Source organism: Panthera leo, chromosome C1 (assembly GCF_018350215.1).
Source record: "Panthera leo isolate Ple1 chromosome C1, P.leo_Ple1_pat1.1, whole genome shotgun sequence".
NCBI lineage: Eukaryota > Metazoa > Chordata > Mammalia > Carnivora > Felidae > Panthera > Panthera leo.
In genome coordinates, this window is record NC_056686.1 from 105,351,577 (window position 1) to 105,459,347 (window position 107,771).

At 47.9% G+C, this 107,771-nt stretch overlaps 4 protein-coding genes and 2 long non-coding RNA genes across 22 annotated transcripts; 3 read left to right on the forward strand and 3 right to left on the reverse strand.

Annotated features, from left to right (window-relative positions):
• Positions 1–5,185: 5,185 nt before the first annotated feature.
• On the forward strand, positions 5,186–14,900 carry ZNF687 (zinc finger protein 687). 6 transcript variants are annotated; one of them, XM_042953957.1, is made up of 9 exons: positions 5,186–5,254; positions 9,115–11,231; positions 11,369–11,547; positions 11,923–12,099; positions 12,188–12,350; positions 12,522–12,857; positions 12,955–13,067; positions 13,321–13,462; positions 13,608–14,900. In XM_042953957.1, exons 2-9 carry the CDS (start codon positions 9,132–9,134, stop codon positions 14,100–14,102), a joined length of 3,705 nt encoding a protein of 1,234 aa, XP_042809891.1. In that variant the 5' UTR covers positions 5,186–5,254; positions 9,115–9,131; the 3' UTR covers positions 14,103–14,900. The 6 variants fall into 6 exon arrangements, with proteins under 6 accessions (XP_042809891.1, XP_042809892.1, XP_042809888.1 ...); XM_042953958.1 differs by lacking the exon at positions 5,186–5,254 and adding an exon at positions 5,324–5,378; XM_042953954.1 differs by lacking the exon at positions 5,186–5,254 and adding an exon at positions 5,425–6,050.
• A 53-nt stretch (positions 14,901–14,953) lies between these two features.
• On the reverse strand, positions 14,954–41,655 carry PI4KB (phosphatidylinositol 4-kinase beta). 5 transcript variants are annotated; one of them, XM_042953960.1, is made up of 14 exons: positions 41,595–41,655; positions 40,735–41,139; positions 31,939–32,875; positions 27,375–27,419; positions 24,748–24,975; positions 23,503–23,730; positions 21,758–21,867; positions 21,104–21,208; positions 20,765–20,888; positions 19,832–20,097; positions 17,144–17,276; positions 16,770–16,890; positions 16,036–16,098; positions 14,954–15,727 (listed from the first exon to the last, which is right to left on the reverse strand). In XM_042953960.1, exons 3-14 carry the CDS (start codon positions 32,845–32,847, stop codon positions 15,546–15,548), a joined length of 2,514 nt encoding a protein of 837 aa, XP_042809894.1. In that variant the 5' UTR covers positions 32,848–32,875; positions 40,735–41,139; positions 41,595–41,655; the 3' UTR covers positions 14,954–15,545. The 5 variants fall into 5 exon arrangements, with proteins under 5 accessions (XP_042809894.1, XP_042809895.1, XP_042809896.1 ...); XM_042953961.1 differs by lacking the exon at positions 41,595–41,655 and adding an exon at positions 41,410–41,577; XM_042953962.1 differs by lacking the exons at positions 27,375–27,419; positions 41,595–41,655 and having other exon boundaries at positions 40,735–41,281.
• Positions 41,656–49,415: 7,760 nt separating this feature from the next.
• On the reverse strand, positions 49,416–55,374 carry RFX5 (regulatory factor X5). 5 transcript variants are annotated; one of them, XM_042953970.1, is made up of 11 exons: positions 55,202–55,374; positions 54,194–54,322; positions 53,930–53,963; positions 53,414–53,496; positions 53,037–53,156; positions 52,711–52,830; positions 52,486–52,567; positions 52,026–52,227; positions 51,685–51,785; positions 51,435–51,539; positions 50,629–50,766 (listed from the first exon to the last, which is right to left on the reverse strand). In XM_042953970.1, the coding sequence occupies exons 1-11, from the start codon at positions 55,333–55,335 to the stop codon at positions 50,719–50,721; spliced, it is 1,158 nt and encodes a 385-aa protein (XP_042809904.1). In that variant the 5' UTR covers positions 55,336–55,374; the 3' UTR covers positions 50,629–50,718. The 5 variants fall into 5 exon arrangements, with proteins under 5 accessions (XP_042809900.1, XP_042809901.1, XP_042809903.1 ...); XM_042953966.1 differs by having other exon boundaries at positions 49,416–51,539; positions 55,202–55,372; XM_042953967.1 differs by having other exon boundaries at positions 49,416–51,539; positions 55,142–55,218.
• LOC122228712 lies at positions 51,503–52,753 on the forward strand. 2 transcript variants are annotated; one of them, XR_006206716.1, is made up of 4 exons: positions 51,503–51,804; positions 51,954–52,159; positions 52,279–52,373; positions 52,673–52,753. It is a non-coding gene; the product is annotated as an uncharacterized LOC122228712 (long non-coding RNA). The 2 variants fall into 2 exon arrangements; XR_006206715.1 differs by having other exon boundaries at positions 51,503–52,159.
• LOC122228711 lies at positions 55,122–74,591 on the forward strand. Of its 2 annotated transcripts, none has more exons than XR_006206713.1 (3): positions 55,122–55,179; positions 56,092–56,171; positions 73,941–74,591. It is a non-coding gene; the product is annotated as an uncharacterized LOC122228711 (long non-coding RNA). The 2 variants fall into 2 exon arrangements; XR_006206714.1 differs by lacking the exon at positions 55,122–55,179 and adding an exon at positions 55,385–55,708.
• Positions 64,846–83,380, reverse strand: SELENBP1 (selenium binding protein 1). Of its 2 annotated transcripts, XM_042953971.1 has the most exons (13): positions 83,131–83,380; positions 81,971–82,009; positions 70,126–70,182; positions 69,830–69,942; positions 69,387–69,572; positions 68,610–68,730; positions 67,280–67,462; positions 66,824–67,002; positions 66,321–66,399; positions 66,105–66,226; positions 65,745–65,837; positions 65,455–65,573; positions 64,846–65,248 (listed from the first exon to the last, which is right to left on the reverse strand). In XM_042953971.1, the coding sequence occupies exons 2-13, from the start codon at positions 81,999–82,001 to the stop codon at positions 65,086–65,088; spliced, it is 1,446 nt and encodes a 481-aa protein (XP_042809905.1). In that variant the 5' UTR covers positions 82,002–82,009; positions 83,131–83,380; the 3' UTR covers positions 64,846–65,085. The 2 variants fall into 2 exon arrangements, with proteins under 2 accessions (XP_042809905.1, XP_042809906.1); XM_042953972.1 differs by lacking the exons at positions 81,971–82,009; positions 83,131–83,380 and adding an exon at positions 72,570–72,662.
• Positions 83,381–107,771: the final 24,391 nt, after the last annotated feature.

Here is a 107,771-nt window from a genome sequence, read left to right on the forward strand (position 1 = left end):
TAACCAGGACACAAAAACACTCACTGTAAATAAAAGGTTGATCAATTAGACTTTATTAAAATTAAGAACTTCTTGGATGAATTTTGAAAACATTCTAAGTGAAAGAAGCCAGGTATAAAAGGTCACATCTTGTATGATTCCCTTTATATTAAATAACCAGATAGGTAAATTCACAGAAACAACACAGATTGCTTGGGGGATGGGGAATGGAACAATTAATGCATACAGGGTTCTCTTCTGGGGAGATGAAAATGGCTGGAGTTAGATGTGGTGGTTATATAACATCATGGTTATACTAATGCCAGTCAATTGTTCAGTTTATTTATTTTTTTAAACAATTTTTAATGTTTATTTAAACATACAGAGACAGAGACAGAGAGATTGTGAGCAAGGGAGGGGCAGAAAGAGACAGAGACACAGAATCTGAAGCAGGCTTCAGGCTCTGAGCTGTCAGCCCAGAGTCTGATGCAGGGGCTTCAACTCACAAACTATGAGAGCATGACCTGAACCGAAGTCAGTCGCTTAACTGACTGAGCCACCCAGGCACCCCTCTATGATTTCATTTTATATGAAGTTCAAGAACACATGGAATGAATCAATGGTGATAGAAGCAGATAGTAATAATTATTCCCTGGGAAAGGCTAAGAGGGAGCTAGTAATGTACACACACACACACACACACACACACACACACGTAGTATTACCTTGTGATTAAACTACCACCACCTCTCTCGGTTGCAGCCATCTGTGCTCCCGCTCCCTTCCCTCTTTCCCACACTACAGTTTTCTTAATTCTTAATTTCAGTATTCTTGTCAATGAGCTTTCCAACCCTCTGGCCTCTCAGCCCCTTGATTGGCTCCTGAATGCCTATAGCTTACCCACCTTCTCCTCAAACCTCCAGCTCCTCCACCATTCTCACTGTCAGGGACGATTTTGCTTCTTACACTGCAGCAGCAACAAAAACAACTGGAGAGATTTTTACAGCTTCCTTGCCAAGCCCACTCACTCTGCCTTCCCTCCTGTCCTTATGGGTGAACTCTACATGTCCCTCCACTCGGGAACTAGACTGCGCCCCTCATCTTTTTAACCATCTGGCTCCAGAACTTTTTTCTATCTCTGCTGCAACCTCAGATTTTCCTCTCTCCAGGATCTTTCCCCTCAGTGTACTAACATAGTGAAATTCCTTCATCTTGAAGTAGTCCTTTCCTCACCTCTGTTTCCCCTCCAGTTATCACCCCTTTCCTCTCCTTCCCTCCTTGGAAAGGACTGTCCACAGTCACTGTCTCCCCTACCCCCTTATCATTCTTTTGAAACCACTACGTGCAAGCTCTTGTTGCCACTAATCCATCTAATCTGTCCTTATCGTGCTCACCCATAACCTCAATTTTGCTTAACCCATTCCATTGGTCAGTTCTCAGGCTTCATTTTATTTGATCTCTCAGTGGCATCTGACAGTTGATCATTCTTTTCTCCTCCTCCTTGAAACGCTTTTTTTTTTTTTTTTTTTGGTGACTTTAAGGATACGATATTCTTCTGGTTCTCCCCCTGCCTTCCTCCCCACCAGATTTTATTTTTAAGTAATCTGTACACCCATTGTGAGGCTTGAATTTACAGCCCCAAGATTAAGAGTTGTGGCCTCCACTGACTGAGCCAGCCATGTGGGGCTCAATCTTATGAACAGTGTGATCATGACCTGAGCCGAGACCAGGAGTTGGACGCTTAACTGACTGAGACCCCCAGGCACCCCTGGTAACCATCAGTTTGTTCTCTATAGTTAAGAGTCTGTTTTTTGGCTTCTCTTTTTTTTTTTCTTGTTTTGTTTCCTAAATTCTACATGAATAAAATCATATGGTATTTGTCTTTCTCTGACTGACTTATCCCAGTTAGCATTATACTTTCTAGTTCCATCCATGTTGTTGCAAATGGCAAGATTTCATTCTTTTTTATGGCTGAGTAATATTCCATTGTGTGTACACACACACACACACACACACACACACACACACACACACCTTCTTTACCCATTCATGTATCAATGGATATTTAGGTTGCTTCCTGTTTGGTTATTGTAAATAAAGTTGCAATAAACATTGGGGCATGTGTATTCCTTTGAATTAGTGTTTTTGTATTCTTTGAGTAAATACCCAGTAGTGCAATTACTGGACCATAGGGTAGTTCTAATTTTTTGAGGAACCTGCATACTGTCTTCCACAGCGGCTGCACCAGTTTGCATTCCCACCAACAGTGCATGAGGGTTCCCATTTCTCCACATCTGTGCGAACACTTGCCATTTCTTTTTTATTTTAGTCATTCTGACAAGCATAAGGTGATATCTTATTGTGGTTTTGATTTGCACTTCCCTGCACATTCAACCCTTTTAAAAGTTAAGTCAGGCCACTACGTCATGTTTCCTTCGCATCCCACTCTGAGAAAACACCAAAGTCCTTCTGAAAGCATCTGGTGGCCTGACCCCACTCATCTCACCCCTTATCCCTCTGAAACATGCTCCCATCTCAAGACCTTGTATTTGTTCCTTCTTTCTGGAATGTTCTCACAGATAGCTATGCAGATAGCTGCATGGCTCAGCCACCAATTTTCTGCCTTTACTTGAATGCCACCTTCTCAGAAGGGCCATCACAATCCTCCCACACTTCCTGTACTCCTTCCATGCTTTATTTATTTATTTATTTATTTATTTATTTATTTATTTATTATTTTTTAAGTAGGCTTCACACACAGTGCAGAGTCCAACGTGGGGCTTGAACTCACGACCCTGAAATCAAGATGAGCTGAGATCAAGAGCCAGATGCTTAGCTGACTGAGCCACCCAGGTACCCCCCCTCCTGCTTTATTTTTTACATTAAAAAAAGATTAATAGAGTATTTCTTAGAGCAGTTTTAGGTTTATAGAAAAATTGAGCAGAAATTACAGAGTTACCATATACTTCCTTCCCCCTAGTTTTTCCTCTAATTAACATCTTGTGTTAGTGCAGTACATTTGTTAAAATTAATGAACTAATATTGATACATTATTATTAACTAAAGTCCATAGTTTACAATAGGGTTTCTGACAAATGTATGATGTCATGTATCTACTATGACAGTATCACAGAGAATAGTTTCACTGCCTAAAAATCCACTGTGTTCCACCAGTTCATTCCTCCCTTTATCTGAACACTTGGCAACCACTGATCTTTTTACTGCTTCCACAGTTTTGCCTTTTCCAGAATGTCATATAGTTGGAATCATACAGTATATAGACTTTCCAGTTGGCTTCTTTCACTTAGTAATATGCAGTTAAGCTCCTCTCATTTCTTTTTCATGGCTTAATAGCCTTGCTTAATTTTTCTCCTGGCAGATTCTAACATGCTTCTATTTATCTTATTTACCATATTTATTGTCTTCTCAGTATGTTTCATAAGGTCAGCAATTCTTGTCTGCTTTGTTCACTGCTGTATCCTCAGTGTCTACATTATTTTACTCCTAGATGGTGCTCAGGTATTGGTTGAATTAAAATATTTCTGGGGCGCCTGGATAGCTCAGTTGGTTAGGTGCAACATCAGCTCAGGTCATGATCTCACGGTTCATGGGTTTGAGCCCCACATCTGGCTCTGTGCTGACAGCTCGGAGCCTGGAGCCTGGAGCCTGTTTTGGATTTTGTGTCTCCTTCTCTCTCTCTCTCTCTCTGCCCCTCCCCAGCTGGGCACTGTCTCTCTCTCAAAAATAAACATTAATTTAAAAAAATAATAACAGTAACATTTTTTTATAAAAAAAATTTTTTTTTAATCTATTCATTTTTGAGAGACAGAGACAGAGAGCAAGCAGGGGTGGGGCAGAGAGACAGGGAGACACAGATTCCAAACCAGGCTCTGGGCTCACAGGCTCTGAGCTGTCAGCACAGAGCCCAACAGGAGGGGCTCAAACCCACCCACCAGGAGATCATGACCTGAGCCAAAGTCTGACACTCAACTGACTGAGCCACCCAGGTGCCCCTGAATTAGAGTATTTCTTAATTGAGTGAATAGTGCATCTAATTGAAGAACAAACTTCTATTCACAGCCCTCTTGACAAAGGAATATGCGAAAGTGTTCAGCTTTCCAGACCTTTAGGACTTTCAACTCCACTGCCTTTGACCTTGGTTAAGGTACCTAATCTAACCTGTCTGTGCCGCAATTTCCTCCTCTGTAAAATGGAGATAATATATAGTACTTCCCTCACGCTGTTGTGGTAAGGATTATATAAGTTAATACATATAAAGTGCTTATAATAGGTCCCACACATAGTACGTGTGCATCAGTGGTAATTATTATTCCATGCAGGAAGACGCAGGGAAGGAGGTGGGAATGGAATGCAGTCTGGCCACATCCAGGAAGCTACTCTAGCTAGTGGTTCAGACATGGAAGAACACTGTGAGCCGGGGTAACTAAAAGCAGGCAAACCTCCACAAAGAAGGCGGCCGACTGGGGAGCACTGATTCCATTTGCCCATCACTTTACAAAGCACTTTTAGGTTCTGAACGGGTGTAATCCTCACAAAAACAATCATATGGGTGGATATTATAGTCCCTATTTTATCCATGAGAAAAATCGGTGCAGGGAGGTCGAGCGCCTTGCCCTATGGAACCATAGATTTCCATGGTGGTGGCCCGAAGATTTCCACTCAGAGACTCTGATTGACATCTCAATACAGTCGCTATTACCCGTGTAAAGTCTCGGGGCGCGTCGGAGAGTCCTAGGTCCAGAGGTCCAGTGACTCCTGTGCAGGATAACAGAACCGCTTTTAGTAATCGCGTCCCGGTGCTGAGCTGCTGCGTACGCGACCGGCTGTGGAGGTTCGCGGGCAGGCCAGCCAGCGCGCGAGGTGGCAGCCAGTGCTAGCATCTGTATTATGAATATCAAGGCAACTCATTTACGGAGGATCCCCACCCCTTCTCCCGCCTCCAGGGGGCGTGGCAACAAAGCGCGGGAAAACCGGCTTCGACTCCACCCCCACCCCGTGCTGGGGGCGGGGAAAAGGAGAGCCCTAAAATGGGAAATGGAAGCGAGGGTCGGTCCCATCCAGTCCCCGTGCTCAGGAAGCCTACCAGCATGCCGCTTTAAGATCCGTTTCGACATGGCTCAGGCCACGCCAGCACTCTAACGTCACCTCTCCTCCACTTCCGGTCTGCAAAGCCGTCCCGGGCTCCTGGTGCCGGTTCCTTCCACACTCATAACTAATCCCGCCCCCACTGCAAGCGCTCCTGCAGAGGGAGAAGGTAGGGGTAACGCCATCGCCCAGGAGCTGGCCCGCGCGAGAACCCCATCCGTGCAGGTTATATGACGATTTAGACAGTAGGAAGACTGCAAGGAACTGGTCAACCAGATGACGTAATGTTTTGGGTAACGTCCCATTTTGTGACTTCTGCACGGCATGACTGACATTGGGGTTTAGCTTGAGAAGACAATGCAAGCGGATCTACGCATCCGGGCTTCGTTCAGAGTCAACGAGGCGCTCCTCAAAGTGCCCACCAAATAGAAGCTGAGAGTTCTTTTAATTTGCATAAGTGAACTGCAGGCTTCAAGGATTGTGGCCAATAGGGAGTGAGGGGGCGGAGACTCACCTGGGATAGTCACCGCCTCTAGAGGGAAAGCAGGGGATCAGATTGGCTTCTTTCTAAGCGACTGTAGCGGAAGCCAGTCATTTTTGAGATGCCCAGATGGGGCAGGTGGGCCCGGCGCAGCCAATGGGGAGAGGCATCTTCAGAAGGACTAGGTTCCTTGCCCAATGAGGCTGGGAGGACTGTGAGGGGCTAGTTCCGAGCGGCAGTACTTAAGGCCAACCCAGTGCGGGGCCGGGAGGGGCGCAGTGCTGAACGACGGGAGCGTGGGCCAATGGCGAGTGCGGAAGCGGGCAGCCCAGACCTGGAACGCGGAGGGAGCTGAAGGAGGGGGAGGCTGAACGGGAGAGAAGCAGGAAGTAGCGGCGGCCGCGGGGAGGGCGGCGGCGGTGGCGGTGGCGGTGGGAACAGGCGGGAGACCGCCGGGTCTCGGCCTGCACTTGGAGCGGAACAAGTAAGCATACCTGGGGTAATACCCGCCCTTGGCCCCGCCCCCGGGGGGGCGGGTAAATACCCCCGCCCCTCCCCCACTTGGTCAACTACCCCCTTCTCCGCGCGGCCCCCCTGGGGCGGCTTCTAGGAAGGCCCCGCCGGCGCCTCCATCCCTTGAGGCGGATGGGCGAAACTCCCAGCCTGTTGAAAGCACAGCCCCCTGCCGGGTAAACGTGGAGGGAGGGTCAGGGTCCCCAAGTCTAGGCGCCCCGAGCCCAAGAGGCGTCCGAAGCGCGGCCCGGTGACTGGAGGCTGCGGGATGTCGCGACCTAAAATGGTGTCCGTGCCCGGGGGCGGGGGCGGGGGAGCTGGGCCTGGCCGGAGCGGAGCCTGCACCCCGACTGGGTGCGGGTCAGCGTCCGGGCCCGGGCGGGACTCAGGCTCGCGCCCCGGTCCGCTGCGCGCCTTCGGCTCACTCGCGTCTCGAGGGATCCTCGGGAGTCTGCGGGAGGAGGAGGCTGTGCTGCGCCGGGACGAGGGGAGGAGGTCGGAGTTGGGACGGACCCCAGTCGGAGAGCTGCGAGTCACGCAAAGACCGTCCCCTCCCCACTCCTCTCTTTCCACGCGCCTTCCCTACTCCCGTGAAGTCCTGGGCCGGGAGGTGCTGCGCGGCAGATCCCGTGGGGCCTGGCCTGGCCGGCGCCCGTCCTTCCCTCCGCACGCTGGTGGGAGCGAGAGAAGCGCGGTGCGCCTCAGTTTCCCCCGCGGCTTTTCCTCTGTACACCCCGCCCCCTCCTCGAAACCCCGGACATCTCCCCGCGCCGGCCCTCGGCAGATGGCAGGGACTTAATTCCACCCGCTGCCCAGCTTGGCGGCAGCCTAATCGCCCCCGGCCGCCGGCCCCTCGCCCTCCTCTGCGCTGCAGGCCCCGGGCCAGGGGAAAGGGCAGTGGAGCCCCCTCCCGACCCAGGCCAGTTCACCCTCTTCCTGTTCAGCCCCTTCCTTTGGCGTTTGGGGAAGAACAGAAGGAAAGGGGTGGGGGGAGGGCCAGAGCCCAAGAGTTCAGGCACAACGGCCGCAGAAAAGGCCTCAGCCGTGGGGTGGTGGGGGTGGGGGGGAGCCTCTTTGGCCTTGAGCTCCCGCTGCTTGGTGGACTGTCCGCTCCTGGCTATCGCATGACCTCTAAGTCACTTGGACGCCAAAGGGGGAGTTGCTTGGGGAGGGTGAGTGGGCATATGTTTCCTTGTAGTCCCCAGTGATCTGTGCTTCACCAGCCCGCTTTTCTGGTGGCCAGGGTGGAAGGTAGCTCGGGTTTCTCCTGTTGGGGAGACAGCCAGGCAGAGGAGGGCCCTGGCTCTCCATCAGGGCAGAGGCAAGGGATGGAGGGCTGTGTTTAAACCCAGAAACTGCAGAATTAAGTAGGGGGTGATGAGGGGAAACTTCCCTTTCTTTCTCTAGTTGGTACCCTCTTCCTCTACCCTACCTTCCTCCCAGCATTGCCAGCTGCCACCTGCTGGGACTATCTCCAGTTTCGGTCTAAAGGCTGGCAGGAGGTGAGAGAATTGGCCCTGGGAAGTGGCTTGCATCCTGGGCAGAGAATGTGTAAGGACAGAGACTTCTTCAGTTTCTTCCTCTTAGATATGGAAACACTTTTGAGGAGAAACTGGTGAGGAACAGACCCGGGTTCCCCACAAGCCCTAGGCTAGCCTTCTTGTTGGTTTAGTGCCACATGAGTCTTGTGGGATGTGTGTGTGTGTGTGTGTGTGTGTGTGTGTGTGTGTGTGCGTGTGCGTGTGCGCGCGCGCGCGCGTGTGTGTGCACGCGTGCGTGTGCGGGCGCGTACACTGGGCCAGGTTGGGGTTGGGCGAGACTTCCTGGACTGGTGTTGCCAAGGGAAAATGAAAAGGGGAGGAGTATGAGTTCGGAGCTCAGAGCAGAAGTGACAGGAGTGAGGGGGATTGGCTTTTCCCCTTTGTGGCAGCTGTGCTGGGTAAGTTACCCTGGAGTTTTGGCCCTGAGAGAGCAGGATCCAGGGAGAGTGGAAGGGAGGAGGGGCTGGCCCAGGGAGGGCCACGGGAGGGCAGAGGCACTCTGGGGAAGGTAGGTGAGCTAGCAGCAGGTGTTTGTGACAGGAGAGGCCTAGGCTGGGGCCCTTGTGACCAGGGTGCCGTCACGGTTTTCCCCTCTGTCTCTTTGTCTCTTTCTGTTCCTGTGTCTTATTCTTTCCATCTTGGTCTCTTGGGTGATTTCCCTCAGTCCACTTCTCCTTGGTAACCAAGCTAGATCTCCAGGTGCCAGTGATGACCCCAAGTCCCCACACTTAACCCCTGATTCTTCTCTCTGACCCCAGTCCTGGATTCTCAGTGCTTATTCCTTCCTAGCTCCTCCTTGACGTGACTAGTCCTTGTTTGTCCCAGCTGTAATAACAAATCTTCTGGGTTCTGACTCTCAGGGTTACGATTCCTATCATGCTCAGACTCACCCTGTAATGTATGGATTACTTGGCCCTTCTTTTCAAAAGTAAGGCAGTGGACAGCAGGCCATTGATAAAGCTGGAACTAGAATCATTTCTTACATCTTGGTCTAAGTCACTGTTTCTTTGTACACTGACCTTTCAGATCTCTGTGGACCCCCAGAAGATCCCTGAAGAAATTGTGAATGGGTCCTGTGCTGCCTTGAATGAGCCCTTAGGCCCAGAGCATTGTGTACATTTTGCTCCTTTATTGATTAATTGATTGGTTCTGTGCGGGGCCCAGGAGGGGCTGAGGCAGTTTTAACCAAGATGTTCACTGAACTCGTCTTTCTCTGTTGCCCTTGTCTCTCAGCTGTGTTTCTGAGAAGTGCCTTTTCCTCGGCTTTTTCTGGATCTTGATGTCTTCCCTGGAATGTGCACACTGTCTCTCTTTCAGTTTTAGGGTTTGGCAGACCTCCACCAGCTCCCTAGGATTTGCGCAGCGGTAAAGGTGTGCCCAGGTCACATTGTGCGCGGGTCCTGAGCAGGTGAAGCTGGAACTCTCCAGGGAGGAAGGCCGGGGTCCCTGCCTCCAGAGGGCTCAGTTTCTCCTCCTTTCTTCTGTTTTCATCAGGTTGGGGACCCGCTGCCATGGGGGACATGAAGACCCCTGATTTCGACGACCTCCTTGCTGCCTTTGACATCCCTGACATTGATGCAAACGAAGCCATCCATTCTGGGCCAGAAGAAAATGAGGGGCCCGGAGACTCAGGGAAGCCAGAACCCAGTGTAGGGGGTGAATCTGGAGAGGCAACAGCAGCAGCTGCCCGGGATGGCCCCGAGGTTCCAGCCCAGACCTCTGATCATGGCCTGCCACCCCCAGACATCTCAGCAGTCAGCGTCATTGTCAAGAACACTGTGTGTCCCGAGCAGCCTGAGTCCCCGGCTGGAAGTTCAGGAGGGGACGGGGCCCGGGCTGTGGGGGTGACTAAGGAAGGGCCTGTGGGACATCGTCTGATGCAGAATGGTTTTGGGGGCCCTGAGTCATCCCTTCCAGGTACACCCCACTCTCCAGCTCCTCCCAGTGGGGGTACCTGGAAAGAAAAAGCCATGGAAGGCAAAGCTCCTTTGGACCTTTTTGCTCATTTTGGGCCTGAGCCAGGGGAGCATCCTGATCCCCTCCCTCCTGCTGCACCCTCCCCGCCTCAGGAAGGGGCCATGACCCCACCTCCTTTCTCTTCTCCCTTTGAGCTGTCCCGGGAGAATGGCCCAGCCTTGCTGTCGTCTGGTTCTCCCCCACCGCTGGGGACCTTGAAGCAAGACAGCCCCATTCATCCTCCGGGCCTAGCCGGGCTAGGCTCTGGCTCTAGCCCTGAGGCCATGGACATTCCTGCTGGCACCTCCCCTCCCCAGGTTGCGGGGGTGCCCTTCTTCAAGCAGTCTCCAGGGCATCAGAGCCCTCCTGCCTCCCCCAGAGTGCCCCGCTGTCAGCCCCTGAAGGAAGAGGAGGAGGAGGGGCCGGTGGCCAAGTCTTCCCCCAGAAGTCCCCAGAGTCCCTCTAGTGGAGCCGAGGCCGCAGATGAGGACAGCAACGACTCCCCTGCCTCTTCCAGCTCCTCAAGGCCTCTCAAGGTGCGGATCAAGACCATTAAAACGTCCTGCGGGAATATCACAAGGACGGTAACCCGGGTCCCGTCAGATCCCGAACCCCCTGCCCCCTTGGCCGAAGGGACCCTCCTAGCTGAGGCTGGCCTCCTGAAGCTATCCCCTGCGCCCCCGACCCCTGAGGGTCCAAAGGTGGTGAGCGTCCAGCTGGGTGACGGTACACGGCTAAAAGGCACCGTGCTTCCTGTGGCCACCATCCAGAATGCAAGTACGGCCATGCTGATGGCGGCCAGCGTGGCCCGCAAGGCCGTGGTTCTGCCTGGAGGTGCTGCCACCAGCCCTAAGACGATGGCTAAGAATGTGCTAGGTCTGGTGCCCCAAACCCTGCCCAAGGCCGAGGGGCGAGCGGGGCTGGGGGCCGGGGGGCAGAAGGTGAACGGTGCCTCGGTGGTGATGGTGCAGCCCTCCAAGCCGACCCCCGGGCCCGGGGTGGGCGGTGGCACGGTGATCTCGCGGACTCAGTCTAGCCTGGTGGAGGCCTTCAACAAGGTCCTCAATAGCAAGAACCTGCTGCCTGCCTACCGGCCCAACCTGAGTCCTCCGGCCGAGGCCGGGCTGGCCCTGCCTCCAACGGGCTACCGCTGCCTTGAGTGTGGGGATGCCTTCTCACTGGAGAAGAGCCTGGCGCGGCACTATGACCGCCGGAGCATGCGCATCGAGGTCACCTGCAACCACTGTGCCCGCCGCCTGGTCTTCTTCAACAAGTGCAGCCTGCTGCTGCATGCCCGAGAGCACAAGGACAAAGGACTCGTCATGCAGTGCTCACACCTGGTCATGAGGCCCGTTGCTCTGGACCAGATGGTGGGGCAGCCGGATATCACGCCCCTGCTGGCTGTCCCTCCTGCCCTCGGACCTCCAGCCTTGCCTGCCCTGGGCAAGGGGGACGGGGCCATCACCGCTGCCATTACTGCAGTTCCTGCTGAGGCCCCTGTGCTGCCGCTCTCCTCCGAGCCCCCTGCTGCCCCTGCCACCTCGGCTTACACCTGTTTTCGCTGCCTGGAGTGTAAGGAGCAGTGCCGGGACAAGGCGGGCATGGCTGCCCACTTCCAGCAGCTTGGGCCCCCTGCCCCTGGGGCCAACAGCACTGTGAGTTGCCTTTCACTGCCCTTCCCCGGTGTAGAGCCCGATGCCCGGGGAGTAGGACCTGGGAGGGGGTTGGGAGCTTAGGGGAAGTCATGGGGGACAGGCCACTGCTCACTGTCTTGTTTCTACCCCCTCGACAGGTGTGCCCCACCTGTCCCATGATGCTCCCCAATCGCTGCAGCTTCAGCGCCCACCAGCGTATGCATAAGAACCGGCCTCCCCACGTCTGCCCTGAGTGTGGGGGCAACTTCCTGCAAGCCAATTTCCAGACCCATCTCCGGGAGGCCTGTCTGCATTTGTCTCGCCGCGTGGGATACAGGTGCCTTCTACCTTCTTGCCCTGTTGTCTTGAGACCATCTATCCCCGCCCCCCAAGCCCACCGCTGTGCAGCTCGACACTTTGTGGTCTGGTACCAGCCTTTTAGCCGGTCTTTCAGGGAGCGCCCCATCTCCCCTGCTGAACCCCTCCGCCTGGGATCTGCCTGCCTTTGCCCTGCCCCCATGGAGAGCAGAGAAAGCCCCAGACCACTCTCCACACGCCTCCCTCAAGGAGCAGGGTCTATTCACCCCTCCTGTCCCCACCTTGCTCATGTTCCATCGCCAATGAGCTTCTAAGTCCAGCGGCTCCGGGGATGAGAGGGCTGGGGGATAGGCTGGAGCTGCTGCACCTTACCTCCACGCTCCGTGCCCCCCAGGTGCCCTAGCTGCGCAGTGGTGTTTGGGGGTGTGAACTCCATCAAGTCCCACATCCAGACGTCGCACTGCGAGGTTTTCCACAAGTGCCCCATCTGCCCCATGGCCTTCAAGTCTGCACCCAGCGCCCACGCCCACCTGTACACCCAGCACCCCAGCTTCCATGCGCAGCAGGCCAAGTGAGACCTGGGAAGGGGTGGGGCGGGCCGGAGTGGGCTTGGGGCCCTGCTGGCCAGGGTGTCTGCACTGTCCTCTCCGCCCACACAGGATGATCTACAAGTGCGCCATGTGTGACACGGTCTTCACTCACAAACCCCTCCTCTCCTCACACTTCGACCAGCACCTGCTGCCCCAGCGTGTCAGCGTCTTCAAGTGCCCGTCTTGTCCTCTGCTTTTTGCCCAAAAAAGGACCATGCTGGATCATCTCAAGGTATAGGAGTTAAGGGACAGAGGCGGGGGTGGGGGTGGGGTGGTGTGCTCAGCTGTGGTGACCTGGGGCTGGGGTCACATGGCCTTCAGAAAGTGGGGGTGTGGGAGCAAATGCCACTGGCCGAGCCAGGCCGTCCCCTGCAACGGCTGCACCCTTGTCTCCCTCTCTCAGAACACCCATCAGTCTGGGCGCCAGGGGGAGGACACTGCTGGGAAAGGGGCCGCGGGTGCCCTAACAACCCCCAAGGCTGAGCCCGAGGAGCTGGCTGTGTCTCGGGGAGGAACAACCGTCCCCACTGAGGAGTCGTCTTCATCCTCGGAAGAGGAAGAACTACCCAGCTCCCCCTCGCCCCCTCGCCCAACCAAACGGCCCCGGCGGGAGCTAGGGAGCAAAGGCATCAAGGGTGGTGGGGGCGGGGGCCCTGGAGGCTGGACCTGTGGCCTTTGTCACTCCTGGTTCCCCGAGCGAGATGAGTATGTGGCTCACATGAAGAAGGAGCATGGCAAGGTGAGTGGGGTTCCCCCTCGGGCATTGGTCTGTGTGGCCTTGGAGGGGCAGTGGCCTGGAGCCTGGCTCTGAGCTGCCCCGCCCTCTGCTCTCCCAGTCTGTGAAAAAGTTTCCCTGTCGCCTGTGTGAGCGCTCCTTCTGTTCCGCCCCCAGCCTGAGGCGCCACGTCAGGGTCAATCATGAGGGGATCAAGCGAGTTTACCCATGCAGGTAACCCTTGGCTGCTTGTCGCCTCGTCCCCCTCCTCGTTCTGCCCAGGAAGTGACCCACCCACCCCATGTCCCCAGCCCCACTAAGTACCTGCCAACCCGAGTCTTGTCTTGAGTGGACTGAAGGTTGAGGTCTCCTCTCTGGGAGGCCCCCATCCCGCCCCACCCCACCCCACCCCACCCAACCTTGAGTCCTAGGCCTTGGTTTCTGGGCTGTTCCCCTGGTGCCCACGCTCCCCACTCTCCCCCTCTAGGTATTGCACAGAGGGAAAACGCACCTTCAGCAGCCGCCTGATCCTGGAGAAACATGTCCAGGTTCGGCATGGCTTGCCACTCGGGTCCCAGTCCCCTGGCCGGGGGAGCACCCTGGCTCGGGGCCCCAGTGCCAGAGCCCAGGTAGGCAAAGGCCCGGCCCGCTGTGTCGGGGCCCTGGGGCTGGAACGCTGCAGGATTCTAGGCCTTGGCCTCGGGAAGCTAGGTGGGGGTGCCCGGGACCATGCGGGGTGATGGGGAGGCCTAGTTTCTGTACTCTCTCCTCCAGGGGCCAGGACGGAAACGCCGCCAGTCCTCTGACTCTTGTAGTGAGGAGCCTGACAGCACAACACCCCCGGCCAAGTCCCCCAGGGGTGGGCCCAGCTCAGGAGGCCACGGGCCCCTGCGTTACCGGAGTGGTGGCTCAGTGGAACAGAGCCTTATGGTGGGGTTGAGGGTGGACGGCGGTGCCCAGCAGTGCCTCGACTGTGGCTTGTGCTTCGCCTCCCCGGGCTCGCTGAGCCGGCACCGTTTCATCAGCCACAAAAAGAAACGGGGTGTGGGTGGTGCCAGTGCCCTGGGCCTGGGTGATGGGGAAGAGGGCCCTCCTCCACTGAGGTCTGATCCAGAGGGTGGAGAGTCCCCCTTGCCTGCCTCTGGGGGCCCGCTGACCTGTAAAGTCTGTGGCAAGAGCTGCGACAGCCCCCTCAACCTCAAGACCCATTTCCGCACACACGGCATGGCGTTCATCAGGGCTCGGCAAGGGGGCAGCGGGGACAACTAGGCCTGGGCTTGGGTTGACCAGCCCTCTCCCCTCCCTTTTTGCCGGGAGCCTGGGTCACTGCTGCTGTGTGGTCCCTGGACTAGGGATTTCATCCTAATTCACATTTTGTTCAGCTCCTCACCCCCATCCCCCAAACACAACAGGCTTTTGAGGATTATAGTGGTTTGCAGTCCCCTTTGGGTTTGGCCCTTGGGTCCTAGTAGAATGGGCCCTCCATTTCTCCTGAGCCCAACACTAATTACCCTCCTGCTGCAGACCCCCGAGGTGGGTCTGGGGGTGGGAGGAGGGACTTTCCTAGGCCACTGGGGCCCTCAGGATGCTTCTCCACCCTCAAGGGCCTGGCCCTGCCCCTGTACCACCCCTCAGACTCCCTGGCACTTGAGCCCCCCCACCCCTGCAGTGCCTTTCACTTTTTTTTTTTAATCCAGAAATCCAGAGGGGGTTGGTGGGGACGAGTCTTGTCAAGGGAGGGCCCAAGGGAGAGGAGTGGACAGGCTCTCAGGAATCCTTTATTCTTGTAGTAATAATACTAACAGTGGGGAAATGGGAGGGAGAAAACCAGACCATTAAAACTGCTCATGGTTTAATCCCCATTCAGGCTCCTCTTTTTATGTGACCTAGACATTGGGGACTTGACAGGGAGCTGGTGAGAGTCAAAACCGGGGAAGCCCTTCCCAGGGACAAGGAGGCACTGATTGAGCCAAGGCAGGGAAGGAGCAGTCCTCTTTCACCTGGCTCTGTGTGGTGCCTTCTGCATCAGGGACACTGAGGGAGGCATCTGCTCAACACTTCCTCACCTATCCCCCCCACCCCCAACCCCTGAAAAAAACACAACCCAGTAATGACACAGATGGCTAACTAAGGACTTTATTTCAAACAAAAATTAAAAAGTTGAGAGTTCTTTCCCTGGATGTGGGGGAGGGATCAGGCCAAGGAATCCCCTGTGGCTAGACTGATCCCCTCACCCACAGGAGGGGTCCCAGTCCTTCCCGCCCTTGACCCCGGGACTGGGAACCACCACGCGTGCAGGACCCTACGTCAGAGCCAGCCGCTAGGATGGGACAGAGGCAGGCAGCAGCACAGCCAAAGGCCAACCACAGGAGTCCTAAGTACCAAGAACCTACTGTCCCCACCCTCCCCCCTTCCTGGGGCCCAGAACACAGCAAGGATGGCCTAAGGGAAGAACCTTGTGGACCCTGGTGAGGAGCAGAAAGGCCCCAGTGTCCCTCCCATCTGTCGCCTCTCCTCCAGAGGGGGAGGGCATCAAGTCCTGCAGTTTGTCGGGAGGGGAGGTCCTGGCAGGTCTGGGCCCTGCCGCCGCTGGCACTCCCACTCCCAGCAAGCTCTACAGTTACCACATGATCCTCTGTATTTCTTGCCTTCCTGTTCCCATGGGCGGGCAGGGCTTCCTCCCGGGAGGGTCCCCCACCCCTGCCGGCTGGTTCACATGATGCCATTGGTGAGGTACTGGAAGCCGTCGTAGAGCTTGGTGGTGATGGACCGCATACTGCCGTCCACCATCTGCTCCACCAGCAGCTGAAGCTGCTCCTCGGTCATGCTCATGTGGAAGCGCTCTTTCAGGTTGCGGATGGTGCTGGAGCCGTGGAAGCAAGGCAGCTGAGAGCCTGGGGGAGTGGCGAGGGCGCGGGTCATGGGCTGTCTGCCGAGGCCCTCCCCTCCCACTTCAGCGCCTTCCCTGGCTGCGGGCGGACACAGTTCTGCCTGGGAAGGGGAGTTCCGTCTTGAGCCCATCTGCACCCCACACTCCTCAGGCCCTCCAGGTGCTGCATGAGGGCAGAAGGGGAGAGGACCGGCACCGTCTCGCCAAGGGCGGGACCCAGAGGGAAGGCTGGGGAGAGGGTCTGGGGAACGGGCCCTGAGCTGGGCACTTATCTGGTCGCAGGCCAATGCCTATGCTACGTCTGACACTCACAGATGATCTGGGCCACCGTCATCACGGGGCCAGACGGGGACGCTCCTGAGCAACGGCGACAACCTGTGGGGTGGGGGCAGGGGCGGGGAGGAGGAGGACACTGGCAGCTTAGCCCAGTGTGCACTGCAGCCTTGAGAAGGGAGATGGAGACAGGGCCCAGAAGAGCTGGGAGAGGAGGGATCTGGGACAGGAGGGCGAGGTAGCCAGGAGATGGCTCTGTGGGAGCAGATCAAGAGGAGAGCCGAGAGAATACTTCCAGCTCAGCAGGAGAGGGCAGTGTTGGGACAGGGAAGGGGCCTAGGGACAGGGCAGTGTGTGGTCAAGGGCCAGCAGGGGAGAAAGTGGTGACCAGAAACACCTGGGGTGGCAAAGAGAAGAGCCAGAGACATGGAAGGAAACAAGCTAAGGCAGACAAAGGACAGGAGACAGGGAGGGATGCTGTTCTTTCCCTGAGTGTGCCTAGAGGGTGGTTTCTGTGGCCTGTGCACCAACCCCCACCTCCCCTCCAGCTCTATCAGGAATCAGGAGGAATGTCCCAAAGGAAGAATGGCACTAGATCATGGGAGCTGGAAATCCTCTGGGAATCCCCACCCCCCCCCACCCCCCCCCCCCCCGTCTTGAGGTGGAATCCACTTTTTGGAAGTTCCATGCTCCAGGGCCCCAATATGAGTGGGAACCCTGAAGCACTATGGGCACTGCCCTGTCCCCAAACATATGGCCTCTTCCCAGCCCACCTTGCTGCATGATCTCGACGATCTGTACCACTTTGTCCATGTGCTTTCGAGCAGCAATCAGCCCCTGCAGCATCAGCATCTTGTAGTAGTTGAACATGTCGCCATCCAGGCCCCCCATCACCTGTGAAGGGACACTTGTGTGTGCACAGGGCTCAGTGTCCTGTAAGCCAGCCAGGACCCCCTCCGTCGGGGCAGACACGGCAAACTCCATGACTTCCCCGCTCTCTTATCAGGCAGGAAGCCTCCCAGGACATCCAGCCTCACCCTGACTTGCTGCCATTTCTGTTGTTTGTCCCTAATTTGGGGGGAGCCCATAGCTCCCTCTCCCAAGACAGAGAAAGGACATAGTGAGGCACCTCTCCTTCCTGACTCACGTCCACAAACTCTGTGGTCAGCTTAAAGGCTGACGTCTCAAAGCCCAGGTTTCGGGGTGAGCTGGACAGGATGAAGCCAAAGTCGATGTGGATGATGTGGCCTTCTGCATCCAAAAGGATGTTTCCATTGTGTCTGAGGAGGGGGCAGAGGAGAGAAAGAGGCAGTAGTAAGTCTGACTGAGGCGGGAGCCTCAAGCTGCAACACACTGGCCACGTGATACCAGGCAGGGGCACCTCCTGCCACGTTTGTTGCTGCTTAGAACTCTGGGCCCAACCTCCTAGGACCTAAAGCTAACAGTGGGAAGGGAAATCAGAAAAGTAAACTGCTATCAAAGGCCGTGGAATCTGAAATTGTATTATGATTATTTTTGAAATTGCATTAACAACTGAAAACAGTTTAAGAATATCCCCATTTTCCAAAAATCATGCTTCTGGCACCCAAACTGATCCCAAATAGAGCACCTGGAGGCAAGGAAAGGTCTCTAGCTCCAGCCAGCTGTCTCAGAGGCCAAGTCCTCTGCTCAGTGGGAGGCCTCCAGTCAGAACATACTTTACCTGTATTTTCATGGTAATTCCTGTCAGCCCCTCGCAGAGCAGAGCCCCACTATAAGAGCACAGGCCGAGCGGAGTGTACGTGTAAAACAGCGTGGGGCTCTGAGCAGGAGATTCTAACTACGTGGTAAGATCACTAACGTTAAAAGAAAAAAAATCTCCGGAGACAATTCTTACAGGCTAGCTGCAGGAAGAAGAGTTAGAGGGAGAGAAATCCCAGGTCTCCGTGATCCCCCCAAAATGGCCAGCAGAAGGAAGAACAGTTAGCATGCCAAGCATGTGAGCCCGGTCCATTCAGCCTAACCCTCTTTCTCAGTGTCAACAGAGGCTTTGGCAGGCTAAGAGCTCCTGGTCTGAAGACCCCTTCTCTAGGTCTGGTGTGACTGGCTAAAAGAGGGGAGAGAGGGGGAGCCAGTCCCACGTCAGTCCTTCCTCCTTGGGGAAAGCATTACAAATTTAGCAATATAGGCAGTCTTGGGAGCGAGAAGGGTTTTAGATGTCCTAGTCCAACCTTTCGTTGTACAGGTGAGGAAACAGAGGCCCCAAGAGAAGGGACTTTCATGCCCACGGCCCCATGGCTATGGAGGGGCGGCTTCTCTCAAATGCTGGAATCTGCTCCGCTGCAAGGTGGTCCAGGGCTCTCCGCAGCAGTTAAGGAGATCTTACACCTGATTCTACCTGATTCACTGTCACCAGTTCTCTCCAGTGGCTGATCCATTCACAGATTGATGACATCTGCTCTTTATTTTACAAGGCTTATCAGCTGCCTGACCCCTCACCCTCTTTAAAGGATGATCTCTACTCTTCCAAACACACTAGTTTCCTACAGGAAAGCTCAAAGGCCTGACTAGCACCTGCCCGCCTGCCACCTACTTACTCAATCCGGGGCTCAGCTCCAGGCTCTCTGGGCCTTGGGTTCAAAATCCTACTTCTTCAGGGATAGTCTAAAGCTTGCAACCAAAATCCTTACAAATAATCACATTTCCTGTCGGCCTGTGCATGCAGAGCCTCTGCTGGGTTCCTTTGTAGGGCTGGCTGGGTAGAATAGGCAGAGGTCCTAAAAGCTCCTGGACCCTCATTTCCCTTGGGGGAAGGGCCTGCCTCACAAGGTTTTCGTTGGCTTTTAATACGAGAATGCCAGGCCATGACAGGTACTTAACGGATGTGAGATTTCTGTTAAACATCCCATTAGTCAGATCTTCACACACTGCCATGTTACCGGGAGCCCTAGGAGCTCAGGCCACTGCATCCTGTCTTTCCAGGAGGCTGCCCTCTATCCAGTGAGAGGTGCAACTCACAGGAACATTCAGGATGCTGACCTTGAGTCACTCACTGTCCGGAGACAGACTCTCTAAGACAGACTTTCTCAGGGGTAACTATCTCTGTACAACACGTTGTTCACCTATATGTGAAGTCGGACCTCACAAAGTTCAATGTGATATTGAAAGAAATGACCACTCTGGGGGAAACAACAGACACTTAAAAGCTTTGGAAGTCATGTGTTGGAACAAGAAAGGGAGTATGGGGCTGGGAGGTACAACTTTGTGTCCACCATGTCCCTCACATGCATCTTGTCTCCTGCTCTCGGTCACCGCCACCACCACCCTCAGGCCGGGCCTCAGTACCTCTTGGCTTTGTTGCTGAAGACCCGGATGAGTCCAGCCTCACCCTCAGCGCTACGGGGCGGTCACCGAACGGTCACCGAACACAGACTGGACCCTGTCACTCCTGTACCTGTAGACTGAGGCTCCTGGGCCTCACAAGGGAGGCCCTCCGACCTGGCCTCGGCTTACCTGCGGTGCCTTCTGCTCCCTCTGCCAGGCAGTGTGGCCCCGGCTTTCAGCACACTGGGCTGGTCCCTCTCCTGGAGGGTCCCTGCCCCACAGCGCCCTCTAGCCTCGTCCTCCTCATCCTTCAAGACACTGCCTGCTCAATCCCTTGCTCCTCCCCTAGGTCCTTCAGGTCTCCGCCTCTGTATCCTAGTACTTGTCAGCCTGCCTCCCTGCTGAACCCGCGCGCAAACACGTCGCTGCTTCAACTGTGCTGTTCGTTCCACTTTGACATCTAGGCAACGGGAGGCGGGGAAGAGTGAGAACACACATGAAGGGCCAAGGTTAGGATGAGGAGTTCACCCACCTGTCCTTCACTTGTAGCAGGTAGCAGACCAAGCAGTAGCCAGCACAACTTTGCACAAAATTGCGCTGGGCACTGAGGAATGCCTCAGTGGTATAACTGCCGTGCTCCTGCAGGAAGTAATCGAGCAAGGAGAGCTGTGACTGCTTCTTCACCTGGTGAATGGACACAGCGTTGACCACTGGTTCAATCATGCCGCTGTCAGCCGAAATCACAAGGATCTTGTATGGCTTGATCCACAGGGGCACTCGCTCCTGTTCCCAAATGGACTGTGAGGAGACACAGAAGCATGCGACTATCATCTTTCCAAACTGGGGGAGGAGGTTAAAATCCCCCTCTGACCTCAACCTTGGACAGTCCCCATGGTTTTGGATTCTGGATCATCAAGTGAGTAAAAAACCCACTGATCCCACTGAGGACCAGGGAGGTTTGAAAGAAGTCCAGGGCCCGACAATACACAGGGAGGTATGTGAGAAAAGCATCGGATAGATAGAAAGCCCCAAAAAGGCAAAGAAAGGATTTAGGTGCAGAAAAGCCCTCCCTAGAAAATGACAATATTTTCAGAAAGAACTGTATGAAACAGGCGAAGCTGCTTGCAGGCAACCAATTCAAAGGTTCAGGGGATCGACAGCACACTGCAAGCCACCTGCCACAGGCCAGTTCGGAGACTCAAGGACAAACCCACCCACCAAAGTTCAGGGATCACAGCAGACACGGGCCACGAAAAGGCCGCGAGGGGTCATTGTGGAGCTGTTCCCATGGTTGTACTTCCTGGGGAAGTGCACTGGGGAAGGAGCACCAGCTCAAGTTGTGTCTGCATCCAAGTTAGCCCCGGGCAGAAAGATGGGCCCCAGCAAGCGCCCTGCGGGACAACCTGCACGCTCACCTCAGCTGGCTGTTCACCTTTGTCCCCCCCCCCCCCCCGCCCCCTCTTACCTGCAATTGCTTCAACACCTGGAAGGCCAGGAGCTCCTGCCGAAGGTCATCCCCACACTTGACAATGACTGACAGGAGCCGCCAATTGGGGAGGTGGCCATAGGGGGAGCCTTCTCTGATCCGCCTGTGAAGAAAGAGGCAAAAGCAAAGGGTGATGCTAGGAAAGGACAGACATTTCTTCTGCCCGAAGTCCAGATCAAACTCCCCACAAGGCAAGGACTCAGAAGCCTGGGAGCCTGACAATTTGGGAGAGGCTGATGGACAAGACAGGGGGTGCGGTGAGTCCCGGGTCGCCTGCAAGCTCTGGGAGGGCCTAGAGACCACTCCCACCTGACTCACCTTACTTTCTCCTGCCAGGGCTCTTTGAGAGCAACTGCAGAAGGGTCTTCTGGGTCTCGTCTGAAGGCTGTGGGGGTGTGAGCCAGCTGCTCCGAGAGCCGCCGTCTAGCAGGAAGAAACTATATCATTTGCTTGGAGGAGACACCCCAGAGCCTCATGTCCCTGTCAATGCCAGAATTTCCTGTACTCTTTCCTTGACTCTGGGCACACAGAGCTAGAAACCTGGCTGAGAGTGTTGCTAACCTGGTGGTTTGTAATCATGTTGCAATGCAGGTTACCAGGCCCCATTCCTCCACCAAGACTCTGAGTCAGATCAGGTGTGGCTCTGGCATCTGTGCTTCCAGCAAGCTCTCCTACCCTCTCCCTTGATTCTGACACGTGTAGTCCTCAGACTGGGTCCGAGAAACGCTGTTCTAATTCCGTCCTCTGGTGCTTTCATCCCTTTGGAGTCCTCTTAAAATGTAATGTCCTTCTGCGGTAGCCCAGTAATTTCTCAACCTGCACCTTCACTGCCTCAAGTTTTGTGGTCTCAGGACAAGGATAGAGTAAGGAAAGAGAAGAGGGAAAGACAGGCTGACACACAGGAAGGGGACAGAGACAGGCAGTGCCTGAGAGGGAGGAGGAACAAGGGGCAGGGTGGTAGCCTGGCCATACCGGATGTCCCCTGCTGCTATAAACACAGGCTCCTTGCTCTCCTGGCTGGTGATGCTGTCCACAGAGAACTGGGAGATGTTGTCACAGCTGTTGGTGTGCACTTCAGGGAGCTGAGAGAGGAGGGGACCATAAGTCAGAAGTGCCAAGCACAGGCCTCGCTTCTGTCATCTACTCCTCCAGCCACTCTGCCTGCTTGCTGCCTCTGTGTCACAATCACCCCACCACCTTATGGATGCTGTTCCAGAAAGACTGCCCTGGTTCCATGCCATCCTCACCACCTGGACCCCAAACGCCTAGGCACTCACACAGGCCTTACAGCAGTGTTTCTCTAGGCGTGGACTCTACCTGCATCAGAATTGCCTGGAACGCTGCTAAAACACAGATTCCTATTTCCTGCCATCAGTCTGAAGTAGAATTACTGGGAATGGGATCTGGAAGTCTGAACTTTTAACAAGTTCTCAGAAGACCCCAAGTGTGCTCAAGTTTGCACAGCCCCGCCACAACGGCCACAGAAAGCTGGACTTCAGGCCTTCTACTAGGTGTTGTCCACAGCTTTGGCCTCATTCTCCCTTAGGAGAGAACAGAGCCTCTCCCGACTAGTCGCCTCTGACTATTTCTTCAGTCTCAGCCATTCAGTCTTATTTCCCCATCTCTCTCAAATACAAATTATTCTACCAGACCCCAGGGTCCACAGCAAGGCCTTTCCCTTCTCCTTCCTTCGCACTGGATCCCTTCTCCTCAACTCCACTCGGCACTTACTGCACACTGTCCTGTTGTATATCCTAAACAAAAATTTTCCCCTTAGATGTCTGTGTCCAGTCTCCCTAATTGGACTGTAAGCTCAAGGACAGAGAGTCTGTCTTCACAAAATGAAATGTGGTTGTGTCACAGTCCTCCATAAAATGTGGCTCTGGCTCTGCATGAGAGTCCAAGTTTCTTTCCATGGTTGATAGGATCCTTCCTACAACCGGGCCCATGCCAACCTCTCCAGCCTCCTTCTGCACCACTTCTCACCCACACCGCACATCACAGTCACACACAATGTCCTTCAGTTCCTCAACCGGGCCGAGCTCTCTTGTCCTCCGCCTTTGCACATTTGCTACTCCCTCTGCCAGGAGTGCTCTGTCCAGTAAATTCCTACCCATCTTCAGGCCTCCATTGACCTATTACTTCCTTAGGAAATCATCTGAGGTGTGCCCAGGCCCAAGTCTGTAGTAAGTCCTACCTCTACCCTCAGGTGCTCCCGTTAACGCCCTGCCCTCTGCAGCACAACTGGGGTCTCGCCGGACTATAGCTACCTGCTGACTGGTCTTGTCGTCTGTCTTTTCAGGTCATAACTCCTTGCAGGCAGGGGCCATTTGCACAGCACTCAAGGTTGGCACAAAGAAGGCCCATAAATATTTCTTGAATGAATGAATGTATGACTTATCATTCTCTGTTTCCATAAGACAGCTTTATATAGCAAATGTTCAATAAATACTCTAAGTTTCCCTCACTCCCTGGGGCTTAGGAATTCATCCTTATATTTAACCTAAATTCCTTCAGCAGGAAAACGAGCTCCACCTGAATATTCCAGACTAGCTCTGTCCAGAGCCTTTCCCCTCATCCCCGTTACTACCTAGCTCATTCGTATGGGCACTTGCCTCAGCCTGCCTCTCAGGGTGTGTGGTCCTGTCTCAAATATAACGAAAGCTCCTGGAGAACGGGCGCTGGGCCCCAGTACCACCTCCTGGGAGCTCCCTCACCTCCACCTGCAGCTCGCCGATGTCATCCACCGACCAGGCCTCGTCATCGTTGTCATAGTTGGGCACGGTGCTGAAGCTGCCTGCCCGCTGCTCATGGGTGATACCGCATTCGGGCAGGTTCTCCACGGACCGTGTGCTCCGAATTCGGTTCTCGGGTATCCGGGCGGGGACGTTGGTGGTGTCAAAGTTTTCACATTCGAGGACTTCCACATAGATCAGGTAGGGAGCCTGGCAGGGTTGGGTGCAGTGGGTGTGAGACCAGTATTTGCCACTTAGCTCCACCATCGTCTCCCAAATCTCCCCTCTGCTAACACTGTCCTTCTAGCTGCCCACTCCTAGCTCCAACCCTTGCCTGTCAGTCCCTTGACACTGTGAACACAACATTCAGGGCAGGAACTTGTCCTGCAAACACGCATTTCAAGAATTTGTGTGAGAGCATGCACAGGTTTTAGTTTTTTTTTTTTTTTAATGTTTTAGCTGAGGGGCGCCTGCTGGCTCAGTTGGAAGAGCATGTGACTCTTGGATCTTAGGGTTACGGGTTTGAGCTCCATGTTGGGTGTAGAGATTACTTCAAAATAAAATCTTTAAAAATAAATGAATGAATGAATGAATGAATGAATGTTTCAGCTGAGCTCCCACATGTACAGATGATGCACTTAGGCAAAACTATTGATTATCACCATCAAAGAGGCCTGGAAGCCTCTGGGGGCTTGTCCTAGAGATAGACAAAGAGACTAGGGAACAGCTGGGTGCTGTTCCAAGCAGGGTTCTAATCCTCAATACTTCTTCTGAAGAAGCCGAACCTTAGTACTCATTCCAATCAGCACACAAGTTCAGCTAATTCTCTCCAACGTGTGTCTGGCATCCTTCTCTCTCCTCCCTGCCCACTCTGATGAGAGAAGGTCTTAGAAACAAGAGATTTCTCTACTCCCACTGTCACTGTGCCTGGAAAGCCTAAGAGTTAAAGATGGGCTGGAAGGAGGTTGGAGAGCAACTCTCCTGACCATGGGAAGAGGAGGACTAGAAAAATTAGGCCTCTCTGGGACCAGAAAAAAGGCCCAAGAAGGGGGACAAGATGGCCCCAGGATCACAACAGCACTGAGGTAAAGTCAAGATTGACAGGCGCACATGAACCGTGAAGGAGTCCAGGATGTTGGTGCAGCATACCTGGGCATATACACAAACCTGGACAACCATGGGAGAAGAGTCAAATGTAGGGCTGGGTTTGGGCCAGAGTCCACCTACCTTGTCCTTGGAGTTGAGGACAACAGCCTGGGTGTGGGGCACTCGGACCACGTGGTGGTCAAAGCCAGCAGTGGGCAGCCAGACTCGGGCAGGGAGCTTATGGTTGAGCAGGGAGAGCTCTGAGATCAGCCGCTGTGTTTTCTGCTCTTTGGTGGGGAGCGTGGCCAGCCGCTTGCCAATTGCCATCAGGGACTTGATAAATTCTCGCTCAGGAGCCAGTCTGACGGGCTACAGGGGGGTGGGGTGAAGTAAAAGACAGTGAAGAGACCATAGAAAAAAGTGGGCCACCCACTCAGTCACTCCTGGCCGTGCAGGCCAGGGATCCGAATGTCTGAACCCTAGGGAAGGAGCTACCTTTCAGCACTGGTAGCAGATCCCACCACTCCACCCCAGACAACCTGAGCTGGGAGTATGTAGAAAAGCCAGCCCACTCCTCCACAGGCTGATTCTTGGGTGGGAGGGGGGCATGAATGTGGGTCACTGGGAGGCACCCCTCTTCTCTTGGCCCTGAGCTCCTTAGGAACTGTCCCAAGGCTTCAAGATGGGTGGAGCGGACGGAGAGAAGAGCTGATTACACCTGACATGCTTCACTCGGCTCAAGGTTCTTGGGCTGAGTCTCTGCTGCAGGGCTCTGCCAGAGCCCACATGGCTGGGGAGGGGAGCTCTGAGTCACTATGTCCCCTTGCAAAGAAGGAGGACTTACGCCATTCAAATGACTTCTGTTACCTTCCATGGCATCCCCCTGGTCCACCCCACGGTCTCTTACAAGGGGTCATTGCACATGCAGGGGATGAGGAGGGGATGGGAGTAGACTTTGCATTAATGAAGGAACAATCTATGGGGACAGAAAAAGGAGATGGAGGGAGGGAGGTGCGGGGAGGTGGGTGGAGAAAGCAATAGCTCCTTTCAGCCCTTGCCAAGGGCCCTGAAGGCCTGTCTCTTTCAGTGGTTCTTCCTTAGGTCCTCTTCCCCCTTCTCAGGGACTAGCGTCCCCTTATTAGCTCCCTGCTGTGGCCTGGCTCCGCAGGCTGGGTACTTCATCATTCTCAGAAAGGGCAAAGTCTGTCTGGGGAGGGAGGTGGGAGTAGGAGGAAAGATGGACACAAAGAAGGGCTCTTTTCCCAGTCCAAGTCCTTCTATCATAAGGGCACTTTATCAAGGTAGCCAACCAGCAGCTCCATCCCAGCTCCCCTCAGCTATGTAAGAACAGTATCTCCTCTTCTGGTAGAAACAGTATTTCACTCACCAGGCCTTTTTCTCCCTCTCTGTGGGTCCTGTTTAGTTTCCTGAGAATTGAGAATTTCTACCCTCACTCCCTTACACTGCAAAGAAGAGCTTCTTTTGAAAGCTGGGCAGTACCAGGCCCATCTCCGCATGTGCAAAAGGCCAGGGTTCAAAGGAACAGCTCATCTCTCAGCCTCTGCCCCACAGGGGGGCTGGCTTAGGGCTCCACACAATAATGAAACAGGGTATCAGAATCAACCAGGGTTGCTCTGGGAAACAGGGTTGAAAAGAGATAAAGACAGGAAGATTGCAGAACTGGGCTTCTGTGGCCCCTGGAAATATCACAGGGGCCTCATGGAGAAAGCAAAAGAAAGGATAAGGAAATTTGGAGACTCACTCCTTCATTCATCCTGATCCCCTAATCCATCCACTCAGGTGGCAAATGGTCACTGTTCCAAGGACCCTCCACCCCAACCAATTCAGAGTCATCTTAGATTAGAAAAGGCAGAATTCCTTCCCATCCTCCAATCAGCATTTGGGTTGGGGGCCCCTACATTCCTTGAGTATGTTGGAGATGTGACCCCAGGCCTCGAAAGAGGCTCTGCCACATGGGAGGAGATAGGAATCATGATTGAAAGGAAATCAGCACAGAACGGAGAAAATTGACTGGGTAGATAAATCAAAAAGAAAATGTAAAAAAATCATCCAAACTCCCAGAGGGTCCAGCATTTCCTCTCACGTCTCTGCCCAGCAACAAGGTCCAAGACCCTGTGGGATCAGAGGGTCACGGGGTTAGTCCAGAGGGAACAAGAAAGGAGAATGCAGATTAAGGAACCTCCTGGCAGTGAGCTGGGAAAGGGAAGAACTCAGACCTGGAAGAAAGGTGGTTGAAGCTAAAAAAGAAAACCAGCTGTGGGGAGGTAAAACTTTCCTTCAGGCCAAATCCTGTTTGCTTTTGGAGTCTGCTCCCCCAGCACAGGGGCTAGCATTTAGAAGGGCTGAATAAATATTTGATGGTCTGATGGCAGAAGCCATAGGGAAAGGGTTCTGGGTGGGGGAAACAGGATCCTGGGGGTTTCTGCCAAACAGTTCTTGGCGTGAATCCAGGGGTAAATTCTACCTCTCTCCCAGCTGTTTTCTCTAGAGACCCAGGAACAGGGGCTGAGTCACGCTGCATCCCAGGTGCATCTGGGAGAAGGCCCCACCTGGACTCAGGGTACTAGAGGCAAAGGACGGGGGATTCCTCCAGGCTGGGGAGGCCGGGTGGGAGGGGCGGTTCTCCCAGGAAAAAAAGGCACCTTTTAACTCCAGCCTTGGCCTGGGGACTCAGAAGACCTGGGGACGGAGAGGAAATGCGGCCACAGGGGGAGCCTGCCACCCAGTCCCAGCCTGGCCCCACTTACGGAACTGAATGAATTATCAATACTCTCGGTGCTGGAGGAGAGCTCCTGGGAAAGGGCCAGAGGGCAAAGGGAGGAGGAGGGGCAGGGAGGGAGGGGAGAGAGACAAAGGCAAAGAATTTAGCTCCAACCTGGATCATAACAGCTTCTCTTGTGATCTCTACCTTGCTGCTTTAACGGGAGAAAGTCAACCCAGAAACACCACTTGCCCCAATTCTTGACACTTGTGGGAGACACTGGAAGGCTGCTGGCTCAGACCTTCGTAAAAGAAGGGTTGAAGAGACAGAGGGTGTGCTTTTCACTTTCTGCCCTTCTCTCCTTGCCTGAACCCAGCTCTCCCTCTAACATCTGGGTGCCTCAGGGCGGTAACTGCCCTGGCAAGCTGCCTGCTTTCTCTTCGTCCACTCATGCGCTCCCACCCAGAGTCTTCTCTGTGGAAACCACCACAAAGGGACTGAATGTAACAAGCTGTGTAGCCCCCATACTGGAAAGCCCGCATTCCTCCAGCTTCTTGGAAACAGCAGGGAGGAAGGAGAAAAGCTAAATTTTCAGTGTCAAGGGTGTCTCCTCTCCAATCAGCCTCATTATCACCCTGGGAAGACCAGTCCCAACACTGAAGCAGGTGACAAGGGACACTCCAAAGCCAGGAGCATGACACCTCGGGGCTAGATGCTGCTGGGCATAAAGGAGGGGATGACTATCTACCAAACCTCCGCAGGCTTCCTATCAGGTTATTTCATGCCCCACTCAATAAATTACAATTCTTGGACCCAAGGTGGGGAGCTGGCCCTAGCTGCATCCACCTGAGAAAGCTGAGCAGCTGGGTAGCAGCCATCCAGGTCCCAGGTGAGGGGATTTGTCTAAATCTCACCCTGTGTCTTACTGGTGTCTAGAGCAAATCAGGGGAAAGGGCTAGTGGTCAAACTCTCCTCCAGCGGCTCTGTTGCAGCTCATGCACAGACCCATCCTGAGTTCTGTCTGCCAAGGTCTCCCAGGGCAGGGACAAAGGGGCAATACCTGTGCACCAACCTGCAGGAGGGCAGGGGCCTGGCCTTAGGAGACAAAGCCCTGGGAGGTCCCGGGGCAGGAGGGCAGTGGTCACTGAGCTTCTACTTTGCAATCAGGATGTCAAGCATCTACTTAATTCCATTCCATGGTTTACATTCTCTTCTAGCTGGAGGTCCTACAGGCAGATCATTCCTTGAAGGATCTGGGGAGAAGGGCACTTTGAGGGAGAAGGCAAGCCAAACACTCTGCCAAGGCAACAACTCCTCTGCTTTGGGTAGGTAGGCAGAGGTGGGAGGGAGAGCTGAGGCAGTGAGGAGGATGCCAGAGTCTGTTCTGACTTAGTGGCTCAATTTCTACCTATGAGCTGGCTGGGGAAGAAACAGCAGGCAGGATATTGGCTCCGTGAGCAACGCTCCAGCTGAGTCTTCCACAGACGGGCCCTGTCTGACTCATTAACAGCCCTGGGGGAAGGGAGGTATATCTGTCCTACTCTGTAGGCTTGAGTCACTCATACTGAGTCAGCTCCAGGACAAAAGCTGAGGCCAAGAAGCTGACATCACACCGCATCAGGATGGAAGGCCCACCGGGGTTTCCAGTGTGACACGTGGCAGATTTCTCTGTACAAAGGTTGCAGTCCTGAAAAGACAAAGCTCATCTACTAGGATTGTCATTGTGTGGGGACGGGGTGTGGAGTGGGGGTGGTACCTAAATCATCTCTGCTCCCTGGGCCCCTACTCTAGGTCAGAATGTCCAGCATTTTGGTTACAAACGGGAAGGAAAACCACCTGAGCAGAGTCCTCTGGTTAGGCTGACAAAAACTGCTTTGAAGCGGTGGGTCCTAGGGGCTGAAATGGTGAGGGGTGGGAGAAATCCGCGCTAGAGCCCTTGGCTGCTGTGGTCCAGAGTGGAAAAGATCCATCATTAGAGGAAAACAGAACCCTGTGTGACATCTGGGGAGGGGACGACTGTGCAGGGAGACTCCGGGCAGGGGGACAGCTAGACCGGCAGCCCCAGGGCCGCCTCTTCTGCAGCCTCACTTTACTCTCCAGAGCTTCTCTTTAGCTAATTTCGTGCTTTGTTTAGTAAGCTGGTGACTTCCTTATACGCAGGAGACAGTTTTTCAAGAGAGTCACGACCTCCACCAAAAAACTGTTAGAACCAATGAATTCAGTGAAGTTTCAGGAAACAAAATCAGGAGTCCCACACTAAATGGTCTCTCGGATAATGGGGTCTCAACATTCCAAGTTCCTGGAGGGACAGGCCGTACTTTATCCTCCAGCCCCCACTGCCTCTGGCACTGGACACTCTGCACACTGTACGACCTCATTTGTTGAGTGAATGAATGTTGCATAACAGGGGAAGAGGAGGAGGAGGCAAACCCATTCCCTTGGTATTGGACCTTGACAGATGTATCCTCAAATTGACAAAGGGGTTTGGAGAGACCTCTGTGCCAGACGCCAGTGCTTGGACCTGTAGAGACATTCATGTTTATTCTCTCACTCCTGCTCTCACGTTTCCTAAGAACGCACAGTGGGTTCAGGTATCTCATTCTGCCAGCATCAGATAACCCAGGAATGCCTAGGGATGGGGTATCTCCTTCCTTTCCTGGATCTAGTGACCCAAGATAAGGTGCCAGGTTGGAAAGAATGGCAGCCAGAGAAGCCATCCCAGAGGATTTAACAGAATACCTAGGTCTCAGAGTCATTCATGATTGCATCTTGGGAAGGAGTTAGAACCAAGGAAGAGGGATCAAGGACCAGCACAGAGTAGCCCTGAGGCCTCAGCTTTTCTGATCCTAAGATGAGGACCATCAAATGCACACAGAAAAAAGCCACGCCTGACAGGAGGCACCAAGGGGCTCACTTCCAGCTGCTCACACACACACTGCTATGGGCCTGAGCCCAAGAGGAGGAGCTCCCAAACCCTTCATGACCGTAGTCCCACCAGATCTAAATGATTCTTCTTGTTCTGTAACAACCTCCCTTCATGATTCTGAACTTCCCTGCCAAGCTCAACCAGAAAAGGAAATGGTCCATTTTGGTTCTGAGAACAGTTGACCTCTTCTGCCTGTGCACGGAACTCTGGAAACCTAGATGGCTAAGGCCTATGCCATTCTTCCCCAGGTGGACTCTGACAGCTGAGGGCCTAGGAAAACAGATGCTGAGAAGTAAGCAAGATGGCCTGGCTGAATGATGGAGGAGTATCAGCTGTGAATTGAGGCCCGGCTGAGCAGCCCTGGGCAAATCACCTCGCCTCTCTAAACCTGTCTCCCCAATGGTAAAATAATCCCCATCTCTTAGGACTTTGTGAGGATGAAACGTAAAGTACCTGGCATGATGCTTGGCACATAATAGATGCTCAATAAATGTTAGCTCTGTTAGCTTCACGATTATTAAACTATCATAACAAAATCCCAAAATTCCAGAAAGCAGGCTCTGTAGTCTCTGTCCCTCCTGCTTTCTCCCTTCCTTAGTCACTCTGATTCAAAGAAGATGAAAGAAGTCTCATTGTATCAAAACCGTGGGTGGGTTAATGTGCCCCACAGGGGCACATGCCAGCACCATGGCTATATGCATTTTCCAACAAGTGCAAATTCCTTGTTCTTTTCTCCCTTCTTTCGTAGGCTGGGCTGGCAGCCGGGATGAGAGCCGGGATGGTGGTGAGTCAGAAGGGGGTACTGGGGCACCATTGTCTGGCTGGGACACCAAGTCACTGACACTTGGTTGTCCCCTGGCAACTTCCCAAGCTATCTGTCCAGACATGGGATGGCAGTTGGGCATAACCTACTGATGTGCTTATCTCCTCCCTGCTCTGGGTCCTAAACTGGACACCCCCAGCTGCTCATGCAGCCTTCTCCTCTTTCCAGCCTTCAAGTCTCTGACAAGCCTCTGGGCATGCCCAAGATTTACTCCACACCAAGACTGCTTCCCTTTCCCCTTTGTGCTTCTCCCAAATGCAAAGTGAAAGATCCCAGCAAGACATCCCTTCTCTGGAGGAAAGGCAGGCACAAGGGCATTCTGCAGATGCCTCAGTGACAGGGAATAAACCTTACTCTTAAGTCGACAAAAAGCAGGATCACTGGGAGTGGGGCAGAGGGATTATGAGGAGGAGGGACCAGGAGAATGAAGCTAAGGCTGTATTTAACAGGCCTTCCCTCCAGCACACACACCATCCCTTTTCCTCCCCCATGGCTGCTGCTCTGAGAGGCTCTGGTAGATACCCCAGGTCTCAAGTCAGGGTGGGAGGGGTCTCTGCCACAGTTCTCAGTAAACAGTTAATGGAAAGGCAGGGAAGTTGAGTAAAAACACCCGGGCAGAGTCAGGAGTGTCAGTCTTGCTGTTAGCTATATGACCCGAGGGAGGTCACTTTATCTCTCTGGGTCTCTAAGTTCTTCCTTTGTAAAATGAGGCAGTTGGAATACATGAATCCTAAGGTCTTTTTCCACTCTGACATCCCATGCTTTTATCAGTGAAATGAAACAGAGGGAAGGAGAGAAAAGGACAGAGGAACTATATGTCTCCATGCCACCTTGCCCCACTGCCCCTTCCAGGCATTTTACCTCATCCTCATTCTCCACTTTGGGGTTGCTGGCTGTTCGTTTCAGGTTGCTGCTGAGGCTTATGCTGGCGGTGGCATCGGATTTAGAGCGCTGGTGAGTCCTTTTAGAGGGAGACAGCCCCATGTCAGGTGCTGGGCTCAGAGAGGGCAGCTCCCTCTTCCGGTGAGCTGGCTTCAGCTCATCTGAGAGGATCAGCTTCCGGAGCTTGGTCCCACGGGAGTGTCGCTGAGTGGAAATGTGCATGTCTGAAGAGTAGGCCCCGAGCAGCAGGGCGCACTGGAGGGAAAAGTTAATGCTTTGGCGGCAACGGTGGACGATGTAGGGCTTGATGGCATCACCCACATCCTCATCCATGTGGATGTACATGTTAAGCAACTGGGGCAGATAGAAATCCACATCCTCATTGCGAAAGCAGAAGAGCCGGTTGCCAATGTAGGCTTGTACTCCAGGCTCCTTGGAGTTGTACAGGTAGGAAATGGCCATGGAGATGTCGAACAGTTTGGACTCAAACAGCCTCAGGAGCCAGGACTGTCTGGCTGAGTTGTTCTGCCGCCGCTTCCTTGCTCCCTTGGCTGTGCCTGAGGCCACAGTGGCCCCCATTTCATCTTCTTCCTCCCTTATCTGGGAAGGTGGATCATCCAGGCAACGGATTGCACTGTCCAAAATATCTCCATTGACCAGCTCCAGCGGGGTGCCTGTGCTAGAGACGGCCACGCCTCCACGCAAAAGCTTGACTTGCTCCAGCACCTCCTGGCAGGCCTTCTGAGCCACCTCGCGGTCAATCACCGATAGTTCCCCAACCCCCTCCGTGATGACGCCTAGCAAGGAGCCCCCGTTATTCCCTGGTGGGCCAGGAGTGGGCTCAGAAATTGGCTTCAGAGGGGCAGGTTCCACCACCATGTCTCCCATGGCCACAGCCAGACTTCGAGCTTCCAAGCTGGAGGAGGAAGGAGAGAGAAAGGAACAGAAAGGGAGACACATACACACCAGTTAGTGGTGGCATCCTCGGGTCTTCCTTTGCCCACCATGAAACCTTCCCAGGCCCCTCCTCTTTTTGTCTTCCTGGACTTCTTCAAAATCAGACGACAAGCCATCTCCCATGGAGCCTCCCCTGCCTACCTCTATGGCTGGTCACATTACTCTTCCTTCCTTCTGCACTTAGCTACTCGGCTTAGCCTCTGTTCCTACCTTGTATTTGCAAAATGTTGCTTTACATGTTATGTTTGTATAGGTGTATACATTCTGCAGATAGACTGGGAAGCAATTCTCGTCTTACTCCCTTGTCTCTAACTCTTCAAATGTTTTCCTATCTTTGTGCTCTTCCTGGGTCTTCCCTGACATGCCTGCCCATAACCTTTTTCTTTTTTCTTTAATCTGTTATTTCCTTACTCATATAACACTCTATACACAGGTCCTAAGCATCTCACCTTTATTTAGTATCAAAGTCTTCATATATTTTTCTAATCACAGATACTTTACCTTCTCTTTAGACTCAAAGTTCCCAAGGAATAGGGCCAGCAAATAACATCCAGGCTTCACTTAGAAGAAAACAGCTCTAAAACAACCATCAGCAACTCTGCAGAAGTGTGTCATTTCTCTGCTTGTCTGACTTCATGACACCATTCTCTCTTTCTCTAGTGCTGTGGTAGCTGAAGTAAAGTGGAAAGACTCCTGAACTTGGAGTCAAATAGGCTGGGATGGGATTCAAGATCCTGGCTCTGCCATTATGAAATGTGTAATCTTATGCAAACCATCTATTTTCTGAGTTTCAGTTTCCTCAACTGGAAAATGGGAAAAACATCTATTTCTCATTGTTACTGTGTGGAATAACTTCATGTGTGTAGAAGGATCTAGCACAGTCCCTGGCACACATTAGCAGTCAATAAATATTAGGTGACTCCCAATCACCTAACAGGCTAGTAAACAGTGTACACGCATGCAAGTGTGTGTGTGCGCACGCATATACTGTTTGTAAGGAAAGTGAACTTGAGTTACACTCGTCTGAGAATCCTCCAAAACATTTATTTATTTTTTATTTTATTTTTTTTTTTTCAACGTTTTTTATTTATTTTTGGGACAGAGAGAGACAGAGCATGAACGGGGGAGGGGCAGAGAGAGAGGGAGACACAGAATCGGAAACAGGCTCCAGGCTCCGAGCCATCAGCCCAGAGCCTGACGCGGGGCTCGAACTCACAGACCGTGAGATCGTGACCTGGCTGAAGTCGGACGCTTAACCGACTGCGCCACCCAGGCGCCCCTCCTCCAAAACATTTATGACAGCTCTCTCCTACCCCGACACTACTTTCCCCATTATCACACACACACTTCAAGAACTGGAAGGGCTGAGAGAAAAAAAAGAACTTGGGCCAGAGCTCATGGGTCTATAACATGCCAACTACAGGGAGGAACAGGAATCACATCACCAAGAAGCTCTCTCTGGAGTGACAAAAGCCACTGCTCTCCTAGAACGGTTGGTTCTTCAGAGCCTCACCGAATCCACATCAGAAGAGTTAGTGCAGAACTGAAGGAAATTTCAAAACGGGGACTGGGAGAGGCACATTGTTAACGTCAGCTCAACCCAGCTCCAGAATCTGACTGTAGTAAGCAATGGGCTCAGAGGCCTCTTCATGAAAACACAGAATGAATCTAAGATAAACTCAAGAGCATGAGCAAGAGGAAGGCAGAATCTACTGTAGAGCTGGAATGCAGGTAATTTCCAACTATTAGTGACATCACCTTGAATGCTTGTGAATCTGGGACATAGGACTTTGGGTAGGTGAAAAAAGGCTCAAGATACAAATTCTCTGATCACACTGAGAAGCCCCATTTTCCACTGCCACCCTCCCAGGGCCTCTTCTTGAACCTCTAAAACGTTAAAAGTCAAAGCTATTCTGCTCTGCCAATACTATTATAGTCCAGCTCCCTGCCTCCCAGCAGTCCCCACTGAAGTCTTGCTGGAAGACAGATGAGGAACTCTTCTGTTCTCAGAGATCACCAAAAAAGGCTTCTTCAGTTTATCTTTCTCCCAACTCTGTCAAACAAGAAGTTCCCATCCCTGAATTTAATTTCTCCGATGCAGCTTGAGCTCGGAATCAGTAAAAATTTGGCAACTTGTTCATTATCTCTCCTAAAATTGGGCAGCATCCTCTGAGCAGCGGAACCAGCATGGCTGTCTAGGTGGATCTGTCCCTACTCGCAGCTTTAGGTGACACAGGGGTAATAAGGAAGTTTCATCTCCCCTTGCCACACCTTTGCAGGGCTCTCTGCAGCAGAGGGCCATTCTAACTCAACTGAGACCACTACCTTTTAGGTCTGCTGAAAAACTCACATGACAGCTTCAACTGTTTTATGCAACTAACTTTGTTTCCTCAATCTGTCTATGAGTGGTACATCTTTCCCCTTCCCTCTATTCCAGAGACTTCCAAGTCACCAAAAGCTCCTAAAATCCACTTTTCAAAACTTCTGAGAGATGTGAAGTTCAGACAATCTCCCACATTTAGCACCACAGACCTCACCAGGATCTGCAGCAGATGCCTGCCTACATTGATCACAATTGGGATTGTTACTAGCACCAGCAAGGGAGGTAAGCCTGCCATTATTTTTTTGTAATCCCAGGGCTCAGCCAGGAATCCCACATCACAGTACTCAGGGGACTCCTCACTGAACAGATCCCCCATCTAGCAGTCTTTATTCCCTAGGGAACCAGACAGTGTCATGAGGTGCAGGAAAACTGGATTCTTCTCCTATGTAGGAGGCTCTGCCACTAGAAACTACCAAACTGGAGGTGGACCTCCCTGGCCTCTTTGAGCCTCAGGGATTGCTTGCATCTGAAGCAAGTCATGGGGGGAAGGAGGTGTTGAGTTGCCAATTTAGACAATAAGAAACAGGAAAAGGATTTTCTAAAACCTAAATCTTGATATGGTCTTCAACATCAATTCATTCCTTTTCAAAAGCAAAGACAATATAGCTTTGGTAAGTAACCATTCTAAAGAAAGGGAAAGGACTAGAAAGCTAAAGAAGAAACGAAGAAACAGTTCCTGTATTCATCACCCTTCCCCTTGTAAGAGAATTAGAAAAAAGAGGGGTGCCTGGGTGATTCAGTCTGTTGAGCATCTGACTTGATTTCAGCTCAGGTCATGATCTCAGGGTCATGGGATTGAGCGCTGACTCAGACTCCATGCTGAGAATGGAGCCTCTTAAGATTCTCTCTCCCTCTTCCCCTCTCACTTGCATGCTCTCTCTCTCAGAAGAGAGAGAGAGAGAATAAGCAAATAGAGAAGAAAATCCAAATCTTTAGTATCAAATGGCTCTTATGCTCTCAAAGATGTTCAAACAACTGAGCCCCACATTTCACACTGGGAGTCTAAACTGTCCTTTCAATTAGATAAAGGGGACTGAAAATGCCTCCCCTGCCGCAGTCTAGCAGCTGGCTTCTAGGCACTGCGATGGGAGTGGGGGGTATTAAAAACTGACTGGGCTCCAGAGCTTACTGTCTGGGCAATGTAGGAATCCTCGTCTGAGCATCAGGCGGCTGTTCAGGGCAAAGCGCAGCAGGGGCAGACAGAGAGGCTATACATGCATGTGTTCTATGTGACCTAGGATTTAAGTAAATGTCTGCAAAACCTCTAGGGGGAGGGGATGTTTAACCTGGTTTCCCACTTCTCCTCAAAAGATTCCAAGCAACAACCTTCCACCCCTCTACTCTCCATTAAAGGCCTTCCTGGATTGGCCTCTGCTAGGATAGGAGGTAAAAAGCCCCAAATCAATCCTCTCACCCAGTTAACCACCATTCCCTTCTTGGGGGAATAGATAAATATGGATTGGTTCAAACCAAACCTCATGTTTTTACACGTTCCTGTATTTTCATAGAATAGTCTTAAGAGAACATCTGAATTTCCAAGCAGGTTGGCAAGCTCAATTTCCCTCCCTTTGAGATGGATCATGTGAGTTAGAAAAAAAGGTAGTGAAGCCACTATCTTAATCCTACAAGGTGAGTAGCTGAAAGGGACTGTTACAGGGGCGCCTGGGGGGCTCAGTCGGTTAAGCGTCCAACTTCAGCTCAGGTCATGATCTTGTGGTTCATGGGCTTGAACCCCGCGTCGGGCTCTGTGGTAACAGCTCAGAGCCTGAAGCCTGCTTCGTATTGTGTCCCCCCCACCTCTGTCCCTCCCCTGCCCGTACTGTCTCTCTCTCAAAAATAAATAAAACATTAAAAAAATAGAGACCCTTACAAGTTCATGGAAAAGAAAGGGAGGGTCACATATGTTATTTATAGTTACACAGGCTTCTAATAAATAAAAGTGACAATTATATAAACGAGAAGTGTAAATCCTCTAAAGTTCAATCCTCTTTTGTTACGATTAATAAATCAAGAAATAGAGGCACAAGCATTTTATCCAATGCTACAGTGCTAACCTTCAGAAACAAATTGTGATAATGAAGACATTAAAGGAATAGGAGTAGGGATGAATGGAAAGGAAATGTTGATCTCATCATAAAAGTGCCACTGGATTTGTCACCCAGTATATGTTTGCCTTTGATAATAATTTTTCAAACATTTATTTATTTACATATTTATTTAAATGTTTATTTATTTAGAGAGGGAGCTCGTGAGTGTGGGGGGAGGGGTAGAGAGAAAGAATCCCAAGCAGGCTCCACACTGTTAGTGCAGGGCTTGATCCCACAAACCATGAGATCATGAGCTGAGCCAAAATTAAGAGTCAGACGCTTAACCAACTGAGCCACTCAGGCGCCCCTAAGATTTTATATTTTTAAGTAATCTCTCTATACCCAACGCGGGGCTTGAACTTACAAGCACGAGATCAAGAGTTGTGTGTTCCACCAGCTGAGCCAGCCAGGTGCCCCGCCTTTTTTTTTTTTTTAATTTTTTTTTTCAACGTTTTTTATTTATTTTTGGGTCAGAGAGAGACAGAGCATGAACGGGGGAGGGGCAGAGAGAGAGGGAGACACAGAATCGGAAACAGGCTCCAGGCTCCGAGCCATCAGCCCAGAGCCTGACGCGGGGCTCGAACTCACGGACCGCGAGATCGTGACCTGGCTGAAGTCGGGACGCTTAAACGACTGTGCCACCCAGGCGCCCCACCTTTGATAGTAATTTTTAAAAAGAGGTTGCTCTTCCAAAGAGACTCCACATCACCCTAGGCTGCCTGTTGTGCTGTTGAGAAGTTTCTTCTTATATCTTAAAGTCTAACTCAAACCTTCCTTTAAGAAGGTCTCTGCTCATCCTTCCCCCTTGACCTCAATGGATAAGGTAGAGACTGAGTACTATTTTTCCCCTGTAGAAACTCAGGGCTGAACAGTCAAGCAGGCTCAGGCCCTAGCAGGAACCAGGTAAGTGCTTCCCCAAGGCCCCAGTGGGGAGTTGTTATCAGGGAAGAGGGCATTCTCAAGCTACCAGCAGGAGGGTAGGGAGGGCAGTGGTCGCAGGGTAGTTAAGTCAATATTGAATCAGGCTGAGAAGTCTCTGTGCAGGGCCATGGGAGCTGGTGTAGGCAGATTCCAGCCAGACAGCCCAAGCCAGCTCTGGGAGCCCCTGCTGAAAGAGACAGATGGCAAAGAAAGTAACCTGTGCACTCACCTCTCTCTGAACTGTTACTCCCTGTTGCAAGCCCCAAATGTGCTTGGACTAGGCCCTGTCTTGTCTCCTGCTAATTGCTGAAAGGTTCCACCCAAACTTCTTCCCCAAATCAAAGAATTTCAATCTGCTGCTTTGGATGGCGTTTGGCAAACATGTTCTCATGCGGCATGGACCCAGCTCTGAGAATGAAGCAGGGAAGCTAGAGGAAACAGGATTTCTCTTTGGGGGTATTTGAAAAGAGTGAAAGTCCTCCTAAAAGGGAAGATGAGGAGGCTGTGCTCTGGCTCAGGAGCAAGGAGGGAGACCAGGAAGAAGGAGGAAGAGGAAGCATGATTACTTTCAGACAGCCTAGAGTCGGAAGATGAATGGAACTTCACCAGCCCTCTTCACTGTCATAGGCCGGGAGACATGGACACGGAGCACGTTTCCAAGTTCTTCTCCAGCCATCTCCCTCCAAGGGCTTTCCCACAAACATACTTTCCACCCATAAAATCCGGATTACGGACCAAGTCCAGGAAGAACAGCAGAGGTGGTCAGTAATTTCATGCAGTGGGGCAAAAAAGCAAGGCAAACAGAGGAGGCAGGCCTGGAGCTTGTCTTTCAAACGGACTTATCATCACAGCTGGCAACTAGAAAGACCCAACAGAGAGACCACAATGAAGGAAAAGTCTCAGGTCAGCTAAGCCACTACTAATAAGTGCCTTTTGTCTGAGAAACCCATAATGTTCTGTAAACAAATAAACCAAGTCTAATTTTCCCCTAACCCACATCCTACAAATAGCCTATTACACACCAATGCCCACAGAGTGGGCCATTCTCCCCAAAAGGTCACTCTAGAGGTCAAGTGAGGAAGTCATATGCTGAACCCAGGAATCCTGATTCCGAATGTACAACCTTTTTCTAATGTCTCATGTTCCTTTTCCCAGTTACCCCCCAACCCCACCCCAGGCCTAAGCTCTTATGGAATCAACCAAAACTATTCCAGTAAGCCACAGACAGTAAACTGACTCCTGGATCTGGACAGGGGTGGGAAGACACTCTACTCTGTGATGCCTTAAAGACAAGCCTAAAATTAAGTAATCCAAAACAAAATTTCTCACAACCTCATTCAGTCTCCATGCGGGCCTGTTCATCCCTCCTAGTGGCTGATCCTGAGTAGTCAACAAAGTGTAATCTGATAGGGACTTCTTCAAAACTTGCTCCATCCTTCAGAAACACCCTTCTGTCCAGAAAAGCCTGAGTGAGACAGCTGAGGCTCCCCCTCCTCCCAACACATTTTATCTCAGTTCAAGGTTTAGCTGATCCTGAAATAAGTGGTATGTAAAGATGAAGAATGTGACAGAGAGCACATGAAGACCACATGGAAAACAAAATCAAGTGTCACAAGGATCAGCAAAATCCTTGAAATTCGAGGGAGAAGGTGTCAAAGTTGGAAATCCCGAATGGGAAGGGGCACTGTCAGATCTTTTCTCTTCTATAGGAACAAACCTCCAGAGGTTGGGGGGTTTGAGAAGGGATGAAAGGGAAGCTAAAGAAAGTTACAGGGCTCATAAAGCACTCTAGAGAAGAAGGGTAAGAATTAAGGTCAAAGTACAATGCAAATGGTACTTTGGGAATGCCGATGAGGGCCTGAGATTCCTTAAGGAGAGAGGAAGAGACAATTCTTGGAAGCCAGGAGCTGGGTGGGTGGCAGTGAGGTAATGGAATCAGAAACAGAGGAAGAGGGCCACGGGGAAGTGGAACCCAGTGCTGGGGCTGCACGAAGACATCGGAGAAGAGGAGCAAAATAGGAAAGGGGATGAAGGCGGAGGCTGTGGGAAAGGTTTGGGGCGGGAACACAGATGACGAGGAAGGGCAAACAAGGGTGGGCATTACAAGAGGTGTCCTGATGTGGAAAGGGTTCATGACTTAATAGAAAATAACTCGGGACAGAGGCAACAGGAACGGGGGTGGGGGGTGGGTCCCCGGGGCAGAGGGAGGAGCTAAACAGAAGAGGAAGCCAAAAAAGCATAGGAGGACCCTAGGCTTGAGGGAAAAGAGTGGAGAAGACACTCGGGGTGCAGCTGCCACCAGGACGTCAGTTTTGTAGTTGAACCCAGGTGTGGGGGCGGGGAGAGGCTGTGCGGGACAGGGTGGGAGAGGGCCCCCCACCCCCACTCACAAGGGCCAGGGGGACTCACGGGGTAGGAGTCGCTTACCTCCGGGAGAACCCCGCGGAGGGGGTGCGGGCGGTCGGGGTCGGGCTGCCGACACCGCCGCCTCAGCAGCAGCGGCCGCTCCCGGGTTCCATTGGCCGCCTGCGCTTCCCTGACAGCGGCGGCGGCGGCTGAGCCAGGCCCCGGCTTCGGGGCTGCCCTCGGCGCCGCCTGAGGGGGCCTTCGCGCTGCCTCAAGTTCGACCGAGCCGCACAGCCTCCCTCCCTCCCTCCACAAAAGCAAGACCAAAAATAACAAACAGATAATAAATAAAATCCCAGCAGGGCTCGAGTCTTCTCGTGAGTCCCAGCAGCTCTTCTTGGGATGTGCCTTCCTGCTTCTTCGACGCTCAGGACCCTATCAATCCCATAGCAATCTAAGGAGTCGGCTGAGCTGCCTGCAACATGCCTGTTCAGAAATAGAAAAGGGGGCGGGGAAGAGGCCTTTGAAAGCAGGAGAGGGAGAAGACGAAGGGAGGAGCCTACGGGTGGGAGGAGGGGTCAATCTTCCGAAGGCTAGGAGGTAGCGTATGCCAGGCTGGGTAACCGAAAAGGTCGTAAAAGTTATTGGATAAGGGACGGGACTCCCGGCCTAGAGGAGAGAAGAGCAGGCCAGCAGGCGGGTGCGGACGCCCTGTTAGAAAGGAAGTACAGACATACCGGGTATTTCCATAAGTACCTGAGCATGCAAATTATATGTAAATAAGTCCTTGTGCGTTAGCCACCGAGTTACCGTAATTGCTCTCAGTGGCTTTTCCCCCTCCCCTGTTCCACATGACTCTTAGTAAATCAGACCGTGGGATACACGCAGGGGACCCAGCCGGGAGAGGAGAAAGAGAAAGGGCGGGAGGGGAAGATAGTCACCCTCAACACCCTTTTCCAATTCATCTTTAAGGAAGCTTCCAAGACTACGCCCCTTGTCGCTTCGGAAATGGCGCGGTCCAACCGCGTCAATCTTTTCGCCGTTACCGGCGCGACTCGAGGCCGCGATTCTGCCTCCGAGGTCACCACCTGCCTGGGTCACCACCTGCCTGGGTCCCTTTGCCTTCCAGCCTCCGGACGTTGATCTCTCCAGGGAGGGGCTGGACGGGGCTAAATTGGGAGAGGTGAGTGATCATAACCCCTCTTTCCAAACCAAACCATATGCAGCTAAACAAATAAAAACGCGCCCTGCAATGGACTTATGGTGTTGGTTTTGTATATTGTCAATATTGATTGATTTGATTGGGAGCCCTTTCCCTCAGAACCTCAGTCCCAGTCGCGCTGGGACATTCGACGTTGAGGCTAGATTTCTGAGCTAGCCCTGATCTTGGATGCCACCTTCCCTGCCACTTAAAGGCTGTTTGATTTGGGAGGACTGAAGTAACCGCTTTGAACCTCAGTTTCTAGGTCTGTAAAGTGGATACAGGAATTTTAACACTTAACAGGCTTTGTGAGGATTAAAAGAGGTATAGATTACTACCATAGTACTATATATTACTATTATTTGGACAATTATATAGGATAATGAAAGAAAAGAGGGTCATTGCTTCTGTGTTTAATAGGGAAGCAGAATAAACAGTAGTCGCTTTAAAATACCTATGTAAAGCATGCAACGCAGTATGTACAAAAGTAGAACAAATGGGCTATCCAATTGCTGAAGGAACATAGAGGAGTCTGATGAATATGGAAGGCCTAGCCACTCAGTATATGGTGAACAAATGAATGGAAGACTTCTCAAAAATACTATAAGCCAGGTCTTAGAAGAGATACTGGACATGATCCAGCAGAACAAGAGAGAGCATTCTGAAGACTAAAAAATTGTATGGTGAAGAATAGAGATGGGAATTTGCTTGAGGGCAAGCTGATAAACTTGGTTAAAGCAGGAGTACAGTTATGAAAGATGAGCAGAGAAAGAGGACAAGAGTGCCATAGATAGTTTAAATTTGTCACCACTGGTCTGGAGGAGAGAATCACCAACCCACCTGTTAGGTCCTGCAACTCTTGGCCAGCTCCCAGTCAGCTGTCAGGCAAGGGTCAAGAGGTGATGATCCTGCTTTAGCCTAGAGTTTAAAATGTCATACATCCCTCCCTTCCAGTGTATAGGATTCCAAAGGGCCTCAGACCAGCTTTTGAAACAGTGTGAAAAGGGATGTGAAAGCCCTACTTTTTATAGTAGGAAGTTTTTTATTTTCCAATAACAACAAAACAAGATTTCAGGAACATCTCTGTTCAAACTTTAAGTGGAACTTTTTATAGCCATAGGCAGTTATTAAGTCCTTTATTAACCAAGTGAGATCCCCACTTTTTTCCTCCCCTACAAACAATATTAAGCAGAAGTATGTTGAGTTTTCTGTGTTTATGATTCTAAGGGCTCACGTGTGAACTTCTCTGCATCTCTGTATGACTTGGTCTTTCTGACTTTCTCTGGAGTGGTTGTTGTTGTTACTCTCCTGTTTCTATGAGTCTCCAAACCCCTCTAGTCTGAACCCAAGGCAGGAAGGGATTCACCTTTGTATTCTAGCTGTATCTTTAGTTTCTACCACAGGGGCAGAAATTATATTTGTTGATATAGCAACAGATGGAATGCAGAAGCAGATATAAGAATCCAGTTAGGCATTAAAGGAATTTCCAAAAATGTAAAACAAAACCAACTGTCTTACCAATTTTTTTTCTTTTTGGTTTGGAAAAAGTTATTTTTCATAAATGAATAAATTAAAAATGTTAACAAGTAAATATTGACTAGTTTTCTTCTCTCATCCTATTTGCTTTCAGTTGTCAAATTATAAAGCTGAATGCTATTCTGTTTCCCATATTAAATTAAAAGCATAACACTTAGGATATCTTCTAAAATTCCCCACCACATTGAACCTATTTTTGAAAATTTTCTTTTGCTAGAAAAAGTACCATTTGCCTCCTTCCTAGGTCCCAGGGAGCCACTGCAGGTATAGATGGTTGCACATGGATGATGTGACCCTATGGGAAACTGTACTGTCCTATGTGTGTGGGACACCTCTTGTTTTGATGGAAAAGTATATGTGTGTGTGGCACCTTGGAGTATAGGGAGGGCAGGAAAGTACCAACAAGGTCAGGTAATGTCATTTATTTTATTTTGTTTTTTAGAGACAGAGTGTGAGCAGGCGAGAGGGGCAGAGGCAGAGAGAGAGAGAGAGAGAGAGAGAGAGGGAGAGAGAAAGAATCCCAAGCAGGCTCGGTACTGATTGCATGGAGCCCAATGTGGGGCTCGATCCCATCACCCTGAGATTGTGACCTGAGCTAAAATCAAGAGTTGGATGCTCAACTGACTGATCCACCCCATGTCGTTTATTTATTTAAATTTAACCAAATCAGGTAAAGAAGTTGGCTTAGTCATCAAAAGTTGGTATAACTAGCGGACCCAGTTCATAATGTAACTCCTGTTATATTTTAAACACCCCTGTGGCTAAAGAAATTATAAAGAACAACTTTTTCTCCCTGAGCCACAGAAATTAGGGTTTTTTTTTCCTCCAGAGAAAAGATAAAGAAGCCCGCAGTTGTTGGCCAAGCCCCTACTGTGTATGAATACAAATATTACCTCCTTTGTTCCTCATTACAACCCTGTGAAAGAGATTTTATCCCATTTTATGGAAGCTAAGCTTCAGAACGGTTAAGTCACTTTTTCAAGGTTGTTTTACTTCAACCCACAATAAGAAGTACATTTTATATCATGATCACTGAAGAACACACAGACGTACCTTCGCTGAAATAAAGGTTTCAGGAACTAATACTTACCCTTACTATATGCAAATACTGATAGTTTCTGTTTTACTTCATTTTTGAAAACACTGTTTTGCACCCTGCTAAATCAGTTTCACAACCCATGAATGGGCTAAGATATGAACTGAATTCATGCTCTTTTCAGCAAACAAATACTTTCTCATGAACATCTCTTAAATAATGCATTACCTATATGTTGTGCTTAGTTTTATCTCATAGGACAGAGCTACCTGGACAATCCTAGGCAAAGAAGGGATAGGCCTACTGAGGAACCATACCATAAGATGAAATACTTAGACAAATATGTGATGACATTAGTCCTTTCATTTAGTATGTGAGTAAATGTGGCATTTGCTTTGATTTCTAAAGAAAGTTAATTGTCCACAAAAATAATAAGTTCACTTATTTGGGGCCATCGACTAGACATGTAGAGTTTATCTTGGCTTCATAGTAAACAGTTATTTCAAATCTTAGTAAATTATAAATTATCTTTAACTTAATTTATGATAGGGTTAAAATGAAAAAACATGACACTTGGGGGGTGAGGTCATGTGAGTACAGAGTAGGGTGTTGGGGAAAGAATAAAAATGGTAGAGGAAGCAGTAGGCAATCCCCAAAATCTTAGTTTAACCCTTCATCTAGTAAACTGAAGATTGCCTAAACTATAGAATAATTTGTTTCATGTTAGATTATTTTTAATTTTTTTAAAAGTTTATTTTTGAGAGAGAGAGAGAGAGAGAGAGAGAGAGAGAGAGAGAGAATGAGTGGGGGAGGGGCAGAGAGAGGGAGACACAGAATCCAAAGTAGGCTCCAGACTTTGAGCTGTCAGCACAGAGCCCGATGCGGGGCTTGAACTCACGGACCACGAGATCATGACCTGAGCTGAAGTCGGACGCTCAACTGACTGAGCCACCCAGGTGCTCCAGATTATTTTTATTTTTAAAGGTTTATTTATTTTTGAAGGGGGCAGAGAGAAAGGGAGACAGAGAATCCCAAGCACTGACAGTGCAGAGCCCAACACAGGGCTCAAACCCACAAACTGTGAGATCATGACCTGAGCCAAAATCAAAACTTAAATGCTTAATCTACTGAGCCACCCAGGTACCCCATGTTAGATTATTATTATTTTTAATATTTATTTATTTGGGGGGGGGCAGAGGATCTGAAGCCAGCTCTGTGCTGACAGCAGAGAGCCTGATGTGAGGCTTGAACTCAACAAACTGAGATCATGACCTGAGCCAAAGTTGGACACTTAAACAACGGAGCCACCCAGGTCCCCGCCCCCCCCGCCATGTTACATTTTTTAAAAAGTTTTACTTATTTAAGTGATTTAAGTAATCTCTACACCCAACGTGGGCCTTGAACTCTAGACCCCAAGATCAAGAGTTGCACTCTTCAGACTGGGCCAGCCAGGCACCCCTTACATTAAATTTTTTTAATAGGTAAGTTTTAAAAATAGGCTACTGGGGCGCCTGGGTGGCTCAGTTTGTTGAGCGTGTGACTCTTGATCTCAGCTCAGATCTTGGATCTCAGGGTCATTAGTTGAATGTGGAGCCTACTTAAAAAAAAACAACAACCATAAAACATAAAATAAACAAATAAATAAAATAGGCTACTTAAAAATCCCATGGCAGGGATTAGGGGTTGGGGAGGGAGTGGCGCATGCCTGGCTAGCTTGGTTAGAAGAGCATACAACTCTTGATCTTGGAGTTGTGAGTTTGAGCCCCACATTAGGTGTAAAGTTTACTAATAAATAAATAAATAAACAAACTTGGAAAAAAAAAAAACATAAATCTCAAAATCCTCAGGTGGGCTGGTCTCCCAGAGTGAATGGATACATCCCCAAAGCCAACCATGGTGAGGACAAGGTTTTCTTGGATGCTTTCATCTATTCTAACATGAGTGGTTTATTTTCCCATATGCCTGTCACTTTTTTTAAAAATTTTTTAATGTTTATTTATTTTTGAGAGAGACCGAGCACAAGAGTGGGAGGTTGCAGAGAGAGGGAGACACAGAATCCGAAGCAGGCTCCAGGCTCCAAGCTATCAGCACACAGCCTGACACGGGGCTCGAACTCACAAACTGTAAGATCATGACCTGAGCCGAACTCTGATGCTCAACCGAGCTACCCAGGTGCCCCTGCCTGTCACTTTTAATGTATCAGCAGCCCAGTCCAATCCCTTTTCTCCTCCCACATGGAACCAGTTGCTTGGCTGTTTCCTTATGACTCCAGTTCCTCCATCCTTTAATGCAAACTTCATACCTTTATCCACTCATTCAGTCAACAGAGTACTTTGATGGTTGCATGTCCTTCTAGTTGACTTCTATTATTCGTACACCCCCCTTCTACCTGACAGGTGTCTATCAGGGGATGGTTCTCCTAGGTCTTTAGTCACATCTCACATCTCCAAACCTCTGCTTTCCCTGGAATGTCCTCTCTTTTCCACCTATCTAAGCTCTACTTACCCTCTTTTCCATGAAGTCTTCCAAAATTATTCAGCCCAAGTGATCTCTCTGAATTTATAGCTCTTATGCAGAATGAGTACCATGATTTAGCTTTTTTCTATAGGTCTTATGTTGTTCTGTCCTTGTTTTAGGAGTTAGACTTGTCCAGGTGACTCCTACTCACCTCAACTGGGAAGTCATCCGGATCCCTGTCTGATCTATATGCTATTCCTCTGGGCCCCCATAGCTCTATGCTTACTGCTAACATAACTGTTATGTTGCCACTATGCTATGATCATTATTGACTTGAAGACAGCTTAAGTCAGTTGGCTTCTAAAAAGTGCCTGGCACCTAAAAAACAAAAAGGAAATTGCCAAAACCACAGTAAGGCCGATTTCTGACAGCCTGGATAAAAGAAAGGGCTCTCCCATTAAAATACAAGTAGATCCTGGATACATTTCAACAAACATAATGGTCAGCATATTGCTGGGCTCGTTAGAAAGTAAGAGAAATCACTAAAGGAAGAAAAAAATAACATTAAGCTGAAACCTATATGAAGGAGTGAACAGTGTTGTGAACAGAGGCTAAACCCTGGGCCTAGCCAAGGAAGGGGAAAAAACCTGGGACTCCTGAAAGAAACTGAGCCCCGTGAAGGGGCTAACACAGTCCCAGGTCAGGAGCATCATTTGGCTCCTGGCAGAAGCAAATGCAAATCTTCTCTGCAGGAAAGTGCCCCCAATTTAGGCTCTCTGGATTCCCATAGATTAAGTTTAACAAAATTTGAGCTCAAAACCCCAAGATTGAAAATATACAAAGAAACAAGCTACCACAGGCAAGAGTGAGCAGAAAACAAAACAGATTTAGATATCCAGGAAAGTTACAGAAATACAAAATAACAAACCCAACGAGTTTCAAAAATTTAGCATCATAGGGTACCACATCTCTGAGTACAAATGATTAAAGTTGAAAGTGGGTATCTAAACGGTAAAACTTTAAATATTCAGACGTTTGGAAGTTCAAAAAATTGTTCTAAATAATTCACAAATCACAAATCATAAAGGTAATTTAAATATCTTAGGACTAAGTTATAATTAAAGTACTTTACAACAGAAAAATTGGGGGGATATAGGGAAACAGGTCCTTAAAAACTTACAGTAGAAAAAAATAACAGCTTGAAAATTAGGTTAGGTGTCAAAATTAAGATGTTATGGAAGAACATAAAATTAAATCTAAAGAAAGCAGAAAAAAGGAAATACTATAGATAATATCCATAATTAATGAAATGTAAAACAAAACATAAGGGAGAGGATCAACAAAACCAAAAGTAGTAGCTGAATAAGTAAAATAACAAATTTCTGGTGCAAAAGAAGGTAAAAGTAAATAGTAGAAATGAAAAACAAAGTACATGACTACCCAGAGAGCACGGGGGAAAAAAAGGAAAAATTTTAATTTAAAAAAAAAAGACATGAAATTACAAAATCCTAAAAAAAACACTTAACCTAAATTGACTCAACAAAAAATAGAAAGTCCAATCAATGGTTAAAATTTTTCCCAAAAAGGAATGCCAGGCAAAGATGGTTCAACAGTTGAGTTTTACTGATCTGATGTCAACTCTTCCAGAGAATAAGAGGGAACAGTTCCCAACTCAGAGGATGCACAGATCAAATGAACCATCTTAGAAACATTTTTTTTGAAATCTTACTAAAAAAAAAAAAAAAAAAAAGGCACTAACAGGTACAAGAATGTTCATAGCAGCACTGTTTGTAATAGCAAAAAAAATGGAAACAATCCAAATGTCCAGTAATAGGTGAATGTGTAGAATACAGGTGAAAAATGAGCAAATTATAGCTACTTACAACATAGATGAATCTTAAAAATAGTGTTAGGTGAAAAACTGCAGGGGACTATTAGAGTACAAAATTTTTGTAAAGCTAAAAAAGCAAAACTGAGTATTTTAAAAGAATATTATATGTATATGGTTAAATATAGAGATACACATATATTTGTGTGTGTGTGTATGTAGGTAACTAATAAACACAAAGTTAAGGACAGTGGTTATTGTCCGGGGAGAGGCAGCAGGATGGCCAGGGTAGGAACACAGGAAACTCAACGGTATTTCTAATGTTTTAATGTATAATTTGGGTGATGGGTCAAAGGTATTCACTTAATTATGTTTCATAATTTATTCATGTTAAATATATTCTTTATATATCAAATATTACATATTATAATTTTAAAAAATATGCTGTGGTGGAAATGAATGAAGTCTCCCTGAAAGAAAATTTATTTCCTGGGCAGAACCAGATTCCCTGACAGAAGCTACCCTATGCAGAAGACAAAGTAGGTCCTCAGTAAATACTGGTTTACTGCTTTTCCAAAGGAGAACATAAGGTCTGGGTTCCCTTCCTATTGGTGCTGATCTGCAGAGCTACCTCCTGCCACACACCTAGCCTAAACCCCACAATCCTGGCTAAGTCCTGACACATGTATGACAAGAGACTGACACCTGGTGGATACAGAATGGATTTAATAAAATGGCTAAGAAGTTCATCTTTCACTCCACTTGGTGAAAGCTGGCAGTAGGGTCGGGAAAGCAGAATGAGTAGGGAAGCAGAATGAGGAAAAAACGAACATTCAGAAACAGGAAAGGGAAGGATCTCCATCTCTGAAATGTAGGAAGTATCATCTAAATGAGACCAGAGAGAGTCCTTAAAGGAGAGGGACTTCCCTCTCATTCCTTCTGAGCCTACCAGAGGAAAGAGGCTATTATTATAGCTGCAGTAAGGAAAATGCAAGACAGGGAGGGGAAAAAGGAAACAGGTGTAGCCGATCCCAACCTAGCAAACTAAAACCACATGTACTTTATAGTGTGGCCCGCGTCAGCTGCCTCCCCAGAAACTGCCCATTTGGAGACCTTTGTGATTCTAGGGAGGCTGATCCCAGGCTTTCCCCATGTAGAATGAACAAATTAGCATGTACCATCCTTCTGGCCACAGTGATTGGTTAGGGGTGGGCATGTGACCCAGGATGGCTTAATCAGAGTCAATCTTGATGCTTCTGCTATGATTCCTGGCACAAAGATGTTCCCTTTTCAGGTTGGATATAAATGAGAAAACGTGTAATCCCAGGAATGCTGGCAGCCATGAGGTGGCCCAGGTTTAAAACGATCCTATAGAAGGCAGCAGCAGGGGGGGAGATCAGGTATTTAGAAACGGATTGAGCCACTGCATCAGCTCTCCCTGGAGCCAGTACTACCTCTGGACTTCACAGTTACGTGAGCCAGGAAGTCTTAATTTTTAAGCCAGTTTGTAAGGTTTTCTTTGATTTAAAACCGAAAGATTCCTAGCCTATACATTCATCATACTTACTCCATCCCTATCCTCCCACAGGATAGCAGAGATCCAGGTAAGACAGTCACTACATTTATCAAGGACTCTAAAGCCAAAGGTATTGAGCTGGAAACATCAGAGGCAGGAGCCAGACACTGTGTAAGACAAGGGGGCCTCAGCGGTCTCTACAGGAGAATGAACTGCCTTAGGAAAAGAAGAGCCAAACGAGAAGCAAGTGCAGAGAAGGGCCTCTACTAGGCAGGTAGAGTTAATGTGAATATAAACACTTTTCTCCACGTACCTATCAAGGGGGTGTTGCTTGGGGGTCTTTCCCTTCATGGGATAAGGAATTCTGAAGCATGTGCCCTTTTAAGTCTTTATTACCCTGTGCTGCGGTGTCTACCTCTCCCTTTGGAAGAGCCTCCTTTTGGCTTCTACTGCCCTTGATGACACTCACTTTTGAGGTGACCAGAGGAATTTTATCTTCTGCTTCTTTGGCATGCCGGGAACTGGGACCCCTTCCTCCTCTGGAAACAACACCATCTTCCTGATCCCGGGCAAGCACCATCCCCTTCTCAGCCCCTCCCACTGGCCCTGGCCTCCCTGACCCTCTGGCAGAGTTGCTCTCCCCTGCAGAGGCCCATGTCTCCCGTGGTAACCTGCAGGGCTGGGCAGAGTCCACGGCAGCTGCTGACTTGTCAGGGGTAGAGTTCCTTTCCCTACTTCCACCTGATTTTTTTCGAGGGCGCCCCCGTTTTCTTTTGGCATCACTTCCTGTATCCTCTATATCCTGCTTTGCTGCTTTAGCTGGTGGATCCTGCCCAATGGCCTCACTCACAGGTACTTCCGCTGTCCTCTTGACACCTTTGTCATGGGGTCCTGGGTCACCACCTATGCCTACCTCCCTGTTCTCTGTGCCTCGTGGCTGAGCGAGCACCCCAGGTAGGGCTTGCCCAGGCCCAGGCCCAGGCCCAGGCCCAGGCCCGGGTCCAGGCAAAGCAGGAACAGCTGGTAAGATCATGTTAATGATGGGCACAGCTGCCTGGGGTCCCCCAGCCCTACTGGGCAGAGCCACTTTCAGAGGGCCTGAAGAAAGCTTGGGGGCCAGGATGGGGGGAGAGACTTGGAGTGGTGGAATAAGTGAGCGAGGGGCCCGGGGAAGGAGCAGAGGCAGCCGGGCCACCAGGGCATTAACCTGTGGGTTATTGGCTGCTGGGGCTGGGCTCTCCACTACACTCTTCTTCCGCTCTCCACGTGCAGGAGGGCCAGCCCCAGCCCGGGATTCCGGCTCCTTAGGTGGCTAAAAGGTAAAGAGAGGACACGGTTAAGTGGGAAGACTGGACACTGGAGTCAACACAGGCATAGAAGGGTGAGAAAATATGGGGAAAGGGATACCAAAAGCCCCCAGCCCAGGGCAGCAAGGTCAGGGGCATCAACTTCCTTACCTGGGCTGGTCTCTCCGGTTTCTTATGGGCTCCACCCTCTAGGCTCTCGACACCATTCTTGGATTTAGAGGACCGCTCCCGAGGGGCATGTTCATCGTCGTCTGTGGAGGTGCAGGAAAGGTAGTAAGGCAAGGGCGAGGAGGAAACAATGGACAAGTGAGGCAACTCTGACTGATGGAGAAGGAGGAGGAAGGCGGTCTAAGGCATGACCTAATGTCCTATAAGGGCCACTAGAAATAGAAAGCAAATGCAAGGTGTCTCTACCCTAGCAGGTGGGAGGGCCTATGAAGTTGAAAGTGGCAGAGAGTTTCTCAGGACTTGAGAGATGATGGTCCACCCACCAGCAAGCCCCACTGCCTTGAGTACGTGGGCAGGGGCAGACCGGGCAGAGATGAGGTGCTGCTGCAGGAGGAAGCGGGCGACCTCAACGATGGAACTGAAGGACCGTTTCAGGATTCGTTCTGCCCAGTCACAGGTCAGAGCGCAGGCTGCCTCAACCAGTTCGTCCCGGGGTGCTGGGGTTACTTCTGGGCCCATTTCTGGCTGTGGTGGGGAAGGACATGCCCAATCACACTCCACCTTGGCCCCTCTCAGACACCAGTGTCAACCACAGCAAGACCAGACTGCAGATGGGAGTAACTCGCCCCAGGAACCCACAAATTCTCTTCACCGTCTGCCTGAGCCATCGGGTAGGTAAAGGGAATATCCTGTACACCCAGAAGCTACGTGCAGAATGACCTAGGCTGTGTCACCCTCTACTTCGGAGAGAAGAATGCAATCGGAGGGTTGTTTGTTACTTACACTCTCAGAGCCCTTCAGGTCAAGTCCAGGTAAGGGTGGCATAGACACCAAGGTCTTCCTTCGTATGCCACTGTAGCAATATCTGAGACAAGTTAAAGAGCAGCCAACAACGGGGATCTCCAAGCCCCGTGGGAAGGTTAGGCTGTTTCTACTCCTGGCCCTCCACACCCTAAGTTTTCCTCCCCAGGTCCGTCCTCCAGCCCCAACCTCTCCACTCAAGGATATTTGGACTGGCCTCGGCCACCAAGCCTTCGGGCCTTGATGTCAGGGAAGATCTCTCTGATGATTTTGCCAAAGTTGGCGGTGCTGAGTGGGCGACAACAGGCAAGGCTCTCACAGTACTTCCTGAGTAAGTGGGGGGAGGGGGCAAAGAGGGAAGATACTTAGACACCAGTGAGTATCGAATCATGGGTAAATTCGGAGGGTCCCTGGCATCAAGTATGGGAAACCCCTTAACAAGTCAGTGGGGCTCTATCAAGGCAGGGAGCTCTCCAGGGGTGAGGGAGTAGTCCCAGCCCACCAACCCACACCCCGGCCCCCCATTCACCCACCGATAGGCATCATAAACACTTTGCTTTGGCAAACAGGTGTCAGTATGCTCTTCTAGATGGTTGCGGATCCATCTATAGGCATACATGTACTCCTCATTGCTAAGTGTACTTGGCTCTGAGCTGCAAGAGAAGTAAAAGGGACACACCTTACTAAGATCCTAATAGTTGCTGTGGTTCTCAACAGACTACCACTTCAGCAGTGCTGGACCAAATCACTCGGCCCAGAATCCACCTTTTCCAGGTAAACCAGGACAGCACAGGTCCTTTCCTTCTCTATCAAGCGGTTATGAGTATTCCTAGTCACCCAGCCCCATCTCAGTGAGCCTTCCTTTAAGAACCAGAACCTCTGACGCCTTCAACTGTAGCACCAAACCTACCTTTTGTCTCCAGTACTGGGTCCTGAGGGGAGCTGAAGGTAGAGATACAGCTTGTCGTTGTCTGAGAATTTCTGTACATCTTGCTGAGGTTGGGAGGAACAGAGGCAGGGGAAAAAAAATAAGGCCAAGAAGGACCCAAGGTAGGATCTTCTGATCCTTCCTCCCAAATTGGGCTGCCTTAGAGACTGTCAGAGTGAAAAAGGACCTTAGAAATGATCTGGCGCCGGGTTCTCACTCTATCTGAGAGGCACCTAGGTGAGCTACCATGGTGAGAGGGGAGTGGAGGGGATCGGCTTTGATTTTATTCCTACTGAGTGTCTATACCACAGGTCACAGAGAGATGAACTAAGATGCTCAAGGTCAAACTGGCAGCAAGTTGCAAAGCCAATTATCTTCTGACGGGGAAGACAACACCGCTTGTCCCACAGAAACCTTTCATTTAGGCATACCCTCTTCCTCCTCCTCCCCCCTGCACCAACTCCATCTCTCTACTGCCCTCTTCCCAAAAACACTTACCAGGATCCCCTCGACTTTGTTCTGCACGGCCTTGCTGTGGAGGAGAGGAGAAAGCTGGAGGTCACACACAAGATTTTCCCTGGTGTCTTACTGTTAGGGAGAGGAAGAGGGCTGAGAGGACTGGCAGGTGCTCAGCAACGGCTACCATGATGGAGAATCTCCCAGTGCTCACAGGCACTTGCTCAGGGAGAGGCAGTTCATCTACAGAGGAAGTGAAGTGCTACGGTTCTGGAGCAAGACTTGGAGGTGGTGAGGAGTACTTACGAAATGGTACCTCGGAGCCTCTGAAGAAGGGTGGTGGGTTCTCCCGCCTCAGCACTACCTGAGGGGGCCCGTCCCCCAGTCTTGGGGCTCTTAGCGTCGGGTTCATCTTCTGCCATCCTGGCATGAGGGCTAGAGTTGAGAGGAGACACGACGGGAAGATTCAACCTCCCTTCCCCTGGAGCCACCCGCCACTCCCCAGGCGCTCCTCGTCTCCCTACCCAGAAACACAGAGAAACAGAAAGCCTCTGAATGTCCTCAGTGGTCTTTTTTTCTCACCACTTGCCTTCTCCCCAAATTAGAAATGATCCCATTACTTCTCCAGGCCCATATACACCCAAAGAAATCTCTGCCACCTCCATTCTATCTGCCCCCCCCCCCCCCCCCCCCCCCCCGCTTCCTGCAGTCTCCTGAGTGTGGAAAACTGTACAGGAAGAGATAGGCGGGTTGGGAATCCACGTTAGAAATGTCCATTTCTGCCTCTGGCCCCGTCCCGCCCTCACCCCCTTAAAAAACCAAAAACAAGAACCACCACAAAACAAAGTTCTCCGATTCTCCTCACGCCTGAATTTTCCTGGGAGGTCAGAAAGGATACGAACATACTCTGCCCTTGCAGGCTTGGAAAAAACTGGGCCCAAGTTCTCATTACTTAATCTCGCCACGGCTTCCCCCGCGGCTCCCCCTCCCCACGTCGCCGGTCCCTACGTCATCTCCCTCAACCTCCCATCCTGAGGCGCACCCCCACCTCCCTCCCTTCCCCCTGCATTCAATTCCGCGTTGCTGCAAGGTGGGAGGCTTTAGAGGGGCGAACTCCTGGGCTGGGCGTAGGAAACCCGGTTGGGGGAACGGGGTCCCGGATTCGGGGCACGTGCACATGGGCGAAGGAGCTGTTGAAAATACGGTCACAATCTTTTTCTGCTCTCCTCCCAACTCATACTGCCCCCTCCCTACCTTTGAACAGTCGCCTTCCAACACAAGCAACAATAAAGGTAAGGGAGAAAGAGAAACTACCTCGTAGCCACCTTCACTCCAGCCCAGCCCCACGGTCCTGGCCCAGCGGGCTCGTGCGTTGCTTTATTTTCTTTTTTCTGAGTGGCTGGAGCAGTCCCGATCTGCCTAGAGACTCGCGCGGCCTGTTCTCTCATTGGTCGTTGCGGCCACCCGGAGACAGAAGGCGCCGGGCTCGCACCGGCGGCAGCTAAAGTCTGCCTGGTAACAGATTCTGATTGGTCAATAGGGGAGGGAAAATCCAAAGTTGGTCTTATTTGAGTGAAGAGGGGGAAGTCCGGGTTAGGTTTCGGTTAAAACTGGGGTCGGTTGGGACTGTCGGTCCCGAGAGGTTCTTCTCTTAAAGGGACCGCAGGACGAAAGGCCGGGCGCTGGGCACCCTTTGGAGCTTTCTTTTCCTTTGCCCTCGTCTTCAGGGTTTCAGTTTTGCCTTCGGTTGTCAGAGCAACTGGAAGAAAAGAATCAGTGGCTGATAAAATAACTGGAAAATTATGGGTGGTAGTGATGGAGGTTCGCTGAAAGTTCACACCATCTCCTTTTGATGAAAAATAAGTTGAACACCCCACCCTCCGACCCCCGCCCTCAACACAGCCTACAGGCATTCACAGCAAATCTGCAAACACGGGCTCACGTTGCTCTCTGATGGAGGCCTCAAAGTCTCAGCAGCTGTACCACATTAAGTTAAAATGCCAAGCGTTTCTTGGTTTCCCGTGGGTATTTTATTTACTTCCAAAGAGTTGCTAATGTATTAGCATACCCGTAGTTCACTCGGTGAACACTGGAATTTTGACTGACACCCCCAGGGGGTGCTGGATGCCCACATGAACTCTTGAAGAGAACATTGTGCTGAATAGGTCATGGGTTCTTAACCTTTCAGTTACGGCTTTGTTTAGATCGCGAGTCAAATGAAAGCAGTGGACCCTCTGCTATGAAAAATGCACGTGAGGACTAAGTTTTGCATCTAATTTCAAAGGTAAGGGACTGCAGGTTAACGATTTTTTGAATGGATGTATTTTGTTTGGCACAACAGATACGTTACACCTAAAACTGTATTTGGAGTCCTGACTTCTAATACATTCTCTAGTCTCATCATCAGTGTACTTTTGTAAGGAGGACAGCAATGATGCCTGATCTTGTCACCTTTGCCCTTTTTAGCCTCCATTTATCTACTACTAGCTTCTGTGGGTACTGGGAGAACCCAGGGAATTGCAGAGTTTGGGGGAATAAGGATATAGTGGCAAGACGGTTTTCTAATAACAGCAAAAATGTGTCTGATGTTTACTGTGTGCTAGACACCATACCAAATGCTAAACACCTCATTTAATGCTCCTGGCAGCTCTTTGAGGAAGGTACTTACCGCCTCCGTTTTCCAGGCAAAGAAACTGGGATTTGGAGAAGTGAAGGGACTTGTCCACAGTTACATATGTAGTTAAGTGCTGGAATCAGAATCCAAAGGCAAGCAGTCTGCCTTCAGAGCCCATTCTCTTGAACACTGTCCTAGGCCGTGTAGATACATATTCGTAGATATTCATATACAAATATGGATATAGACTGATGGAAAGGTACCCCCAAACACCACCGTTTGGTATGAAGGGAAATATAGAGCACTTGATTGGAAAAAGAGTTTGGGGTAAATTATGCCAGCTTAGGAATTCGCAGGTGGTGGGGAATAAATGGAAATTTCAGGAAAGAGAGAAAAAGTATCATAGCTCTGTAAAGGAGATTATTTTGACAGCACTGTAGAAGGTGAGGTTGTGTAGGAGGAGAGACTTGAGATGGGGAAAAAAGGGCAGGTATTCATTTATGCCAGGCATTGCGCTAAGGGCTAGGGATATAAAGCTGAATGAGGTATGATGTACCTTGTCCTGAGAAGTAACAATAAAAATTATCTGGTAAGCATCACCACAGTAATAGCAAGAATTTATATAGAGTTTAATATGTGCCGAGGATTCCTCTAATGGCCTCCCGGATGTTGCCACTTTATCTCATAGCAACTCTAGCCGATAGGTACTGTGATTATCCCTATTTTACAGATGAGAAGACTGAGGCATTGAGAGGTTAATAATTTGCCCAATGTCACACAGTAAGTGAGAGAGCCAAGATCTGAACCTAGGCTATCTGGATTCAGAATTTGCTCTAAACACTATTGTACAATGCCTACTAATATTGGGAGTGAATTTGTTGAACATTAGAAAGCAAACCATAAAAGAAAAGATGGATAAATTTAGATACATTAATATTAAAAACTTAAATTTATTTTTAAAACCACTATGAAAAGTATATAAAATCAAGCCACACGTTGGGAGAAGATACTTTCAAGACATATAACTGACAAAGGATTATTATCTGGAATTTATAAAGGCCTTCTACAAATAAAAAGATAAATAGCCAAATCAAAAAATGGGCAGAGAAGATCAACAGGAATTTCATGAAAGAAGCAGAAATGGTTCATAGACATATGAAAAGTTGTTCACTCTCTATAGTAATCAAGAAATTCCAAATTAAAACCACGATAAGTTGCCATTTCATACCCACTAAATTGGCAACAATTCCAAAGTCTGGCAATGCTGAGAGCTGACACGGCTTTGGGCCTAGAGGCGCCCTCACCCACTGCTGGTGGGGACGTGGTTTGCTGTAATCATTTTGAAAGAGTTTGGAATTACTTGATAATGTCGAATATGGAAATATTTTATAATTCAACAATCCTACTCCTACAAACATGCCTTGAAAACAGAGGCAGTAGGATTTATAGTTTCACTGTTTGCATTAGCAAAACCTGGAACCCCAATGTCCATCAACAGTAGAGTGAAAAGTTGTGGTATATTCATATGATCGTATATTCATACGATAGGGCAGTGGGAATGAATGAGCCACAGCCACGTGCATCTACAAGGACGAATCTTTAGAAACAGTGAAAGAACTATAACACGGAAGAGAACATACAGCACGATGCAATTTGCAAAATTTGATGGCAGGCAAAACTGCATAATATATTGTTTATGGATAAATACATATGTGGTAAAGAGTAAGAGTAATAGAATTATTACCATAAAAGTAAAGATATAAGTTACCTTCAGTAAGCAAGGGAAAAGAGTTTTGGGAATGCTTCTTCAAGAGCCAATCGACAATGTCTTCCATAGGATCTAATTTAATTTGTTTGTTTTCCAAATAGATGGACAGTCTTTTCAAAATATTTATCATTTCCTTCTTCTTCTTCTTTTTTTTAAAGACTTAATTTTTTTAAGCAATCTCTATACCCAGTGTGGGACTCGGGCTCACAACCCAGAGATCAAGAGTTGTGTGCTCCACCAACTGACCCAGCCAGGCGCCCCTCATTTCCTTCTTGTTATAGCTTTCCTTTCATACTCTTATCAGGTGCTAAGTTCCCTTTTTTATGTTTATTTTTATTTTATTTATTTATTTTTATCTTTGAGAGAGAGAGAGAGAGAGAGAGAGAGAGCATGAGCTGGGAAGAGGGGCAGAGGAAGAGAGAGAGAATTTCAAGCAGGCTTCACTGGGATCATGACCTGAGCTAAAATCAAGAGTTGGACACTCAACCAATTGGGTCACCAGGTGCCTGCTAAGTTCCCTTTTATAGTTGGGTCTGTTTCTGGACCTTCTTCTTTTCTATTGACTCTATTTGTCTATTCCTCCACCCATAACACACTGGTTTTTTTCTTTGTTTGTTTTTAAGTAGGCTTCACACCCAGCGTGAAGCCCAACGCAGGGCTTGAGCTCACAACCCTGAGATTAAGACCTGAGCTGAGATCAAGAGTCAGACACTCAACTGACTGAGCCCCCAGGTGCCCCAAATAATACACTGTTTTAATTAATGTAATTATGTAGTATGTTTTGCTATCTGATGCTGAACATTTTCCACTCTAAGTTTCATTAATTAAAATAGTTGTGTCTACATATGGAAGATTGTATTTTCCAAATGCGGCCACAACAGTATTGCTGGTTTCACAGACTATTCCAGGACCTTGCCACTTCCCCATCAAGAGATGGAATCTATTTCCTGTCTCCCTGAATCTGGGAAGGCCTTTGTGACTATCTCAGTGAATGGAATGCAGTGAAAGTGATGCTGTGTGACCTCCAAGTCTAGGTTAGAATAGCTGGTACAGTTTCCTCTTTGCTGTCTCTTGGGACACTCACCCTTGGGACCCAGCCACCATGTTGTGAGGAAGCCAAGCAGCCACATGGAAAGGCCATGTGTAGCTCATAACCCCAGCCAATGTCCTGAGTGACAGCCAGCATCAATCATTGGACATGGAGTGAGTGAGCCACTGGATGATTCTAGCCTCTAGTCTTTAAGCTGCTCCAGCTGACACTGAATGGAGTCCCCATAGAGACCTGTCCAAATTGCAAATTTGTGAGAAAAAGTAGTGTTGCCATTGCTTTAAGTCATTACTTGTTGGGGTGGTTTGTTACCCAGCGATAGATGACTGGAGCACTATGCCTTTATATTTCCTGCTTAGTTCTAGAAACAGCTTAGGAATTTCGTACATAACCCTCATCCCTCTAGGACAACACATTCTGGTAAGTATGCTCCATACCCATTTCATGTTCTTACAAACCCAGGTCCACCCAACCCAAGGTTTTTGTTCAATTTTTTTCCTAAAAATGGGGTATATAGGGACGCCTGGGTGGCTCAGTCGGTTAAGCATCCAGCTTCAGCTCAGGTTGTGATCTCACAGTTCATGAGTTTGAGCCCCACGTCGGACTCTGTGCTGACAGCATGGAGACTGGAGCCCACTTCGAGTTCTTTGTCTCCCTCTGTCTCTGCCCCTGCCCTGCCCCTGCTCTCTCTCTCTCTCTCTCTCTCTCTCAAAAATAAATAAACATTAAAAAACTTTTAATGGGGTTATACTATTCTCTTATATATATAACTCTGCAACTTAATTTGTTTACTTAACATAATGTTGTACATATTTCTCTAAGTCAGGTAGTGTTTAGAGCAGAGAGTTTGCTAGACCTCAAAAATCAGTAAGTCAGGAAAGAGACTCCCAGTAGGGTGCCAGAGAATGGCCAGGAGCAGATATTTAGAACATGCAGCCAGGCAATCAACTTTGGAAGATGCAAGAAGGAGGGTGATCCTCACTAAGATAAATTCAATTACCTGAGGTTGTCCTGAAAGACTTACCCAAATTACAATGGGTAGGAGGTCTAATCCGTCTAAAGGGACCAATGATGAGTGGACACCTTCCAGAACTCTGTCATACTCTTTGACATGGTGGCCTGGGACTACAGCTTTTCTGGGCATATCCTTGAGCTCAGCAAACTCTCTAGAACTTTCCAGATGGTATCATAAACCAACTTGTGGAGCTGACCATGGTGCTAGCAGGAGCCCCTAGATGATACATTGGACTCAAGACATGCTAAGCTCAGTTTTGGCATTCTTGCTCCCTTAGTCTGGTGTAGGGGCATGGGGTGGTATCTTTGTGAGTACAACAGAGAAAGGTCCTGTCAGGATGGGTACAGCAGGGATTAGGGAAGATTTGGGTCATATACTGCTGGTGACTGGGTCATCTGTGACAGGAAGTACAATCTTCTTTTTGGAGTTTCTGTTTTAGTGATATAGGATCAGAAGTACAGTTCTAGGATCAGGATACAGGTGAATTTTTAAAAAGTTTTTATTATGAAAAATTTTCAAACATACAAAAGAAGAAGGAAGTATATAATCCCCTGCATACCTATACCTATCACCCTACTTTAAGAATTTTAACAAGAGGGGTGCTTGGGTGGCTCAGTTGGTTAAGCATTCGACTTTGGCTCAGGTCATGATCTCATGGTTTGTGAGCTTGAGCCCTGTGTGAGCCTGGAGTCTGCTTTGGATTCCGTGTCTCCCTCTCTCTCTGCCTCTCTCCCACTTGTGCTCTCTCTCAAAAATAAATAAATGTTAGAAAAAAATTTAAAAAAAGAATTATTAACAACATCTGGTCAATCTTGTTTTATCTGTACCTCCTCCACTCTCCAACGTACCTGCTCCTGGTCATTTTAATAGAGGTGCTCATTATATCAGTACATCTGTAAGTAACTTAGTATTCATGTAAATACTTCAGTATAACTAAAAAAATAAGGACTTTTTTTAAACATAGTCCCAATGCCATTATCATGCCTAAAAAAATTAAACATAAGTTATTATCATTGAACAGCCAGTGTCCAAATTTTTCTAATTTTCTCAAAAATGTATTTCCTGTTATGTTCAAATCAGTATCAACAAGATCCAAATGTTGCATTTAGTTTTGGTTGATGTGTTTCTTAAATCTTTCTAAACTATACCCTCCCTCTTTCAACTTATTCATTGAGGAAACAAGTCATTTGCTTTGTAGAATTTCCCACATTCTTCATTTTTACAATTGCATCTTTGTAATGTTTTTAAGCTTTTGAAACTTGTTCTTCTGTCTCCTATATTTCCTGTAAATCGACTGTGAGATCTAGAGACTTGTTCAGATTCATTTTGATGTTTTGGCAAGAATACTTCATAAGTAGCACATAATGCCTGGTCATTACTCTTTTTGTGGTGCAGATTGATTAGTGAGTTCTGGTTTTGCCGGTCAGCTCTATCCATTATAAAATTTCATTTTGGTGTTTCACTTAATGGTTTTAGCAGCTACTGGTGACCACTGGTTAGGCTCATTTGTCACTAGAAGTTACAAATTGGTGTTATCCAAATTCTATCATTCCTTTTTAATGTACTAGCTGAAATTCCTTAAAGATCTTTTCCTCATCAACTATTTGGTTGTCCTAAGGTGGATTCCTGAGGAAAAGCAAGATAAATACTTGATTCTTTCTCTTTGTTCTCCAGTTTTCAGAATAACAAGATGGTTTTCTAGTATCTTTCAAACATGACCAATTAGAGTTTTCCTATGTGTGTTTTCATGAACTTCTGGATTTTAACATAGTGTATTTCAATCTATTTCAATTATTGTTCTCTTTGAAACTCTAATTGTCCCATCTTTGGCCAGTGGAAGCTCCTTCATGTTGACTTCTGTGTTATTTTTTCTTTTGAGATAATTGTAGATTGACTTATAATTGCAAGAAATAATACAGGTAGAGAGAGAGAGAGAGAGATCTCATGTACCCTTTCTTCACCCAGTTTCCCTGATGAGGCACTTTGCATAACCATAGTGCCATATCATAACCAGGAAACTGACTGACATTGATACAACTCACCAAATTTCCTCAGGTTTCACCAGTTTTACATACACTCACTCGTATGTACGTATATGCATATTTAGTTCTCTGAGATTTTATCACATTGTAGATTTGTGTAACCATCACAACAGTCAAGATACACAACAGTTCCATCACTAAAAGAATCCTCTGTGCTACTCTTTGATAGCCATCCCCCCCCCCCCCCCGACACACACCCAGTCCCATCCCTAACCCCTGGAAACCACTAATCTTTTCTCCAGTTCTATACTTTTGTTATTTCATGAATGTTATATAAATTGAATCATAATATCTATAACCTTTTGAGATTGTTTTTTTTTTTTTTTACTCAGTATAATTCTCTTGAGATCCATCCAGACTGTTGCGTGTACTAATAGTTCATTCCTTTTTTATTGCTGAGTATTATAGTCCATGGCATGGATATAGCAGTTTAACCATTAATCCACTGAAAGACATTTGGATGGTTTCCAGTTTTTGGCTGTCACGAGTAAAGCTGCTATGAACAACTGTGTGCAGATTTTTGTGTGAACATACATTTTCAGTTTTCTGGGATATATGCCCAAAAGTTCAATTTTGTTGTTGTTGTTGTTGTTGTTTTGCTTCAGACTGAGAATTATTTTGTCTTTTACGGTGACTTTGCTTCCTTCTTCCTCAACGTGGCCTTTTCTCTCCCTCTAGTTGTACAGTTTGTTCTCTCAGTCCTCAGGTCGATTTCTTGGTTATTCAGAATGATTTGACAGTTATGTAGCCGTGTTCAAGGAATGAAGCAAGCCTAGGGTCTTCCTACTATACCCCCATCTTAGCTCCCCCCACTCATGTTTGGTCTTTTTTTTTTTTTTTAAGTTTATTGATTTATTTATTTTTAATTTCTTTTTTAAATGTTTATTTATCTTTGACAGAGAGCGAGAGACAGAGCATGAGTGGGGGAGGGGCAGAGAGAGAGGGAGACACAGGATCCAAAGCAGGCTCCAGGCTCTGAGCTGTCAGCACAGAGCCCGACGCAGGGCTTGAACTCACAGACCGGAAGATCATGACCTGAGCCAAAGTCGGCTGCTCAACCGACTGAACCACCCAGGCGCCCTTTTTTAAGTTTATTTATTTGTTTTTTGAGACAGAAAAAGAGAGACAGTGCCAACTGGGGAGGGTCAGAGAGAGAGGGAGAGAGAATCCCAAGCAGGTTCCGTGCCACCCAGGTGCCCCATGTTTGATCTTTATAAGGAATTGACAAAGTATTTTCCAGAGTAGCTGTACAGTTTTACACTTCCACCAGCAATGTCTGAATGATTCAGTTTTTCCCCATCCTGGCCAACATTTTTGTATTGTCACTATTTTCTATTTTAGCCATCATGATAGGTGTGTAGTGATATCACATGGCTTTAATTTGTATTTCCCTGATGTCTGGTAATGTTGATTATCTTTTCATGTGCTTTCTTGCCATCTTTATATCCTCTTTGGTGAAATGTCTGTTCACGTCTTTTGTCCATTTTCAAACTGGAATTTGGGTTTTTTTTTAACTGTTGAATTTTGAGAGCTTTGTGTTCTAGATACAAGTCTTTGGTCAGATGTGTCCCATGTCCTTTAGATATAACCCCTGTAGTCTTCATAGATTCTGGCATGGTAAGTGTTTGAGGCTCATTTTGTTGAATGGAATTTTAAGCCTTTAGAAGTATTAGAAATTTTCTTAATGTTTATTTATTTATTTTGAGAGAGAGAGAGCAGGGGAAGAGCAGAGAGAGAGAGAGGGAGAGAGAAAATCCCAAGCAGGCTCCGCAGTCAGCACAGAGCCCGACGTGGGCCTCAAACTCACAAACTATGAGATCATGACCTGAGCTGAACTCAAGAGTCAGACGCTTAACTGACTGAGTCACCCAGGTGCCCAAGACCTTTAGAAATATTTAAATATGATGTAGAACGATATGATCCTTTTTCTTTCTGAAGCAGTTTGGTCATTGAAAAGGACAGGGGAGAAACTTAGGAGAGAAACGTCTAGTAAGACACACTAGATCCCAAGGCCCCCATAAGTCACGCATCACACATGCCTCCTTACTTTCATTTGTTCAGTAAAGCATTCTTTGTGCTAAGGCACAAGCCAGGTGCTGGGAATAAGCAGGTAGTTTCAATGTAATGTGACATATGTTCATGCTGAGGTTAAGTGCAGGAGGCCCCATCCTGGAGAGGGGGCCTAAAAGCCTCCAGGCTGTGGAGGATGGATTGAAAAAAATAGTGAAGTTTAGGAACACCAGTAGACACTCTGTCCCCTCAGGTCTCCTTGTGACAACCACCTCCAAAGTCTTCACATTCTGTCTGGCCATAGAAGTGAGATTTGGGCACCTTCAGTATCATGTTGTAATCCCTGGTGTGAACTAGTCAGTCCCCCGGAGTCCTCGTCAGGACTTTCCCATACAAGATACAAAGGATCGGCAGAAGCGGGGTCACAGACTGTGCCCCCAAAGACAAGGTGATCTAAGAAATAGGTTCAGTAGTTTATTTCTTGGTAAAGCAATTTCCAAGAGTTTGTGTAAAAACAGCCAGTGAGCAACATGCAACAGGTGGTCAGTAAATGAAGACACCACTCAATACGTCCCAATAGCCTCTGTTTGGCTTTGGTGGGACTACCTGCCAAGGCTTGGGGGCCGAGAGGGAGCAGCGTGAAGCCAGGTGTCTGAGGAAGTGAGGGCTCAGATGTGGGATGGGGCTACCTGGGGTGGACTTCAGACCCAAATGTCAGAGCTGCAGTCACCCCCGGGGTAGCGGAGCTCATGGGCCAAGGCCGGGCCTAGGGGCTCCTTCCCAAAGTCCACCAGGAAGTTGGGGTTCAACTTCAGGCCTCCCTTTACTGTGTCTACATCGATCTGCAGCATCACAGAGCCTTCCCTGGTGGAAAGAGGGAGGGGGTAAGAAAGAGGTCAAGGGTGGCCATCCCTTTCCCCCAAGAGTTTGTGATGCAGGGGTGGGTCCTAAGAAAGGAGCAGGGCCTGTATGGCGGAGGCGGGTGGGGTGCCCAAGGAGTCTTCAGGAAACCAGACTCTTCTGGGAAAGGAGGACTTGGGGAGGGGAGCCCAGGGCTGTCTACTTCTCACCTGATGAGATCAGGGTAAAACTGCTTGTCCCAGGCACTGTACAGAGATGTGGTGACGTACAGACGTTTTCCGTCTAGGCTCAGCTGGATCATCTGAGGGCCTCCGGGTACCCGTTTCCCCTTGGGAAAATCAGGGGTCAGGGCCCGTGATAACACGCGGGTCCTGGGAGAGGGATCATGGAGCATGCCCCCACCCCATACTTCTCCAGCATGGATATGAGGGTACCCATGAGCTGGAGTGGAGGGTGGGGGTGTGCAGGTGAGGGGTGGACGTTAGGGGTAGATCCTCACCTTGACCACCAGGGGCTCTGGCTGGGATTTTAGCTCCTGGTCCTCCAGCACTTGCACGGGCCCTCCCTTAACAATGCTGCCCCCAAGGAAGAGCTGGGTGGGGGGATATGGAACAGAAAGGAGGACGGTGGTGGGAGGTGAGGACATCGCAGGAAGAGCAGGGTGCCTCAGTCAGCATGCCCACACTCCCTCACTTGTGGCCACGACTGCCCACAGTCCTGGCCTGTGCCACCCCTCAGTCTGCATTTTTGCTATTCCTGAACCTCCTTGATCATCCCCCAGCCACTTCCTACCGTCCACCTCATCCCCAGCCTTCTTCTTCCTCCCCCTTCTCTCTCCCCCATCGTGTTAGCACCCTACCTGTCCCGTGAGGCGGGGCCTCTGAGGGTCAGAGATGTCATACTGCCGCAGGTCCCCATGCAGCCAGTTGCTGAAGTAGAGGAAGCGGTCATCCAGAGACAGCAGGATGTCGGTGATCAGGCCTGGGGCAGGGGTGCCATTCAGAGGCTGTAAGGACTTTTGTTCCCCGGGGCCAGGAATCAGCCTTCTGACTCCCAACGTCCCCTGGACACTCACCGGGCATTTCAGGCAGCATCCAGCCCTTCACTTTCTTGGGGGGCACCTGGATGACCTTCTCCACTGACCAAGTACCTCCCTGCGTCAGGAGGTGGACGGTGGGGTTAGGCAGAGAGGTGAGCCTGTTAGATTGGGGACTTGGGGTTGCATCTGGGTCTCCCCAGCGCCTGCTGTCTGCAGTGAGACAGCAGATGGAGGGCCCTCTTGCCACTTGGGTCTAACTCCTGTGCAAGACCCTTAAGGTAGGGATGATGTCTCCTTCACCACTACATTCCTAGCACTTAGCACAGTGCCTAACATAGAAGCCCACAGACGGTTTTTGAATGAATGAGTAGGAATTTAGGATTCAAGGGAGAAGAGAGATAGGACAAGTGGCCTTGGTTTTTGTTCCTGGAGAAATAGGGCTAGCGGAGTCAGGCAGAGGGGCTTGGGTCAGCCCTAGAGAGAGGGGTGCCTCATGGCTACGGATGGCTGGGAGGACAGGGCCAGAGGACACGAGGCACCTGATTCTTGTAGAAGCGCTGGATGGTGGAGCTGAGGGCACAGCCCACGAAGCCCTGGGCCGCGTCTGGGTTGTGCAGGAAGCGGACCTCCAGGGGGATGAGCCCGTCCTGCAGGGGCAGGGTCTGCACGATCTCATGGCGCTGCCAGTCCCACACATGTAAATGGCTTCCATACAGCCCTGAGGAAGGGATGGGGCCAGAGGATGGGCTCAGGATCAGGGCAGGGCAGCATGAGTGAAGGCTGGGGCACAACCCAGGGCATAAGGTTGAAAAACTGGTTGGAGGGATAAGAAGGATGCTTGAGCAAGCTGGAGTACTCATCGAGTCCTATACCATCAATCACCCCAAGAGTCGGGTTCACAGGAGAGAAGTAGGAGACCTGAAGAGGGGTTTTCAAGCAGAAAGTAGGGGTGTGTGTGCCCAGGCTCCTACTGGCCTATGGGGGACAAGTCTCACCTGCCTCTACATCAGCGGGGTTGAAGCCATCTCGAAAGACATTGGGAGCCGCCCATTCACTGCTGATCATGACATTGTGTCGAGGCTGGTACCAGAAGTCATAGCCCATGGGTGCAGCGCCCCCAGGCCGTTCCCATGTTCCCTTCACCTCGAATGTCTCTCCATCCAGCAGCACGAAACCCCCTGAACAGTGAAGGAAGTAAAGTGGCAGGTAGCAACAGTGGAGATGCCAGCCTTATCCAGCCCTTGCCCCCAGGCATGTCCAAGGGGCTGCAAGTCCATTTCATGGTGCCCCTTCCTCCCCCTGGATTTGCTAGGTCCTTCAATTCAGGTGCCCAAAGGGTTCCATCCAGGGGACCAGGTGGGAGGGGACTCATTCTGGTGCCCCTACCTCCCATCAACTTCATCCCGGTCCTAGACCACAGGGGACATTTCTGTCCCCTTGAGCCAAGAGTCTGGGACTCAGAAGGCTGTGGCTCTCTTGCCCAGCCTCTCTCTCAGTGTGGACTCCCTTCCAGAGGCTAGGCTCCATTCTGCTCACTAAGTTGTATTTTTTTAGAGCAGACAAATTGCATATACTCGTTATTCACTGTGAATGCCTAACATGTCCTCCCTTGCTTAGTGTGTTATGACGCCTTGATAGTCCTTTGCAAATACAACTAGATGTCAACTCCTCAGTGGTATTAAACCTAGGAGGGTCACATTCCTCCTACCTCTGAGAAGGAACTGGTGTCCCACTCCAAGCCCTCAAATGGAATAGGTAAGGTTCAGAGAGAAACAGCTCAGTGTGGTGATTAGGTCATAGATTCTGGAACCACTCTGCTGGGTTTGAGTTCTGCCTCTACAGCTTATTAGCTGTATGACTTTGGTTAAGTTATTTACCCAGCCTGTGCCCTGGCTTTCTCATCTGGAAAACAGAGATGCTAGGCACACCTACCTCATAGGTTGTACCTGGCGCACAGGAGACATTGTGTAAGTATTAGCTAAGACAGCACCATAAATGAGAGTGCCGATGTGAAGATTAAGGACCCCACGGACTGTGAGACTTGCCCATGAATTCGTAAAGGCTGATATTAAATGTCTGTGTTTTCCGGGGTCATGTCATAGTCCCCCAGAACATAGTGCACTGTTCTGACTGAAATTTCTAAGTGAATTTGTCATTCAAGTTTCATCTTTATAGAAATCATTGAAACGACTAAAGTTCCTTGACTATAGTTTAAATTTTGGGTAAGACCCAGCCCTCTGGTTCTCCCTGGAAGGTCATTCAATCCCTCTGCCTCAGCTCGGGAGCTGTTCTCCCCACAGATGTGCCTACAGTACCAACAGGTACCTTTGCCATTGCCTTTGGGGTCTCCCAGGGAGCTGACCATCACCTCCCCACTAGCCAGGCAGTGGCTGGTATGGACGTAGCCCAGGTCACACTTGGCATGGATGTCTTCAGCCTCAATGACCTGGATATGGGTAAGGAATGGCATCAGAATGTTATAGGGCTGGGGGGACCCACCTGTGACTCCCCCATCCCCCCACTCCTATCTGCTGACACCATCATATTTTTTCCTTCAAGACATGAACACAATTTTCCCAGGGGGAATATGGCAGAGATTCAGTCTGGTAGCTTCTGCAGAGCAGCAAGGGAGAGTCTGAGAGATTAACTCCGCAGGCAGAAAACACTGACTTCTCTCCCATCGTCTGTCTTGAAGGCACTACGACCCTTGAGACCAGAAGCTCCTCCCCTGCTGGGCCATCACCAGCATCAAGGCACAAAGATGGCACTCAACCATGTGTTGGGAGGGGTGGTTAGAGGCTCCTGCCTGAGGGAAGTCCTTGGCTCATAATTGGCTGGGGGAAAAAAGGGCTCCTTCCCTCTCTCAGAGTCAAAACAAAAAGCTCCTCCCAACCCCTCTAGTGCCCACCCCCATGATTCTATATGGTGACCACCCGCAGGCCTTGGTAACCCTCCTCTGAAGTCCCGCCCCCGCCCCCTGCTGCTGAGCCCTGACACTGTGCAAGAGCTGAAGGCAGCTGGCTGGGGGGTGGCCTGTGGCCTGGAGGGTGCCCAGAGTGGCATGTCCATTAGGTCCTTGAGCAACAAAGGCAGGGAACATGCCTTGTGTAGCTTCGGGGCACGGGGCTCGGAGCCCACATCCACCACATAGATGCGGGAGGACATGAGACAGGGCAGCATCAGTTTGGTGCGGGACTTGGTGCTGTCCCCGAAGCAGCTGCTGCAGGTGTTCCATCCTGAGTGATGCAGTTCATCCTTCAGGTTGGGCATGGGCAGCCGGTGGATGACCTAGGATGGGAGAGGGGGCAAGGGGTGGTGCTCACCCAGACCATGCCACTGGGATCCCTGGACCCACTTGGGCTGGGCAGCACAGCACAGGCTGGTGTTCATCGTTGTCCTGTACCTTGGGGGTGCCCTTGTGCAGTGAACAGACTGTACAACCGTACCCAAGGAGGGTGAAGAAGGATGCAGCTGGGGAAGGGCATTGCCGGGGCCAGGGCTAGAGAGGGGACTCAGGGTACTCCAGTGCCCAAGCTGCACCTCACCTGGCAATAGTGGGGAGACTTGGGGTCAACGTCCACGGTGGCCAAATAATCCGGGGCCTCAATGCCTGTGTTTCGGTAAATACAGGGCAGGTAGATAATCTCTTCCCTGGGTCCTAAAGAGTAGAAAGCAGTTAGTGGGGATGGCAGGGTAGAGAGGAATGATGGGCACGGAGCTGGGCATGCCCGAGGCTGAGGCCTCAGGTCTCCTGCCCTCACCGGCAGTGGGATCAGTAGAGGATGATGGCTTTGCACAATTCCCTTCTGGGGGCACAGGCTGGCAGATGCTGCACACTTACCTTTCATGGCCTCCAGAGGGGTAGGGTAGCCCGGTCCACACTTCTCACACTTTGTAGCTGTGAAAACAATGAGGCAGGTTGGCTCTGTCACTCCCTGCAGGGTCAAGGCTCCTTCCCTACCTGTGGCAACACATATCCCACCACGTGCTAGCCCAGGTCCTGTCCCGACTCCGGCCCTGTCACTACCACCATCCTCCCCGGCCCTCAGAGCCCTGATGCATGTGTGCATGTGGCAGGAAGAGCCTTCATAGGTATGACCTGAAGGTGGACAGACACTCAAGCAGGACCCAGGAGAGGGGCAGGAGAGGCTGTGTGGTACAATGGCTATGACATTGACTTGCGTCCCAGTCCCGGCTGCTCACTGGGACTTGCTCCAAGCCATGGGAGCTTTGGGGCGAGTTACTTAACCTCCCCAGCCTCAACATCCACACCATCTGTAAAAAGAAAGTAATAAGAATACCATGACTGGCTTTTATTAGAAGGAAACAAGAAGGTGCAGTGAGTGAAGTATGCAGCTCGTGCTTGCCTGACAGGAGCCCATCAAAGCCTGGCTGTTCCTCAGCAAGTGAGGGTGGTGCCTGTTCACCTCCCTTCCCAGAAAGCTGTCTCTGCCAGGGTCTGGGACACTTCCTGCCTTTCTCCCCTCTGGGTCCTGACCCAGGCTGCTGTCCAAAGCCTGGGTTACTTCTCCGAAGGTCTGGTAAGGATCGGAGGCTGGTTTGGGGCCACAGAGCTGTTACCACCTGGATGTGCAGAGACTAGTTTCTACCCCCGGGTGTCACCCACTTCCTGCATCTGTAACGCTAGGTGTTTGGTCCTGCTCTGGAGGGCTCAGAGGCCCACCTACCAGAGCTATAGGGTGTGGCCCTCCTTGTCCCTGAAGTCTGGCAAGAGAAGCCACATGGATCTACAGGACCAACATCAGTCTCTGAGAAGGAGGGCTGCCAGGACCAGGTGTCAGGCATCAGGGTTTGGAGCCTGACCAGGAGGCAGAGGGAGGACTAGCACAAAGGGAGCTGTAGGAGGAAAGAAATCCCGGAGTGGAGATCACAGGATGGGGCGTTGCCTCCTTGCTGCAGCCCATGGCCAGTCTGGCCACTGCCCTGACAGCTGGGGGGCCACAAGTAGGGAGGCAGGAGTAGCCAGAGTTGAGCCTCCATGGTACCTGGAGGCCCTCAGTCGGGCCTCAGCCGGGAAGCCAGGTCCCCTACTCATGGCAGCCAAGTGACTTAGGAGGCCCAGGTGGCAGCAACAGCATTGTTGAGTGCGGAAACCTGGTTTCAAGCTCCAGGTCTGATGTCTGTTCTCTCATGTTCTCTCCCCTGCTTTGGCTAAAAGCGGGTAATAATATCTTACCTTCTTTTCTAGGTGCCCATGAAGGTCAAATAAGCCAATGTATTCAGAAGTACTTTAAAGGAGAAGTGTTGTATAAATATGGGAAGGACTGTGCCAGAAGCTGGGGACAGAAATCCCAGGCAGTGGTTGCTGCTCATAGGGCTGGGTGGGTGTGGCAGGGTGAGAGGTCCAGTCCAAAGGAATTAAGGGGACTTGTGCCAGGGCTTGGCACAGGAGGGGAGGGAGAGGGGAGGGAGGTTGCCCAACACAGAACAGAAGGAGATTCAAAACTCCCAAGACCTCAAGACAGAGACACAAAACCCGCAAAGCTGAACGGAGAGAGAGAAATAAAGGTGTGAGGGAGGTGTGAGGCTGTCTTCCTGTCCCTGCCCCCACCACCTCCCAGCAGTTCTTAGAATCAGTCAGGCCCATGCACCCACCAGGCCCCCAGGAGCATCAGTGTTCTTTCTGGGAAACAATGCCCTGTCTTAAGCATCTTTAGCAAGATCTCTGAACATCTGTGGGTTTAGGATGAACACAGGGTAGCTCACTGGAGCTTCTAGGAGCCTGAGAGTGAGGAACAGGAGGGCTTGGGGACTGGGGGGTGGGTTGAGGGGTGGGAGGCACTGGAATAGGCGCCCAGCGGCAGAGTGTGGGCTCCGCTTTCCATCCCAGAGTGATCAGGTTCCGGGTGGCTAGAGAGCCATCTGTCCCCAAAGGCCTGGGCTCCCTACTTCCTGGAGTAAGAAGCTGGCCCAGGGCTGAAATCAGGACTGTCATTCACCTATGGTGATAGGCTGGGGACAAAAGGTTCTGCCACTGTATTCCCGCCCCACCAGATATTCCCAGCTGCAGAAAGGCGCCCGGGCTGCAGCTGAGAAGCCAGGTGGGGGTCCAGGGCCACCCATCTCCGCAGCCCCTCCACCCTCCTCTTCTGGCACCCTCTAGAAACTTTGGCTGAGCTGGGAGATTCAGGGGTGGGGGTGGGGTGGCGCCGGTGGAGCAGAGTCCAGCGCCTGCCCCCCCACCCAGCTCTCCCGACCTAACTTTTCTGCCACTTCCAGTGGCAGGGTGGGCGGCACTTGGTTGTCAGAAAGCCCCCTCCTTACCCATGCTGCTTGCTGGTATGCTTTGATCCTGACTGGCCTGTCAGGAGGGAGCAGAAACAGAGGCCGGGCTGGTGTCCGAGGCACGCTGTGCCCGGGAAGGGGCAAAGGGAAGGAATTTATACAACCAATTGGGGGGCGGGGCGGGGCAGGGGGAGGGCCCCGGCTACAGCCCAGGGTGAACCACCAAGGGCAGCTGGCCAGGACGTTCTCAAATGGCCTGGGAGGCTGCTGTTTGAGTTGCAGGGTGTGTGTGTATCTGTGTGTGCGCGTGCGCGTGTGCTAGGAGCCTGTGCATTTGCAGATATGCACTGTGCCTGTGTGTGTATCTCTTGTGGGTGCCTGGGAATACTTTGTGGGTCTGTGTATGTGCACAGTCCTGTATGCCTGTGTGTGTGTGTGTGTGTGTGTGTGTGTGTGTGTGTGTGTCTTTGTGTGTGCATACGTGCCTGTGTGAGTGTTCCTGTGTGTCTGGACTTGTGCATGTCTGTGTGTACTTAAGTGAGCTTGTGCCTGCCGGAGTGTTGCTTGTGTGGGCCTATGCATATGTGTCTGTGCGCGTGAGTGTGTGTTTGCGCGAGTATATGAGCGCACATGTTCCTGTGTCAGTGCTTACCTCTGTACTTGGGTCTGTTTCCACGCAGGGCTGTGGGCCCATCTGCTCCTATTCACAGCCAGGGTCAGCTCTCTCCTAAGATTGCCCTCTGATTCCAGACGTCCAGGCTCCAAAAGGCACAGTCCTACCCACCCCCAAACTGCCCACCCTGTCCTCCTGCCATGGCCGCCCTGACAGGAACCGGGGTTAACTAGGACCCATGTCCAGGTTTCACTTTCTCCTGACTTGTGTATTCCTGTTGAGCTTTGAAGTGGAAGGAAAATTGGCAGCACTCATTATCACGCTCATTACCCTCATAAATCCCGGCAGGTGGAAGTGTAGTGCCCCCCCCATCTCTGGGCTGGGTACCTCATACAGCTCCCTAGGTGGGTAGCAGGGCCCCAGAGCAGTCCAGCATGATGTCACTGTCCCTAACTGGCCTGTGACAAGTCAGAAGACTCTCAGGGTTCCATTCATCCAGGAAGGAAGGAGTCCCCCAGCTGGAGGATTCAATGCCACCAGGGCTGCCTAGCCTGCTAGTACAGGGTCCCAGGGACATGCCACACAGCTGCCAAGCAAATGACAGGTGCTTGCTGAAGAACCAAGGCAAGGTTGAGGCCTGATCTGTTAACTCTCTCTGGGGCTGCCCCAATCCAGAGAGGCCCAGGTTCAAAGGGCTGGGCAAGGGAACCCACCCCACTTGTTTTTCATCGTGAAGTCAAGGGGCCCTCTTTCCTGAAACCTGGCTGCCTGACAGGGGTAACATTTGCTTCTTCTAGGAACCTGCTGACTCGGCGTCTATAGAAGCCACTTTCATCTTGGATGAAAGCTATGGGGTGAAGTTTTTATTGGATAGTGAAAGGGACGAAGTTTGGTCTCGAGACTGCTGGTGGAAAGATCCATGGTGTTTCCAAACCGGAGTGAAAGGAAGAACAAAGCTGGGCTGCAGTATGACAGATGACGGGCATCTGTCCTCCTGGTTCCTGTGGGTAAGGGAGCACCCAGAGGGAGATGCTCTGTGGCTGCCCTTACCCCCTTCTCCTCACTATCACTCAACTCCCCTGGCTCTTTCCTACATCTGGGTCCTCACCATCACGCCATCAGCCAGGCATGTGCTGCAGTCAGCCCTGTGGGTGCAGCTGTCCCCCAGGGGGTGGCCCAGGGGGCTGCTTCTTCGCCTGGGCTGGCCTCCCCATCTGCTGGCTGTCTCTCCTCACCCTGCCTCCAGCCTGCGCCTCTGGCCTCCTCCTCCTCCTCCTAGGACCCCATCTCATACCTCCTCTACTTTCCTGCTTTGGGGCTTGAAGTAGCCTTACAACCAAGATCTGAAAGAGAAAGAAAGCCCATCCTCACCCCCTTGTCAAAAGTTCTGGGGCACCTGGGGGGCTCAGTCGGTTAAGCGTCTGACTTCGGCTCAGGTCACGATCTTGCAGTTCGTGGGACCGAGCCCCGCGTTGGGCCCTCTGCTCTCAGTGCTGAGCCCACCTCAGATCCTCTGTCTCCCTCTCTCTCTCTGCGCCTCCCCCTTTTGCGTATGTGCTCTCAAAGTAAATAAGTAAACGTTAAAAAAAAAAGGTTCTTGAATCATCACCCCCAAAGAAACTGTGATTTTGCTTATTCTAGACAAGAACCGCAAAGCACCGTTCTGTCACAGACTGTAGGTTCTTTCATGCTCTGAACCCTGACCTGGTGTTCTCTGTGGCTCCTGAATGGCACCCCTAGCCCCTACCTACTGCTTCCTCCACAGCCTGCAAGGTGGTTGGGAAAATTCGTTCAAATCAGGGCTACAGGTGGAAGCAGCCCAGGGAGAGGGCTCAGGCTGGTCGTAGAAGGGTCCATGGCCCATGGCGTCTTTGCTTCCATGATGGGCCACCCCACTCAGCCTCACTGTGGCTCAGGCATCCCTAATGTTGCTTCTCAGGAACTTATGCATTCTCTCCTCTCTCTGATCTGCCCTTCCATAGCCAACCAGAGTCCAACTGGAGCTGGCTGACTCCCAGATTGATATGAAGGCATATGAGGAGGGCCTCGAGCTTCCTGCCCTGGGCAGTCCCAGGGAGGGTGAGACCCCAGCCCAGGTCTGCTAATCCCAGGAGGCCATATGCCTGACACTGGGCACCCCCACCCCAAAGGAGGGTGGGTGTGGCCCATGTTCCTTCCTGCTGGTTCAAGCTCCAAAAAAGCACAGTAAATATTAGAGGAGGTAGGTTATCAGGCCAGCAGCTGAACAGCAAGGCGGTTATGTAACCGCTGCCTGAACTTTGGCTTTGCTCCATCATCTGCAGACAGAAAGCAGATTCTTGTGGTGTAGGGGGTATGGAGCCCCTCTGCTGGTTCCCCCCTTTCCTTCCAGTCTCTGCCAGACTTCTTTGGGCCTCTTTAAACAGACCACTCTTTGGCAAGATGACGAAGTGAGGAAAGAAAGATTAAACCCAGAGAAAGGAAAGGAGAGGAGATGACGTCAGAGTCTCCAAGAATAATTTAACGTTTAAAAAAAAAAAGAGACAAAAAGAGGGACGCCTGGGGGGCTCAGTCTGTTAAGAGTCTGACTTCAGCTCAGGTCATGATCTCTCAGTTCATGGATTTGAGCTTCGACAGCTGTGCTGACAGCTCGGAGCCTGGAGCCTGCTTCGGATTCTGTGTCTCCCTCTCTCTGTGCCCCTCCCCCACTCATGCTCTGTCTCTCTCAAAATGTAAATAAACATTTGAAAAAATTTTAAAAAAAGAGAGAGAGGAAAAAAAGTGTTGTTCTTCATCTCTCGCAAAACAAAAGCAATGGGGAAGCAATCCCAGTCCGGCTGGTGGGGGGGTGGGGGTGGAGGGGAGGATATCAGGGATCAAGCAGAACTAAACTGAATGAACTACCTGGTCACACTCGCCCTTGCCCGCAGCACCCCCACTTAACCCTTGCCACACCCCAAATTTGTAGGTAAATCATCCTCCTTTGACTTAGGAAGAAGCTGAGGCTCAGAGGGGCCAAGGCCAAGTTAGGTGCCGAGCAGGAACCCCTCTCAGGTTCCTGGGTTCTGGAGCTCACAGTTTTTCTAATCACTCCAGGCCATTTGGTGTTTTGTTTGGCTCTGTTTGGCTTGGGAGGGGTGTGGGTGGTGGGGAGGAAGAAGCTCCAGAAGGAATGTGGAAAGCTGTGCTGTTTTGTTTCTGGGGACTCTCAGGGACACTTTCTTGGGAATGGGGAAAGAAGAAGCAGGTGTCTCCTGAACTGAACAGCGGGGTCTTCCTGGTGCGGAGGGAGTGGGGGATGCCCCCTGCTACAGGAAAGGTACTACGTCCATGTGTAACCATGGTTACCTTTGGAGAGAGGCAACGGAAGGAAGGGGATAATTTTTTTACTTTTGTTTCAGACACTTGTATATATCTATTTTTTAATGCTTATTTTTTTATTTTTGAGAGAGAGAGAGAGACAAGAGTAGGCGGAGGAGGGGCAGAGAGAGAGGGAGACACAGAATCCAGAGCAGGCTCCAGGCTCTGAGCTGTCAACCCAGAGCCCGATGCGGGGTTTGAACTCATGAACCACGAGATCATGACCTGAGCCGAAGTCAGATGCTTAACTGAGCCACCCAGGCACCCCCAGACACTTGTACATTTAAAAAAAAATTTTTTTAATGTTTATTTTTGAGAGAGAGAGACAGCATGAACAGGGGAGGAGCAGAGAGACAGGGAGACACAGAATCAGAAGCAGGCTCCAGGCTCCAAGCACAGAGCCTGACGCGGGGCTTGAACTCACAAACCACAAGATCATGACCTGGGCCAAAGTCGGACTCTCAACCAACTGAGCCACCCAGGCGCCCCGACACTTGTACATTTTAAAAAATAATAAGCATGTATTACTTTTGTAATCAAAACCCCAAATAAAGGTACTAATTTATTTTATTTATTTTTTTGCCTGCCTGCCCTTTCCTTTGGGAGAGACACGCGTGCATGGTCATTCATTCAGTCTTGGCCTCCACCAGGTTTGGTAGGCAGAGTGGGAAACAAGGCAGTTTCTGCCATCATAGAGATGATTTGCGGAGGGAGATGGCAACTAATCAAGGCAATAGCATCATTACCAATAAAGTGCAATGAAGGACATGGGGTAATGTGGGTGGCCGAGAGTAAACGGGGATTGGACAGGGTGGTCTGGTCTATACATGTGCAGGTTTGTGTGCAAACGAGCAGCGCGAACAGAACGAACACACCCAACACACAACTCAAGGTGCCTGTGGCACCCAAGGCAGCAGCCTGCGGAGGCCTCATGTGGGACTGGCTGGACAGGTGGAGGTTTTTCGCAGCTAAGCAGTTCCTGAGCCACGTCCTGCTCATTTCTCCTGGTTTTAACAGACCAACGACACGCCCTGTGCAGGAGGGAGTAGCATTTACTGAGGACCTGTTAGCAGGTGTGGCTGGTGCCAGGCCGGGCCCTGCACACTAGCAGTTAGCTCAGGGACTGCCCACAGCAAACTGGACAGGTAAACAGCTTTTTCTTCATCTTACATCAGAGGAAACAGAGTTTTACAAATTCAACCAGCTGCTCACGCTAATTTCACAGCACCTCCCTATCTCTGAACAATGCTGAGTTCAAAGCCTGCCACTCAGAATAACAACAGAGCTCAGAGGAAAAAAACCCTCTGCCAGGGCTGGGGGTGATCTGAGAGGCACTTGGAGGGCTTCCAGCCCACCCTCAGTGCACTCAGAAATAGCCGCCTTCTGGCCTGTCACGGATGCTGGAAAGATCACCACTAACAGTTTATTTCTGTGGGATGGAATGTCCTCTTCTCACCTTCTCAGCCTCAGAGGTTACCCTTGAGGTGCTAAGCATGGCTTGGTTTTATCAGAGGCATGCCTCTGATAATAAGAGCAAGGGAGACTTGGAGCGCCTGGGTGGCTCAGTTGGTTGAGCTGAGACTTCGGCTCAGGTCATGATCTCGCGGTTTGTGAGTTCGAGCCCACATCTGGCTCTGTGCTAACAGTTCAGAGCCTACTTCAGATTCTGTGTCTACTCTTCTCTCTGCCCCGCCTCTGCTCGGGCTCTGTCTCTCTGTTTCTCAATAACAAATGAACGTTAAAAAAAAAAATTTAAGAGCAAGGGAGATGCGAAGGAGAGGGAAGTGTTTAAAAAGCCGTCTCTTGGGACAGAAGAAAAGAAAGGCAAATGAGAGAGGGAGATCTCTTTCTCTCTCTAGGTCTCTCTCTCAGTAGAAAATGTCAATTTTTACAAAAATAGAAGAGTATGATGAACCTGCAGTTACACCACCACCTTCCCTAAAACTCTGCTCACAACCCTACCTGCTTCAACTCTTCTTCCTAGCCCTCCTCTACCTCAGATTTTCTTGAAGCCAACACGAGACACTGTATTATTCCTTGCATTAATATTTCTGTAAGCATCCTTTCAAGATTAGAATTCTTTTTTTTTAATTTTATTTTTTAAAAATTTACATCAAAGTTAGCATATAGTGCAACAATGATTTCAAGAGTAGATTCCTTAATGCCCCTTACCCATTTAGCCCATCCCCCCTCCCACAACCCCTCCAGGAACCCTCAGTTTGTTCTCCATATTTATGAGTTTCTTATGTTTGTCCCCCTCTCTGTTTTTATATTATTTTTGTTTCCCTTCCCTTATGTTCATCTCTTTTGTCTCTTAAAGTCCTCATGTGAGTGAAGTCATAAAATATTTGTCTTTCTCTGACTGACCAATTTCACTTAGCATAACACCCTCCAGTTCCATCCACGTAGTTACAAATGGCAAGATTTCATTCTTTTTGATTGCCGAGTAATACTCCATTGTATATATATATATATATATATATATATATATATATATATATATATATACACCACATCTTTATCCATTCATCCATCGATGGAAATTTGGGCTTTTTCCACACTTTGGCTATTGTTAATAGTGCTGCTGTGAATATCGGGGTGCATGTGTCCCTTTGAAACAGCACACCTGTATCCCTTGGTTATATACCCAGTAGTGCAATTGCTGGGTCTTAGGGTAGTTCTATTTTTAGTTTTCTGAGGAACCTTCATACTGTGTTCCAGAGCGGCTGCACCAGCTTGCATTCCCATCTTTTTTTTTTTTTTAAACCACTGTCTCATAATCGCACCTATGCAAATTAGTAAGTCTTCACTATTATCAGATATTCAAATTTCCCCTTTTGTCTTACACGTTTTTGTTTTACAGGTTATTTGAATCAAGATCTGAAGAGGGTCCGTACCTTTCTATTGTTCTTTTTCTTATGCATTTTTTAAAGTTTATTTATTTAGTTTTGAGAGAGAGACAGACAGAGTGAGAGGGGGAGGGGCAAAGAGAGAGGGAGAGAGAGAGAATCTCAAGCAGGCTCCACACTGTCAGCACAAGCCCCATGTGAGGCTCCAACTCATGAACTGTGTGATGATGACCCGAGCCAAAACAGAGTTGGACGCTTAACCAACTGAGCCTTCCAGGCACCCCTCTATTGTTGTTAAATCTGTTTAATCTGTAGGAAAGCAAGGGTATCTATCTACCTTGAAGATAGATTCAAGTTTAAGTGAAGGAGGATCTCACTACAACAGAAATTATGTATCTTGTCACATATCTAACCTACAAGAAGAAAAAGTGAGGTGGGTGTGAACCCAGTGTTGTAGTCTAGAGGAGGTAACAGCGACATCAGTCCCAGGGACACAGGGAAGTTTGCTGTGACTTCCTCCCCGGCCCCTCCTGTGCCAGCCTTCCTCCTGTGCCAAGCCTGGCTCCAGAAAAGCTGAGACGAGAACCATAAAAAGGCTTTTATGCAATCGTCTCCACCTTTACAGAGGCTCACTTGGCTTGCACCTTCTCAGTTACAAGCCCTGGGAAGAAAGAATTACATCAGTTTCGGTTAATGGCCCAAATTAAGCCATAAAAACCTCTAATCAAGCTTCCATTTTGGACATGTTATAATACTGTAAATAAAAAAAATCCAAAGGAAAATGAAAGCCCTTCTATTTGAGGTTGGAAGGACCTTTGGCCCCTGGAGTCGTATCTCTGAGTCACAGTTTCTCTACTAAGCTCAGGACAGGCAGGAACAAATTCCCCTCCTTCTCAGGGCCTACATTTTCTCACCTTACCACCAAGATGCTGCCTGGGAAAAGGGCAAGCAACTTGGATACTCCCTCCAGTGTCCCAAAGACACAGGAATCCTGAGGCTTTGGGACACCTGTCTTCATTCTACATGGAATCAGAGGAAGGTCTGGGAAAGGGCCTCACTGCATGTCCTGGACTCTCTGTCTTCCATATACCATATCTAACCTGCTGTTCCACTGCAATTTCCCCAGGGTCACAAGTGTAGAAAGATGGAGAGTGCTGTTTGGAAAGGGGATATTTTGGGATTTCCTGTCTCACCTTATCAAAAGGCTGCTCAGAAACCAGAGTTTAAAAAGGCTTAAACTGAAAAATGATGATCTCTCTTAATATAGAAAGATCTCCGGGGCACCTGGGTGGCTTATTTGGTTAAGTCTCTGACTCTTAATGTCGGCTCAGGTAGTGATCTCACAGTTCGTGGGTTCAAGCCCCGTATTGGGCTCTGTGCTGACAGTGTGGAGCCTGCTTGGGACTCTCTCTCTCCCTCTCTCTGCCCCTCCCCAACTCACACTGTCTCTGTCTCTCTCAACAATAAATAAACTTAGAAAACAAAAGAAAAAAAGTATACAAAGATCTCCAACAAATCAATCAGAAAAAGACAATCGGTCAATAGAAAAATATTCCAAGGATATGAAAATGAAGGTTAAATGGGTAATAAACATAAATAAAGATACCCAACCTCATTAGCAACTAAAGAAATGCTTGTTAAAACAACAACATGACAGGATTTTCAAAAATAAGAAGATTGTTAACGTTTAGTGTTGGAAGAGGTGTGAGGACAAGGACACTCTTGTATTTTTTGGCAAGAGTATAAAATGGTGGAACATTTTCAGAAGGCAGTTTAGCAGCACCTGGCAGCATTTTCAGTGGGAATCCACCTTGGATGATCCACTCTGTGGAAATGGACAAGTATTCAAATCTATTAATAAGATGTCCACTGCAACCTTGTTCATAATAGTGACAGGTTGGAAACAACCAGTAGGGGAATAGTTCAATATATTATGGAACATCCATAACATGAACACCAAGAAACCATAATGTATAACTTTATACATATGGATGTGGAAGGATATCCAAGAAATATGGACGAGGGGGAAAGAGACAGAAAATAGTATGAACCCATTCAATTTAAACTATATATAAAATTAATTAATTAAACCATATAGTTTTATTTAGTTTGACTACTTTACATATTAAACTAATTAATTTAAATTATAATTTATAATTGCATAGTATATAATTACATAACTTCTAATTTAATATGTACTATAAATGTATACTATAAACAAACAAACAAACAAATAAATAAGGTTACATGTTTGCAGAAAAGTATTTGAAGAGACAAAACTTCTTGTAGTTCTTGTAAGCTCATACCAAACTTACCAAATGTAACCAACACTGGTTACCTCTGAGGACTTGGATTATAGGGAAAAATATTTCTTTTTCACATTATGTACCAATTATGTATTTTTTACATTTTTTTAAGTAAGCTTGAAATACACACATAATTTAAAAATTGAAATAGTGAAAGAATACGATAACACTCTTGTGTCTTGAGCCAAAATTTAAAAGGTTAAAATCCAGTCATGGTGAGAACATGAGGAAAAGGTCATCACTGGAGATGGGTGAGAGTGCCAACTGGTGCCTTATTTACAAATGCGATTCGTCAATACCTATCAAAAGTTAAATTGTGCACAGCGTTTTTACCTGGGAGTTCCAGTTCTAGGATACGGTCCATAGAAGCACCTGGACAAGTAGGCAATAAATAGGTCATAATGACAACAACAACAAAAACAGACATCACTTATTAAATGCTTAACATACCCTTGGTATCGCTCTAAGCACTTTAAAGACAAAAAAGAAATGAACCCCAATCCACATAAAAGCTTACTATGTGCCAGATACTTCCATAAGCTCTTTACATGCTCTACCTTGTTTAATTAATCCTTACAACAAACCTATGAAGTGGAGACTCTTACTGCGCCCATTTTACAGATAAGGAAGTGACAGCATACAAAAAGGAAGTAACTTGCTCCAACTCACACAGCTAGTGGGTAGCAGAGTCTAGGATTTGAATCTAGGCAGTTGGCTTCAGACTCTGTGCCTATAAACGGCTACACTCTCCTGTAGTGAATCATAGAACTTTCACAAGAGCTCCTTGAGATGGGTCATTTTGTGTTTCATTGTTTGGGGCTGGCCAGCACGTATGGCTCTTTTTCTGTCTGTTGGCAGATGGAACCCACCACCAACCACTCTAGGAACCAAAAAGACCCCATGCTCACTGTCCCAGATCCCTTTGCAGCTAGGATCAAGCACATGACAGTCCTGGACATCTAGGTGTGCCCAGGAGGGCTCAGACACAAAGAGGTAGGACAGTGGTGAGTGGGCTTTGGTGGATGTGGACACAGACAAGTGTGCGGGTGACCAGCCATGCTGCAGGGTCCAGGGCTGCACTTGGAGCATGATGGGTGGAGGCAGTGACCCCCCAACCCCTGCAGTGACTGCGGGGTCTCCTACCAGGAAGGGCTCTCTGGCCGCGCCTGTCTGTATTCAACACATCTGCCAATGGGGCCGTATGACTCAAAGGATCCAACAGTGCTTGACAAATTGGGGTGACCCATGAGGCTGTGGCAAGCAAGACCCAGAAGGAGAGTCCCCACGGTGGCCAAAAGAGGTGTTGAGGCTTAGCCCCCTTTAGCAGGCTCCTCTTTTGATAAATAGACTCTTGTGGGCTTCTGGGTCCCAAGAGAAACAAAATGTGGGACCATGGGACACCGGGTGACTTTGTGGCCCAAGCCCCTTCATAAACTAAGGATTATCTGATCCGCCTAGTTGGCCCAGGATTTCAGTAGCTCCATGCTTCTTACCTCCAAGTATAGCTGGGTGGAGCCTGAGAACATCCTGAAGGCAGAAAGAAACCACAAAATGCCCTGCTGTGCCCTCTCATTTGCCCTGTCTTGCCAAAACTCATCTTCCTCAGTATGCTCTAATGGCTTCAAAAGCCTGCTCATCAGGAAAGCCGCTGGCATCAGGAAAGATACTGAGAAGAAAAAACATTCTAGCTTGGGTTACAGGTGGCTGGCTGTCCACAACAGACCATTGCCAGGCAGGAGTGGCCCATCAGGAGATTAACAGCAAAAATTCTAGAACCAGATTTCCTGTGTTTGAATTCTGGTTCTACAAGTTCCTAGCTGAATGAATTTGGGCAAGTTATTTAACCTCTGTGTACCTCAGTTTCCTCATCTCTAAAAGAGAGATAATAAAAATACCTACTCTCATAGGCTGCACTGAAAATTAAATGACTTAATAAATGTAAAGTTCTTCTAGTAGCAGTGAGCATGCACTGGAGTGCTAATGTTATGATCGCAGTAATAAAGCCCGTCTAAAGTTCTAGAGATCTGTTGCACAAACCCAAAACCAAACTGTACATTTAAAAATGGTTAAGGGGTGACTGGGTGGCTCAGTCGGTTAAGGGCCAGACTTCGGCTCAGGCCATGATCTCATTGTTTGTGGGTTCCAGCCCCGCATCAGGGTCTGTGCTGGCAGCTCAGAGACTACTTTGGTTTCTGTGTCTCCCTCTCTCTCTGCCCCTGCCCTGCTTGCCCTCTGTCTCTCTGTCTCTCTGTCTCTGTCTCTCTCTCTCTCTCTCTCAAAAATAAATAAACATTAAAAAAAGTTTTTTTGAAATGGTTAAGATGGGGGCACCTGAGTGGCTTAGTCGGTTAAGCGACTTGATTTCGGCTCAGGTCGTGATTCCAAGGTCATGGGATCGAGCCCCACATCAGGTTCTATGCTGAGTGTGGAGCCTGCTTAAGATTCTCTCTCCCTCTTGGGGCGCCTGGGTGGCGCAGTCGGTTAAGCGTCCGACTTCAGCCAGGTCACGATCTCACGGTCCCTGAGTTTGAACCCCGCGTCAGGCTCTGGGCTGATGGCTCAGAGCCTGGAGCCTGTTTCCGATTCTGTGTCTCCCTCTCTCTCTGTCCCTCCCCCGTTCATGCTCTGTCTCTCTCTGTCCCAAAAATAAATAAACGTTGAAAAAAAAAAATTAAAAAAAAAAAAGATTCTCTCTCCCTCTCCCCTGTCACTCTCTCCCACTCATGTGCTCTCTCTTTCTTTCTAGAATAAAAAAAAAATGGGGGCACCTGGATGGCTTAATCAGTTAAGCGCCCAACTCTTGATTTCAGCTCAGGTCATGATCTCCCAGTTTGTGGGATCAAGTCCCACATTGGGCTCTGTGCTGACAGTGTGGAGCCTGCTTGGAATCTTCTCTTTCTCTCTCTCTCTGCCCCTCCCCTGCTCATGCTCTCTTTCAAAATAAATAAATAAACTTATTTAAAAAAATAAAATAGGGGCGCCTGGGTGGCTCCGTTGATTTAGCATCTGACTTCAGCTCAGGTCATGATCTCGCGGTTTGTGAGTTCGAGCCCCGCTGATGGCTCAGAGCCTGGAGCCTGCTTCCGATTCTGTGCCTCCCTCTCTCTCTGTGCCCCTCCCCAACTCGTGCTTTGTCTCCCTCTCAAAAATAAATAAATATTAAAAAAAAAAGATAAAAAAATAAATGGTTAAGATGGTAAATTTAATGTTATAGATTCTTCAGCACAATAAAAAATGTTATAAAACTTGTGAAATTGAAGTTTTTACACATAGAATTTTATAACCAAGATACTCACTTTCAAAGCTAGAGAATTAGTGATTCTTTTCTTAATGTGCAGATAATTAATAAGTGCCTCTTTATTTAAAAAGATAATAATGCTTGGCACAAAAACAGACACATAGACCAATGGAATAGAATAGAAACCCCAGAACTAGACCCACAAATGTATGGCCAACTAATCTTTGACAAAGCAGGAAAGAACATCCAATGGAAAAAAGACAGTCTCTTTAACAAATGGTGCTGGGAGAACTGGACAGCAACATGCAGAAGGTTGAAACTAGACCACTTTCTCACACCATTCACAAAAATAAACTCAAAATGGATAAAGGACCTGAATGTGAGACAGGCAACCATCAAAACCCTAGAGGAGAAAGCAGGAAAAGACCTCTCTGACCTCAGCCGTAGCAATCTCTTACTTGACACATCCCCAAAGGCAAGGGAATTAAAAGCAAAAATGAATTACTGGGACCTTATGAAGATAAAAAGCTTCTGCACAGCAAAGGAAACAACCAACAAAACTAAAAGGCAACCAACGGAATGGGAAAAGATATTTGCAAATGACATATTGGACAAAGGGCTAGTATGCAAAATCTATAAAGAGCTCACCAAACTCCACACCCGAAAAACAAATAACCCAGTGAAGAAATGGGCAGAAAACATGAATAGACACTTCTCTAAAGAAGACATCCGGATGGCCAACAGGCACATGAAAAGATGCTCAACGTCGCTCCTCATCAGGGAAATACAAATCAAAACCACACTCAGATATCACCTCACGCCAGTCAGAGTGGCCAAAATGAACAGATCAGGAGACTATAGATGCTGGCGAGGATGTGGAGAAACAGGAACCCTCTTGCAACTGTTGGTGGGAATGCAAATTGGTGCAGCCACTCTGGAAAACAGTGTGGAGGTTCCTCAGAAAATTAAAAATAGACCTACCCTATGACCCAGCAATAGCACTGCTAGGAATTTACCCAAGGGATACAGGAGTACTGATGCATAGGGGTACTTGTACCCCAATGTTTATAGCAGCACTCTCAACAATAGCCAAATTATGGAAAGAGCCTAAATGTCCATCAACTGATGAATGGATAAAGAAATTGTGGTTTAGGGGCGCCTGAGTGGCTCAGTCGGTTAAGCGTCCGACTTCAGCTCAGGTCACAATCTCACGGTCCGTGAGTTGGAGCCCCGCGTCGGGCTCTGGGCCGATGGCTCAGAGCCTGGAGCCTGCTTCGGATTCTGTGTCTCCCTCTCTTTCTGCCCCTCCCCCGTTCATGCTCTGTCTCTCTCTGTCTCAAAAATAAATAAATGTTAAGAAAAAAAATTTTTTTTAAAGAAATTGTGGTTTATATACACAATGGAGTACTACAGGGCAATGAGAAAGAACGAAATATGGCCCTTTGTAGCAACGTGGATGGAACTGGAGAGTGTGATGCTAAGTGAAATAAGCCATACAGAGAAAGACAGATACCATATGTTTTCACTCTTATGTGGATCCTGAGAAACTTAACAGAAACCCATGGGGGAGGGGAAGAAAAAAAAAAAAAAAGAGGTTAGAGTGGGAGAGAGCCAAAGCATAAGAGACTCTTAAAAACTGAGAACAAACTGAGGGTTGATGGGGGGTGGGAGGGAGGGGAGGGTGGGTGATGGGTATTGAAGAGGGCATCTTTTGGGATGAGCACTGGGTGTTGTATGGAAACCAATTTGACAATAAATTTCATATATTGAAAAAAATAAAAAATAAAAATAAATAAATAAATAAATAAATAAAAATAAATAAATAAAATCATAAATCTGAAAAAAAAAAAAAGATAATAATGCTTTCTGAGAGATAGTCCTAGAAGTTAGTGGAGAAGGAGAATCCTCCAGTGGGTAAAATTTCAAGTAGAATTTGTTACTGGCTCTGTTGGTGGAAGACAGTCTGAGGATCTTTACTGATCCACGTGCAAGGCCAGTGCTTTGGCTGGGTGGACAGATTCGAACAGAATGAGAACAGAGGATCGGGGACAGCGGGTTCAGGAAGAAGGCTTGTGCATAGACCACACAGGAGGGTCCCAGAATGTGAAGAATATTTGTGTCAGTGGTCCCTCACCATCAGAAATTAGGGTTGCTTCTGGTGGCCAAGTGGGTCAAGGGAACCTACTTTGTGGATGTCATTCTGTTTCCTCCCCAGACATTCCATGAAAGAAGTGGCTGTGGTGGCAAGAACACAGGCTGCATGTGGCCTTCCCAGGATGTACTACCCCCTTACCATGGCTGACCTACCAGGGCTATTACTTGGCCTACAAAAGCTACCAAACCAGCCCACCACCTGGTGAAGGATGCTTATGTTAGGTCTCTTCAACAAAGAGGGGGCAGAAATGTGTTCTCTCTGGAAGTCAATTTCATATTTGGACTTATTTTCCCTGCTCCCATATGTTCGCTGCCACGACCACCACCATCTGTGGGCATCCTGGATGCCTTGTAGCTCCCTTGGTGGCCCACATAACATGGCTTCTGACCAAAGCTCTCGATGTACAGTGACAGAGTGCTAGCAATGTCCAGCAGACATTAACTCATCTAATCTTCACAGCAATAATATTGAGCAAAATACTATTATTATTAGCTCCATTTTACAGATAAGGAAACTGAGTCACAGGGAAGTTTCTTAAATTGCTCAAAGTCAGAAGTAGGTGAGTGGTGAGGCCTGTATTTGAATCCAGACAATTTGGTCTAGAGTCCATGCTTTAACCACCACACGAAGATTCATGGGAGTCATGGATCTTATCATGTACCCCATCCCTCAGAAGCAGCTGACCTCCCAGAAGACTCATTTATGGTAAAACCTTTTAAGATTGGAGTGCTGACCACAGAGTGCAATTTATGTTCTGAACCAGCAACCATTCTATGGCACCATTTCTCTTCCAGCCAGAATACACGATGAGTCCAGAAACAGAGACAAGGGTGGGAGTTATAACCCATTCACAACATTTTTTGCATGCAGATCCATGGCTATCAGCTTTGCCCGTTTAGAGGTTTGGTATCCCAAGGAGATTTGCTTCTGCAAAGAGGAGACACCAGTAGTTCCGTTGAACTGGACCTTGAGACAGTAACCTGAGTATTTTAGTTTTTTTATGCCATCGAGTGAAAGGCAGAAAAGGGGGCAAGATGTTAGCTGGGGTGATTGATCCTGATGATTGAGAGAAAATAAGGTTGCTGTTACACACAGGGTCAGGGAGAGAGATGGGTGCAACCCACGGGCACCCCCAGGGTACCTCATACCACCATGTGCAATGGTTAATGTTAACAGAAGACTAAGCAGCAGAAGAGAACTGAGAGTTCAGGTCCTCCAGGAGTGAAGGCCAAGGTCACTCCACAAGGAAAGAACCTCAGTTGTCTTAAGTCCAGGCTGAGCTCTAGAACCAGTCTATATGGATTCAGATCTAAGCACTAACACAAGCTGGCTGCATGTCTATCTCTGCTTTAGTTTCTGTAGCAGGATTCTCGCACAGAGTCGTGACACCCAGGCTTTTTTTTTCAGGCAGCAACTTTATTTGTTCCAGCACCGCTCAGTTGGGTTCATACCCAAAGAATGGAGCCCCAAATGCTATGTGGCATAGTTTTTATATATTTTTTACTTCTTCGTCTCCCATATATGGTAACACACACACACATGTAGTCTGATTAAATGGTCTCATGTTACAATGTTGGGAAGGATGTTGTCAAGGTTGCCTTGAGGGTTTTTTTTTTTTTTTCTTTCCTTAGGGAGGGGACCCTACCACAGTTTCCACACCTATAAACTAGGGATAATAATAGTTCATACCTCAAGTGGTTATTTTGAGAATTGAGTAATACTTCTAAAGCACTTAGGACAGGGTCTGGCATGCAGTAAACACCCTATAAATGTTAGCCATTATTAAGGCAAAGGAATGAGAAGTAACAGAGGGAAGTCATATATACCAGCAAAAGCTTCAGGACCAGCTGGGAAAATGAGAACAGTACACACAAAAACTTGTACAGGCATGCTTATGTTAGTTTTATTATTATTAGCCAAAAATAAAAACAGTCCAGATGTCTTTCAATGTGGGTATGATTAAACGAAGGTATATCCACACCACAGTAAGTTTCCCTGGCAACAAAAAGAAATGAACCATTGCACAGGAAGAAAAACATCAACACAATGACAAGGCAACCTACCGAATAGGAGAAAATACTTGCAAATCCTCTATGCAATGAGGAGTGGATATCTAAAATATACAAAGACACACACAACTCAACAAACAATCCATTTAAAAAATGGGCAGAGGACGTAAGTAGACATTTTTCCCCAGAAGACACACAGAAGGCCAAAAGGCACATGAAAAGGTGCTCAACATCACTCATCAGCAAGAAAATGTGAATCAAAACCACAATAAGATATCACCCCATGCCTGTCACAATGGCTATTATTAAAAAGACAGGAAATAGTTAAGCGATGGCAAGGATGTGGAGAAAAGGGAACCCTCGTACTCTGTTGGTGGGGATGTAAATTGGTGCAGCCACTGTGGAAAACAGTATGGAGTTTTGTAAAAAAATTAAAACTAGAACCACCCTATGATCCGCAATTCCACTTCTGTGTATATATCCGAAGAAGATGAAAATGCTAACCTGAAGTGATATACACACCCCTATGTTTATTGCAGTATTATTTACAATACACACATACACACACACTGGAACATTATTCAGCCATAAAAATAAGATCTTACCATTTGCAACAGCACGGATGGACCTTGAGGGCGTTACGTTAAATAAGTTAGAGAAATACGAATCTCACATATATGCAGAATTAAACAACAACAACAACAAGAACACATAGATATGGAAAACAGATTGATAGTTGCCAGAGAAGAGGGGTGTGGGGGGGTGGGGAAAATCAGTGAAGGGGGTCAAAAGATATAAACTTCCAGTTATAAAATAAATCATAGGGATGTAATATACAGCTTGGTGATCATAGAATAATATTATGTTGCAAATGTAAAAGTTGCTAAGACAGTAGATCTTAGAAGTTCTCATCACAAGAAAGAAAAATTTGGTGGGGCGCCTGGGTAGCTCAGTCAGTTAAGCATCTGACTTCAGCTCAGGTCATGATCTCGCAGTCTGTGAGTTCGAGCCCCAAATCGGGCTCTGTGCTGACAGCCCAGAGCCTGGAGCCTGCTTCAGATTCTGTGTCTCCCTCTCTCTCTAGCCCCTCCCCTGCTCACGGGCTCTCTCTCTCTCTCTTTCTCTCTCTGTCTCAAAAATAAACATTAAAAAAAAATTGGTAACTAGGGTGATGATGTCAACTAGACTTATTGTGGTGATCATTTACAATATATACAAATATCAAATCATTATGTTATATACCTGAAGCTAATATAATGTCATATGTCAATTATATCTCAATTAAAAAAAATGAACTATTGTTTACACACAGTAACCTCGATGAATCTCCAGAGAATCATGTGGAGTGAAAAAAGCCAATCACAAAGGGTTACATACTGTATGATTCAATCTACATTAACATTCTTGAAATTATAAAATTACAGAAATTGAGAACAGATTAATGTTTACCAGGAGTTAAGGTGTGAAGAAAGTGGGTGTGGCCATAAAAGGGCAACATGAGGGAAATTGTAGTAATATGAATGCTCTGTATCTTGACTGTATCAATGATTTCCAGGTTGTGAAACTGCACTATAATTTGCAAGAAGTTACCATCCAGAGAAACTAGGAAGAGTATGTAGAATCTTCCTGTATTTTTTCTTAGGACTGCATGGGAATCTATAACTACCTCCAAAGAAGAAGTTTAATTAAAAATAAGACCCTGAGGGCCACCTGGGTGGCTCAGTCGGTTGAGCGTCCGACTCTTGATTTTGGCTCAGGTCATGATCCCAGAGTTGAGGGACAGAGCCCCAAGTCGGGCTTTGCGCTGGGTGTGGAGCCTGCCTAAGACTCTCTCTCTCTCTCTCTCTCTCTCTCTCTCTCTCTCTCTCTCCCCCTCTGCCCCTCCCCCTGTTCATTCTCTCTCTCTCTCTCTAAATAAAATGAAAAAACAAAAAACAAAAAACAAAACAAAAACATGAGAACAAGAGAACAGTAAAAAAAAGCAAAAAAGACGAGAACTGTAGTCTCTAGTCATATTCCCTTCCTTACTTTGTGTATATATGTGTGTGTATGCTTTTAATTTGTAATCTTTGCCAATTTTGTGGTGTAAATACGACTGATTTCTAGCTGCCAATGAGTCATCACTAAACACAGAATTGGGAAGAGATGGGGCACAAGTCCGTTTCACAAGCTAGTGCAGGCCAGCAAAACTGTTTTGCCCTATTAGTTTGGCAAAAGTTAGAAAGGCTGATAACATCCTATAATGGAGAGGTGTGAGAGAATGACACTCATCGTTAATGAAATGCCTTAAAAAATCAAATTAAACTATTTTTGAGTATAGTGTAATAATGTTACATTTGTTTTAAGTGTACAACATTGTGATTTGATAATCCTATACATTATGCTGTGCTCAAAATGATGTTTTGGGGAGGGCAACACTGTTAATATCTTTCAAAATGTTAGATGTCAAGTTTTTGACCCCAATACAATTTTATGGAAGTACTTTAACAAGTGCATAAGTATACAAAAATAGCTGTCCGGTGCAGCATTATTTGTAATAGTGACAACAGTAGACATTTCATTAAGAGAATGATTACATAATTTGGGTTATATCTGTGCTGTAGAACACAAGGAAAGCAGACCATACATACTGGCACAGAAGGACAGTCAAGATATTTGAGCAAAAAGCAGGGTGCCAACTGCCGAACTGTATGTATAACATGTTCTCTTTAAGCAAACAAACAAACAACAAACAAAAAACCAGGTGCGCCTGGGTGGTTCAATTGGTTGAGCGTCTGACTTTGGCTCAGGTCATGATCTTGCGGTTCATGAGTTCGAGCCTTGCATCGGACTCTGTGCTGACAGCTTAGAGCCTGGAGCCCACGTCTGATTCTGTCTCTCTCTCTCTCTCTCTCTCTCAAAATAAATAATTAAATATAAAAAAGAAAAGAAAAGACAAATGTGTAGAAACACATTCTCTGATGTAGGATTTTCGAAGGGCTTGTTCCCAACATGAAGAGAGGAGGGCTGATATCTTCTTCTTTGCCCTCCAATATCTTTGCTTCTTTTCAGATCACTTTTTTAAAAGCTTTATTGGGCTATAATTCACATACCAAAAAACTCACCCATATAAAAGGTGTAGTTCAGTGATTTTTAGTATATTCACAGGTATGCAACCATCAACACAATCTCATTTTAGAATATCTCCATGAGGTCAGAAAAAAACCCAAAACCACCTAGGATTCATTAGTGGCCACTTTCCATTCCCCACCCCAGCACTAGGCAACAACTAATCTATGGATTTGCCTTTTCTGGACATTTCATTTAAATGGAGTCACATAATATGTGGCTTTTTGTGCCTGGCTTACTTCACTTAGCATGATAGTTTCAAAGTCTACCCATGTTGTAGCACATATCAGTACTTCATTCCATTTCGTGGCCAAATAACATTCAATCGTATGGATATACCACATTTTGTGTGCTCATTCATCAGTTGATTGACATATGGGCTGTTTCCATTTTTGGAGTACTATGAATATGTGTGTACCAGGTTTCCTGTGATATATGTTCTCATCTCTCATGGGTGTATACTCAGGAGTGGCAAGAGAACTTTTTCCGTTTGCAGAGGAGGGTTTCTGTCTCCTTTATGTTGAAGGCTTTCCTCAAATATCTAGTGATCCCTGGTGATCCTGTTTCCATCAAAGTCTGAATTTTCAGCACCCCCACCTCAGCCCAGCTTTTCGAGGTACCCAATGCCTCCAAATCCTAAGATTTTTGAAGATGCCAGGGTGTGCAGACATCTTTACTTTACCATCCTAAAACCAAAAGTCTCATAAATACCTTAAAAATCAACTATATAAGCAATTATATCCATTCTTAAAAAAAAAAAATTATAGTAAAGCTAAAATCCCATTATAACTTCTCCCAATTCCATTTCCCTCTCCAGGGGCCAAGTTATTCCCCTCATCCCAGCAAAGCATACTTTCTGTTTTAATTCCACTTCATTTGGCAGATTTTCTTGATTTTTTATTGTTAGGAAAATTTTCAGAGGTTCTTTGAAATTTCCCTAAGTAAAATTATATAAAAGTCACTTTCATCCACCGTCATGAGCCCATTAGCCTTATGTTTATGTATTATTTTGTGCATTAAAAAAATTTTTTTTTTACATTTATTTATTTTTGAGAGACAGAGAGAGACAGAGCACAAGTGGGGGAGGGGCAGAGAGAGAAGGAGACACAGAATCTGAAGCAGGCTCCAGGCTCCGAGGTGACAGCACAGAGCCCCACACGGGGCTCGAACTCACAAACCGTGAGATCATGACCTGAGCTGAAGCTGGACACTCAACCCACTGAGCAACCCAGGCATCCCCTATTTTGTGTGTTTAAATTATTACAAATGGTATCATATCATTTGTATCATATATTATATATGTAAAATGTAATTTCAATTAGAATCCCAATACAATTGGGTTGGTTTTTTTAATCGATAAATGATCCTAAAGGAAGATAAATACTCAGGAAGACAGACAACAGATTAATATCCACATTACATGAAAAGGTCTTCTAAATTGTTAAGGAAAAGACATGCAATCTAACAGAAAAGTGGACAGACAATATGAAGAGACAATGCAGAGAGGAGAAAATGCTCTACAAAGAAATATGAAAAGATGCTTAAAGTCACAGACAGTCCAGGAAATGCAACTTAAGGATCAGAATCCATGCTCTACCTTGTCAGGCATAATATGGGAAAGAGCTATTAACAGCTGTTGCTGGCAGGGATATGCGGAAAGAATACTTTCACCTTTAACTTTTGAGAAAAGGTAATGAACTGGGGGGCCCCTGGGTGGCTCAGTTGATTGAGCATCTGATGCTTAATTTTAGCTCAGATCATGATCTCATGGTTCATGGGTTCTGTATCAGGCTCTCTTGGGATTCGTTCTCTGTCTCCTCCTCTCTCTGCCCCTTCCCTGCTCTCTCTCTCTCTCAAAATAAATAAACATTTTTTTTAAAGGTAATGAACTGGGGTGCCTGAGTGGCTCAGTCAGTTAAGCATCCGACTTCTGCTCAGGTCATGATCTCACAGCTTGTGAATTTGAGCCCCACGTCCGGCTCTGTGCTAACAGGTCAGATCCTGGAGCTGCTTCGGATTCTGTGTCTCCCTCTCTCTCTGCCCCTCCCCTACTCATGTTTGATTTCTCTCTCTCTCTAAGAATAAACATTAAAAAAATAAAAATAAAAGAAGGTAATGAACTGACTTATATACTGAAAAAAAACTTTTGTCTCTAAATATTTTACACCTCTCATTACACTATTTTGTCTAGATTTATGGTTTATGTTACTTTTAATCCAGACTCAATGCATGAATGCACATAATAATTCTATTCCTCATTATTTTTATGTGCATCTGAACAGCATTCTATATTTCAATTACATTTGAATACCATGTTTATTTAATCTCTTGGATTTTCTATATGGGCAATCATATTGATTGCCTAGCCACAATTTTTCCATTCTCTTTCTAAACACCTGTGTCTCAATTTTTCCTTTCTTCCTCCCTTCCTTCCTTCCATCTGTGTTATTTATGAGGTGAGGATTGCCAGCCCATCAGATGCAGGGATAATGGTCTTCTTTATCTTGTTCTTTACTTTAATGAGATTATGGGACTACATCTAAAGTTTTACCACTAACTAATGTCTATTGTAGGATTTTTGGTGGATATCCTTAATCAGGTTAAAGAAACTCCCCTCTCTGTTTTCTTCATTAAAAGCTGTTTATATTCTTCTCATGGATGGCTGTTAAATATTATCAAATTCTCTTTCTGCTTCCTTTGAAATAATTATATAGTGTCTCTTCTTTAATCTGGTGAGTTACATTGATAAATTTCCTAATGGTGAATTAACCTTTAATCTGAGATAAAGCCTGCTTAGTCATGCTGTATTATTTAATATGCTATTAGATTTAATCTGCTAATATTTTATCAGTTTATGTTTGCAATTATGTTTAAAAAGCCTAAACTTTCCTTATAATCTCCATGCCTCAAGCCTCAGTGACCTTTGCCTAGAGATAAAATTTGACTCTAATCTGCTCTATTCACATTGACAATGGCTCTCAAGTATAATTTTGGCAGGAAGTATGTTAGAATTACCCTTCTCATCTCCAATCTGTTTTTGTTTGTTTGATTTAAGAGGGATTGGGAAAAGTCTGAATACCCATACCCAGAAAGGGTTCATCTGCTTGAAAGGGGTGTGGGGGTTGAGCATGAGATTTCCTCTACCCTTTCTAGAACTTGGAAGTATGCAGTTCAGCAAATGTTTCAAGGTTAGACATAAGTGTAATGAGGAAACCCATTTTCAGTTGCTGCCTTGGCGTTTCACAGTGTAACAACCCTGCTCACACCCAGAGTCTGGATACTTAGATAAGGACCTGAGTTTAGGATTCCACCCCAGTTACCACTGTGCTTTTCCCGGGGCACCTTTTAAAATAACCAATTAGCACTGAACCCCCGAAAAGTGAGTGGCCTCCGTCCCAACCACCTTGTAAGTAACAGGTGCCTCTTATCCTGCTTTTCTGTCTCCTGCTCACTGATGACCTGGGACAGAGGACTGCTCTTCCCCTCGCTTACAATAATTCTTGTGACTTTACTTCCTTTGTGTGCTTATACTGAGACTGCGGCTTCAATCAAAATGACGTGGAGTTTTCACTTCCCCAAAGTGGGGGTGATGAGGGAACATGAGGCAGGCTGAGGGGCAAAGCACAAGCTAGCACCCCCCTGCCGTGGAATATGTGTGATACTCCTCGGACATTCCTGCTACCCAAGAACAAAGGAAGGGGGTTTAAGTGCTTGCCGTGGTCATGCGGGAAACTCAGGCAAATGAAAAATTAAATTCCCTTACTGCCTATAGTGCATTGACAAGTCCTTGAAACTGGCAGAGTGACCTCCCTCTAGGAGCTCAGCTGCCTGGATGCTGGCACTTTGTGGGGGGCAAAAGAGAACTTTAGCTTAACATTATCCCAACATCAAGGACCCTGTAAGTCAACTTCCTTTATCTCAACTGCCCCAGGATATATGCTGGCCATTATACTCCAAGTTTATGGCCCCCTGATATAAATCTAAAGGGTCTCATGACTGAACTTATATTAAATGGTAATAAATGGTGTTTCCCTAGCAACAGCTAGCCCCTCAAGGTCCTGGAAACCTTGCTTCCAAAGTTCCTTAGAGACTTACTCTATCCCTGACCCCCTGCCAACCTGAGGGTATAGAATGATGAGTTACCCAACAAGACCCCAGTGCAGCTCTCCCTGCCCATGGGTTCTGTCCCTGTGCCTTAATAAAAATTACCTTTTTGCACCAAGGACATCTTCAAGAATTCTTTCCTGGCTGTCGGCTCTGAACCACCCCACCATCACCCCAAAACCTCATCAGGGGCTTGGATGTTGAGGAAGTTGCCTGCCCACCCCATGTGGGTGGCTTGGGCCCTCCCATTCAGCAAGTCATAATCTGCATATTCTATATCTTAAAAAAATTTTAATATTTATTCATGTTTTTTGAGGGAGAGGGAGGGAGAAGGAGGGAGAGTGAGCCTGTGTGAGTGGGGGAGGGGCAGAGAGAGAGAGGGAGACAAAATCTGAGTCAGGCTCCAGACTTTGAGCTGTCAGCTAGAACTCATGAACTGCAAGATCATGACCTGAGCCAAAGTCAGACACTTAACCCACTGAGCCACCCAGATGCCCTTATAATCTGCGTATTCCTAATTTAATACACCAGCTACAGCCCCTCAACACAGATAAACAGAAGGAAGGGAACTAGATGTGTAAATCGTTGATTTTTTTCTTCTGCACTCCTGGCTGGGCTTTCACAGCAGGAGAGATACTCAGAATAGGATGGTCAGGCCAAGCGGTTCAGGGGAGAGCATGTGCTGTGGATCCCACGTGCTCTTTGAAACTTAAGAACTCTAAAATACAGTGAATATGTGAGTGTGAATAAAAACACTACAATAGGGGCACCTGGGTGGCTCAGTCAGTCAAGCGACCGACTCCTGATTCCGGCTCAGGTCATGAATTCATGATTCGTCAGATCGAACCCTGTGCTGGGCTCTGCTCTCTCTCTCAAAATAAGTAAATAAACTTAAAAAAGAAAAGAAAAGAGAAAAGAAAAAAGAAAAAGGAAAAGAGAAGAAGAGAAAAGAAAAGAAAAGAAAAGAAAAGAAAAGAAAAGAAAGAAAAGAAAAGAAAAAAAAGCAGGGGCGCCTGGGTGGCTCAGTCACTTGTGCATCTGACTTCAGCTCAGGTCATGATTTCACTGCTCATGTGTACGAGCCCCACGTCGGGCTCTATGCTGACAGCTCAGAACCTGGAGCCTGCTTCCAATTCTGTGTCTCCCTGTCTCTCTGCCCCTCTCCCACTCACACTCTCTTTCTCTCAAAAAAAAAAAAGTTAAAAAAATTTTTAAAAAGCAAATATATAGATAGATAGATAGATAAATAGATTTTTAATTTTTATTTTTTATTTAGGGGAGCCTGGGTGGCTCAGTCAGTTAAGTGTCTGACTTCCACTCAGGTCATGCTCTCACGGTTTGGTTTGTAGGTTCAAGCCCTATATCAGGCTCTGTGCTGACAACTCAGAGCCTGGAACCCTGCTTCCCATTCTGTGTCTCCCTCTCTCTCTGCCCCTCCACCACTTGTTCTCTGTATCTCTCTCAAAAAAATAAATAAACATAAAAAATTTTTTAATTTATTTATTTAGAGAGAAAGAGTGCATGCACATGAATAGGGGAGAGGCAGAAAGAGAGGGAGAGAGAGAATCCCAAGCAGGCTCTAAGATGTCAGCATGGAGCCCCATGAGGGGCTCAATCCCATGAACTGTGAGATCATGACCTGAGCAGAGATCAAGAGTTGGACGCTTAACTGAATGTACCACCCAGGCACCCCAAGAAAAGGATGCTTAGTTATACATCGTGTTGGAACAACTGTGTATTTTTTTTTAAATTTTTTTTAATGTTTATTTATTTTTGAGACAGAGAGAGACAGAGCATGAATGGGGGAGGGGCAGAGAGAGAGGGAGACACAGAATCAGAAGCAGGCTCCAGGCTCTGAGCCATCAGCCCAGAGCCTGACGTGGGGCTCTAACTCACGAACCGTGAGATCTTGACCTGAGCTGAAGTCGGACGCTCAACCCCACCCAGATGCCCTTATAATCTGCGTATTCCTAATTTAATACACCAGCTACAGCCCCTCAACACAGATAAACAGAAGGAAGGGAACTAGATGTGTAAATCGTTGATTTTTTTCTTCTGCACTCCTGGCTGGGCTTTCACAGCAGGAGAGATACTCAGAATAGGATGGTCAGGCCAAGCGGTTCAGGGGAGAGCATGTGCTGTGGATCCCACGTGCTCTTTGAAACTTAAGAACTCTAAAATACAGTGAATATGTGAGTGTGAATAAAAACACTACAATAGGGGCACCTGGGTGGCTCAGTCAGTCAAGCGACCGACTCCTGATTCCGGCTCAGGTCATGAATTCATGATTCGTCAGATCGAACCCTGTGCTGGGCTCTGCTCTCTCTCTCAAAATAAGTAAATAAACTTAAAAAAGAAAAGAAAAGAGAAAAGAAAAAAGAAAAAGGAAAAGAGAAGAAGAGAAAAGAAAAGAAAAGAAAAGAAAAGAAAAGAAAGAAAAGAAAAAAAAGCAGGGGCGCCTGGGTGGCTCAGTCACTTGTGCATCTGACTTCAGCTCAGGTCATGATTTCACTGCTCATGTGTACGAGCCCCACGTCGGGCTCTATGCTGACAGCTCAGAACCTGGAGCCTGCTTCCAATTCTGTGTCTCCCTGTCTCTCTGCCCCTCTCCCACTCACACTCTCTTTCTCTCAAAAAAAAAAAAGTTAAAAAAATTTTTAAAAAGCAAATATATAGATAGATAGATAGATAAATAGATTTTTAATTTTTATTTTTTATTTAGGGGAGCCTGGGTGGCTCAGTCAGTTAAGTGTCTGACTTCCACTCAGGTCATGCTCTCACGGTTTGGTTTGTAGGTTCAAGCCCTATATCAGGCTCTGTGCTGACAACTCAGAGCCTGGAACCCTGCTTCCCATTCTGTGTCTCCCTCTCTCTCTGCCCCTCCACCACTTGTTCTCTGTATCTCTCTCAAAAAAATAAATAAACATAAAAAATTTTTTAATTTATTTATTTAGAGAGAAAGAGTGCATGCACATGAATAGGGGAGAGGCAGAAAGAGAGGGAGAGAGAGAATCCCAAGCAGGCTCTAAGATGTCAGCATGGAGCCCCATGAGGGGCTCAATCCCATGAACTGTGAGATCATGACCTGAGCAGAGATCAAGAGTTGGACGCTTAACTGAATGTACCACCCAGGCACCCCAAGAAAAGGATGCTTAGTTATACATCGTGTTGGAACAACTGTGTATTTTTTTTTAAATTTTTTTTAATGTTTATTTATTTTTGAGACAGAGAGAGACAGAGCATGAATGGGGGAGGGGCAGAGAGAGAGGGAGACACAGAATCAGAAGCAGGCTCCAGGCTCTGAGCCATCAGCCCAGAGCCTGACGTGGGGCTCTAACTCACGAACCGTGAGATCTTGACCTGAGCTGAAGTCGGACGCTCAACCGACTGAGCCACCCAGGCGCCCCTGCTTTTTTTTCTTTTCTTTCTTTTCTTTTCTTTTCTTTGTGTATTTTTAAAAAATGTTTTATTTATTTTTGAGAGAGTATGAGAGTGGGAAGGGCTGAGGTAGGGGGACAGAAGATCTGAGGCAGGCTCTTTGCTGACAGCAGCGAACCCAATATGGGGCTTGAACTCATGAACCATGAGATCATGACCTAAGCCAAAGTCAGACACTTGACCAACTGAGCTACCCAGGCTCCCTGGAACAACTGGGTATTGATCTGGAAGAAAATAAAGTTAGATACATTATCTCCTACCATATACAAAACAAAAATCCAGAGAATAAAGATCCAAATGTTAGAAAGTGAAACAAATAAGCAAAATAAAGTATAAAGACTATGTGAAAGTAATTCATAGAAGAAGAGAATTGAGTATAACACTCCTCATCAACATAATGGAAATTATTTTTCACTATCAGATGGGCAAAAATTTAAAGACTGATACTATCTAATGGTTTTGAGAGTGTGGGGATATCTGGCACATTCTAATTACATAGTCATACACTACTCATGAGAGTAAAAGTTTGATATGATCTGTATTAGTTGGTTTGGGCTGCCATAACAAAATACAGGTATCACAGCCTGGGTAGCTTAAACGATAGAAATTAATTTTCTCACAGTTCTGCAGGCTGGAAGATTAAGGTCAAGGTGCCACCAACAAGGTTGGTTTCTGGAAACACTTCTATTCCTGGCTTAGAGATGACTGTCTTCTTGCTATGTTCTTGGATGGCCTTTCTTCCATGCCTATGGAGACAGAGAGTGCACAGAGATTTTTTTTTTTTTAATTAGGGAGAGAGAGAGAGAGGAAGCATGTGCTGGGGAGAAGGGAAGATGGAGAGAGAGAGGGAGAGAGAGAGAGAGAGAGAGAGAGAGAGAGAGAGAGAGAATCCCAAGCAGGCTCCATGCTCAGTGCAGAGCCTGATGCAGGGGTCTATCCCATCACCCTGGGATTAGGATCTGAGCTGAAATCAAGAGTCAGACATTCAACTGACAGAGCCATCCAGGTGCCCCTCTTCCTCTTCTGATAAAAAGAAACACCAGTCCTATAGGATTAGGGCCCCACTCATACCACCACATTTAACCTTAATTACCTCCTTAAAGGCCCTATCTCTAAGTACTGTCACATTGGGGATTAGAGCTTTAACATGTGAATTTTGGTAGAGGAGTAATCACAGTTCAGTCCAAAACACAATCTTTCTGAAAATAAGCTGCTAGCATCTATTAAAACAAAAAAATGTGCTTATTCACAATAGGCAACAGGTGGAAACAACCCAGATACCAATAAATAGATGAATGAGTAAACAAAATGTGGTATATACATACCATGGACTATTATTCAGCTTTAAAAAATAATGAAATTTTTACATATGCTACAACATGGATGAACCTTGAAAACATTATGCTAAGTAAAAGAAGCCAGACACAAAAAGACAAATATTATATGATGCCACTCACTATGATGTATACAGAACAGGTAAATTCATAAAGACATAAAGTAGTATAGAGGTTACCAGGGCCTGTGGGGAAGGGTGGTTATTTGTTGATGGATACAAGGTTTCTATTTGGGGTGATGAAAAGGTTCTGGAAATGGATAATGGTGATGGTTGCACAGCATTGTGAATACACTTAATGTCACTGAATTGTACACTTAAAATGGTTAATATGGTAAATTATGTTATGTATATTTTACTACAATAAAAGAGACAAAAAATTTAAATATGCACTCCAATTTATACAATGAATACCACACAGAAAAAAAAACACCCTACTCTTACAGTAACATAGATGAATCTCAAATACATATGGTTGAGCAAAAGCCAAGCACAAAAGAGTACCGCGTCATTTGTTTATTTGAAGTTCAAGAACAGACAGACAAATCTAAATTAACGGATATCAGGAGGGTGGTTTCCTCTCAGGGGAGGATTATTGACTTGAAAGGGTATAAGGAAGGTTTCTGCAGAAAGATTTATACCTTGATCTAAATAGTGGTTACATGGACATATACATATATAAATTTTAATTGAGGACTGCCTGGGTAGCTCAGTCGGTTAATCTCGGCTCTGGTCATGATCTCAAAGTTTGTGAGTTCAAGACCCGAGTCGGGCTCTGCAGCACTGGCAGCTAGAGACCTGTTTGGGATTCTGTGTCTCCTTCTCTCTGCCCCTCCCCCTCTCTTTTGTGCTCTCTCTCTCAAAATAAATAAACATAAAACAATTTTTAATGGAATTATGCATCGGATTTGTGTACTATATGTATGCTGCATCCATAGAGAGTAAAGGTATGTATCTTTTGACTCAGTCTACAGAAACAAAAGCATCACTAGGTAACAATAAAAGTTTAAGAATTAAAAAAATTTTTTTAATGTTTATTTATTTCAGAGAGAGAGAGAGAGAGACAGGGGGAGGGGTAGAGAGAGAGGGAGACACAGAGTCCAAAGCAGATTTCAGGCTTTGAGCTGTCAGCACAGAGACTTATGTGGGGCTCGAACCCACAAATCATGAGATCATGACCTGAGCCAAAGTCAGACCTTAACCACCAAGACACCCAGGCGCCCAGGAGATTACCAACTTTTGAAAGATATATTTGTATTGTTTGACTTGTATTTTGTCTTTGAAGTAAAAATGCTTCTCTAAAATAAATAAGTAAACAGTATTAGTAAGGAAAAAAAAATACATGATCATTATTGATATCTTGGAAGACACTATGTCAAAATGTTAAGAATGATTATCTCTAGATGGTAAGAGTAAAGATTAACTTCTGTTTTAAATATTTAAAATCAACTTTGTCAAGGCATAATTTATGTACAGGAAAACTCACTATTGAGTGTTTTCTACTGTAAACTTTTCGGTATTTGTACACTGTAAAAATGAATGACAGCATTCTCAGACAATGGTAGTGGCATGATTTTTTAATCTCACCAAATTCTCTCTTAAGAAAACGAGGGTTGTCTGGGTGGCTCAGTCAGTTAAGTGTCCGGCTCTTGATTTCAGCTCAGAGCATGATCTCAAGGTTTGTGAGTTCAAGCCCTGCGTCAGGCTCCATGCTGACAGCATAGAGCTTGCTTGGGATTTGCTCTCTCTCTCCTCCTCCTCCCTCCCTCTCTCTCTCTCAAAATAAATAAATAAACTGTAAAAAAAAAAAAAAAAAAAAAAAAAAAGGAGAGAACTAGACAGCAAACCAAAATCCTATCAACTTTGTTTCCAATGATTACAAAATTAGGTGACAAGTTGTCCCCGAGACACCCAAACATTAGTGGGTAAGGACGAACTGATGCAGGAGGGCTGGGTTTAAGTGATGAGGGAGTCTCAGGCAGGCTGAGGGCAAAATACACGCTAGCACACCCCTCCCGCAGGTGGGATGTGTGTGACATTCCTCAGGCACTCCTGGCTACCCAAGGACAAAAAAAAGGAAAGAAAACAAATAGCCAACTGATAGAGATCACAGTCATACAGGACTTGGGTCTCCATCCTTGTCTCCACCCAAGGACAAAAAAAAGGAAAGAAAACAAATGGCCAAGTAATAGAGATCACAGTCATACAGGACTTTGGGTCTCCATGGAGACTTGGGTCTCCATCTAGTAAATTACAAGAAAAAGGCAATCTTATCAATAGCCTAAGCTCTAGAATCCTAGAGACTCAGTTTCCTGGAGCCCCAACATCGCCTCTCCACAGTGACACAGGGAACAAAGGCAGAAGGAAATGGCAGGTAAAATTAAGTCTCCTTATAACCTGCAGCCCATTGACTAATACCTGAGGCTGGCAGAGTAAAACGTTTTCCCAGGAACTCCCTACTGTCTTAACGCTAATGCTTTGCTAGAGGGAAAAACCACCTTAGCTGGACAATAGCAAGGCCTCAGGTATCTCCGGAGTCCTCTTTAGCACATCAAAGTCCTTCTGGAGGCCTCCCTTTTGTCTATACCTCCCCAACTCCACAGTATGTAACCAGCCATTCTTCACAACCCAGCGCAGCTCTTTCTGCCCATGGGTCCTGTCCCTATGCTTCAATAAAATCACCTTTTTGCACCCATGCCTTAATAAAATCACCTTTTTGCACCAAAGATGTCTTCAAGAATTCTTTCTTGGCCGTGGGCTCTGGACCACCCCACCATCACCCCAAAACCTCATCACAAGGACCCAGAGTAGATCCCAACCACCCACCATCACCCCAAAACTTCATCATGAGGACCCAGAGCAGGTCCCACAGGACCAGCCCAGAGGGTCTTGGCTTCGTACAGGATGGAAATCAAATGCAAGACCAGAGAAAGGAAGAGCAGCATTCACTGAGAGGTTTTTTTTTTCATGAGGTCTCTTCAGTTTCACTGTCTCAAAGGGACCCCATGAAAAAAGCCATTTTTTCCCTTTGCTCCTTGCCCAGCTTCAATTCTTGCTCAGACCTGCACACCCCCCCCCCCCCACACACACACACACACTCAACACCTGTCTTGTAATGCAGATAAAATATGTCCTCCTTGTAAGGGACAAAGAGCTAATGTTATCTTTGGAGTCTTCCAAAGATAACATCTATGGAGTTTACCAGGAGGAGTGTACATCCTCCGAGACCCCTGGCTTCAGGAAATGAGTGACTTACGATGGACACCTGGACCCCATCCTTGTTCTGACCAGTTCCCAGATGCCTAAGAGGACATGTGAATAAGACCACAATTGCCAATAAAAACCCCAGGCCCCAAGCAAAAATGATATTTCATGCTCTTTCCCTTTCCGAGTCTCCTGGATGCTCTGTATCTCTCTCTCTCTCTATTTTTTTTCAGTCAACTCTGCCTTCACTTCCTGCTGGCTCACGGTTGACTTCCATCCTGTGTGAAGCCAAGGGTCCTCCTGGCTAGTCCTGGGGTTCCCCTTCTTTGGGTCCTCGGGCTGGCCTGTCTGCATCATCTTCAGTTTCCCTGTCTCAAAATTGCCACTACCTAAAAGACCTGTGAGTTGTTGGAATTTGTGTGGGAGAGAAACACCTGAAAACAGGAGATCCCAAAACAGCTAAGAGGCATTCATTGGAAAACACAGCAGGCTAATTCGAAACAGCAGTTGAAACAGAAAAGGGCTATGCCCAATCCAATGGCTGAGAAGGCAAGGGGATCCAGGTCTGAAGTGGCTGGAGTAGTCTGGGTCCCAGGAACTCCCAAACTGACCCGCAAGGCTCCCTTCTAGGATAGTGCTACACACTGAGAAGAAACTGCTGGAAGTAGAGAAAAAATTAATCAGAACAGGGATAACACAGCCAAAGGAAGAGAAGGTGTAGATAAAGGGGAGGAGGGAGGGTGCACCTGGGTGGCCAGTCAGTTGAACATCTGACTCTGGATTTGGGCTCAGGTCATGGTCCCAGGGTCGTGAGTTCGAGCCTCGCGTTGGGCTCCGCACTGAGCATGGAGCCTGCTTAAGATTCTCTTTCCCTCTGCCTCTCTCCCCACAAAAGGGGAGAAGGAGAACCAAGCTAGGAAACCGTACAGAGCACGCTAGGTTTTCTGAAGCATTACACAAAACACGACAGCAGAGGGGGCTCTGTGAAGTTAGAAAAGCTATCCTGAACCACTACAAGTTCAGGAAAACAATTGTTTCCAAAAAAAATGAAAGAAAAGACTCATGGGCAAATCCCACACAAAGTTATTCTAACAAGAATGAGAATAGGGAGAATAACATCCCTACAGGCAATGGAAGCATGCCAGACAGATGTTCCCACAAGCAGAATAATCTAATTCACTATTTCCAAACGAGCTGAAAGATTTCCTCAGTAGAAAATGATACAAGAAATAAAAGAAAAACATAAGTCAGATTTTGAAAAAAATGCAAGTGTGGGTGACTCACCTCAGGAAATCACTGGAAATAAAAGAAAAAGTCTTTTCAGAAATGAAGACTATAAACTAAAAGGAATATAACACTGAATAAATACAAAAGATAAAGCCCCAAGAGAAGCAGAATGTAAAAAAAAAATTAGGTTGAAAATAAATGAAAAGATATTAAGGATTCAAGAGCCAGTGACAAATACTAAAGACAGGTAAAGATCAGGAGCAAATAATAGTAGACCTAAAGAAGAAAATCAAAGCAGGGGAAGAAGATAAATACAAAAAGATCAGGGCCCCTGGGTGGCTTGGTTAAGTGTCCGACTTCAGCTCAGGTCACCATCTCGTGGTTCATGAGTTCGAGCCCTGTGTTGGGCTCTGTGCTGACAGCTCAGAGCCTGGAGCCTGCTTCACATTCTGTGTCTCCCTCTCTCTCTGCCCTTTCGCCAACTCACTCTTGCTCGCTCTCTCTTGTGCTCAAAAATAAACATTAAAAAAAAAAAAAAAGCTGGGGCACCTGGGTGGCTCGGTCGGTTGAGCGTCTGACTTCGGCTCAGGTCATGATCTCGCGTGAGTTCGAGCCCCGCGTCGGGCTCTGTGCCAACAGCTTGGAGCCTGGAGCCTGTTTCAGATTCTGTGTCTCCCTCTCTCTCTCTCTGACCCTCCCCCATTCATGCTCTGTCTCTCTCTGCCTCTCTCTGTCTCAAAAGTAAATAAACGTTAAAAAAAAAAATTTAAAAAAAAAGCTGTAAATCAAGGGAAGAAATATTTTAAAGAACAAATACAAAAAAAATGTTTTAACTTTTTAGAAATAATGTTGTAGAAATGATATTAATATATTGGTGGTACTATTAGTACTGTTATCCTGAGACTGTTGTAAACTGTGGGATAAAATAAATGAGTAATCCTGGGATATGTTAATTCTATAACCCCTTATGTCCTCGAGAAAACAGAGTCTCTTCTCATTGTGGAAGAAAAGAAATACAGATGTAATACAGACTAGGTTAAGTAAAAGGCTTGTGGTTATTTTATTTGAAGTGGAAGTATCAGTGTAAAATCTTGAGACACTTTGTTTTATATATATATATATTTTCCCCCCTTCCTCTTCCCCTACCCCTTCCTTTTGTAAACAATTCTGGCCCAAAAGCCATGAGGTGGCCCCAAGCAAGACAGGCCTCTTGTGTGAGGCAGAGATGGATGCACTGTGGCCCAGTAGGAGATGTGAAGGAGACATCTAGGCAGGGAGGTAGCAGTGACAGTGACCTGAGATGGACCACTGGAGTCACAGTAGGCTAAAGGGAACATCTTCGTGAGGGGTGGGCCAGGTAGGCTGCTGGCATCAGAGCAGACTGAGGAGCTCACTGGCACAGGGCTGGGATAGCAAAGCAAGAGCACAGCAAGGAGAACTGAAGTCTGGGCGCCAGGAGGAGGATGTTCGTGCAGGGATAGAGATGGTGGCAGTGACACGAGATGGGTCACACATAAGAGAGCTGATTAAAAAAATCATATAGTGGGGCGCCTGGGTGGCTCAGTCAGTTGAGTGTCCGAATTCAGCTCAGGTCATGATCTCATGGTTCGTGGGTTCAAGCCCTGCGTTGGGCTGTGTGCTGACAGCTCAGAGCCTGCAGCCTGCTTCAGATTGTGTCTCCAGCTCTCTCTGCTCCTCCCCCACTGTGCTCTCTCTGTCTCTAAAATAAATAAACATTAAAAAAAAAATCATATAGTGAGGGGCTCCAGGGTGGCTCAGTTGGTTGAGCATCTCTTGATTTCGGCTCAGGTCATGACCCCAGGGTCAGGGGGTTGAGCCCTACATTGGGCTACCATTCTCTCTCTGTGTCTCTCTGCCCCTCTCCTCCACTTGCGCTCTTGCTCTTTCTCCCTAAAATTAAAAAAAAAAAATCATACAGTGAAGCTAATGGTAGCCATGTTTCTCACTTTCAGAAAAAGGGAATTATAGAAATGAAAAGAGAGAAAATTAGAATATTCCCAGTGGTGTTGGATTGGAATTGGAGATATTGGTGTAAACTTAATAGTTTTTAATACCTATAGATAAGTATAGAAATAAATATTGATGTAAACGTACATGTGTAGCTCACTCCACTGAGAAGTCTTGTGAACATCAACATCTCCATAGTAAAAAGCTCACCTAAGGACCAAATCTTGGTTCCTAAATACTAGTTTCCACTAAAAGAAGTCAAGGCTCCTCGGAAAAATGGCTGACTCCAGGGCTTGTGCGGAGAGAAATTATGAGATGAGCCTAGAATATCCTGTTGTGCCAGAAAGGAT

Bases quoted from the DNA above. Each gene is read 5' to 3' on its own strand.
- ZNF687 (XM_042953957.1), top strand. From the start codon at position 9,132: ATGGGGGACATGAAGACCCCTGATTTCGACGACCTCCTTGCTGCCTTT. The intron at 12,858-12,954 runs GTGAGTGGGGTT...CTGCTCTCCCAG, and splicing joins TGAAGAAGGAGCATGGCAAG to TCTGTGAAAAAGTTTCCCTG. The intron at 13,068-13,320 runs GTAACCCTTGGC...CTCCCCCTCTAG, and splicing joins AAGCGAGTTTACCCATGCAG to GTATTGCACAGAGGGAAAAC.
- PI4KB (XM_042953960.1), bottom strand. From the start codon at position 32,847: ATGGGAGACATGGTGGTGGAACCTGCCCCTCTGAAGCCAATTTCTGAG. The intron at 24,976-27,374 runs GTAAGTGGGGCC...ACCCCCCTGTAG, and splicing joins TTGATAATTCATTCAGTTCC to CCCGTCAGACTGGCTCCTGA. The intron at 15,728-16,035 runs GTGAGTGTCAGA...CCACTCCCCCAG, and splicing joins GACGGTGGCCCAGATCATCT to GCTCTCAGCTGCCTTGCTTC.
- RFX5 (XM_042953966.1), bottom strand. From the start codon at position 55,335: ATGAGAGAACAGGCCGCGCGAGTCTCTAGGCAGATCGGGACTGCTCCA. The intron at 54,323-55,201 runs GTAGTTTCTCTT...TCTCAACTCTAG, and splicing joins GGAGTGAAGGTGGCTACGAG to CCCTCATGCCAGGATGGCAG. The intron at 53,497-53,929 runs GTAAGTGTTTTT...TCCCAACCTCAG, and splicing joins ACAAAGTCGAGGGGATCCTG to CAAGATGTACAGAAATTCTC.
- SELENBP1 (XM_042953971.1), bottom strand. From the start codon at position 82,001: ATGGACCGTATCCTAGAACTGGAACTCCCAG. The intron at 68,731-69,386 runs GCATGTTCCCTG...ACCCATATCCAG, and splicing joins GTGCCCCGAAGCTACACAAG to GTCATTGAGGCTGAAGACAT. The intron at 66,227-66,320 runs GTGAGTGTCCAG...CCCCTGCCCCAG, and splicing joins GATGCTGCCTGAAATGCCCG to GCCTGATCACCGACATCCTG.